Here is a 121,896-nt window from a genome sequence, read left to right as displayed (position 1 = left end):
TTGCAGGAAATGGGCAAGTAATGAAAACTAGGCTTTCTTTGGGCATTTACCAAACAAAGATACAGCAAGCTGAGGACTTCAGTTCTTTGGGAAATAGTCACTTCATGGATTGATGTATCAAGTTAAGGGATAATTTACTCTCAAACTAGGGAATTCATAAATGCTTTGAAGAATGTTGAAATACATGTTTTTAAGATCTCCAGCATGAGGATTTTCTTGCAGAGTGGAAAGACAAGTCAGGGGAGTTCCCAAAGCTGCTGTTCAGAAGTGATTTGAGTCTAGGTATATAAGGTTTTAACACAGATCACAGAAAGCACTCTTGTTGTGAATCTTTATTCAAAAAGCAATAAGTCAGCTTGCTAAAAACCAGAATAGAAGTATTTGCTCAGACATTTTTCACCCACTGGCAGGGCAGTGGAAGTACTCTTATCTCCACACCCAGCAATAACAAGGAAGCACACGGTGAGGGCCAGCCCATCCCTGGCTGTGCTCACTCCCGATCCAGGAGCAGTTCTCTACACACACTTCCTCACACACCTGCTCAGCTTTGGATTGGCACTCAGACAAAGACAGGGATGTTTGCACCAAAGTAAGAGACCCTTGTAGAGCCAGAGGTCACAGCTCACTTGTCCTGGGCTCCTTGGGGCCGGCAGCTGAGCCTCCCGGCTCCTGGGCTGCAGGCTCATCCTCGACAGGCGGCAGTGCCGGCGGCGAGGCTCCGGCGCCGAAGTAATTCAGCAGCCTCTGCCTCGTCGCCGCGACTTCTTCTTCAAAAGCGTTGATTGTGCGGTTGCCAACTTTGCGCTTGAATCAAAGCAAGAGATTGAGCCGTTCAGAGGAGCGCTTTAACTCTCTAGTTCAGCCACATTGCAGCCCCCTCTCAGGCTGCATTCGGGTATCGGTGTTTCACGACAGCAATCATACCCTGGTCAGCCTAGCGCACAGCCCTCCCAGCTATCCGTGACATAGCCTTGGGGCTGAGTGTCCCCACCTGAGGCTGCTGCTTCGAATGTTTTATATACTTAGAAATACAGCCATATAATGGCCAAGACCCAGATTGAACCTTGAAACATTGCTCTAAACCATTCACAGTTCAAGTTAGGTAACACCACTCTTAGTCCTCCTTCAAAGATATCGCTGTGCCATATGATCCTATTTTTTTGTACTTTAATCTGTTGCACAGTGATCTTAAATGCTTAACCTTGGCAGTCACCAGGTATATATTTAATACGGAATTTAATTATTTAATTATAATTTAGTTATAATTTAATTATAATACAATTATTTAGTTATTTATTTAATACATTGAATTATTAGCAAGGCAGAGGTCTTATTTGTGCAAACCCACCAACAACTAATATGCAGAACCTTTTACTGTTCCCCGTCAGGGAACTTGGTTCACTTGATTCCTACTGTCCATAGGATTAGGGCTCACAGATCAGCTGATCTTGACCAACTGAGCTGCTCAGTTGTGTGCTTTTTTACATGTCAGCACTGTGGCATGAAACCCCAAAACGGGGAGGAGTAAAATATTAGAAATGAGGTTTAAAGTTTAATTAGGCAGATTTATATGTTAAACTGGACATGTGAAGCAATAATCTGGTCAAATTTTGTCTTTTTGCGTATGTTGTTCATCCCTCCTGAGAATGATAGAGCTGCTCATTGTTGAGTTTTGTGCTTTGATTATTGCACCCTATTTTTTTTTTTTTGTCTGCTGTGATGAGTTGTTGGAAAAACACTTCTAAAGGAAACAGGTGTACATTCAAAAGCCAATAAATTACCCTGAGAACTGCTTAGGTGCAGATTTCTTAGCCAATAATGCACACAAATTATTACTTCAGAATAAGTCATGTTCTAGCCTTAGACAATCATTCCAGGCTGATGCTTGGAAACCTTAGCAAGAGAAGTTGTTGTTTATATTCTAGCTTTGCGTTTCAGATATGTGGCTAACACTTACAATGAAGGTCTTCAGCCGTGTCAGCTCCAGCATGTAGTACTCCTCCATTGTCAGATCATCAAAGTGCTTGGGAAGGGCTAAAAAGTCACAGGTGTGACGTTTGGTGTGTTCCTCCCTGCAGCATAAACCCAGAATAAGAACAGATATTAAACCCACAGAAGTTTCATTTCAGGAGAGGAAGAGATCTGTATAGGCAGGTCTCTCATGTATTTGTGCTGTCTATCAGCAGAAATTATATCATACAGAAAAGATGCAATAGATTCTAGTGGATCTCAGATAAAAGCTAGTTGAACAATTTCACAGTTACTGGGGCAAGATAAGCTCCTAGTTTTGTGCACTGTCATAGTGGAAATCGACAGAGACATTAACTCATTGTAAAATTACTAAATTGTTACATCTGTGCTTACCATGGGTCATCATTTGGTTCCCAGCCCACCAGTTCTAACAAGCAAAAGAAACATTTTGCTATATCTGGTTCACTTGCACTTGGGCAGTGGATGAAGCCAGCCTTTGCCATCTGCAGGGGACAGTTCAGAAGTTTAGAGCATTATCCCACACACACTACTCATATTTACTCATATTTCCTGACAATTCAGAATCATATCTAGTCAGGACACTAAAAATTAAGTTTGTTCCAATAACCAAACACCTTCTCAGGTAACTCTAGCAGTATGGCTCATCTGAGATTCAGGTTGGCAGTGTCATGTGTGTGCCAAAGTAGAAGTGAGGTGGATTTTTTATTTAAATAATTTCCATTTCTGAATTTGAAGTAGTGATCATTCCACTTTTTACTTTATCATTCCACTACTTTATCCTTCCTGCTGGATCCATACTTGTTTAATGTAGGCTGCTTTGTCACGAATAGAAATTTGCAATTAAAAAGATTGTAACTATGTAACACAAGAAATTAATTTTTAAATGACAGGAACAAAAGAGACAAAAAAAAGGGAACACTGTGGACTGAACACAGAAAAATCAGTCAATCCCAACTACAGTATTTCTGAGCAGGGAACAGAGGAAAGCTGAGTATTTAACTTTTAATCTTCAGGCTTAGTGGACTTCTCTTGAACCTGAATATACTTAACAATGACTTCACATTCAGGCATAGCATATACAAATTAGGGCAGAGGCAAAACAAACATTTTCAGACTTACATTCTCTGGAGTGCACCTGCAGTTTTCCTGGAAGGGCCACTTGGTGAAGGTTTTCAGACGGTTCTCATACTCATACATCTCCTTATAGTCAATTAAGAGCTTGGAGGCTGAGCTGAGCTCCTGCAGCAGCCTCTCCATCTCTGCAGTCAGCCAAGGGCAGAGCCTCCCTCCTGCTCTCACATTTAAAGCCTTTGCTAATGGGTGACACATTGCATCTGGAGAGCAGGGGAAGGCCTGACAGAGCCTTAGTCCCTTCCTGACACAGGTGAGTTCATGGCAGGGCAACCAAGGGAAATGAAGCTGCTGGAATTTCTTCCCCTTGTGTCACAGTCTGTGTCCTTGATCACACGGGACACAAACATTTTGTTAACAGAGAACTTTTTAACTTTGCTTTTTTAACTGAATGCACCTATGGTAATTGCAGATTTTACAGTTAAAATGTCAAAAATTGCAAGTTAAAAACTCTAGTTACAAATACAGAAACTTTGCATATAAAGTTTTAAAAAAATACTATCCTGATTGCAAGCAAAAGGGTTGAATTGACATTGCTATTTGAATCCTTCAGGCTTTCTTCAATTTCACATTCAGAGATTAATTCTTAGGATTGTCTTTGCAAGTAGTGTTGCATTTCTTTAAAGAGAAAGTGGTTATTTTAAAATATTATAAGTATTCGGTTTTATTTTAAGATATTATAGAGCATGGGTAGATGCCGGATAGTAATATTTTAAAGGTGTATATCTGGAGGAGTTTACCAGCATTGTCATTTTATAAACTGTCTCCTATTTTGGTACAGAGTCCAGTTAAATTCAATAGAAGTTTAAACATCAGTGTCTTCAACACTGCTGCATGCAGCAGCTTTCCAAGCCAAGATCTTAACACCTCTGAAGGATGTTGCATTGTGAGACTTGAAAATTTAAATCTTCTCTGAAATACAAATGGAGTAAGTGCAGAAAATAATTCAGCCCATTATTCTGTCCAGACGTGGTGACTGAAATGACATTAAAGAACATTTGTATGGGACTTCCAGTGTCAGCTCTTAGGGCATTGTTTTTGCCTAGAGTTTCAAATGCTACATCATTGATTCCTCTGGGACTGTACTGATGTCTATTGTATGTGCAGGAATACTGTCCTTGAAATTTATATTCAGATATTTAGAGTAACATGTGTTACATGAAAATAGGATACTTTAATTCTTTTTTTTTCTTTTTCCAGATAATACCAATGGTGCAGGAATTTATCATTCATAACCTGGGCCCTCCAATATTAATAGTTTCTCCTGACTCCATGACAGCCTTTCTTAAGTTTGCTGATGATCAGGTATTTTAATCTCTTTTTTACTGTAGTTGATGTCTGTGTGTGTATGGGTGTACACGTGTGAATGTATTTGTATGAAGCAAGGAACTTAATTTAACTAAAAGTTGAAATGCCAAACCAAACCCAAAACCGGGTTTAACTGCCCAAAAACATGGTCAAGTTTTTAAATCTCATACTTCTCTTTAGTAAGGCACTAATTCATGCATATGGATTGTTTTCAGGAATGAATAATTTGTCTGTTGTTTAAAAGAAACTGTAGGTTAAATATTTTGGCATATTTTATCATCTTGTGATGTCATGATCTATTTAACTAATTACTTTGTGTCATTTCAAATAGAAAATGCAAAAATGGGACAAAGCTGTAATATTTTAAATGTTTCTTGTAAGCAGTCTTATCTGAAAATGCTATTTTTTTTCAAAGATGCATCATGTGTAATGTATTATTTAATCAAAAACCCACAGTCATATGGGACCTTGGAGTCCTGAGTGATATTTATGCATCAGAATTGAAATTTTTTTTTTTTGCTTTGATTGTTTTTATGGCATTTAAAACAAACAAACAAAAAATTCCCAGCACCCCAAACCAGTTCTTATGTAGAAAAGTACTGCTAGAATACTAGAAAATAGGATTATACATGTACTAACACATCCTAAGATGAATTTCTTGCATTTCCTGCCTATAATTCTGTCAGAATTCCGTGCTGTTTAACAGCACAGAATGACAGGTACATTTCAAGTCTACCTGTAAAGGTGTCCTGCATTTTATAGTAGGTTGTCTACATCCTTCAAGAGAATGCTGTTTGCAGAAGTGTTCTGAAACTGTCAGAATTTCATAGGTCCAGATTAAATGGATGGGTAGTTGGAACTTTTCACTGGAAGATACATAAAAGGTGGCCTGACATGAAAGAAAATATTTAAATTGTATTTTAAACAATACAGTACATTAAATATCTGATATCCACTATCAGATCCTGACTTATACAGTACGTGCGGAATACCTGTGAGTAGTGTTGCAACTTTGTAAATCAGTTAAAGCCAACCCTGATGAAAGTGTGTCTATGATCTAGGGGAAGAGAGGCTCAGAAATGAAAGAGTTGTCTTCCACTGCAAGGAAATAGTTTCAACTACTGCCAATAGTGGAGTGCATTTATTTTTTATTTTCTTGCTTGTCTCATACTTAATCAATTGAAACTTGTTGCTGTGGCATTAATAAAAGGCTCTCTAGGTGTCATTTTTTTTTTAAGAAAAAGGTAACACTGGGAAAACCTATCCACTGTTTTAATAATTGAATGTGTGTTTGCAATCACATTTTACATTAATTTGCATTATTTTTCTATAATTAATGTAGATTATATAAATGAGACTGTGTATTTAGCTAGATGGTCTCAATTGAAAACCAAATCAAACATTTGTACCTGATGTCTTTGGCCAGAAATCAAACTTGGTAAGGATAAAAAGAAAACTAAAATATTATATGAACAATATTTTCTAACACAGTGGTATTAAAAAATGTATGGGTGCATGGTCTCATGCATACAGTTGTACCTAATGCATATTAATTAATTCTACACGAATAAATAGCTATAAAAAATAAAATTGCTTAGAGGTTTCAAGAGACTCTGGAAATGATGCTCATGACCATTTAAAGACTTCCTGCTGAAGGCCTTTGGTTGCCAAGAAAAGGTTTTCCCTGACTCACAAAGTGTGGGAGCAGGAGGAAGCTGGCTCTGAGTGGCTCAGCTCTGCTGTGCAGGACAGGAGAAAAGAAATGAGCTGTTCCTGCAAGGTGTAAAGTATCCTACTGCCACCCCTGCTGGCTGGCTGTGATTTATTCAGTGCCAGGGACAAGAGCAGCCCCTGGCAGAGTGAAACCAGCTGGGATGCAGCAGAGGAGCTCTGGTAAAGAGCATTTCCTTCCCTGGCTGCACAGGGGGCTGTTTGCCACAGCAGCCTTTCAGGAATTTGCCAGCAATACATGGCCCTTCTTCAAGGTCCAGCTTCCCAAGCAGCTCAGCATGGCCAAAGGCTGTTCAAGTTATGGATGGGCAGAACAGGGGAGTTCCTGTCACTGTCAGCCTGCAGTGATTTTGGTTATTCATGTGCTTAAACAGGCACATTCCAGCCATAACGTGATTAACAGGCAAGTGGCTCAAGCGGCTGCACAGAGGTGTTTCTTTCCTGAAGGAGAGTGGGGGGTGGGGGGTTGTGAGGGGGATGCCCTCCTATTACATGACCAAAGGTTCTGAACAAATGACAAATGTAGTTCCTAGCATGGAGGGAACCATTTTTTGCCCTGAAAGATAATGATTTGTACATAGTAAACATTTATTGATACTTTTTTGGGATTGTTTGCTTTATCCCAATCCTCAGTGCATCACCTACTCATGCCCTTCCTGCAAGTAATTTTCTTTTATCACTCATAATTTTTTTCTTTTTATGCATTTAAGAGGAGTCCAGCTTCTCCCAACCTCAAGAATTCAAGCATGTTTGATTTTCTTAAAAAATAAATAAAATTATGAGCCCAGCTATGGCCTTGTGATAGCAGACATTTACTTTAGAAAGATGTCGAACAAGTAGAGATATTTTTAGAAAAGTTTTCCATAAACTTGTATCCAGGGAGTTTCAGCTGCATTACTATGGAAATTTTTAGTGCTATTACTTTTCAAAAGCAGCAATGGCTGGGTGACTTGAGGGATGATTATTAAAAAGTATTTGAAGGGCTGGAGATGAAATGGTTCAAGCATGAGCTAGCAGAAGTAATTAACAGCTGTTGAAGTTTCCAGTGAGAATTCTGGCTGCCTTCCAAGTGAATTACAGTGACAGTGATAGGGCTGCCCAGGGAAGTGCGGCACTGCTGCTCAGATCTCTGTCCTGTTGTCCTGCAGGAGCTGCCAGCTGGTGCTCCTCACTGTGCCAGTTCCGGTGCCAGAGGCACTGACACTGGGATTGGCTCTGCCAGTGTTCTGAAGATGTTATTTTCCTCGGAATTCATTACAAATGTCAATGATGTACTTGATCCAAGTGGTGTTTATTTTGCCTCTCCTGAAGGAGATGTCAGAACAACAGAATTACCAGCAGCTTTTTATATTTTTTTAATAGATGTATCTTTACTGAAACTGATGTGTCTCAGTGTTTACTCGGTCACTGTTTGCTTGGAGGCCTAATCTCATCTCTCAGGCCTTGTTTCAGTGACTTCTAAGAAAGGGACATTATGTAAACACCACCCAATTACTGCCATCTAAATTGACTCTGTGTGAGTCAGCACTCAGGGGACAGTAAGTGAGAAACACAGCCCAGTGAAGTTAAAAGCATTTTAAAATAGGCATAAGAGAAATAGTTCATTATATTTACTGGAGGCAGAAAGGCCACAATAATCAGCTTAATTTATCAGACAGCACTTGTGTCAGTCTCAGCAAACACCTTCAGGCACTTGGCAGGCAGTGGGCTCAGAGAGGGGCAGCAGCCCCTTACCCTTGGTATGTCATTTTAACAGAATTTTTGCCAGCTTCCAGAATTTTTCAGGAATTCTATCTTTGTATAATTTATATCTTAGTTAACGCACTTTATTCATCACTCCAGGAAAGCCTGTAGTGGTTTTGAACTACAGCTTGTGGCCTCTTGTGGGATGGTTGGCTGCTTTTGCATCATTTTGTTTGCTCTAGAGGTATTTTCTCCCCACCTTTTCTCAGTACTGAAGCTGTACTGAATATACAAAGACACTTGCACAGAATCCTTTCCCAGAGATCTTTGGAATGAGCACAAATGCTGCTGTTACCAAGGGTCAGTCAGGAACACAGCTGCTATTTGATGACATTCTTACACAGGTATGATGCAAAGCCACACCTTACCTTGATTTTCTAGTGTATATCCATGTTACTATGCTCACATTCCCTCCTGAGTTTTCAATTTATTGTGTTGTATCTCTATTCCAGTGAAATTACTTTTCCACTTAAGAATATTTTAAGGCCTTTTTGGGGGGGGGGGGTTCTATTTTTTCTGTCTGTCTGAGGAAACATTTTGTGACTGCATAGTCAGTTTACAGATCTACTTCCTCCAGCAGTTTTCAACCCTTGGCCACTTCTAGTCCAGTGTGGTACAGTAGTGCCACCACAGTTCAGGAATAAAAAAAGGCACATCTGTAGGCAGCTGGATTTTATTAGTTCTAAGCCAAAAACTTTTACTGCAGTAACAGAGGGGACTCTGCTGCTTCAGAGGCAGCAGTGCCACAGTGAATGAAAGAAGAATAGTGAGGAGGGTTTTCAGGTACTAAACTCTGCTCTGGGCAGACCATGTTTCTGAAGGATGGGAGTGAGAATTTCCCAGGAAGGGCAGCTTTCTCCAGAAGAGGCTATGAACCTTTTCCCTGAGCAGTCCAGTGACTATAGGATCAGCCAGACAATCACAGTAACTTTCCATGGAATCCCCCAATCCACTGTTTTGTTTTTAGTATTGCTCCCACCTGACTCCCTAGATATAAATGTAGGACAGAGCATTTATGTTGGTTTTGAATCGTTTAAGCAGCCCTGTTAAGCCAAGTATTTTGACACCTTCCTTTTCAGAATTTCTTTTAGAGGCTTGTAGTGTTGTCTGGTGAACTGAAAGGAATACTAAAACACAAAAGCAATCAAACCTTAAGAAACTCAACAAAAATATCTGCTCCTTGAATATTTTTTTTTATTTTCTGAAGGCTCCTTATGTATAAGGAACATACATAAAATGAACACAACACCGTTGACAATGAACAAAACAGCATTTGATAATTTCCAGCTTTATAAAATTTTTTAAAAATGATTTAGTTATAACAAAAAAAAACAATAGCTCAGCAAGTTATCTTATTGGACCATTATCACATTTTAAACCATAGACTCAGTTGTTAATGGGGAGAGGAAAGAAAAAAATAATAAAAAAAAATCACACTGCATCTAGCAACTACAACATTTTCTAAGCATAATCACAGCGGATTGAGTGCAATGTGATTTACATCAGAATTCATATGGGATGTCACACAGTGACAGCATTGTAAAATATACAAGTAACATTTATGCCCTCCAACAAATACAAGTTAAATGAGACTCTGGATTCAAGCCAAATGGAATGTTGAAGCCAAGTAGAAATGTAGTGGAATTCAGATTGTCTGTAACATGACTCAGAAGTGTACATTAGAATCATCTGGAATTCAATACTGGTGGAAACACAGAGAAGTCACAGCTGTTACACTGCTCTGTTACACTTGCAATAAATACTAGAAAATAAAAGTAAACAATTATATTCCATGAAAAGTATAGTACCTACCTTCAACGACCATGTTTTTCCCTTGTCTGAAGATGGTCTTGGAAGGAAGTTAACTATTTTCCTACAGAGGCAGTGTATTGAGCTATAACCACATTCCAACTAACACAACAGTAAATATACTACTGGAAATACAGAAATCTTCATTTGAAAAGAATTAAGAGAAATAAATCTTAAAAAAAATAATTTGACAAAACATCAGCTGCATAATGACCCCCTTATATTTCAGAATTAACAGAAAAGAAAAAAAACTTAAGTCAGTCAGTTTAATACAAAGGAAACAAGAGATTGTTTAAACTCAGCTCTTCAGAAGGTATCCAGGAAGTTTGTCTCATTGACTTAACATGGGCACTATGCAAAAATGTCATCCAGGAGTTTTACACTGCAGAAATTCAGCAATCTGAAGCTAACAACAGTGTGTTTGGTAATTAGGGTTCTACACTAAATATGTTTAAAGAGGAAAAAAGAAAACCTGAGTTCAGAACATCAAATGGCCACATGCCTGAACTCTGGGCTTTTGGCTTCTTCACTGAAGAAACTGCACCCTTCTTTGAAATGGACCCTTAATACTGTTTCCTGATACTGCATTAGGAAGAAATACTGGCAACCAACTGATACCTTTAAAACACATGAGCTGCTCTCAGTAAAAGCTAAACTGACAAATGAAGCTTCCAAAGGAAAGGGCCACAGGAAACAGGGGAAGTTGAAATGGAATGCAGAGACCCACTGGCTCTCATTAAAGGTGTCAGGATTAAGTGTTTTTAGCAGCTACACTGGCACCAAGCAGACCAGAACTTTAAACTTACGGCACACAGTCAAAGTACAGCTTTTACCTGGCACACACAGTAGAGAGACAAACTGGATGTTTGGAAAAAAAGCTACTACCATGCTTAGGACTGGTACTACAGAATCAACTTGCACTCCCCACAGACTTACAATTTATTTTTTTTTAAGGAGATGGGTACAAGAAGAACTAACTCATGTCTGGCAATAAATGCCTGTCAGCACAATCTGATCTAGGACAGCTGGTCCCAGCAAGTTAAGGCCCAAATTTTCAGTCTATTCTTCTAAATGACACATACCATGGTTCTACCACATCTGCTTTTTAATAATCTAATTTAAATACCAAAATTGTAAAAAAATATCATAGAAATGAACTCCTTTATACTGGAAGTAGAAATCTTCTTACATATTCTTTACTGCCAGAAATGGCTGGTGTCACAATGTCTGATATCAAGGCATTGAAGGAACAGATTTGATGCGCTGTTACAGTATCGTAAATACCCTACCAGTACAACATCCACAGAGCATAATTTAACCCTTGTGTCCAGCTTCAGCAACTAGCATCTTGCACCTTGGTTTAACATGAAGAGGAGAAAACAGTCCAAAATAATAATTTTAAAAAATGGAGAAATTCCCACATGGATTCTCTTGTTAAAAGAGTTTGCACAAATTCACAGCCACAATTCTTCAGTAGTTTATGCTGCAAGTGGCACACAATACATGTTTAGCGTCTGTAAGAAAGAACCAGAAACAGCTCAATAACTCCAAGGTCAGGGATTTCCCCAAGCTAACACTAATTCTACTGCATTTTGCATTTTCCTACTAATATAAAGGAACAAACATCAAATAAATCTCAGCTGGGGAAAAACATCATCAAACTGACCCTCGACAGAAGTTACACTTTGCAGAGTACACAGCATCAGCCTGCCTTCTTACACAGGAGCTTTGCAATGGTGGTGTGCAGCTTAACACAGCTTGTAAGAATTTAAACAGTGTTTAGGCTTGGGGCTTCTTTTTAAAAATTTAAGCCAGCACAGTGGTTTCCAGTCATGTCCTGCTGTAAGACAGAATACTTCAAGTCACCACTACGCAGAAAAATCAGCACAGGATTAATACACACATATATATACAGAGGTGCACACACACATGTATGTGTGCACCTCTGTCTATATCTACACAGATCTATACATACATAGAGCTGTGAGCTACTCAAGACTCATGTGGCACTAAAAGTTTCCTTGGGTTCCTTGCACAGGTGTGAGTTTCAGCTGCAACATCTGGGTTCTGTCCAAGTGCACTAATGGAATGGTCTTTTCCCAAATGAGATATTTTCCTGTACTTTTTCTTTCTTAAGCAAGCAATGCTCCCTATACAGCACCCTGACCTTGGCCCTTATTTCTCAGATTTAGGGTTTCCTAAACGTCGCTCACTGGAGTTTAGGAGTTGTGTTGGGTAAGCTCATCTGATGGGATCAGAGAAAAGCAGAAGCCACTCTAGGCAGAAGGGAATCTCCTGTCCTTGTGTAAGCAGTGCAAGCACCACGTGTCCTCTGAGCAGTGTGCACACAGCCACACAGTGCAGACTCAAAGCCAGACAGCAACAGATTGGAACCACAGTGATTACCAGCATCAGGTCAAAACTGGATGTCAAGCACTATTTTGTCTTCATAGAGGGCAATCACCAGCATGATGGCAAATCCAAGAAGCAGGCCTAGATTCTGAAGAATAAACTGCCCCACAGGACAGTAACCATGCTCTTCATTATCTCCATCTCCATGAAGCATTTCTGGAAGCTAAAAGATACAGAGTAATTGAGGAAGTTATTTCACCTCTTTTCCATTTATACACTGAGAAGTTTACAAGATTATATTGTCAAGGATAAACACTCCAGGTTCAGATATAAAACCAATACACTAAGATACAGCTTAAACTCTACTGAACAACTACATTCAATAGAAACACAATTATGTAATGTATTTACAAAACAAACTAAAAATGCCTTTCCTTGAACTTTCACTGGAGTATCCATGTAATTGAACATTAAGTTCCTCAAGATAGGGTTCAACCCAATATTCTTCAAGTTCTGCTCTTTTAATTTTAAAAGAATTCAAGTCATGCTCAAATAAACATATGTCTTTGATTAACCTAGCCAGTCATTTGTCATTTGAGACGCTTACACATACTCACATACACATCCCTTTTAAATATGGGGTGGTGTAGGGAATGGACAGAAAACCACACCTCTGTGAACCTCTGCTTACAGCCAGGGAGGAATCAAAATCTATTCTTATTGTGTGCCAGGTAAAGATGTCTTTGAGAACAAGGCTGATTATGCAAACACCAAGACAAAACTGGTTCCGTTTCAAGTGTCTCTTGCAGAAGCTTTCCACTAATGGGACTTTGACTGTTTGGTTACTACTATGATGGCCGAGGGAAAGAAAAAGCAATGAAGGAATGAAAGTACTGCCTTCCTTTCCTTTATCCATGGCATCTTCACTCAAAGGATAGGAAATAACTATCAGACACAGAGCTGACAAGGAAGTGATATATCAGGCGTTATAGGCTACTATAGAACACCTGAAGTTGCAAGAAGGAACACTCTACCCAGACATTCTATTTAATAATTTAGCAGGCCTCGAAAAGGATTTATTCACCTATTAATAGGTTAGACTGACTTTATAACAACAATATATTTACAAATTAAAGTCTCCATAATGAAGTGGAGAGCGTGACAAAGTACCCCAAAAGTGCAAAACAATCTCATCACCTTTGGGCTGGTAAAGACAAGAAGTGAGACAATTGCCTTATTTAAATGAAGCTCTGAAGCAGCTTAGAGGAGAGAAATCAAGACTGAATATAGGCTGGTAACATGTGCACAGCAGCACTGAAGGGTCTGATCTATGGTGCACACACACTTAGGATAATGCACCTAACACAGTGTGTGTTCTGGAAGCAGCAGCATTTTTCCACCAGGTAATTTTTTAAAAGCTACTCACCACATCAGCAGCTGCTCATAGTAAAAGTTCAGAGTCAACTTTCCAGACCGAATAGATGAGGATGAAGTCTCAGTGCAGACTGAGCCTGAGCAGCAGACTGCAGTGCAGCAGCCCCAAAGCCCCACGTTCCCACCCCAAAGGCCCAGCCCAGCTCAGGAGCCGTACCATGTCGACCAGGGCCACGTAGAGGAACATGCCGGCGGTGACGGCGAAGATCCACAGGGTGATGTTGTTGGCGTACTGGCCCACGGCCGTGCCGATCAGCATGCCGATGTAGGCCATCATGGCCGACAGCAGGTTGTACACGATGGCCTGCTTCACCGTCATCCCCGCCTTCAGCAGCACCGCAAAGTCACCTGCGGGGACAGCACGGCTCTCAGTGCCGCTGCCAGCAGCACAGACACCCCTCCGCAGAGAGTGCTGCTGCTGCTGCTGGGGCTCATGAGCCCGAGCCACGGGAACTGACCCCCCTGGGAGAGCTGTACTCAGGCACAGCCATCCCTTGAAGAACATGACTGAAAGGTGCCTGCTCATCCTGCTGACTGATTGTCACAAAGGCAGCAGTGATTAACTGTGAAGGGTGAATGCAGGAGTCTGGGTCTGCTCTTCCCACAGAGAACACACCCATGTGCACACACTCTGAAGTTCTCCATGGCACATAAAACCAGAGGCTTAGTTAGGATCAATACCTGTGAAAATTCCTCTTAGATATACACACCTCATTATGCAAATCCAGGAAGAGGAAAATGAGGCATTTGTCCCCACAGAAGATGACAATGAATTTGAATTTGAGCACTAGGAAGAGTTACATTCACAAAGAATGACTTCACATCCACCCTGAATCAGTTTTCTGGGTAAAGGCATGCCAGGGTAATGTGTTTTATTCTGAATTCAGGACAGCTCTGCTAATTTAGGTGCTAAAGTAAATATTCTGTAAAAATCAAGACTTCAGTCTTGTAATCAGCTCTAATAGTTTTACTTCATTCAAACTGAATTCTTGTGATCATGAGAAGTGTGAGATGAAACTACTCACCCCATATACAAGGTTCCTTTCGTCATGCTGTGCTGTCAAGTTCTAAGCATTGTAATATACATTGCAATCCTTTATCTATTGCAGCAGCTTCACTTAACTAATGATTGTACAGCACAGGTCAAACCATGAACACCTGCTCTATTATTTCCCCCCATGCCCACAATTTACCTATCCCTCAGGAGCTGCCTAAATAAAATGCTTTCCCTCATCACCTCTAAGGTTTTTGAAGTGCTTGTTTTACCTCTCTTTTGATCATTCAGACCCGCAACTCTCAAGTGAGCAAGCTGTGAGTACAGACATAGGTCTGTCTAGCACAACTTCACATCAGTGGAAAACCAGAAAATTCCTCCTCTCTCTGGCTGCTCTTTTTAAACTCTCAGGGTGCAGTAAATTTTCATGCAATGTGAAAACAACAGGTTTCATCATGGTTAGCTGCCTCCAGAAGAAATGCTTCAATTAGGGGGACAAGAATCAATGGCACTGGTAACAGTGCCTACAGGCTTTACCCTAAATGGCCACACCTGCTGAACTTGGCCACAGTTGGAACAAAGCCTCTTCTGAAGACCCCCACATGGAATTTTACTTATCTAAACTGGTGTTTACTTATGTGACTTAACTTTGTGTAAGACAATGCCACACAGAGTAGTGTGAAACTCTAGGAAATGTAGAGCTATGTAAAATGTATGCTCCTAAGAATATTTTTAAAACATGCTCAAAAAGCTTTACAGAAGTGCTGTAACTAGACACTACCAACATAATCCTGTAGCAGTACCTACTCTGAAGCAATATTTCTCCCTCACCCTTTGAAGTTCTGGTCACCTCTGCAGCTTCTGCACTTCATTGTGCTTATCACAGTATTACAACAACTTTTAGATAAGGATTTTGTACAGATGGAGCACAGTTTCTACACTTAGTTACCTAATTCATGGGGAAGCTCATGACAAAATACTGCTATAGATGTACTAATTCCTCCTGTCAGTCCAGCACTAAAAGCTGCTCCTAGAAAAAAAAAGGAAAAAAAAATTAAAATTATATTTCACTATTTTCACGTCAGAAAATTAATTGACTTTGCAGAGCTGACACCCTTCTGTTAGAATGCACACTAATATCTTTCAGTATGTCTGTGTCCTGTCTGTATACAAAGGAAGCACCCTGGATGTGCATTACCACTGCAGGCTTCATTACTCATTTATCTGCAAGACAAACCCTGGAGAGGAGAACACAACTGGCCAAAAATGAGATATAAAGACAGCAAGCCAATAAATAACACCACTTTTAGGAACTCTCCAGTACATGAGGGCAGTTGGGAATGTACATGAGCAAGAGTCTGGCTCTCTCCTTTCCAGCTTGGAAATCCAAACTAATGTTTAACCCATAACCTCTCTAGCTCCTTTGTACTTATTTTCAGAGAACATATCAGCAATATTAGTAAGCCAGACCTGGAAAATAAGGGTAAAAACATTGCCATAAATATCTTTCAGTACTTTTGCATAAGCTAATTGAATTCAGTCAACTTTAATGTCATATCTTAAATAATTCTGAGATGAGAAAACTGGTATTAAATTTCTGTACCGTAGCAGAGAAAAGCACAAAAAGAGCCTGCAGTGAGCAGTCTAAACAGGCTGCATAAAGCAGAAAGAAAAGACAGTCTGAAGACAGAGGGGGAATTTAACTTTCCTCTGGATTCCTCATAGCTTGATACATTAAAAAGATGACCATGCTTTTCTAAAATCTACATTTTACCGCAAATTCAGCCGTTTGGGCTTGACCCAGAAATATTCAGAAATGGAATTTCAATACTGTGAAGTTCTCAACAGAAGGCATGGCAATTGTTTTTGGCCTTAAAAGCCATTGTCTAAATGTCTTACCTGTTTTATGTGAAAATGAAGCAACAAGTTAGTTTTTAAGGAGTTTAGTTTCTTTAGTTGTCAGAAGGAAGTGGAGAAACTGTAGTAGATTCCATTGTTAATTACAGACCCGGACAAATGCTTATGCCCCATCCTTTAAAATGGGTGTGTCCCTTCTGCCATTAGTTCAGAACCCCGTGTACCCTTACTCTTAAGCAGTACCCTGTCTACCTTAGTAAAAAATCCAAAGTGTGCCCTTCAGTCCTCTCACCATTATCCTGACTTGTATATCCAAATTAATACACTTTACAATTCAAATCACATTTAGAACATTGTGTGACTCCAAGTTGATTTAATAAATCTAATAAAATCTGTTTGGTACTTCCAATTTCTTCTGCACTTGGCTAGAAATAAATCTATACTAACTGTGAGCCAAAATAATATTTTGCTTAAATAAAGATTAAATTATCCTGAGTAATACTTTTAAAATATTATTTGTCACCTGACTCACAGTGTATTTTTCTTTGCAAGTACTGTGTAATTCTATGTATTAAGAAAAATATAAATAGTATTACTAATATTGTTAGTAAATATCATTCTAAATAAGGCTGAAAGGCATTTATTTATAATTCTAAGGCAACTGAGACCCGAAGAAGAAAGGTGGGTTACTGTGCTCCATAAATCCCAAGGTTTGCATGCACCAGTCTCTCCTTGGCAGAGACTGTGATTGTCACTGCTACTGATACGCTAATTTTAGTGCAAATAGCACAGAATGCTAACAAAAGGTAAACTATTACAATTGACAGCCTTTTTATTTCTGCTCTGCAGGAGACTGAACAATGGCAGTAACCACAGGTGCTAACTGGAAGCCTTACCTGTGATTACTGATAAGTCAAATATTAGCAGAGTTACTAAAGGTAAGGAGAAACTGTTGAGAAATACGCAGTGCTTTTGCTTACCGATTGCTAAGCCATCACTAAAGTTGTGAATGCCATCTCCCATAATTACCATCCAAGCAATATTAGCTATCCCAGTATCTTTCAGGTCTTTTCCAGAATGACAGTGGCCATGGGAATGATGGGAATGTTTGTGATGCCAGTGGTGACTGTGTTTTCTAGCTATCATTTTATCTTCTCCATGGCTGTCATACTCGGAATCGTGCAGCTCGTGCTCTTGGGCGCCGTGGGCGACGTCGTTGTGAGAGTGGCGCAGGTTGTTCTCCTCTTCTGCAGACAGGTAGCTCTTGGCAGGGGGCTCCAGCTGCCCGTCCAAGTCAGTCAGTTCAGTTTCATTCAGTCGGTCTTCAGACAAAACTGAGTCATCTGCTCCTGCATCCAGTCAGTTGGGAGAGACACTGAGTTAATTCCTGTTTAACCAGCAACCCCTGCACCCCTGGCCTAAGGGTTAACTGCTCTGGGAAAGCAAAACAAGTATTTTAACACATCCCACTCTAGCAACTTGGTTGTCAGCATTCAATCTGAAAACTAAGTCTGTCATTGAGACATTTTGTCACAAATGTGCATGTACAATCTATAAAATTCTCCACTGCAAGGCAGCAGCACTGCATCCATAGCGCTCAAAGCCAGTTTTAGCCCAGCCTACGCTCATGCCTGTAATTTTGCTACTAACAAAGTTTATGGTTCAACACTGGCAATGGAGAGTTGCCAGAATGATGATAATGTCTTAGAGCTTTGGATGGGATCTGAATGGTTTAGCAAACCCCACCTGCCTCTGTCTGCATGTGCCCATACAGGTCACAGCTCAGCCTCCACTGTCATGCAGACATTTCAAATGTATGTTCCAACCCCTGCACTGCTGAAAACTTTCCATGTTCTGTGTCAGTGCCCCAAAGCCCATTTGAGATTGTTTACATGGAGAAGGTTGCAGTCCTAACCCTCTCTTCTACAAACCAATCAAATTAAATAAACCTAATTTGTGCAAATAGGTTCTTCATCAACAAATTAATTCTGCTGCCATGCAGGCAACAGAATCGGAAGGTTATGAAGCAAAGCCTTTGCCCTTCTCTCCCCCTGTGAGAAGGCAGATAGAGCATTTCTTCTGGGTACATGCAGAATGAGCATCCACAGCCTGTCATGAAGGAACAGTGTGCAAAAGTTGTTTTGGATACTTGAGGAGTATTCAGGATACTTGGCTGTATTTGTGGAAAGAAACAGATTTTGTTTATCTGTAACTGGTCAGATGTTGGGATCTTTAAAGTGGAAGATATCCCCATTTATTGTGTGGGTGTTCATTTTTGATCTAATTTTTGCCAGGGCTGAGCTAGTCAGTAACAGCTTAACCAAAACACCAGAAACACCCTGAAAACAAACAAACAAACAAACAAACAAACAAACAAGCAAACAAACAAACTCCCAAAGACCCACAGCCACCCAAAACATGACTGCTTCAGAAGTCTGAGAACCACCTCTATGGCTTATTAGGAAATGTTCATAGTGCTCTCAGATCTAAAGAAAACAAAATAAAAAAGATTTAATAGGGAAAAGCCTATTAAGTCTTATTAACAATGATTTGCATAATAGCAGCAAAACTGTACAAGAGGTTACATGCTACACACCATGCCCCAGTAACCTGCTCCTACTTTGGATCTCCCAGTCAGAGAATTCTGACAGTAACTGCCTACCTGCAAGGGGTTTCAGCTGAAGCCAGTCAGCATCTGGTCTGTTATTTAATTTGTGATCAGAGAGTTTCCTTCCAATTGGTGATTCTTCCGGCTGGGGTTTTTTGCACCATTTCTGCTTACTCTGCAACAGAAAACAGGTAACATCTGGTTTGTGACAGGACATTGATGGAAATAACAGGGACTGAAATGCTGTCCAAAAATCTCCTAAATAGATCAAGCTACTCTCTCTTACCATGTATGACAGAAATATGTTACTTCAGAATATTGCTCTTTATAAGGCTCAGCAACAATCCCTATTCCAGTGGGAGTTCTTAGCTACTTACCATGGAATCTCACTCCCAAACTCTTACAGAGAGATATATTTCACTTTAGTAAGAGGGGATATTCTGACAAGGATTGCTCTAATAGCTGAGAAATGCAGCCATTAGATTTGTTCAAGAAAGCAAACTTGCAGCAAGAACAGCTCCTCTAATTTGTTCAACTTTATTTTTTTTATATTCCTGTAACTTCCTTGTACTTCCCTTTAAGAAAGCAGCAAGCTTTTCTCTATCTGCAGCCCATAGAGCAGATCCCAAGGATTTGCCAGAGCAGCCTAGGAGATTTAATTATTTATTCATCTCAAAGAAGTTATGCATGATACAACAGTTTTCATCCTTTTATCAGAAGATCTAAGAAATGCCTCCTCCATCACACAAAATCTTCTGCTGCCTGTCCAGCTCAGACAGCAAGTCTGACATGAAAACAGAGAAGCCGAAAAGTTTTCACAGTCATTTTGGGAGAAGCAAGTTGGATTTCACCAAAATAATTTTCTCCTCAGAGGTGAATGACAAAGGCAAAGGCTAAAACTGAATTTTCATCCACACTCACGCTCCCCAGGGTACTTGCTCTCCTTTTATACCCCCACCACAAATACAAAGTGCTCCCACCACTAAAAATCCAATCATTTTTTGAGAAACAAGTTAAAATTTGACTGGCAATTTACAGAAAGCAGATCTGAAAATTTTACCATTTTTCTGATGTGGAAAACGTGGACACCTCTGTTACACTGGCATTGTTAGGTAAGAGCATACTGCTAAATTTCTTGTCAATTGTCTGACAATTGCTGGTTCTATAACCAGATCTTTCTTACCTGATGCTTTCTTCTGTTTTTGCAAATAAACCTAGGAAGCTTTAGATGCAGCTTCCTCCATCAGATTTCTACACTGTTCTCCCAAGTTCCCTTGTTGAGAAAAGCAACTTCTTTAGGAAAGGGATCCCTCACATAACATCAGACAGAATACACAGCAGCAGCAGCATTTGTTCACAGAGCAAGCACAATTCCTCAGCACTCACAAGGTAGCTTTAAGGAACACGTTTTTGAACAGCAAACAATTTCAGCACCTACCTTCTGTTTATTATAATGTTTGTACATTCTTATACAGTGCTCAATGATGAAGAGAACATAAATGCCTCCAAGTGCCAAGAGCCCCTTGAGCACGGGGTCATTTTCCTCCAGGAAGCCCTCGGCATGCACGGCGTGCGCGTGGCCGTGCCGGTGCGAGTGCCTGTGCTCGTGCACGTGCCCTTGGCCATGGTGGTGGCTGTGGTTGTGGCCTCCGTGCGACTGTGGGAGAGACAACAGTGACACCACTGGGGCAGACATGACACTGAGGTGGCACTGGGCCAGAAGAAACAACAGAAACCCCCACCCTGTTTTGCTTTTTCTTCACATTAATACATTTTGCCACATAAGTTTTTCAATAGACTACCCTAATATCAAAAGGAATTACCATTCTTAGTCTCCCATTAGCAACCAAGCCTTATGACTTTTTAAACTGTTACAGTCAATTACAGACTAAATTCTGATCTGAAATATGAACTTTAAAAAACCCCTAAAACCACAACCAAAAATGTGTATTACAAGTATACAAAGAAAACATGTAAATATTAGTCTTTGTGCTAAACAATGGAGGTGACAAAATTTTAGAAAACACTTCCCCTTTTAAGAATTACAGTACACCACCATGCATTAAAAGCTGCTCACCTTCCTTAGGGAATTGCTTGATTCAGTACATGAGAGGTTACTTTCTCCCTCACATATAGCAAGCAGGCAGATTAATCCCCAGGAAATACTTTTAGGTACTGATACCCAGCTATCAGTAAACAAGAGACAGCAATACTGCTAATTTTAAAATACTCTTGTTGGGCTCCTGGGTGTTTTACAATAGTGTGACATCAGTTCAACAATGAATATGCAACTACTTTTCCCCACCTTTTGTTTAGAGAAACAACATTTCCTTCCCTTCTGTCAGCAGAAAGTCTCCAGAAGTGTTGGTGTCCCTCACAGTCAAGTCAATCTACAGGTGCATCAGTGAACCTTTCTTTATTGACACTATCAAACAATTCCTTGAAAATTCTAGACTCATTTACAATTAAGACTAAAAGGTGAGGAGACCATACTTACATGTGGCAAGAGATGGAGCAGTGCATCTCCACTCATTGTTCCTACAGCCAGAGCTACCAAGAAAGTTAGAAGAAATTTGAAGCACCATTGGTTAATGATGGGAACCAAGATCACACCTAGCAAGGAAAGCAGGCTAATGACGGTGATAGAGATGATACCACAAAACCAGGCTGTGGGAAGAAATGAACACAGAGAGGTTATCAGAACAACATCTGGAAAACTTCTAAGCCTGATTAATGACTTGCAACTATCTCTTAAGAAGGTGACTTTCCTTTAACCTAAGCTGTGTGATTGTTCATTAAAAAGATGCTGAAAAATATAAAGGCAGTACTGAAGTCCACAGCAAACCAGAACTACACAGGCTTATTCACAGCACAGTATAATGTAGTGAGACATCAGAAGACATTTAGCTAGAAAGAGCCCAGCAATTCTTCCTGATTGTTAGTTCCAGGCTTAGCTTTGTAGCCCTCCATGAAACTAAAAACTAAAGGTTTTATACTGGGACAAAGCCATCTCTGCTTCTTAACTCACAAGGGCTCTACAAGCACTAATGTGTATGCAACAGTTGTTTTTAACATGATTCTGATGCAAAATTTTTCTGGATTCTGTATTTCTCCCTGTTTGGAGTCACATGTTTAGTTTGGCACTGTTTATTTCACCTGGTGCTTTGAAACATACACCTTTATTCATGAGAGGACTCAACCTTTGGCAGAGGAACTCTCACATCGAATGCTACAACACGAGCTGGAACAGCTGAAAGCAACTTGCTACCACCAAATAGCAGCATTCATTTTTTCTGAGAATCTTTACTGTTGCCATTAGAAGAAGTGATAATGGGATGTGGTACACCCAGCATACTCCTGTTAATGAGGGAAGATGTGAAAATTTCTACATGACATTGAAAAGAAGGAATTACAAAAGAAACAGATCCTATAAACAAAGAAACATGGCTCTTTCAATCAGCATCTCATTCTAATAAAGTATTATCATTAAGTTTTAGTACAGATGCTTTGATTTTCCTCTACAGGGTTTTTCCTAGCTCCACTTTTAATCAAAAATGGATGTCTACCACATTTTGCCAACTTTATGGTAAGTTTCAGCTCCTGACTCAGAATCCCTAACATTTCCACATTTCAGAGTACAGTCTGACTTTCCTTGCATCTCTGAGGGCCCACAAGTAGGGGAAAACATCCTGGAAAATGGGGCAGGGTATGTGTGAGAGGAGAAGAAAAGAGGAACAAGTGTGTTGTAGCTGCTCAGTGTCAACATGAGGGTGAAACACCCCAAGAATTCTGTCTGTACCAAACTGACTATGGAGCAGATTTATACGACTTTGCCAACACAAGTGTGGCTGCTGCAGGCTCGGTCTGGTTCAACACCAAAGCTCACAACATCTGCTGCTTTAAATTTTATTTTGGGATATTCATTCTTACTAAGTCTGTGGCTGTCATTCCACAACACTGCATAAAACAATCCAGCTGAAATGCAAGGGGTACAAGACCACATCCACTGGGAGAAAATGACTGGAAAAAGCTTTTGCCAGTATGAGGTGTGCACTGACAGACATGAGTACTGAGACCATAGGAAAAGAGAGCTGGTGGCAAGGCAAAGTCTGCTGCCAGATGAGGAACTGAAAAACTGAGGCTGGAAAACAGGAATACAAAAGTAGGTGTAAAGTTGAAGCAGGACCATGGTGACCAAAATACTGCCACAGGTCCCCAGACTGATCCCCAGAGCACTTCAGCCACGCAGCCTGGACCGAGAGGCTGTGCTGAAAACCCAGCATACACGGAGCTGTCCCTCAGTGCTCAATCTAGCACACATGCACAAGCAGCCCAGATAAAAATGACACAGCCTTTGGGCAGACACTGCCCCAAGGTGGGCACACTGGTGCTCAGTGCCAGGGTAGATGAACAACAGCCTTACATGGAGAAAAATGGAAAGGCTGAAGTTTCATCTATCACAGCAGGGTTGGCAGATACACCTCTGAGGGGCTGGAATACTCCTGTGGATGACACAGGACCTAAAGATGGCATCATGATTAAGGTAAGGCACATGGGATTAGAACATGGAATCTGTGCCCCTCTCAGATTGAGCCCCAGGGAGCACTGGCATCTGCACAGACAGAATTACAGCTTGGACTGATCTCAGACACTTCTCATCAACAGCTCTAAGCCATCTCCAGCTCTAAACTAAATGCTCCCTGTTTACTTGTGTGACTTCTACTGGCTTCATTCAGTAGCAGGGGGTGCCTTTCCTTTTCAGTTGTTTAGGGGCCTCAGTGGTGACAATGCCCCCTCCTCCAGCAGCCACACTGTGAAAGCTCAGTTCTATGGAGAAGCCCTTGAACATCCTCCATCAGAAGATGTTACAGAACTATCTGTAAGTTACAGGAAGAAAACCCAACATGGCTTCCTAAGCTTTTGGCCAGCAGTTAATTAAATTATCTTGCTTTAGAAAACCACAGTTAGCAGAGGTAATGGAAACCTACAAGCTGGTATCAATGAACAGAAGCAACACTGGTCTGTTAAGATTGATTGAAAGCTTAAACTGAAACTAAAGTAAACCACAGAAAGCTCATGTTTAAAAGTGACTGCATCCTCCTAACTTTGGTGAATACTTCTATCTAAAAATGTTTATATTAGCTTAGGTGGGCACATGCTTTCATTTCCATACAGTCCTACAAGCTATAGGTTAAGTTACTCTGACTGACATTTGCCCTACACCTCCCACAACCCCCACATTCCAATAAGGACTTGCTATTTTTTGATTCACTTCCTTACATAAGAAAGAACAATTATTATTATATCAACTGAAATCTTGCTGTAATTAATACAAGAGAATACAGGAAATTGTTATGAAGAATGATTTATCATTATCTAATCAAGCTGACTTTTTCTGCAGGTTTGAGAGCCAAATCAATGAGTTAGAACCCCAATTTTTACAGCTAACTAGCAAAAGTGTTATTTATACTCAAGGTATCAGATGCCATAAAACATGTTAAATGTTCACAACAAGCTTCACTAATTTTGGAGATTAAGTCTCTTAAAATGTTAAAGGTCTTCAAACTGAGTTATTAATGAACTCCCTCTCTCATTACAGAAAAATAAAATGCAATCTTTTAAAAAGAAGCACTCATCTGTAGAAGCTTCCTAATTAAACTGGTCCAAAGCATGTGCAACATGACAGTTTTGTATAGGGTTTCAACATTTTAATTGGCAGAAAATGCTTAGAGTTGCTCTAGCAATGCTCTTGGTAGTCAGGCAGGGGTCAGCTCTTACTACAGAGACCACAGCACAAAGCAATTTGCTGTCATACAGAACACGCACTGTATCTGCTCTACAGCAATCTCTGAGCAGCTAACAAGACAGCACATGTGTCACTAGAGGAGATTTATCTATAAGAAGTTAATTATTTTAATGAATCTGCAATTGGTAAGAAAGATAACCAGCAATGCATTCTTCCCAGCAGTTAACATCTATGAGAATGCACTTACTTCAAGCTTTATTTGTAATGATGCTAATATGCACCTATGTACTAATCAATCCTCACATTACCAATACTTTCATTTTGAAAATACCAACATTATATCCAAGATTTTTTAGATTTTTAATATTTTAATGCAACTAAACATCAACAGTTCCCTTATAATTTATGAAAGATAGCAGAGGCAGACGTATTTAAAAGTACATTCAGTTATGAAATAACAACAGTGGATTCTACCCTTAAAGTAACTGCTTTAACAGTAGTGAAAATATGTTAACTTAGAACTATGGTGATGAGATAAGAAGTCTACTCAGTTTTACTCAGGGTACACACACACAAAAAAATAAAACTGGCAACAGAAGATTTTGATGGAACACTTCTCATGTGCTTAGAGAGAAATAGTCAGAAAAGGGAAGTACCAGAAATGACAATTTAAATGCTCTTGTACTTGCTTATGCATATTTTTTAAGTTCATGAAAAACTATGCACGTCAATTCTACAGCCCTGCAGCACTGCTAAAATATAAAAATAGTAAGACCTAAAGTCTCATTTTCCAGTGAATGAACTGTAATGATAGTGTTGTTCTCTAATCCTGAATTAACAGGTCCAAGTCAAATTTATTAAGAAATTTAGTGCCAAAGTAACACTGCAACTTTCCAACTTTGAGACAAACATATGGACCTCAGTCCCACTAAGAAAAAAAGACACCTACCTGATGCACCTGTTTTATCTTTATTCTCAATTGATGCATTTTTATTTCTTGCAAGATCGTCCAGCTCATCATAATGTACAATACAGAGCCTTCTCTCAATCTGGTAGAGCAAAGCAGGACAGATGTACACGAAGAGCTCAGGAGATATCAGGGAGCTGGCTTCCAGACCATAGTACCGTAGCAGCTGTGTAGCATTTAAGCACTGCAAGCAAATTGTACAAACAAATTAAATATAAAAGCATCTATTTTCATGTATGGAAAACGCAGGATATTATTTGAGAACACAAACAAAGCAGCAACTTTGGTCCAAATGTTCTACCAGTGCTAAAACATGTCTTAAACTGATCTAAGTGGTTTATGAGAGAAAGAAACAGTAAAAATATCTGCACCGCACACTCGAGTCTCCCCACACCTACATAACTTTTGATAGATGTCACTGAAAAGCAGTTTCCATATTCTTTACACAGTACAAGCAATGAAGAAAAAGCAACAGGTGAAGAGTGTCAATATGTAAATCCAAAATTGGTTTTTCAACACTTCTGTTTACCTACCAACCTTCCGTGTTTTGAGTTTCACTTTTTAAGACAGTTTGAAATGTTGAACTCAGCATTCCCTTCATCCTTCTAGTTTAAAAATATGACTTTACAAGGTCTTACATTGGTACTTAACTGTAAGGGGAAGGGATTTATGGTGCTGGCAGAACTAATGAATGCTGAAGGACAGAAGAGCTTCCACCGAGCACGGTGCTACTGAAGCTACACCTGCAATTGCTTCTTAATCTCTCAGGACAAAGATATCAGAAGTGTGCTGAAAAGATGCAGGTATTTTAGGAAAGAGTGTCTGTGCAGTTTTCAAAAATGTTAGTGATCTCAGATTCAGAACGAAGTCCAAAAAGGTGTGTGTGGTGGTAGTATTCTGGAATATTGGGAGGGGGAAAAGCTTTACAGATCAAATTCATACACTGTATTAGGCTATGGTCCCAAACATCCCCATTTATTTGTGGGTATGCGCTTTCAGTTATTATGTGACAGCACCGAAAGCAAACTTACCAGCTCTCCATGTCACACTCACCTCTTCATGCTTGTGCTCATCCTCACTGTGGTCCTTGTGCCCGCGTGCCGCAGGGAGGGCGTGTTTCCTCACGCTGATCTGCTTGTGCGAGGCCTCTCGCTTGCTGGTGTGGCGGTGCCCGCTGGCAGTGCCAGCGCTGCCGTCCTGGTGGCCGTGGCCGGCGGAGCGGTCACCGCCGCGCTCGTGGTGGTGCACGTGCAGGTGAGAGGCGTCGTGGACGTGGTCGTGTTTGTGCACGCGGTTGTGCTCGTACTGATCGCCGCCGTCGTGCTCCGCGGCGTAATCCCACGTGGCGTCTCCCGACGTCTCGCTGATCTTCTTCTGCTTCTTCTTCTGCTTGCGCTGTTTGCGCTCGGGCTGCTCCTGCGTGGTGTTGGTGTCCGTGGCGGGCTCGTGGCTCTGCTCGGCGGGGTCGCCGTGCCCGCCGGCGTCGTGGCGCGAGTGGCGCGTGCCGTTGTGCTCGTGCCGGTGCGCGCGCGGGTGCTGGTGGTGCTGGTGCCGGCGGCTCTGGTTGTGCACGTGCTTGCCCTCCTCCTTCAGCGAGGGCACCGCCGCCTCTCTCTCGGTGTCACATTTGTGGTTTCTCTTTGCAGACGCACCCACCATGGTCTGGTTTTCTGAATCTGAGTGGCTGTGAGCATGGTTATGAGGATGAAAATGCTTTCCTTCCTGTACTTCCAAAGCATACAAGTGAGAAACATGATCGTGGCCAATATCATCATGATTTATCATCACTACTTTTACCTCTCCCAAACCAAGGCTTATTAACAGTTTTTCCAGGCCAAAAAAAGATAATCTTCCATTTTCACCATAGCGATCAAAAATCTTTTCAATGTAGTATTTTTGTTCATTTTCTGCTTCCAACGTTGAAAATTTACTGGGCATAGATTCTGTTCCTCCATTCTGGAAGTATGATTCATTTGAGATCTGATAGTCATTATGGTCGTGCACACGATCCTTTTTGGGACCGTTGTTGTGTCCATCTCCATGGCAATGATTGCACTGATGAAAAATAAATGTCAGCAAACAAATGATGCAAAATTTTGTGTGCATGTGTACCTTCATCTCTGTTTCCTACAAGAAACACAAAGGGATGCACTTAGCTGCACAGCAATCTCAATGTCAATTTATATTGACATCAGTTTGGCACTTACGCCAACTGAATCACTCACAAAGCTTTTTAGATATTGGCAAGAAAAGAATGGCAATTGCAGTACTTCTACTGCAGAAATTGTGTTAATGTACTTTTCTTACCCAACATTGAGACAGACTGTGTATTTTAGAGATGTGGTTTTACAAACCATACTGACAGGAGGTGATGATAAGAAAAAGATTAACAACATTTACAGTCAGTCATATCAGAATATTTTTGTGTATATTTTCAGAGGCACCTATACTTATGATAACCTATAATATTAAAAATCTTGATAAAACACAAGCTACAAAAGAATGAAAATTATTTTAAAATAACAATGCTGTAATCTCCTGTTTACAGGGGCGACAGGCAGGTAATACAGCTGAAAACCCACACACCGTTTGCTCTCTTTTTGTGCTGCTGAAGTGCCTCCACTAAACACACACTGCACAATTCCCTGTTTTGAAATCATCCATTATCAATGTACAAATAAGCTGCCATTAACTAACTTTAATGTATTGCTTATATGTTCATATTTTTAGTACTTTTCACTTACATTGGTTTACTGACTTCAAAGATCTAGGTGGGCAGCCATTTAAAAGTAGGGTTATATGGAAAACATCTGCTTATGCAACTCAAAAAATACTGTTAATGCTGACAACTGTTGAGCTGAAAGCACTTAGGGCTGAATTTTAGAAATTATATAATTTGGGACAATGTGGTTTTCAATTCAGTGTTACACGTAAAAAACTTACACTTCAACACCAGGTTATGAAGGAGACACTGCAAAAGCTTTTCTTGTGTTCAGAATTGAAAACAAGCCACCATTTTACCCTGCAGCAAATGCAGGAATGTGAGGGGACAGGACACAGGCCAGCTGTGCTTTAATCTCTTACTCCTGGCAGTGGTTTCAGTTCCTGACGTGCACCTTGACTGGAGCTGCCACTGGCCCTCCACTCCCAGGCACGAGTGACCCGCTCAGCACATCCTGAGGTGCCACTGACTCTCACATGGGACAGGAGAAATTTGCTTGTCCTGCCCAAGCCCCCACAGCTGCTCACTTAAGTGTGCTTTGTGAAACTGGCCAGGAAAGTGCTCTGCAGCAAACTACAAACATTTGAAGTCCATTTTACTTTCTCAAAATATCTGTTGGAAGCTCCTATAGTTATAACAGGTCAGCAAAGAAAAGGAAGGAGCTGCCTTCTAAGGACTTTATATGGTAAATAAATGTGTCAACACAGAAGACTGGGAAAAAGTCTTTCTCTTGTTAATCTCTACAAATCCCAAATATGAAAATTCATTTTTTCACTGGAGCTTCAAAAACGTACAAATTTTTTTAAAAAAGCAAAACTCTTTTGCAATGCTGTCCCATTTAAAAACATAAGCGCAGAAGAATATCTGGGCTTGTTTTTAAATGCAAAATGTAGGCATCTGCATCAAAATTGATTCTATGGATGTCAGATAGGTCAGTGGCTACTCACTGTACATTAGTGGCTTATTTTTATAAACAACTGGTCAATTATCAGTCTGGAATAACCACAGTTTATCTCCAGTCCCCTACATTCCAGTTACTGATTTCAAGGCTGTGATAAACTTTTTCAAGTAGTTCAGTATGGTAAGTTCACCCCCAAAACTTACTGAAATATTATTTTCATATATTTATATATATAAAAAGTAATACTGCTTTTGTAGGTAAGAAACCTTTTCTCCCCCTTTGCCACAATCTGGTAATACAATCAGAACAAGCAAAGTTAAATTATTCTCATTTAAACAAGCATGATCCAGACTAAAATATCTCTACCAGGAAATTCATGACTAAAGCATGCTCATAATCCTTTTCACAACCTCATGATCTTTTCCATGTGACTGTCTCATACAATACTACTAATACATTACTTGGAAACTTTAGTCATGCATCCCTAATTGTGGTGTTTAGCTTTCAATGGTACCTTTTCTCCATGCCCTAGTGGTTAAAATAGTTTGTAACCTATGACTGTCTCATTGCTGAAGAGCTGAGCAGTCTCAGAGCAGTTTCAAAATCAATTACTTGTCTGTTTTCAGTTAAATCAGTAATAACCCAAACCCAAGCACAGTATTTTTGATCTTCTACTGTGTAATATTCTGCATCTTCCACTGCATATCTTGTTATGGAACAGATACTTAAAAAACAAATGTTCCCATAATAAAAAGTTTCCAAAAGAACAACCAGAAAGAATTAATTCTTTCTTTTTAAACGAGCTTCATTATTCTCTAGGCAACTGTAAATACCTGTCATATTTAAGCTGTCAGGCAGCACTCATGTGTATAATACTGGAAAGCTGAAGTCCAAGTTCTATACACTTCAGTGGCACAAAATTGTGTATAGCTGATCTCATTATAGGAACATTAAGACTCTCAAATCCCCCAAGAGAATATGCAAGCGCAGCCTGAGGACAAGGCTACAGCAAAGTTGAAAAAGACCCTGCCTACTACTGCTGTCAGCCCTAGCCCGGTTCTGTTCAGTGTTTGATTCCCTGCTGCCTGCCCTGCACAGCTCTGAGGGGCAGAGGAGGGAAAGCAGCTCCGAGCTGTGGGGCAGTGAAATAGGGCACCCCTAAAGGGCAGGGCTGAACTAACAGCACCTGCTGCACCTCCCTGAGCTGCAGGGAGAACGAGCAGAGTCCTTCTGACACTCAGGCAGCAGGACAGCCCCCCCAGCCAAGCTGCACAATTCGAAGGTGTTTGTTTGCAGGGGGGCAGAGATGAAGGGTGTCCCACCAGAGGGCATTTCAGGAAGGCACACAGTGCTGCCCAGGGCACCCATCCCCTCCCCACACAGCAGTGCAAGGGATTATCCCCCCAGCAATGGAGAACTGATTGAGCTTCCACACACACAGAGCCTTCAGGTGCAAGCACATGGGCAGTGCCATGGAAACTCAGCACATCTCCGTGCAAACCACTCTCTGCCTAGCACGTTTCAGCTGCTTACGCAAAGGCACCTGTGATCAGAGGTGGGTTTGGTTTAGTTTCTTTTAAAAATCTTTCTTTCAGTCAATGTCCTTTGGATTTCTTAAATTTATCCACAGTTCTTACTATCTATTTCAACTGTTCTTTTTACATAGCACTTTATGCCTTAAAGCCTGGAATATAATTTGTGGGAACATCTTTGTGTATTTATTACCAACTGTTTCACTGAGACTAGAAAACTAGTTCAAGAGTTAGGCTTTACTTTGAAACAACAAACTTGGATTCAAATAATGCAGTCATACAAAATTCAAACTGAAATGAAAGCCACATCTGTTATTCCAGTACTTGCAGCCCACGCAGTACAGCATTTTTTCTGTGTACAATGCTGACAAGAATATTTTAAGTGCCCAACTTTCTTCCCCCCTAACCCTTTTCATTGTGTACTGCCAACAATTTTAATAACCTGAAATATTTGTAATATAAATGCACTGATTTCTTCCCTTCCCACGCTCCTTCCCAAGTAATTTCAGTTTCACTCCCTTGTTGTTCAACTTTCTTATCCTTGTTTTCTCTGAAGAACGTTCTGCTCATCTGCGAAAAACATCTTTGACTCTTCTGAGTTACTCAGCTTGAATGCCACAGAGTAAAGTGCCTGAGCAAGATTTCATGGAGCACCCTAAGCCAAGGGGTGCTAAAAATAAGGACAAAGCAATATTCTTACCAAACTAAGGCATTCTCACCGTGAAGCAGGGCAAGTTCAGCACTTGTGTAATTCATTTCTATTAGGAACTTCTCAGAGTAACAGCTCTATGAGAAATGCCAATTTCTTAAAAAGAGAAATATTTATTGACTACACAAAGACAGTTTTTCTTACAAGTCCTAGAAATTTAACAGTGTTTCTATACTGCAGGTATTCACTCCAATGTATGTGCAAGAGTGATGTATGCAGCTTTCCCCCATCCTGAACAGTGCACTACTTCATAAAAATATTCAGTTAAAAAAAAAGACTGGAATCTGAAAATGCAAATGAACCTAATTCTACATTTTTAAAATGTCACATTTTTAACAAATAATAGAATACAAAATCCTATTAATCTAGCACACATTTTTAAGGTAAGTTTTTAAAAAAAATTAATGTGAAATTAATATATTGTTGTTACTGAAAGACATTTTAAGAAAGCCATAAACACATTTTAACTAAATAATAACAATCTGGTTTTGTTTTATCAGTGTTAAGCCAACAGCAGCTTCTGCTAATGGAAACAGGAAAACATGCTACAGATCAGTAAAGTTAAAATTAACCATTTCTGACTTCAGTTCTCACCCATCTCCTGTACTTTCTTCCTTCTTCAATTTCAGTGAAACAGGTTTGTGGATTTCAGTGAAACAGGTTTGTGCATTTCAGTGAACCTCATTCATTTAAAAACCTATAGCCCAGTAGGAGGGGCACTTTGTAAGAACAGAGCATTAACTAACTGATCCAAGCCCTGTTTGCCAAGTTAATACCAGATAAGACTTACAGAGTACTGAAAACATTTATGCATAACTGAACACACCATGAATACTTCCTAAAAATCTGAACTGTGAAGTATTTGAAAAGCCAAGTCCCAAGCATAATAAAATGATCTTGAACTAATACAGTAGCAATCCACCAGCTCAGTTATCCAGAAAGGAGCATTTATTCTGAACATAAGAAAACTGGAGAGCCTTCTTCAAAGGGTCAGTTATTTGTAATAAATTGCTGAGTACGGGATCCTTCTCAGAGCTCAAGATAATATAAAAACGTCAGAATACTTGGAAGTTCTGTAAGTACTAGTTCTGCTCACCAAGAATTAATTTGCAGTCTTTCATATATAAATTGGATGTAGTCCATGAAACACCTATTAATGCACAGAATTTATAACAGAGCCAATTTGCTTTTGTGCCAATATTCTGTATTAAATATACTGTTCCATTAGATCCTATTAAGATACCAACCAGCACTTGTAAGATTGAAATACTTGAAAAGATAAACCAGTTACAGCTGCATTTTAATACTTCATTTTTCTTCTGAAAGTAAGCAAGTTGTTTTGGTTACAACCAAAGCTAAAGTTCAACAAATATTTTAAGATGGTGTTGCACTTAAAGCAGCAGTGCTGCCCGCCCCCACTGCTTCACTCTCTCGTTCCCATGCCCACAAAACCATTTTTGGGCACCAGCACATTTGTTTGCTGATCTGTTCACTGTGTAGCTGTACAACTAGATTCTGCTGAAAAAAAGCCTAGAAAAAGAAAAAAAAAAGATTATTTTCATGACAGATTACTTTTCCTATCTGGCTCACTGTACAGCTGCACAAACACCACAGTCCACACGAATAGAAGAGCCACCCAGCTTTAGGTGGGAGCACCAGTTACTGATCTGGTTGATCTGCAGTCTAACAAAACATTCTGATAGAGCACAAATAAAACAACTGGCCACCTCAAAATGCACTCAAATAACATTGTAATTATTCCCTGTTGAAAGCCAGTTGAAAATAATTTCTCCAACTTTCCCTTCAGAACAGACTATAATAATATTTCTAATCAAGTGTTAAAACCAGTTGCAGTACTTTTATTCTTATAACTTACACCACTATCCTTGCACCACATTGTAGTACTTGTGGTACGTTAGAAGGCATAAAATGCATCTTTGATGAGTGTTTATTACCTACATCTTTATAAGCCTCTCTTCATCACTGCTACAATCAGAAAAGGAATTATGCATGCCTACTGCTACACCAATGACTTATCTCACTTGAAAAAAACCAGAAAAATAAATTTAGAAAAGCTGTCAATTATGAAGTCCACTCAAACATGAGACTAAAGCAAACTTTTACATGTGCAATGCCAAGTTAGTGCCTGTGAAGGCCATTCCTAGAATGAAGAGGTTTCAAATTATATACTATTAAATCAAATCTGTATTTTTAAATAATGAACCAACATCACAGACTTTTCTAAGGTGCTCTACCAACAAGCCACTCAAATTCTTCTTAGCAAAGTTACTCAGTCAAGAGAACAAACCAGGAGGACTGCTACTCTTAGACAGCAGGCAGCTACTGGAACCAGCGACATCCTGAGTTAGTGAACTCCCAAATATGTCTGTTCAGTAATTGTAGGAGACAAAGGAGTTTGTGAAGGTGTCCTGGCAGATTCAGAAGTAACACTTATCCAGTCTGATACAGGAATAAAATAGCAGTGCATATTTCAGCAGGCAAATCCACCAACAAAATACCCAGCTGAACCAGTTACTGTCATTTTCATCACATTCCAGGTGAAACCTCAACAGAATTCATGCCATTTCCCTGCCATCATTTATTTTAACCAGGATTATTCTGAAAGATCTACCTGGCTACTCATTACAGGTTTGTGTAGTGATGGAGGCAACCATTCAAACTGATACAATTACTGACTGGCTTTAAAAATCACTCACCACGAACAATAAACCTTTCTCAGCAAGGTACTAGCTCAGAAGGGACACAAGTTTAAGGTGAATTAATGAAGACACAGTATTCAATACCCAATATTACTCTTAGTGCAAGATTAGAGACAGGAGAGAGGCAAGGAAGCACAGTATTACTGGTAATATGTGAGGCAGATAAAGGGTCTGGAAAGGAAGGAAGTAAAACTGAAGCAAATTGTAACTGCATGTCCAGAACAAAAACCTGCAGAGAACGTGAGGCATCATTTTGGTATTTCACTCCTATTCAATCACTGATTGATTGAATACAAGGAACTCCTGTATCACACTTTTCATAGGATATGGGCAAAACTCAGCCAAAAATGTGGGGTTTTCCCATTGCAGAGATACATTCCTTTTCTATGTAGAACAATGTACTCCTCTAGGTGTTTCACTATGAGAATATTTTGTTTATAAAATATAATTAATCCTTTGTCTTTGCTGATTTACTGTTAACAATTAAGCTACAGTAATGGAGAAAATTCCAGTAAATTCGTTTATTTATAGGATCTCTCAGGATTTTCCACAGATAAGTGGCAATTTGCCTTTCTCAACTTTATTTCTGTTTTAAGAACTCAACAACAGTACAATACAAGGCAAAGTATCATCTTCAAAGACTGGGAAATTATTTTACATCACTCAGTGTAACTGTTTACTGCAATTAATTTGAATCACAGAGCTTGATAGAAGGGAAACAACAATTATTTGCTATACTTGCTGCATTGGTATTAAAGCACCTCATCTTCATCTGTTCTTTTAGGAGGCAGCATTAACTCCTCACATTCCTCTCCCTACTACTCAACATACATAGTTAGCAAAAGGCAGTGTAAGAATTTTTGCCTAAAGCCACCAAAAATTAACTTCTGTGACTTTCTTTCATACTCTGCAAGACACAGATGCATAAATTTAGACTACACACTTTACAGAACTCAATCTCTTATCTGGAGTACAAAACAGCAACTCAGTGAAAAAATAACTAGTTATGAGCATAATACAATGAAAAGCAAAATTTTATATATACATCCTGCTGCAGCTACTGAGTATTTATTTACTGAATGTATGGTCTGGGAGCAAGTGGACCCTGTTAATATAATGCAATGCCTCTGCTGGACAATTGCCTCAAAGCACAGTTCAGAACAGCAAGGTGGAACTCTATGTGTTGTAACAGACATCAAATAAATAGGAATATTTTATATTTAGCATAAAAACCTAGTATTGCAAGGCAACCACGTTATTTGGACTGTAGCCAAGTAGCATTTCTTAAGTTTTAATGTATGTTAATACAATTTGAAACTATACTTTTTGGCTGAGATACTGTGTCCTAGAGACAGATGTTCAGGTCAGCACAAAAAAAAAGCTTCTATATTCTGCAAACAGCACCAGACAATATATATGACCCATATGATACTGTTTGCATTTCATGGATCAAAGTGCTTATCAGGCTAGTGGAGCCCTAGTGGGAAGAGGCCTTCCTTGACAGGAATGGTTAGAGGAATTGCACAGAGCCCTGGGAAGTAGTGCAACCAGGATGTGAAACGCAGAGTGCAGTCTGCCACTCGCAGTGAAGCAGCTTTTCTGGACTGCTCTGTACAAGACATGAATGAAGCAGGACTGAGAAGCAGCCCTGGCTCACTGCTCCCCCTTGCAGGAACACTCACCTGGGACATTACTAGGGATTGAACTCAGCTGCCAGCTGTACAAATGACATATGGCTATCATGAGCAATCCTAGATGGAATTCTGAGCCACTCAATCTTATTTAAAATGCAAATCAATGTTAACAAAGATATTGCTCAAAAAAAATCCATAAGAAGAATCATGTTGAACAATGTCTACTGAGACTACCTTGAGGATTACATACACTTTTCCTTTGTTTTTCTTTGCTGCTCCAATCTCAATGTGGTTGCATGCTATTATCAGCAATTACCTTGGTTAAAGGGTAACTATTTATAGATATCAAAGCACCAGGTGTAAATATTTTATCATTTACAGTTATCTTTGAGAATTCAAGGTATTACTTTTGTCCATTAATAATCATCACCCTAAGGAGCTATTTATGAATGTAGTGTAAGTCAGATAATCTAGAGACCTGCATCTTTATGTATAAATTGTGTGACAACCCCTGCCTGGAATTCATGATGAATTACAGTGGTCTTTACTAAGAGCTGCAATTGGTAACTATTTCTAAATAATTTAAAACCTACATGCAGAAACATTGCACAAAGTCTCTGTTTATTGTATTTACAATTCTTTGCAAATTCCGCATGAAACTTTTTTCACCCATTCTTAACCTGAAGAGCATTTTATCTCACATATGCATTTTATCTAACCAACCACAATGTAGATTGATAACTTCCAGACATGATCAGTTAGACAGCAGCTTCCAGTATTACAAAGACTTTCTCCCAAAGCAAGATTGGTTCACCTACCTTGGTGACTTCAGAAGTGTGTCTTTATCACTTAAGATATTATTCAGACTTATTCACACTTATTCAGAACTGTGCTTATCACTTAAGCACCAAATTGAATGCTTATACAATTTCCTGTGCCTCTTAACAGTCCAGAAACTCTGAGTTTTAAGTCCTCTGTTAATATTCCACATTTTGTACAGATGTGCTACTTTGTTTAATACTGACTTGTGACTGTCAACACAGAACAAAAAGAGGGGCGGGTTTCTCTCACAGACTTCATGAGGCTACAGAGAAGGTGACAGTCAGATGAGAATGAAGCTCCTGGTCACTGAGAGAGAAAGGCTAGCAGCTGAGTCATTCCTGCTCTGCAGCAATGGAAAAAGCAGCCAGGAAATGGAAAGAGAGATGAGGCAGCACCATGTGAGAGGAGAACATTTCCAGTCTAATGAATCATGTCCCCCAGCATGGGTACAACACCCTACATGTAATTCCAACATCCCCTTCTTCTCAGAAGCTTTTCACACTGACATCAGCAAACCATCATCTTCCAAGTCTTTCATGCTGCTTTCCAGCTTTCTGGGTATTAAAACCTGTACAGACTTTGCAGTATCACAGAGGTAACAAAAGTGACTTCAAACAATTATTCATTCTTTAGCTTCCTTACTCCTCAGATTTTTATTACATCCAAAAAGCCTCGAGCAATGGCACTGACTCAATAGCACTAAAAGAGTGTGAACAGAGGAACTGACACAGCACATACCTTTCTCTCCTTTACGAGGTTACACCATGGCAGGACATGGTTTCCAGCATTTCAATCAGTTTTTGAAATTTTGAAAAAAAAAGGTTTTATTAGCTTTGCCTAAGTGGTACACATTTCCTTACCAGACCTTATTAGGTGTATTTCAAGTAATATCTCAGCTGTAATTAAAGAATGATGTAAGAGCAGTCTTAATTCCTTCTGCATTAAGTGTTACTTCAGGCCTTTATCAGCAAGATAAAATTACTAGTTTCACTTAAGATAACTTCAGTAGCCCACCCTCAAAGATAATACTTTTCAGATGATAAAGTTGTTTTAAATAATTGCTCTCTAAATTAAGTTGGACTCCTACAGTAAACCAGGAAGCTATACAGATTTTCTTCACATTAGAATAGAAATTGCTTCCCGAAAGGCATAAATTCTCCTAAGGAACTCACCCTGCACCTAAAGCTCAATCCTGTGAAAAAATACCTGCCCAAGGAACAGAACTGCCATTAAACTTTCCTTCTCTGAAACTTCTACTGACATTTTTAAATGTGCTACAAAAAGTGAAGATAATTTGACAATTCTGAAAACATCCTAAAAAATGATACACTGTGACATACCAAGGGTTCTGACATCGTTGATCACCAAACTCAGAAGAAAATGGAATGAGGTTTTCTGGTATCATTTTCACTGCTGGCACATGCAGTTATGTCTGTCCATCAGTCTGTACTGATGCCACCATCCTTTCACCAAGTTTCACTCCAGTAAATGACCAAATTGTAACTTACAGAAAAACTTTAACGGACTTTGGCTTTTAAGTAGCTTTTGTAATTTTAATCAGCAATTCCAGCTGATGAGGACACATAAATGTTCTCAAATTGATTTACTTCATCACTGGTTTATCAAGTGCCTATCACACATTCAAAACAAACTTCCACTTCTGTAAAAAAGAGACAGGAATAAGTCTTTACAATAGGCACAGTCATGATCAAACGACATTGAAACTGCAAAGGCAAACAAGTCCAAACACACTTCCTTAGGGACTATATACAAGCTTGAAGTCCGTGTGATCTGGGCACTACTTAAAAAGCCTCTTCAGACTTGAATCAGCCACTGCTTTGCAGAAAATGTATTAAGAATAGAAAGAGTAAATTAAAGCTGTTTGACTGACTTAGTGAAAGACCAGGAAGGAAACCTATGCCATGTTGGATACATTAATTTTGCCATACATATATATATATACTTATCTCAGTGTCAAAGTAATGATGGTCAGCATGTGCTTTTTCATATCAAGTAAACTTTCTAGAACATGTCTGAATTACCCTGATGATCCAATTTAATGAAATTATTTTCTTGCAACGGGAAAAACATCCATTAATACAAAGCCTGTGAGCATATTTGAATAACTTTAAACCACAGCTCTGCTGTAATTGCACACTTCATGATTGACTGGATATATGCTGCAAACTTAATACTCGGGTTTTATGTAAGCCAACCTGGAAGACCTACAAAGCACAAAGACCCACACAGATATTAATTGAAACAAAGCTCATATTTTTGGAGTGTTTTTTTTTTTTTTAATGTAGCCAGAATCTCCAGTCATATTGCCTATTCCAGAGAGGTCACAGTGTATAATAACCCCTCTGCACCCACCCATGGACACTAATATAATGCAATATGGAACTGCCACCATTAATCTCATCAAACACACACAATTAATTCACAGTCTGTCCATCTATGTAGACCCTATTCTCCTTTAGAAATAGGTTGCATGGCTGCATACTTTTTTACTCTAAAGTATGAGTTAAAAGCAGTCTAAAATAAAAATACTGCAGGACACCACCACTAATTTTACTTTAACCATTAGCACAAGAATTTAGCTGCTAAAGTAAATTTAGCTGGTCAATGTTCTTGGGGACCTCGGTGTTTTTTCCAGTTCTTGTCTTACATTGCCATGCCAGACTATTAGCCTACAGAGTAACATCAGTCCCTCACTCTGGAGTTACATAGCATGCCTCAGTCCCAATTCCTATTTCCCTGCACATCTGAAGCAAAGCACATTATTCAGCAGAGGAAACTCTGCATTCTCTGTTAAAGTCCAATTAAAAAAATCTCATATAATGCCTTTTTAATATAGAAAGTTTTCTATTTTTATGTCACTGTGTCAGTTACTACTACCCAAAGGGATACAAGAACATACCCACTGGAACATGCCAGGATTACTTTTGTTAACTAGATGACAACTGCTTCCGCTGGTCTGAAAACTAACCAGGTCTTCCAGTGTGCATTTCTCAGCTCTGTATCAGGCTCGAGGTTATCACAGGCTCCCTTGGTGTTATGGTACAAGATCCTACCTTAATAAAAAAAAAACACATTATGATTGCTACTTACACACATACAGCATTAGGAGTGCTAGAAACCAGAAGTATTTCTACTCGGGCAACTCCTGTTCAGAGAGTCTTATCAACTAGCAGGCATGAACACTTCTACAAAGAGGCCCAAAAACGACAAAGATAGCTAGAAATTTTAAAGAGCAATTTTATTCCGCAGTTTCAACGTTAAGTGTGTGTTTCCAAAGGACGCAGCATAAGCAGCAGAGAGGGTTGAGAACAGGCAATCAATGTTTTTTGCTCATAATTTCTGTGTCTGTAGAGCACAGTGACAAAGCCTCCTGACCCTTCGGCCCTTACCCTTATTTAAGGTTACGTGCAGGTTACAGCCCGAGTGATTTTTCCGCAGCGGTTAGCGCTAAATCCCAACCGTAAACCCTGCAAGATTTAATGGCCTGGCTTGTTCATCACCCGCCGTCCCAGGCCGTCCCCAAACACCGCCAAGTCCTGGGGGCCCCGCACGGCGCTGCCGCCCCGCACACCCGCAGCGCCCACGCCGGGCGGCCAGGGCCGGCTCCGGCTCCTTCCCCCGCACCCGCGGCCTCCACGTGGCCGCACCGAGAGCGAGCTCGGCAGGGCCGGGCGCGCCCAAAGCCGCACTCCCGGCAGGAAGGCTGCCGGAGGGAAGCGGAGAGCGGGCACCGGGCGGCTCGAACCCGCCGGGACACGGGGCCCGCCGCAGCCCCCGACCCCCGCCGCCCCCTTTCTCTGTCCGCCCGAGCAGCCGCAGCGCCGCGGCCACGTCCCGGGCCCCCGGTTCGGGGCGCGGGGGCGGGGAGGATTTACCTGCCGCATGGTCGCCTCACGAGCAGAGGAAGAAAGGGGGTGGGGGGATGCGCCAGGGCCGCGGCGGCGCCTCGCGCTCCGCCGCCTCGGGGGGAGCCCGGGCGCGGCCCCCCCGCCCGCCGCCCTCCGGCCCCCCGCGCGCACCCCGCGGCCTCGCGCCCCGCCGCCACGTGATGAGGCGGCCGCGCCGCCGCGCGCCCCTCTCGCCGCTCCGCATCGCGGGCGAGCCGCTGTCCGCTACCGCCGCTCGGTCCCCGCCAAGGCTCCTCGCCCGCACCGCCGCCCCCCCGCCCCGGCGCGGCCCGGGCCGGCCACCACCCGCTCCGCGGCGCCGGGCGGCTGTGGGGGAGGGCATGTAAACAAATGGGGTTTTATAGCTACCTCACTCGAGTGCCGTGTGCATCTCCCTCTCCGCTCGGTACCAAACCGCCGCGGCGCCTCCTCCTCCTCCTCCTGCCGCTCCGCCGGCGCTATTCACAGAGCCGGCTACGCCGCGCTCGCCCTGCACACGCGGCCCCGCAGCCCGCGCTGCCCAATGCGCAGCCATTTCCTCCAGCGCTACGAAAGTGGCGTAGCGGCCCTGCCCGCCCGCCCCTCGCTGCGGCGGCTCCGCGCACGGCCCGGCCATGGCCGCCGGGCCCGGGAGCGCCGGAGGGAGCGCCGCGGGCCCGGGGCAGCGCAGCCCAGTCCCGGCCGAGGGAGCCCGACCCGAACTGCTCGAGGGGAGCCGGGCCTGCGGGGCCGGGGCCGAGCTGCTGCCTCTGCAGCCGCCTGGGGAGACTGTCCGTCAGCAACAACGGGGTATTCGTACCTTCCTATCGGGGTACCTTCCTACGGGGGTACCTTTCGGGGCCGAGGTGGGCACTGATCCTCGTTTATTTCACTCCACAAACTCCGTTCAGGCTCGCTCAGGCCACTAAAGCCCGTGCAGGCAGTGAAGGTCTCCCCATGGCGAGGTGGAGCCCCTCGTCACGACACGCACCATTCCTAGGCAGTAACTATAGAGCTAAATAAAACCCCTAAACCAAACCTTAGGTAAACCAAAGCCTTCACTAGATCAACGCCGAGAATCAGGGGACATTTTGGTTTGTAACGTAAGACCTGCAATATAGTAGAGTCTTTCACAACAAATCATAATTTGAAATAGACCAGCGTGTTTTGTAATGGTTATTTATAGAAAGCACGTTCAAAGGCTGAAGCACAGTTATAGGAACGTTTCAGATAAGTTTTAGGCTGTTTCATTTTTCTCTTGGAGAAATTTGCATACAATTTTCACGACATTTTCCTCCAAAAAATAGTGTTCCCATTGCAGGCTTCAATCTGGAAGAAGCCTGCAATGTATCTAGAATGTATCTAGAAACAAGCCGACTTTCCCTCTATTTTCTATATTTTCAAGGATGCACACATTTTGCTTTTAGATTCTTATATTAGTGAATGGAACTAACCTAATTATTTCTGAAAATGTTCCTTTGTTAAACCAGATGATTCACACCAACACTACCTTAAGTCTGACCTGGCAGAGCCAGAGTCCTGTCCTATCCTATCCTAGTAATGTCTGAAGTCCGGGGCATACCCCATGGTTACCTCCTCCAAAAGCCTCCCAAAGTTATATGATTTTTCTTTGTAAAGGATTACTCCTATTTGTTTAGCAACTAAAAGAAAGCTGTTACCTGTAAGAGTCTAAAAACCACGTACGCATTAAATTGAAGTCATGGTGCAAGAGAAAACCAGAGTAAACTTCTCTAGATGTGATAAACGTCCATTATAATGCAGCTACTGTAGCAAACAAAGACATGTGGACCTCTCAAATGACCTAAGCACATCAGGTGTGATGCTGAATCTTTTCTGATTAGTCTCTACCCATGAAGTTTGTGTCTCAGTGACAGAATTTATTATTTCATATCTCCTCCAATATCTTTCTCTCTGTTTAGTATTTACTTTTGGGGAAAAATAAACCCCATAATTCCTCCCTCATTTTTTGCTCTATGTCTTACCAAATCCATCACTAGATTATAAACCATACCAGTCTAAAGTCAGTGGCTCACATCAAGTTTTAGGAACTGATATAAAGTGATTACGAGGTAGTATACCAAAGCATTGGACCAGATCATTTTGTATGTTGATTTGAATGATTTTTACCTTGAAGCAGGTCCCTTATCTCTCAGAATTTTAACACAGCAATTAAAATACAGATCTGATTATGACAATAATTGTTAGACATTTATCACAGTGCCACTATTCATCAATAGACATGGCTGATTTGTATTGCTGTTTGCTCTAGAAATAGATCCACTGAGTGGAAAAAGAAATTTTAAAATTAAGTTTTCTTTTTCCATCAGAGTTTATTCAGGGAATTGTACTCAGTAATAAATAGAGCATATAGAGTTTGTTAGCTTTTCTGAGTAAAATTCAAGTAATGCAAAATCTCCTTAAAAAGAAATCAAGAACTCTAATAAAATGAAATAGTGATTCTACACAGCAACTTTCCAGAAACTCACCCAGCCCAGGTGTACCAATAAATAGATCTCTGTTAGTGGGTTCTCCTCCCCTCCAGCTGTTCCCCACTCTAACATGTATCTGTTCATTTTAAATCCAGAAGGGGCCATTAGCAGGCCTGCCAGCACTCTGCTAACATTTCCTGCTAACAAATGAGTCTCATTTGTAGTTTGAGTTAGGTTAGAACCTTCCTAGTCAGTCTGCTCGTGGCTTTCTCCTGATACATTGAAAAGCCTGCTTGTATCTAGAATATTTTTCCTATAGTTGTACATTGTGTCTTGCATTTAGGTTTCTTAGCAGTTTTCACCATACATTTTAGAGCAAGAACTGCACTAAAGTATTTGAGGAAAGCAAAGTAGGACTTTCTATAAAATAGGTTCAGCAACCCACACCAAAAATTATTAGATCAGGCATTTACCATGAAAAAAGGCTGAGGAGTGTGTTTCCCTGTGAAGCCTGTGGAACAACTTTCTGTGCTGCAGGGAAGCTGGAACAGCAGAGCAGGGCAGCAGCACTGCAACAGTGCTGAGAGCTTGAGAAAACACCAATGTATGCAACAAACCCAGACTGACTTTTCAAGCTTCAAAAGGAATATGTTACCATACTTTTAGAACAGAACTGGCTTGGGGTTTTCTTCCCTCCCCTCTCACAGGGCACTTCCTTGCTGAGTAGGACTCTCATATTTTGGGCTGAGGAAGGGAATTTTATATATTTATATACAGATCTCACACACTGATTTCCTGTCCCTCCTTGCAACAACCCAATTGCAGGTGAGGTGGTAGAAGGTTGACATGTGTATGTATACAAAAGAAGTAGTTTGTTTAGACAAATTATAAAAAAGAAACCCAACCAACCCAAAAAACCCAATCAAAACCCAAAGCTACTCCTTAATTTTGTGCACAGATTTAGTTCTTGTATAGTGATAGTGCCTCTGGCTGTAAACAGAAGTAAGAGTCTTGTGAGTATTCCTTGGAGAACTGGAACAGTAATACTGAAAAATATTTTAACTGGGAGAAATTAATGTAGAAAGCTGGTAGTTGAAGGTGTACACAAATCTTGTTATGTAAGTGGGAGAAAAATGTCACTACTTGTTGCCACAATGAACTTATTGGCAAATTCAGCTTTTTTTTGGTTGAAGAGCCCAGCTAAATTTTCTTACTTTTGAAGTACTGATGTCTCATGAAAAAGCCAAGGTAATGGCTTGAAACATCAACTTCCTCCTTTTATTTTAAATCATCTTGTCCAAGATTTAATGAGAAATTAAGACATTTGAATGTTAACATAGCTGGGTTTGTGACACATATTAAATTTTCTTTCCTGCTCTTTAAAACATTTTTTCTAGTTTCTGTCCCTGCCTTTCATTCATTCTGGCAACCTGAAACAAAGTCAGAAATGCCATTTCTTCTGTGACAAAGACCAACAAGTATTGTTCAGTTTGCTAGAGAAATTCAGTGGCAGAGTTAACCTTGAGGAGAAAATGGCTAACAGGGCACAGGGGTTGTCAATGCAGACTTGCCAAGCAGGAGGATTTTACCCAGTTCCTCAGGAGTGGAAGAGTTTTGCTGCAGGAAGCTTGCTCACAAGTACATTGATTAGAGCTCTGAAGTGAAGTACCAGGGAATCATACAGAAATCATAATTTCCTACTCTGTGTCTCAAATATGACCTGCTGACCATTGTCTCTTCTGCTCTGAATTTACTGGTGCATTTTCTGCCAGACCATCTGTGGTTGTTGCGTTTACAGATTTAATGTACTTTCATTGCCTGGCACTTTGGGCTGTGCTCATCTCCAGGCACTGAGGCTGGTGCTGAAGCAGCAGAGACTTGGCTTGTGGCAAGGACAGAAGGGAAGTGTTAGGCATCAGGGGGAACTTAAACAAGCAGGTAGTGATTCTGTGATTAAAGCTTGTGCTTGGAAATAGGAAGTGATGTCCTCTGGGGGATTTCACTGCCTCAGGACTGCTTAGTTTGCTTGCAGTGAATTTAAAACCCAAGTTTATTTTACTCCATGGCCATATATATAAAAATGGGACTTTTAGTGGAAACTATATATGCTTTTTTTTCCACTCTCCTGCCAAACTGGGTGCTCTCTCTGAAGCCTTCGCTTGGCAGGTTCCTTTAATTAGCTCTAATTGGTTTCAACTGTGTTAATTCCAATGGTAAATCAAAGTAGATCTGGCTAGCTTTGCATGAACTAGTAAGTATAATTTGAAAGTTACTTCAGTTGTAAGATGGGGAAGAAAAGGGAAATCCATCTGAGCTTTTTTATTTTGTTTCTAGAAACCATTCTTATCCTCCTTCTCTTACAACATGTTGATACCCCTCTGTTCAGACAGTATCTAAACATATATGAGCATTTGTACAGATTTTGAAGCAAAAGTATCAAAATCAATGATAATTTAATTAATCAATGATACCATCTGCATAATTTTAAATACAATATCAGTGTAAGTACCAACGGGAAGTCAGTTCAAACAGAAATCTAGGAATTTTTTGTTTGTTATTTTTTAACATGCCAAAACAAGATACAGGTTTTAAAGGTCATTGTTTTAGAAGTTTTTGAATTGGTCTCTTTGTGGGGAAGGGCTGGGCTTTTTTGTTTTGTTTTTAAACATGGGCTGACATTTTTAGAAAAAATATAAACCCTTTTTCATTGGCTCTAGACTTAAGGTTACATAAACATTAAAGGACATAAGCAGAAGGGTGTGATTCTGCAGCAGCAACCGAAGGCTTTGGTGCACTCAAAGGTTTGTCTGCAATTTGGGAAACAGCCAATATGACCTTTGGCTAATTTTGCAAGGCTAGCAAACACTGGCATACTTATCCACAGGAAAGCTTGCTGGCAAACTTGACTTTGTTGAATGACTCTCCCTTTGTTTAGTTATTATTTGTTTTAAACATAACTGTCTAGTCCTGCTCTCTAAGGCAGTCAAAAGCCCTTTCATTGGATCTGAGACAGGCAGGATTTGCTGGTTGCAGGTCTGGGATAAAATTTGACATGGAGGATATTAGAAAGTGTGTCACAGTCTTCTTCCTCTCCTGCAGTCTCAGGTTTATTTATTTTTCTCCCTTCCTGCCTGCCTGCTGAAAACACCTGTTTGCTTGTGGCATCTTGTCTGTAGGCAGTGGTTGTGGGGAGATATCATCTTCATTCCAAAGGAAGTGGTGGGTGGGAAAGGCCAGTCAGCTGCTTCCTGCAGCACGAGTGGGGTGAGATTGCAGAGCACAAAGAATTTCTGGTCATGTTCACACAAGACCTCTGTATCAATAAATATGGATATTATCTGTTGGAGCCAGGCAGGGTTCAAAACATTAAACAAAGCTGTGCTAGCTGCCTGGGTGGGGTAGAAATTCCTCTAAAGGCTTTCACTTATAAAAGCAAACGACTGATTCCAAAACTGACTCACCTGACCAAAGAGAAAATATTGGCTTTAATGTAATCTCTTTACAAGCTGAGGAATTTGTTTTACACCCTCTTTTCAAACAGAATGGAAAAAAATTAATGAGACTGGCCCTGACATTATTTGAAGAAATCAATGAGGAGCTTAAAATAAGAAATCAAAGGTCAGCATCTTTTTATTGTCAGTCCCTGTCAAATTTTAACCACTTATTTGGTGAATTGGTATTTTTATATATGACCTAGATTTAGCTGAGTAATGGAAGCACAGCTCTGCTAAAGCTGGATTTTAGTAGGCAGCTAGGGTGAACTTCCCCACTTCCTTCACCCCTGTCACACACGGGAGTGGAAATGACAAATTTTGAACTCCTGCAATTCTGCCATTATCAGCAGGAAGAATCAGGAAGCCAAGACATCCTTAAGCTGCTGGCTGCCTGTTTGGGGCACCTCTGGGCCAATGCTCCTCTGTGAAATTTGGCAGTGGAAAGGGAAGCCAATATGAATTTGAATGGATGTCATACATCCCATCTTTAGCACAGATCCAAAACCTCAGAGACACCTACAGAGAACAGGTGGGACAAGAACATGCAGTGGCAGGGAAAACAAACAGGTATTGTTTGCAGAAATTAAGCAAATTACTAAATGGGTGTTTTGTTGGCTTTTCTTTAAACAAACTGTACCGGTAACAAAATCTAAAATCAAGAGAAAGGCTCTCAAAATCAAAAATATCAAAGGGTCACCCACAGTTTAGGGAAAGAATTAACTTAAGGTCAGCTGTATTTATCCTTCCATGCCTGGTAATTCAGAACTGGGAACTGAAGGGACCTGCTGGCCTTTAGGGCACTGTTAAAACTACATGACCTTTGATTTAAAATGCTGGTATGCACCTAAACTTTAATGAATTTCCCCCATCATTTACATTTGTGATTTTTACACCTGTATTTCATGATTTCTAGAGAAAATGTATAAAGAGGCAGAAGGAAGAGTGCAAATGATGTTAGGGAACACCCCAATTTCCAAACCTTCAAGTACAGCCATTTGACAGTGCTTTTAGGTGTTGCAGCTTTATTTTCCATGTTGCTGCCCTGATCCTTTGCACAGTTGGATGATAATTTTTGGGTTTAATGATGCAAAAAGGAGTGTAAAATTAAGCATAAAGATCTCTGAAGAAGAGAGTAAACTTTAGCTGATACACAAGAAGATGAATCATGGAGACACCTAAATATGGTCTAGATGACAAGAAATGTGAAAACCAGAGATGAGTATCAGTGGAATTACAGGGAGAGACAGACCATGGGGATGTGGGACAGTAGAACTGGGAAGAGAACAGAGAAATGTAAATGTTACATAACTATTTCTGATCTGCATGACTTAGCAACCTCACTTGATACCTCCTTCAGTAAACCAGCAAACTCCTCTGAGAGCAAGTACAGCAGCAGCAGGACAGACTCTCACAGTGGTGAATACTTCCTGTTATTGCTTAGATGGGAACAGAAGTTTTGGAGCATTTTCTCAAGCACGGGACCAAGGAGACTGCTCGTGACAGAGGGGATGTGGTCATGTGTCTTTGCTGACCCATCAGGTGATGGATTTGCCATGTGATGCATGCCCTGAGGACACTCAAGGGTGGCAATGCCAATAAGCAAGCAGAGAGAAAACCAAGCATTTCTGCAATGATTAGGCTGGACTAACTTTGCTGAGATGTTGGACTGACATCCCGTCTATCCATCCATGGATATGTCATGCAAGAAAATGAACTCACAAGTTCAAGAAAAGAAAAATCACTCAGAGACAAAACTCAATGCCAGTTTTGTCAACAGTAAAATTGAAAAGAGAAAAAGAAAGAAAAAGTTACATTTGAAAACAATTGCTTTCACTCACACTGTTAGTGCCTTTCTACTCCTCTCAGATAACCTTGCCTTGTATTTCTTAACCCCTCTCTTCATAAATACAAATGAAAAATCATTTCCATATACACAAAGAGTAAACTCTTAATGATTTTCTATAGTAGCTCTAATGAAATTATTGTGCACTTCTCCAAGAAAAAACATGAGTACATGCCTTTTCTTGGTTAAGGAGAGCGTCCCAAGAATGTTCAAAATAAAATGTTGAACAGCAAATGCAGTTTGTTCTTTATAAAATATTTACATAATTGAATGCATACCAAAATGCACCACAAGCATGCAGTGATGTAATTCAAGGCTAAATATTAATTGAAACAAACCCCAAATACTACTGCCTTTTGGAGAGATAGGGGCAAAATTAAAGGACTTGTGAGTGAACTGATATTTATTTTTTCATTTAACCATGCTGCCATCTCTCACCAACTGTCTGCTCATGGAACTGCTTCCAACAGGTGGCTTTCCTTAAATATGTGAAGAGTATATGTGTATGATTCTAAAGAGTTTTTCTCTCCTGCTCAGGTGTGTTAGTTATTTCTCAGAAGAAAAAAAATTACCCATGAAGTTGCTTCCCCTGTTCATCCATTAAAGTGAGTGGGTGGTGGCTCTCGCTGAAAGCAATCTCAAAGCAGCTTTTGCCTATCAGGCCACTTATGTAGTTACCTACATCCAGTACCTTAAAACAGTTCATAGAATCATAACCTTACTTGGAGCAGTATTTACTTCAGAGAATCACCATTCTCTATTTTTTGCAGACAGTTTACCATAAACGTAGCTGTGTATAATATAATTTGTAGCTGGGTAAGCATTATAATGTTGTTTACATTTTCAAATTAGTTTTCTGTTAATTGTTAGATGTATGAGAGAAATCCACTGGATTAATTGCAAGTGCAGTCTGAAGTTTGAAGGCCTATAATGTGTCAGATTTTCAGTTTACTAAAATTCTGAGAACAAGGCTCCAAACCACGACAGAATATCCTTTGGCAAATCAATACACATAATGGAAAGAAGGAATTGGTACACAGGAGCTTCAAGGCATTGCTTCTTAAAGATAAACAGAAACTAAAACTAAAGTCAATACTTACTAATGATTTGCAAGGAAGCTTGAAATGAGAATATTTTAGTTAAGGCTGGTACTTGAAGAGAGACTACTTGGAGCTCTCCAGCTCACATGAACCTAAGTTGGGCTGGCTTATTGCCAGATTCTAGGAAATTCAAAGCCAGCTGACAGAATTTTACTCAAATTTATCTCAGATGACAGAAAAACACTGATTTTGGACAGTGTGATTCTGGGATAACATTATTTATATTGTGGGGATGTGTCAAATTCATAGCATAAGAATGACCAGAATTTGTTCCTGTTTTTCAAAGGGTTTTAGTTTTAAGGTAATGTACTTTTCTTACTGTCAGAGAAGTATACAGATTTTAGCCCCATTGCCTCAGAAGACATTAACAATATCACAGCTATCACTAATTAGATGAAAAATAGACTGGGTATGCAGCTTCTAAAAACAGTGAATCAGAAAATGAACTGCCGGTGCCTGGAAGTCCTGCAGGCATCCCCTTCATGAGAGCAGCATGCACACACTACAGATCAGATCAGGCCACTTACACGATGTTGGGTGCCAGCTCCATCATTCAGGACAGCAGTAGCTGATTCTTGTCATTTCTCTCTTTCTCCTCTTCCTCCTGTACAGGAGGGAGAGACTGCATGGCCTTTAGTCATTTCCCTAAACAGGAAGAGTTGCTGTCTATGCAGTTTCTTTTTTAAACTACTGTATTTTTAAGGAGCTGTTTGAAGAGGGTTTTGTTATTTATTATTGTATTGAAACTGAACCTTGAGCTAGTAAAAACAATATTATGGTAGTGCTCTAGTTATAAAACCAGAGCTGCTGTTTTCACAAGAGGGCACTTCAAATTGCTGCACAAAACCTTTGACTGTTGAGCACTGAGAGGTTTGCAGTGTACAAGCCCCAGTTACTGTGAACAGCCAAGCAGCAATAGATGGTTTTTCAGAAGTTATTGCTGGCAATTTAGCTGTAATTTGAAACATAGAAAAAAGTGATATTTTTAGTGAAGGGTTTGGTGGATCAATATTACTGCAATGCTTTCAATTTTTAATGCCACTTGTGTTGTACAGAAAAACAGCACACAAACTGCATTTGTTTCCAAACTCAGTGATCTCCTGAGGCCAAAGGACAGAGTTAAGGACTGTGTAAGTCCACTCTTAGTTTTAATATAACCTGATCAGCAGTCACTGAGAAAGCTGAGTGAGGAGGAAAGAACAGGACTTCAGGAGTTTGGCAGAGACAGATGGAATTGCCCCCCAAACATCTCTGTCTCTTCATTGCACCATAACAGTTGTGTCTTCCTGACATATCCCAGAGCTTTCTGTCTTGGTATGGCTCATGTTCAGCCCTTTGGCTGGAGCAACCAGTGAAGTCACCCAGCCACCTTGGATTATAGGTTATAATGCTCTCTAAAGGCAACACACAACTCTGCTCTCTTGTCCTCAGAAAATCTGCTTTCCTGAAGTGTGACAGATACAGTGAGAATTGCCACAGAAAGCTTTTCAGAGATGATAAAATCACAAAATTATCAAGGTCAGAAGAGGCCTTTGAGATCATCCAGTCCAACTATCCATCTTGTACTACCACTAACCATGAGATGATTCTTTATAAGGTAGTTTGTATTTTCAAGAATCTGCACAAGCAACCAACCTCCTTTTTCCTAACATGACTTCAGTGTACGGTCTCACCTGGGTGGAGCCCCCAAAGGGACATTCTGGCTTCCAGTTGTAGGAAACCAGGCCAGCAGTTCTGTTTCTTCTGAGGAAGTATTTCCATGTCCCTTTCTGTCAGTGTATTCTTCAAAAGAACATAATCTACCTGTCAGTCAGTCTCACCTGAGTGCCTGGCAAGATCCTGGAGCAGATTCTCCTGGGAACTATGCTAAGGCATATGGAAAATAAGGAGGAGAGTGATGACAGCCTGAGGGCATGGCTTCACAAAGGGCAAGTCAACCCCTGCTGGCATGGGGTTAGTTGGTGATGGATAAGAGAAGACCTACTGACATCATCTGCCTGGAGCTGTGCAAAGCACTTGGCACTGTCCCTCACAGTGACATGCTTGTCCCTGAAGTGGGAAGACATGGATTTGGTGGATGGATACTTGGTGGGTAATGGATTGGTTAGATGGTCATACTCACAGCCAACAGCTCAATGTTCCCGTGGAGACCAGAGATGAGTGATGTTCCTCAGGGGCTGGTGTTGGGATTGGCACGTTTTAGCATCAGTGACACAGACAGTGGGGTTGAGTGCACCCTCAGCAAATTTACCAACAGCACTGAGCTGTGTGGTGTTCTTGGTACACTGGAGGGAAGGGATGCCATCCAGAGGGACCCAGACAGGCTGGAGAGCTTGGCCCATGAGAACTTCATGAGGCTCAGCAAGGCCAAGTGCAAGGTTGTTTGAAGGACAGGAAACACAGTACCTAAACTCGTGCTGGTGGTTCCTCTGTGGCAGTGCTTGCCAAGGTGGAATTGTAACTGAATAGTGACAGGCACAGAGGGATGAATGAGAAAAATCTGTTGCTGATAAGGGCTCAAATATGAGACTTCAGGTAACTATTTCTCCTCCCTGCCCAGTCATTCTTCTCACTGCAGGCCCTTGAAGTCTCTCACCACTGACTGCTGTCACACAGTGTCTCTCTCAGCCAGCCAAGCCCTGGTGACGCAGAGGACATGCTATATGTGTGCATTTGGTCCTGAGATACTGGTGAGGAACGATCTGCCCAGAATTAAGTTTTATCCCTCAACTACCATGCAGGGAGAGACTTGGAGAACACATTCCTATTTGACATTTGCATAGTGAACCTACACTGGAGCAGACTTTCACAGCACCACTGAAGTTAATGCCTTAAAAAAACCAACTTCTCCTCAATGGACTTTGTTTGCTTTAGCCTGACCTTATTTTCAAGGGATTAAAATTTAGCAATAATATTTTTATGGTCTTGAACTCTCTTCTGTGTTTGGAAAAAATCATGTTGTTAAGTTCAGAAAGGAGGCAGACATTTTTTTCCTTTAGTTTCATTTTGCCACATTCTAGGAGGAGCAAAACCACACACCAGAAGCCTCCCAGAAAACAAAAGAGCTGACAGATAGAGCTTTTTTAGAGAACTTAATTCCACAATGATTTAAAAAAAAATATAAATTGTGATGTACGTGATTTTGATACCTAGAGCTCTACTACTTTGTTGAGATATTTGAAGCTAGGATTTAGTACAGTTTAGTCTTAAGTACTGCAAAGCATCCACAAACTACAGGGAAGGAATGATTACTGAAATACCTAAAAACCCATATGTGAGTGACAAGGTTTTAATCTTTACCCACACACTTCAAACACGTCCATTATCTTTGGCAGAAAGACAAAGCTGTTCGGAAAAATTGACACTGGTGTTCAGTAGGGAACAGGGAGTCCCGTGGAGACAATGGGATGTAAGACTTTCCTCCCTCCGCCCCCCATTGTGCTTGTGGCTGGTGAAGTTCCAAGAGGAAAAAGATTTCTAAAGGTTTCTATTACCCTGAAACAACCATTTTCAGTAGACACCTAATGAACCCAAAGGAAGTCCATTTGGTTTAATTTTTTTCCCTGAAAACGATGATCAAACAGATTTACAAAGGAACACGATACTTACCCTTTACCAGGCTCTGATTCAAGAGTTCAAAGCATTTTGCTGCCTTTACACAGGCAAGTAAGTATTTACCTCACTCAGTTGCTTAGTAGCTCCTGTCAAATCAATAGGAATGTAAATGTGCTATTAGTGAGTGGTTACTCCTGCTGAATCATATCCTTTGCATGTCACAGTCATTACTGAAAAATGTGTTTGTGACCATGCACCAAATTTGTTATGGAAGGCAGAAAGTGCCACGACATCAGGCTGGTGCATGTGAGTGGTGGGGTAGGAGAAGGGGGATGATGAATATTTTCAGCTAAACTAAGGGTTTAGACATTTAGCAAATTCTGCCATTTCCAGAGAAATCCTAGATGCTAGAATCCAAGTATTTTGAAAGCCGTGTTATTTCTTTAGGTACACTGCACGCACATTTAAAAAAAAACCCCAAACAACAAAACCCCAAAAAACCAAACCAGGACTTTGATTTCTGCCAGGTACGTGGCACCGTAACAACCACCAAAATAACATAACAAATCTGCTTTTGTAAGGAAAGGCTTCACACACACTCAATTCAGTATGGACCAAGATGACAGTGTTTGCTTCTCTAGCTGATAGCAGCATTTAGGACCCTCTGGTATGCAGAAAAATATTATCCCAAATACTACATGGCTGAATGAGAAATGTAGTACACCAAGAAGCTGATACAAAACCTATGAAAATCAATATCCTCACTTCAGTCAGCTCTGAAATAAACTCCAATATTAGTTTTGGTTCTCAAGGTTCAGTTTCAATAGAGATTTTTTTTTGAAAATGGCAGAGAAAAATATAAAAGATAAGCCTAACATCTACAACGAAGCAGAAATGCTCACCTATCATTAAGAGTCATGGCTTGCTTTCTTTCACATAGAAATCTTTGCACAGGAAGAAAGCTTCCCTTCCCTCTCACTTCTTCATGAAAATTGTTTTAGTTTTTAGTTCCTTGAAGCCATCACAGAAAATTTCTGATTTTGTTCTAAGCAGCAAGGTGTTTGTGTTTGATTGCTTCCAACTGCCAGAAACTGTTGCAGAAAAGTCTGCAGCATTTCTATTCCAGAAATTATGTACTGTCTGCCTTGCCTCTCTGCTAATGTTCATATGATATAATCCTACATATATCATATGTTCACATATATATCCCTCTCTATCTCTTCTGTATCTGTCTTCATAGATATGCCCAAATCTAAAAACATTTAATGCAGAGATGGGATCAGGGTGAGTAATCTTGCAGATGAACAAAGCAAGCATCTTGCTATGAAGAAAATTAAATATTTATTGAGGTCAGAGGTGGAAGTTTACTAGATTAAGGCAGCACAGTGGGAATAGGAAACTAGCTGTGCCTTGAGGATGGTTTTGCAGCTGAAGCAGGGGAAGATATGCTCAGAGTGCAGTTAGCTCAGCCAAACCTAATTAGGTGCACAGCACTCAGCCTGTTCATAGACCCTGTCTCCAATGATTGACACTCCTCTTATGATCAGGCTGTTTTTATTAGAAGGCTGGGGGTTTACCAGATGATTTTAATGATCAATAAGTTCAAAGTAAAAGATAAGCTCATGATTTACCTGGTATAAATCTGGAAAATACAACGCATTATGCTTTGTGCTGTCAAGCATAAATTACCATGTTCTTTCCAGAGTGTGATATCTCTTGTGGGAGTAACTGGTTTGTTTTAGGATTCCTCATGTTAGATAAAATTAATGATGATATTTTCTTCTATTTCCTTATTCAGAACATTTATTTGTACAATCAGCTCTAAGCTTAGAGTTTTCCAGGTGAATTTTTGAACACAGAATGAAATACAGGGATAAGAAAAAACTCTTTCAGGCAGTAAAGCTGCATTTTTAATCCCAACAGTGATCTGTCATTCTCTGTTAAAGAGAAGATGCTAGATGTATTTTTAGACCAGCTTAATTCCAGTATCTGCATGAGGTTTCTCCTTGCAGAAACAGGAGCAGCGCTTTGCTGTGGAGAGTTGACACCTCATCTGTGCAGAGGCAAGGTGCTTTCTTTTTGTGAGAGAGGATGGTTTAAGGTTAAGCCAATAATTATGCCAAAGCTACATGGAATGAGTAGTATCAGGTCTACAATAAGAGGATATGGACTTAGAACAGCATTGCAGGGAACACCTGCAAAGTCCTTCATCTGAGAAGTCAGCCAGAGATTTGCTTCTCTTGAACGATGGTTTTTCTTCTATTATCTCTTCTGGTTACTGAAGACTTTTATTCACGTGCAGATTTACTGGAGGTAAAGTGTGGAAGTGGGCTAATTTAACTCTCCCTGTTAGTCCTGCCTCTTGCTGTTTTCCTCAGAGTTAGCAACCAGTGATAAGAAACCAGAGAAGGGTATGGGAGTGCATACCAATAGAGATAACAGTGAACAAATTGTTGAGAAGGTGGTAAGCATCTTTTATGCAGATGGAATTATAATTTTTCTTGGCCAAGACAAGACAGATACAGTCATAAAAAGCCATGGGTTTTGAAATTCTGCTAATCTAATTGCTCTTTTGAGCCCCATCTGTTTATACTGGTGGGTACACTTTTAAAAGTCAGAATAAAAAAAGGCACAAAGTGAACAACTAACATTCCTAAGCAGATGCACTGCCTTGCCCTTAATTCTCTCCTGAGAAGATTGAAGGGATAACTACCAGCTACCCTACATCTGAACTAGAATTGGAGGTACTGCTCTAGAGACAGGCTTGGTGGGGGTGGGAGGTGTAAGTGAAGGTGTGTGTTCACTACAAACCTCAGTTTTGGGATGCAGTTCAAATATAGCTGAAGACTGGACAGCAGGAGTCCTCACATTGGGAAATACAGTTAAGATGTACAGCATGGGTCTGCTCCACAGAGGGTTTTAAAATGTAGTTCAAGATAATCTCAGGGTAATTAAAATCAAAGGGTCAGGATCAGTTTCAGACAAAATTAAAGAGGTAGAAAAAGCTCATAATTATATGTTCAGTGCCTTAATATAAGAAAATATAAGGTTTGACCTGAAATGGAAAATGGAAACTAATCTGCAATATCCCTGTGTCACTTGAGTCAGGTGCCTAAAGGAATTGGCAGTTCCAAAAAGCCTTCTGCTCCCTTCCCCTTTGCACAGGTGGATGGCCAATGCTCTGAAGTAGTATTTTAGGGAAAATTCAAAAGCCATTGCTGGCCTGGAAGAATGCCTAAAAGGAAGCATTTGAGAACAGTAAAGTATCTCTTCTGACATACTTAACCAATTTTCCAAGGGACAAAGGTTATGAGAGGTTTAGATTTTTTTATCCTCAGTTTCAGCAATTTCCAGGCTGTATAGTACTGTCCCTGAAGCTCTTAGAAAGCAGTTCTAACTATTTGTCATTCACAAGCCACTCTTCCCACATTCAGGCTTTGAGCAGATTAAGATTCCAGATTTCTCTAACTGGTACAGCTCTAGGGAAGAGTCTTAAGAAGTTCCTTTAGCAATTACCTCAGCAGTGACAAACTCTCTAACAGTCTTAAAATTCAAGTGTGACATACACGGAGATCCCCATGAATATCTACTGGTGAGAGATGATCTCGCCAGTGATATTTTTTGTGCTTCCTAGGAATCTTCAAGTCCTGGATAGAATCTTTTTTGAGAGAATAAATTATTTGGCATATTGATCCCATTCTCAGTGAAAGCCTTCAGACTCCTCCCATGCAGTTATTGCAGATTTGTGCAGTAGTATGAGGGTTTTCATGCAGGATTGGCTTTTATCTGTAAATCTGTGGTATTTTACTGCAGCTTACATGCAGGAAGCTGAAGTTCCCTAAATGTGTCACATTTATTTTATACAAAGAAAGGGGTGCCCTTGCAAAGTCATAGCTGTGAGCAGACAGTCCCTTCAACCTGCATAAAACCTCAGAGATGTTGTCTTTTCACCTTGATCAGAATGGAAAACTGAGCCTTAACTGACAGGACATAAAGAAAAAATATTCTTCTAGAACTCTCTTTCAATGATGTCTAAAGAATCATGTTCTGAACATTAAGTTTTTCAATTTAACATTAACTGTATCAGAAATGATGACATAAAAAAGAATGGCACAGTGTCATTCCTGAGGCTACTCAAACCCTATGCAGGGGGACTAAAAGTGACTTAGTGATGAGAAATGCAAAACCTAGAAACCATTTCATGTATTTGGTATTAAAAAAATTTGGTTTTTATTAGTTTTCCTATATGGACCTAAAAGCCCACTTACTGTTTCAGTTAGACACAATTAATTAGCAATAGAATTTCTACTGGTCTGAGGAACAAGGCTTGTAAATGAATGCAAATAATCAGACTATGCTTGCAAGAATTAAGATAAGCATTGCAATGCCTAAGCTTAGAGCTTGAAATTAGAAGCACAAGAAAATCCCAGTAAGTTACAAACCAGGAGAGATGCACAACACAGTTTTTGACAGTCAGTTTCACCCTGGCTCTCTGCCAGTAAACCATAATTTCCTTTAGAAGGAAAGATTACAACTCATGGCTTTACTTTGAGATAATTGAATAGCCAGTACTTTAACACCTAGAATGAGATGTTAGTGTCAAAATAGGAGCTTAATAGAATGAGTTTAAGGGAATAATGAGAATATATCAAATTATGTGAAAGAACATAATAATCAGAAATACTAAAAACCTCAAACCAACCAACCCAATACAGCACTCCCCCTGCCCCAACACCTCCCTCAAATCTGTCTCGGACCAAGTTAGAAATCATAAGGGCAGTGGATACAAGAACAAGTTTGATAGAGTGGAAGGTTAAGCAGTACTTAAAACCTTAAGAAATCTGAACAGGCAAGACACTTCTTAAAATTTATCAGCATTGATTATTTTGTAGTATTCATTCAGTCCCAAATAACTTCAGAATTCCTCTCCCCTTCCACTGAGCACTCAATGCTTTCAATGTTAATTTCCTTTAGGCCTATCCAGGAGCAGCCATCACCTGCCTGGATAGTAATCAGATTATGCCAATGGTGCTCCAGAAGCCCAGATGAAGTTTTAACCTGCTGTGATGTAAAACACCCTTTCTTTTCAAGCAATTCAAGACCCAGTCTAATGCTGTTTTCACACAGCTTCTCATGCAACCTGATACTTCATGTGCATATGCAACCTGCCAGTCTGATTTAATTGTATAACTCAGTTTACCTGCAGTTTATCCAAGATCAGACCTTAAATCAAATGCTGCATTTTGTAGAAGTGCATTTGTGAAGACTCTCTCTTCTGCTCCCTGAACCCTTTCCCTCTGAAAGTTGTTTCAGGGGGACACTATGATATTGCAACCTCTAGATTTGGTATCTGATTTGATGTGGCAGCCCTTACCTTTGCTTGATTTTAGCTACAGATGATGCATCACTAGCAAACTAAATTTTTAATTCTATAACACATTTTTTAATCTAACAAAAAAAAAAAAAAGAAGAATCACTTTTATGCACACTTTAAAACATTCCTTGCCTCATCAGAATGTAACCAATTCATTATAAACCTTTTTAAATGCAGGTATTTGATGAATCCATTTGGACAAGTATGTAACCTTCTGCTCCACCACTTTCACATTACTGCTGAGAGAATAGTTCAAGAGGAAGTGATGTAGTTTGCTTGTTTCTTTTGGAGCTGCTCCTGAGCACATGCCTTAAACACTCTACACATGAATGATGGGAAGATAGTCATGGTGTGTCATTAAAGGCTGGTGATGAACACACTGACAGCATATTTCTCTCATTCATTACTGCTCAAACACAATAGCTGATCCACATATATTCTTCTCTTATTCAATACATGCCTACTCTTTTTTTTTTTTTTTTTGCAATAATCCAGCAGGTCTTTACTTATCAATCTCCCTGTTTGCAAAGTAAATGGCACATACTGGGAGCCATATTTGTGCTGCTCATCCAGCTGCTAAATGCATTTGGAGTGCAACATGCTTTCACCACATAAAGCTCTGCTTTGAGCTTTAGCACCCAGCACTCCCAAGTGAGGATGTTGCAGAAGTTACAGCACTTTTGAACTCATACAAGAGATGGTCCCATATATCATTATTACATCTGATAGCATGTTTCCCAGTTGAGAACCAATTTCCTGGAAGAGTATTATATGCCCACAACAAATTTTAATCTAAAAGTATGAGCCTGAATTTTCACGTTTATTGCTTCTCTTTACAAACTGAAGGATTAATTATCTCTCTTTGCTCTCCCTGATATTTCACAGTCTATGGGACAGGACAAGCTAATTGATTTTTTGTAACTCCAAATTTATAAAGTAAGCCAATTTTTAATCCTTGGGTTTACACCTGCGTCCTTAAAGATTTTGGAGCAAACTCAAATACTCATTCTGCATCTGCAACCTTCTTAAGAATTCTGTAGAAGTTTTTTATGTTTCTCCATTTCATTGTCTGGTAACATACTGTCTGCTCAGCTAGGATAACAAAAAGAAATAAGATACCCACGATACTTACTGCCTGTCCTGGAGATGGGCTCTGTCTTCACAGGGAGGGAAAAGGGACTAGAGATTTTACTCTAACAAATGCAAAGCATTCCCTAATCCTCTCCATCCACAGCAGTGCCACAGAAGACTACTGGGACAATATTTTATGGAGAAGGAGGTCTAAAACACGTGGAGGATGTTTACATGATACTGTTGCCAGGAACTGACCATGAAACAGGGCACTTTTGGGAAAAAGCTTAGCATGAAAACTACGCAAAATTCCCACCTCTGACTGCCAGTAGTGGCTTCGTGGATTCCCCTGAGATGATTTACAAACAAAGGGCACCTAACTGTGCAAAGGACATGGTTATGTAATTCTGAGGCAATTTCTGTGCTACAGAAATAAGATTATAGCAGTAATAAATTATTTCCTTTTTTTTTTCTAGCGTCAGACAATAGAACATCAACTATCAAAGAATTACCAGAGACAATTTCTTTCCTGTTGCTTTTACGTCAGTTTTGACAGGAACTAATTACAAGTAGTTTGCTCAGACATGATACTAATAGCCTTTGTGTATCTGCTGGAAAAACTGCACATTTAACTGAATAGAGTTAGTATTATAAACAGAATTAGTGTGATAAACATATCTGAGATACTAAATATCCATCAAATATCTGTCTGTCTAAACAAGCTGTTTCAGCACTGCAAGCCAAGTTTAGACACATGCATTTTACTGTGTTAAATATGAACATTATTCAAACCAGGGCAAGTGAGATATAGATTAGAATTATTTGTACAGGGAACTGAAACAAATTAAATGCTCCCCATTACAAACCCATATTTGAGTGCTAAGGATTTGATCATTCAGCTGGGGTAGAGTTACTTACTTAGATAAAATTCTAGAAATCTGATGCAACTGTTTGTGAAGACTTATTACATTTCTCCTGGGCAAAGATTATAGATCAGCATTAACTTTCAAGACTTAATTTAGATGATTGAAGTTACCTTTCATATTTGCAATAGTGCATTCTCTGTATAATAAAATGCTTTGCCATGAATATCTTATTTTATTACAAGAAATTATATTATGTGTGGAAAGATTTTTAAATTGTGTGAAAAGCCAGTGTGAACATACCTACATAGAGAATATTTTAGTACTCGAGAAGTAAAAAATCATCACGATTACGGAGCACTTAGAAGAACTGCTCAAAGATGATCTCTCAAGTAGATTTCTAGGACAGAAAACAACAACAAGTAGCTTACTAAAAATTCATATTTAAATATGAGCTGTCTTCTAGATGCTAGTCTTTCATTACAAGGTTAAGGCTAGTACAGTCCAGATTTGTAGACCCATGAGTTTTCTATCTAAATAATTTTCAAAGCTATTACAAAATAGTCAGAAACCTTTTATTTCTTGCTCAAATAACAAACAAACAACCCCCCACACCCATCAAGTTTGTAAACAGAATGCTCTGAATACAAATACTCTGTCAAATTCACAGGACTTCAAACACAATCTAATTGCAAAAATTGACTGATTGAACTAAGAAATAGTTAAGGGATATGAATTCAGATATCTGCCAGAAATGAAATGTAATTTTATTTTTAGGTGATGCAAAAAGCAGAAAGAATAACACTGCTACAGGACATACAGGAGACTAATTTATGTACAAACCCTGAGTTAATGAGTGGCACACATTTTAATGCAGATAGATGTAAAAGAGTTAGATAGGACCAATGAATAGATATTTGCTGATAAGAATGAAGCAGATGCAAATGCAGGGCAAGTAAAAATAGACACATCTTCTGTTAAAGAGACACCTAAAGCAGCCAAAGTAATTTGAGAAAACATCACTAATGAGGGTGGATTCCAGGGAAGAAATGCCCAAAATGCCTCTCACATATTAAATATAAGCAGTGGCCTGATTTTATACTTTTTTAGATCTCCCTTGATACAGTCCTTTTTCTGAAATACACCACAAACCAGACTTGAGATACAGATATATTTCAGAATGCTCAGGAAGAAAACCAGGAGCTATGCAGGGAATCCTTTGCAGCAAAAGCAAAGCTGTTACTTAAGGCCTGAATACTGAAGACACACAGTACTTAACTGTTGCTGTAATCTCAGTCATTTTCAATGCCTCGACTTGTTGAATATTTCCTTCCATTGCTGTCACTCAGTTGCCCTTGTAACTCAGCTTGCATTTACCAGCTGAGTTCTGTACAGGCTGTTTAACAGAACCCCACATACCCTAAAAGTGCTGTCCTGGAAGCCATTTTTCACCTGTCTGGAGGATGGTCAGAGAACCTCCAGATTCTACATGCTCTCACACAAGAAGTAGCAAGAGAATTCATTTGTTTTCATAAAGGTAAGATTTGGAACATGTAGGATTTGACACGTAATATGTCACTGAAAGAATGAGAGCTCCAAACAGAGCTCTGTTAATTAATTAATTAAGTAAATTAGTACCAAAGCAAACTTTGTTGTAATAATTTCCGATTTGCTTGGGAAGCAAGTGAAGCGATGGCTAGGATCTGCCATGGGACATCCTTTCTTGGAGAATGGAGGCTTCTCAGCTGTTTTTGAATGAAGGCATTAAAAAACTCTAAGGGTCTTTGGTGATCAATAAAATCCAAACCTCCTAAATTTTTTAGATTAAGTAGGTAGGCTTAGGCTAAGGAGAGTGGGAGAGCTAGCAGCAGACAGCAGCATGATGCTTATTCTGTGTCAGTATTAAACCAATGCTTGTGCTGGCTGTAGAGATTTCAACTACTGGCTTGAGGTTTCATTTCTTGGAATCAAGATCAAAGCTCTGATTATATAGTGGCATTAACAATTTAATTTTTTTTTTTTTTTTTTTTTTTACAAGAGGGGACCTGTTACTGTTTGTGATGTTCATCCTGCCAAAATCCAGTTTGGGCTGTTGAACACTCCCTCTCCAGAGCAATCTGGTTTTGTTGCTGCCTGTTTTATTGGAAAGAACATCATGCTGCAGGGTATGCATTTAATAGTTAATATACTTATTATCAAGTGCAGATTTTGCCATCCTCTGCATTTCACAACCAGGTAGGCTGGTGTTGAAGGATCACAAAATTGTAAATGTTCTCTGTTTTTTTCATGTGGATGCCCACCAGGTGAAGAAGTGAGATTGAGCAAGAGCCCAAGCTGTTAGGAGAGACTTCTACCAAGGTCATTATCAATGGCCACCTAAAGCCACAGAGTAGCTTTAGCTCACTCACACAGTCTGATTAAAATCTGGACTATTTTCTGAGGGCAAAGTCATCTCCACAGAGCCTATACCTGGGGCTGCTTCACTCAGCAGCTTTGCATATGAATTTGGTTAATTAGCATTGAAGGAAGGCAACTGAGGACCTCATTGCATATAGAGGAGTCAAAGCAGAGTGCTGATGCCCAATCAGCTGAAATCTGGGGCTTCAGCAGATTCTCAGGGAGAGGAGGATGCCACCTCCTCTCATCCAGCAGCTCTCTGGTTTGAGCTGGCTGTCCCTGTAACAGCCAATTCTTTGACAGAGAAGCTGCCAATGCGCAAAGCTATTGATGGTTTGAAGGCAATGCATTTTCTGAATTGTGTAGGTGTTAATTCCAATATATTTGCCTTTCTCTCCAGAGCAGACACTCTTCCCCACTGTAGTGCAAAGCCTGTTTCATTCCTATTCAGAAAGCAGCAACATGAATATCAAAACTCCATGCTAGCAGTGTATTTGAAACCTAGGCTTTTGTGAGCCGGGAAACAACTCACCTAAATATGGAAATGCTTGCTTTCCTGTTTGGAATTCCCCCAGGCATGTGCCTATTACAACCACTTACCTATCTTACCAATGAGCAGCTAAAGGGTGATGGTAGATAAATATTTAGTAACCAATACTGCATCTTTTTGCTTTACTCAGAACTCTGGGTGAGGGCATCTAGTTCCCAGTGAGTCTGGAAGTCAACAGGAACCCAAGAGCTGAGCTAAGCCTCCCTTTTGGCAAGAAAAGCACCACCTGGTGAACCACTTTGAAAGGCTGCAAGAAGTAAACTGGTTTGCAAACACGTAGTGAAGCCCTTTGTTCTCACACAGAGCAAGGTGGAGATACTTCCCTCCAGTGACACCAATCAGATGGGGCCTGAGGATGGCATGAGGAGCAGGATAAAAGGAAGGCATGGTGTTCAAGGTACAATGCCCAGCCCCATGTGCTTCCTGCACTGTTCCTAGCCAGGTTCTCAGGTACTGAAAAATGATTTGTTTGCAGGTCACCCATTCTTCTGTGTTTAAACAAAGTTTTTGGTAAAGTGTTAGTCATTCACAGAAGAATTAAACCATCAGAGCTGTAGTTCCATGCCAAGAAATCATAATATGGTTACACTCTGGGCCTGGGTCCAAAGTGAAAGTAGTTTGTAAAGCCTAGTTAAAATATTTGTATAGTTTAAGTATTTTTTATGCTCTCTTCCATCCTTAAAATCTACACCCATGTATACACACAATTTAAGCATTATCTGTCTTTTACATGCTCTTTCATCAGCTGAATTAAAAAGCATTCCTGCAAACTGCATGTGTTCATAGGAAGTTTATGGAGGTCACTAGATTTAGTAGCACTGTATATTATCTATTATCTATATTATATATATTGTCCTTTTCTGAAGGAATGGATTCCTGACAATGTTTCCAACTTTTGAGTTAGGAAAAAAGGGACAAAGGAAACAAACATTTGAGACAAAGCAATCAATGGTCCTAAACTGGAAAAGCCTTCACTTGAAGATGAGGCAGTGTGATGATTTGCTGCCTTATCTGTGTTATATACTGGAACATAGTGCAGAGATCCTGAGGGCAGTACTGGGGCTGAAGGCAGAGCAGCTGAGCAAATGTGCCTCTGTAGGACTGGTCTAGTAGCTGCTCCTCACTGCCTTTGGCTGTGACTGGATATAGGGGACAGAGAGGATGGTACAGGCAATGGATTTGAGTTGGGGCTGCTCTGGTTAGATTGGGAAGAGTTCAGTAATTTCTGGTAAAAAGTGAAGATATCTTCCAGTGGAAAAGACATTTTCTTCCACTCACTTAGAAATCTTTCATTATCCCCCACAGCTGTTTCCCCAAGTTTATGATTATCATCTTTACTTTATGAAGTATTTATTTTCTTATAGTAAGCCCCAATATCTGTCAATGAGAAGGTCTTGCTTGTCATGCTAAACCAGCTGGAGCTAAATCAGTGTCATGGTCCAAGACAGGCAGTAAAAGTGCCTTGTTGGAGCATAGAAAATTATGCTGACAGTTCTGCAGAAACTTAACTTCTTTAGGCTCTCTATCTCCTTCTAGCATGTCCTAAACCGAAAGAAGATAGAATAAGTACTAACTCTGCTACAGACTGGATGGGACTCTAGGAAGCTTGTCTGCAGTTTCCAAAGTTATCCTTTGCTTTTGGAAAGGACAGTTTTGGAAAAAGCTTTAAAGCAAGAGGATACATCTGGCTTTTCAAGCTATTGATCAGTTTATATATTTCAGACTTTCACCAGTACAGACTAGAAAACTTTTGATAAAAGCAGTCTCCTGATTAACCTTTGCTATTCTCTTTAGTTTCTAAGTCGAAGTCTGCTGAAGTGTCCCGAATCTTTGCTATGTGGGCCTCCAAAGCCCTCTGTACCTTTCAGTGGATCCAAAACCATGCATTTGGGATTGTAAGCAAGAAACAGGGAAAGTCAGGAAGTCATCAATCTAGGAAAAAAGTAAAAGTTTTAACTATGGCTCCTCCGAACAACTGATTAAAGGCTAACACAGCAGCTTGGCTGGAAAGACTGCTTCCCTCCTGAGCCCCAAGGTAAGCAAACACTGTAAATGCTCTGGGAGAGTGGCAGCAGGAAAATTTCTCTTAGCAGCATGGACTTTTTTGAGATGGATCCAAACAAAATCCGAGTAACTCTTCAGCTATGAGATGTGCTGATCTTAGCTATGGATGGGAGCTCCACAGCTCATGACCATTGTTAGGTGAGAATTTATGTGGGATGTTTAAACGCAAAAACTGATGTAATATGGCATATGGATGTGTTGCCAGACAGCAAACATGTGATGGTCACACACAAACATGCACATGATTTCTTTGGTGCTGGAGGCTTTAAAACAGTTGCCCTGAATGCTGGGTTGAAGATAAGCATTCAGCTCAGAACTGGGCACCATTAACTTTGTGGAAAGTACCTGCATGTTGGACCCAAGTGCAGAGGGAAAATATGGAGGTATTGCCTTAACTCTCTGCATCTGTGATCATAAGTGGGAAAACTACCAGCTTATTGTGGTGTTGGACTGAAACAAAGTAAAGTAAGAACAGAGAAATGGCTTCACTAACATTCAGTGGCTGTCATGTGTACCAGCATCATCTGGATTTAACAACAACAGATTAGCAGGATCATTTAAAAAACCCAAACCAACAAAACTGAAACATAACCGAAACCAAAAACCCAACTCAAAACTTCCAAACCACACCCTCAAAATTACAAAGAATAAAGCTGTTTTCATTGGAGAGTCTAGAAGAAGCTGTGAGTGGCTATACTGCCAGGTTTACTCAATATATATTATGTATAATTATTAAGTGACATATACATGAACTCATTTACGAGAAGCTATTAGGAGAGCTAAGGATAGAATACTTTGAATTATGATGTTAAGAGTCCAAGCTAACTGTAGGTCCATATAAAGCTAGTGAAAACCTACAGCTAATTACAGGCCATCAACAAAGCTGAGAGCAAGCCAGCATCACTAAGGGAAAAAAAAAGGAAACCAACTCCGAAAAATTCCACCATAGAAAAACTAGGAATGGCAGAATAAGTTAAGTAAGAGGCATCAGTATCACAGCACTACACAGTAACTCCAAAACAGAGGCTGGATAAAGACTGCAAGGGAAACCTTTCCCCCACACCAGCTAGAGAAGCCAGCTAATGATGTGAGTTAATGACATGACTGAGGTGTTCAAACACTGACTAACCATTGTTATCTCTTCTCTGCAGTACCAATAACACACCATGACTGCCAAGCTGAGTGCAAAAACCCCATCCCAACCCAAACCTCTACCCTTGGCAGGCCTAGATAGAAGTATGGTACAACAGGAGATATTCTGATGCTGAGTATGGAAAGCTGCCCCCTGCCAAGTTCACTGTAGTTTGAGAAGAACTTAATAACCTCAGTTGCAGGGAGATGGGCACAAGGCTGGAGGTGCCGCTCTCTGCATTGATCCTTTTGCTGCAGCAGATGAGGGGTGCAGGACAAGAGGAACTTCGAGGTGTCAGGAAGATGTAATGCTGGCAATAAATTATTGAGTTCTATTTTAAACATCGCTGCTTCCTGCCATTGCAGTTACAGCCACAGTCAAGTCAAAATGTGTCTTTAATTGAAGTACTGGAAAACAGCATGTTGGGCTAGGCCTTTTGTGAAAGTCCATTTGTTGCAACTAGGTTTCAGTAGGCATTGGGCATCTGAGCTTTTCTGGACTCAAAAATCTCAGCCTTAACATTTGCTATACAGGTTTAAGGGAGGATTTGTGCATGTTATTGAGAGTAAAGTTAAGTGGATTTCAGGGAGAAACTTTCCAGAAATCAACACTAATTATGTTGCTTTGGTAGTAAGAGATCAAAAAAGTTATTACCAAATTAAGCATACTTTTCATATTTTGGAGGCTTTGCTAGATCACGTGGCTCAGGTAGTTAATTTAAAATCTAGTCCCTCGGTGTTTCCCACTTTGCTGTACAGATAATAGCAATTCTAAACACAGTTGGTAATTTTACTTTTGTAAACTATTTGATCTCTTACCTTTTCTTGATAAAACATTATCTGCGAAACAGAGAAATGAACCAAATATTTTGGAGCATTTTAATACTTCGAACAAGGAAAAAACCCACAAAACCCTTATGATCCATCACTAGTTAAGTTTGAAAATTCAGTTCCTTGAATTAAATTCTTCTGCCCGACACTTAAAATTACTTTTACTTTTCAGCCCATATCCATAAAGTATTGCTACTCATAAAACAAATCAAATAGATATAGAAAGAGACAAGAGCAAAAATTAAAAGCAAAGTCTGGTTAGCAATGCCATTTCCAGTGGAGAGATGAATTTCAAGAAGGTATGATTAATTACTGGTATTAAGAGCTGAATTATAATTACAGAGGTTCTAAATAGAGCCAGCATGTTTGGCTTAATTAATGATGGGAACAGCTGGGAATATGGACAGAAAAGCTGAAGGAATGGAAATGGCTACTGGCACTTGACATGACTAAGTGACAAAACAGGATGTGATTGTTGTTGTTTCCTTGCTTCAAGTCCTTTGGAGTCAAAAAGCTAGAAGGCATTTTAAAGTTTATTTCTTTCCCAGCTCATACCTTATTCATCCTGATGTTCTAAACTGACACATCACTTGCTAAAATTCTTGAACATCTAGAGGATGACAAATGTTTTATGAGTTTGATATAAAAATTACCCCTTTATGGCATGGCAGCAGCAGGGAGATGGGCCTGGAATTCAGTTTCCAACAATCACAATGCCAGCACAATTGAGAGCCCCAGGTCCAGCTGGGGTTGGTTGTATGCTTGTCACAAGATCAGCAGTGAATGCATTTTAAACTGCTGACTGTGGAATCCTAGGCAATTTCTTTTTCTTCATGCAGCATTTGTTAGCCTCAGTTAATATTCTAAACAAGTAACACGATCCAGGTTTATTTATGTCTATAATCTGTTCCATCAATCTGTTAAATCATGTGTTTACAGTTCGAGTAAAGGCCCAATTACTAAACTTTATTCACCTCTTCCAGTGCAACTTTAGCAAGAATTACTGCTGATGGTACCTCATGATATTTTAAAATACACTGCAGTTAGATTTCACACCACAGTAAGATTCAATCTGCTGTTACTGAAGACCCACAATATTTATTGCAACTTGACTGTGAAAATTCCTGTTTATTGTCTTTTAACCTGCAGTTCAGCAGCTCATTTCTCCACATTTCTGTGTGCTTACCATTAGGTCAGCAGTACAGTGTTCTCAGAAGTGGATAAATGCTTTGGAACGCTCACAGGGCTGCAGTGCTGTGACAAAGCAACGTGCACACATACACAGAGGATTAAAGGCAGTGATGCAGGCTTGCAGGCGGCTTTGCCCTACAACAGGGGCAGACAGTCCCTGCAGGATCAGCAGAAGGCATTTTACTTGCACACACAGATTTACAGAGCTTTACATAGGAGGTACTCAGTGAAGTAAACAAGATGATTTATCTGCATAAAACGAAGCATGCATGGAACTCTTCAAAGCCTATGGACTGAAGTTTCTGCCCACCTGTTCCCCAACTAAATGTGCTGGATTTTCACTACCCAGTCTCTTGCACACGCCATTTCTCTAAAAGCCCCAAGTTGGTAACGTGGAGTGTAAAATGGTATGTGCCTTGTTCACTGCAGAGAGAAGCAGTGAAATGAACTTCATCTAGTTAGGAGTTTTCAGTTTAAGAGATTACTTTCACTTCTCCCTGTACACCTGTTCTGACCATAAAACTCATACTGTATCTTGGGAAGCTTCAGAGCCTGTGCTTGAGGTGCTGCCACAATGCGTCCCATGTTTCAGTAAAAAAACCACCAGAATTTCTCTAATGCTCTAGGACTCTCAGTTCTCATTTGAGTTTTACATTGAAAAGTCAATAAAACAATTTGTCAATTCAGTTTCCTTGATGCTATCAGTGTTTCTAAATGGAAGCAGATTTCTTCCAAGACACAGTATGTTTTTTTTCCACAGAGATTCTGTCTAAGCTGCATTACCTGACTACATGGCCAGATAAAAAGTGTCAGTGCAGATATTACTGTGACTCATTTGGCAAACAGCTATTTGTAAAAGATTGTAATTTTGTTGTGTACTGAAACCACAGTTCAGCCAGTCTGTGAACAAAGACTTGCTTTCTCATATTTCAGATTTTCAACTTGCAGCCTGCTCCCCAACACATTAATTAAGGGCTGATTGTCTTTAATCTCCATATTGCAAAGGTTTTATGATCCTGCTTTGTATAGAGCATAGTATTTAGAGAAAGAGTGAGCTGATCCCAGCTGGCTTGTCTAGATGCTAATGATCTAAATATACATCTCTGGAGAGGAGCTTGTTCTCCTCAGTTACACTGACGATGAATCAAAAGCCAGTTGCATGCATCAGTGTTCAGATCAGGCCACTCTATCTAGTGCTGAATATTTTGGTTTGGACTGAGCAGAACTAATGTGAGACAGGATAATCTGCATGTGCCTTGTATTAAAAAAAAAAAAAAAACAACCTAAAAACCAAGCCCATAAAAAACTTCAAGCCCCCCAAACCATGACAAGAAGAAGCCATACACATATGATATCCTGCCATGCTATAATTTCTCAGCTGCAAGATTAAAAGATCAGATAATGAGAGAACTGATACTAAGGAAACTTGACTAATTATTTGTGACCACAAAGGAATTCTACTGGGAAGAGGAGAGAGGGCAAGCAAGACCAGAAGAAAAGGAGTCTGACTGATGGAGGTGGAAAATGAAGGAACAATTCAAGATTTCACACATGCCAACACATTACTTTCAACTGCTCTGTTTTTTATAGTTGTTTCAGGCTCTGATGAAGACTTTTGCTCCTTCAGTGGGTCACTGGTAAGATTTCTTCCACTGCTGTGTTTAGTTATGTAGACTAGTGTGCACCTAGAGTGCTGCTTTTACCATCATCAGGTCACTTACACCTGTGCTCTCTCCTTTTTCTGTTGTGTTTTGCTGTCTGTCCTTCCCTTGACCATCAGTGCCACCCCTGAAGATCATGATTCCCTTCCTGCTGCAGAAATCTGTTTTCTCTCTGAGCCACAACCATGTTGCAACATCTTTTGTGAGCTTCATGTCAGTAGGTCACCACTAGCTAAAGTAATAGCAAGGTTCAAATCACCTGTAGGTCAAAGAGTTAAATACTTCTCCATGTCCATTTCCATTACTTCACTGGAACAGAAGGAGCCCCAAGACCTTCAAGGTACTTTCCTGCTCTGCATGAGATTCCTGGGTTGTTGTAGGGTGCAACTCCCATACTCTCTTTTGTATTGGCCCAATTTTGATCTTCATTCTCCACTATCCTTGATTATTTCTCTAAAACTTGTAAACTGGGAAATTATTGACTCCAGCCTTCTAATTTTGTTACACCAACATTTCAACTGAACATCTGTGGCTCAACTGTAATGTTAATAAATATTTGAATACAGGAAATGGGATGCTGTAGTGCTAGAGATAATGCGTATGTTCACTCAGTTCTTACAATAAACATCTTTTCCACATCTCCTTTCCTCCCCACTGCATCTGCTATGATAGATAACCCTTCAAAGCTTTGCTCTCCTACAGAGAAGCTGGAAAGAGACAGGGGAACTAACCGCTCCATCTATCAAGATTCCCTCTGGCCCAAATCTGTGTACACTCCCACAGGGGATTTTCAGTGGAAGCACATTTTGTGCTGCAGAACATGTGCTAGTTTACATCCTGTTTTCATTTCTGCAGAAAATTCACTTCCCAAACTGTAATGGGGGGAGTTTTTGTACTCTCTTGATGGCCAGGCTGTATAAGAAGCCACGTTCTCTGAGCAACACAAAAACTTGGAGGCTTGAAATGGGCACAAGGTGTGCTGGCCCTCTTGAGACTCACTGTTACTGTGCACAGGGTGCTGTGCAGACCAGCAGGATTACCTCTGGAGACTCCATTAGGAAAAATAATTATTGATTAACCTGCACAGGAATATATACCCAGTACAGTAGTTCCAACTGATTCCTGCCTCTGTGTTTTCACTTCTAAAACACAAAGAAATTATACCTTAATAATGTCTAATTATTCACCATCTCCACTACCTTTGCACCATTTCCAGCAGCACCACATTTCAGAGGATCTAGTACACCAGATTTCTTTCACCTTTATATTCAGCTGACTCATTTGCTAAATTCTGTGGCCTGGTAGATTAATAGCTTCCTTTACTAATGTTAAGAGTTTTTGCTACTTTTATCTTGTCATCTCTAAAAGTCCAGCCAAGAATATGCTGAAAACTTGCTTTTTTCCTAGGTCTTCATTAATAGGGAAAAAAAAAAGAGGCTGGGAGGATAATTGCTTATTTTAAGCCACTAGCAACTCTATAAGGTTATGCAATTGTCAATGAAAATCTAGTTTGACCTACATACATTTTATTAATGTTGATGAACCAAAACAAAGGACATAAAATCTTATTATTACTATTTCACAAGATTAATAATATTTGATATGAAGTTACAGAGAAACAGATACAGTGTTTTGTACTATTTTCCAGTATATACTAAACACTCTTTAAAAGCATCCTGCATTTCAGATGCTGAGATGCAAACCTTCCAAGAATAAAATCTCATTTGTCCCTCTCACTTAACCAGTCTCATAACAGGTAAGTGAACACAACAGATAAAGCCTAATCTGAAATGGCTACTGTCGAAGCTTCTGTATTAAAATGTATTAATGTGCTTGCTCATCACTCCTCTCTCACAAGGCACATAATTATTTATCATTTGGGCTTGAACATTCCATGCCCAGTACATGGCTGAGTTTGGACTTTTATTTTTAAGAGCGTGGGTGAGTATGTGTGTAAGGCTTTGCCAGTTCTAGCTATTTACCAAGAATTATGGCAACAATTTTCTATGTCTCACAGAGCAGACTGTATGTACAAAACAGAATGAGAGAAACATGTCAAGGAGGGATCCTGTGCTGTTTCAAGAGAAGAAAAAAATCCATCCAAGTTTGGCCAAGTTAAAAGATTTTGATAGAAGCTCACAAATGCTATTTGGACCCTCCTGCCCCAGCATCTAAGTATCTGGCTGTGGTATAGGTTTACACTTGCTGATTGTGCCCAGCTTTCTTAGAGTTCCTAGCACTTATTGGCTCTATTGACAGCTCTTCAAACTAGAAAGGGGAAGAGACGGACATTCCTAGTGGAGCTAATTCTGGATCAGGGCAGACACTGAATATGGGAGCAGCCTGTCCATTTCCCCTAAATTCTTGAATATTATTTTTCTATAATAGTTGAACTTGATGATCTTAAAGGTCCTTTCCAACCTTAACAATTCATAACATTGTATGACATTCAGGAGGAGGAGGAAAAAGATTTTTGGTTTTAAAGCAGAAGGTCAAGCAGAAAGGTACTTGACTTATAATTTTGGGAACAACCCTTGTACTAGCTAGGTCTCATGCAAAACTGTAGAAAATGAGTCTGCAAGTTCTCCTGCTGTCTTTTTTTTTTTTTTGGTGGAAAAATCTTATTTCCATTATATTCATGACTTAAAAATATACGAGTTATCTCTACACTCATTAAGAGGAATGTAAAATTATATCCAACCCCAGCATCCTTCTCACTCTGCAACCTAACAGAGAACGGCACAAAGGGTAATGGTCTCATCTTCTAAATCTTACCCTAATATCAACAATATGCAAATAAATGAGCACCTACTTATAAAGTTAAACATAGTAATTAAATCTCTGCTATCCCGAGTCAGTATTGGAACTGTGGGCCTCATGGCATCTTGAAGCTTGTTTTTCTTCCCTAGCACCTTTATTACAGTCCCTTTTCTGTTCTTTGGACTTCCACAACTCAGAGTCATTTCAGGGCTTTCATTTCCAAAGTGTTTGAAAATGGCAGCTACAGAAATAAAGCTGGCTCTTCATTTACTGTTCTCCTGCCTCCATCAAATCCCATTAAACAGGAGGAAACTATAGAGTTTACTTCATCACAGGACCCCAGTTTCAAATCAAGAATTAAGGAGTTGTGGGATTGCTTTGTTGCATGCCCATTATTGGCACAGCTAGTAGTGGATTTGGTGTGGAACGTTACTGACTCTAGCCCTGACTTCCTTGTGACCCCCAGTGTGCACACAGCAGTAATCCTGCCTTTTGGGCAGCAGGGAAAAGCCCAGACTGCATCTCACCTAGGCAGGAGGGAAGGCAAGGCTGCCTGAACTGTGCTGCTTTGTTTGCACATCATTGGGTTTTTCCCTGGCTGTATTGAACCTTGTTTTGTTTTAGCCATTGTTCAGGTCTTGGCTGTACAGGACTTATGTTCTAGATCTCTATTTTTTCCTGTAATTTATTGGCCTTATCAGTAAAGATGGTTCCCTGTGGAGCAGGGAACTATATTTAGTTGATTTTGGATTCAGTTTTAGTCTTATAGTGACAGCTGTGCCCTCAAAAGCAGCCTGTAAACAGTTCCATGGAAAGGCATAAGCACTCCAGGGGCTCACCAGAAGAGGAAATGGGGCCACAAGTGTAGGACAGATAAGATCCCTAAGGGGATAAAAATAAAGTTTAACTACAGAGACCAATCATTTCAAATGAGATTATGATAATAGGTGACATGAAGGTAGGCAAGGGGTTTTGGGGAATCACACAGATGAGCTTTGGGTGATGTATATTAAAGAAGAAAGTGTGGTGCAGACAGACTATAAGAAAGCCAGGTCTATTGCTTCATGCAGAAGAATAAAAGTGAGATTTCACTTTGTTAAATAACAGTAGAACAGTTAGGAGAGGAGAACAGCTCTTTAGTGAGCTTTTGCAAAAAGCTGGTTTAAAAATTACTCCATTATCAGCATAGAACAATCCTGTTGGGAGAACAGAAGCATATTCTTACCCTCAGACTCACATCTTCAGCTACTTCTACTCTACTTTCCCATGTTTCTTGTGGCACACTGTGCTTGTTGGTAGAAGCCCCTGCAGCTTTTCTCAAACCTCATTAGGACCAGCCTGGGCAACACCAAACATATCCATGGACAACTTCTCTAGCACTCACTATAGGAACTCTCTTCCCTGCTCATACAACAACTTTGGGGAACTTCACTAAATTTAAAAGCTCTCCCACCAAAATGGTTAAAAGTGTCTATTGTCTCCGAAACTGTGACAGATGAGGCTATATAATTCTAAAAACATCAGTAAATTTAGGCCCTTGTCTTTGCATTCTAATGAAACTTGCAAAGGCTGTAGCCAATTATGTACCTTCTGCATACCTGTTATAAACACCAAAAGTATTTGGCTGGTGGTTCTTTCCTTCCAGTCTCTTTGATTTCCCCTACAAAGATTTGAAAGCATGCCTCATGACAGAAAATCCAAAAACATTTGCTACCTTCTTTGCAAAAGCTATTTTACCTGGATTCATTTTACACTTCTGACAACACTCTGCTAAGATTTCTCTGAACTATCACCATTAAGAAATGTTCCAGTAAGAACAAGGATATTGTTCAAACATTTTCTGTCTTAATTCCCACAAATTTCTAAGAAGAAAAACCCAATCCCCCTTCAGTCTCTTATGAGGTTGGAATATGCACCTGGACAGATAGAGAGCATGTGAGAGCTGCACTTGTATTGAAGGCACAGGTATATTTTTAAAAGCAACCTGTGTCATCAAAACTTTATTTCAAGTAATTTGGTGATCTGTTGTTTTATATGTTGTCACACAGAGTTCATCCTGATTTTCAGCAAGGAGTGGCATCAAGCAGAGAGGAAAACTTTTCCAGAGTTTCTATGTGGCCACCCAGCCCTGGCTTTTTGCACTGGTCATTGGCCAATCTATCTGCATTTCGACAGGGCATCTTGACCTATTAAAAAATGCACTTCAGGCTGATGTGATTTGGTTCAGGAATATTTACAGAACTCACCCTTCATCTGTCAGCATGGTCTCAGGCAAAGTTTAGGGGTTTCACAAAAGAAGGGGAGGAAGCCTAAGGTATGGTATCTGTTACCATCTTATTGCAGGGGTTCCATACCTTCTTGGTGTTTCTTGTGGGCTTCTCCTCAGAGCACTAACTCCTCCTTCTTCACAAAGCAGCCAACTGACTCCAGTTCTGCTCTCACCCAGCCACCCCACTCTTTTATAGCACTCTTCTTCTCATTGCTTACAGCTGTGGCCTGGTAAAGTCAGGCCTGTTCCTAATGTTTGATAATTGGCCCAGCTGCAACTCCTTAGGGGTGAGATTACTTTCTACACTATCTTTATTTTCTTATATTCTATCCCCCTACAGTACCTGACCCAGGTATGCAAATAATTGCTGTCCTATGTAATCCAACATTTTGGACATTTTTCTGTAGTTGGGTTATTCTGGCTTGCATAATTATAAATACACAACGTATTTAGATGCCACAGAGTTAAAAAAAAAAAAAAAAAAAAGAAAATTAGATCTTGTTTTCTTTTCTATTGTTTTCCAGTGAGTTTGTTCCATTTTGCAGCATGAGAAAACCCCCAGCATTCCAGTTTAGCCCTTCACACTGCTATGGCTCATCAGATGTTCCCAGCACAGCAGGTGCTCTGTGGCTTTCTATCCCCACTAAAGGGACAGTCACTTTCAGTGTGGGTGGCCATAGGCTGCAGAGCCCCTGTTTGCATGTAATTCATCTGTACAATACCTGGCACCAGTTTCAATGACAAATTTTCACCTGAGACATGTCTATCAAATGTTCTCAAATGGAGAAAAATATTTCATTGGAAAAAAAAAAAAAGTAGTTCTTAGAAAGCTGTTATAAAAACACACATGTAAGGACTGTAGACAACTTGTGCAAGATCTTTCATTTCACTTATCAAATGCTTTACCTCTGCTTGAGAAGACCCACAACACAGCTCAGTCTGGCAAATGCTAACTTTAGCCTTTTCTTACACAGAAGCATTTTGTCATACAGTTATTGTTTATAAATATTCTCTTCTTCTTTCTTTCAAACTCCTCATTTCCAATGAAAGTTTTTCTCAAATAAATGTAAGCCACATCTGAGAGGTTGTTTTGTTTTGCCACACATAAGACCTTGAATTAATTGCTTCATGCTTCGTATGGGTAAAAGTAAACCACTGAAACCTGGCAACAATATTTGAGTCACTAATTCTCTTTTTCAAGCTATGTATTAATGCCAAGTAGCCCCCAAATTAGCACAGATTAAAAAGAAATCATAAACCATACTAACATTTAGTGAAGCACACTGACATTTCACTTGCATAATGGGAAAAAAACCACAGCAGCTCTAGCTGAACTGTGCTGAAGCTGAGTGTGAATAAACAATGTTCATCAATGGAAACATCCAAGGAACATAGACCACAATGTTTCAAAGAGTTTGAGAGATTAAAGTTACTAGCAAGGTGTGGCTCTGATCCCATAAAACACACTAGCTACATCACACACATGGAATTTTATGGTGAGCTGAAAGGGAAAATGAGTAAAGAAATTTTGCAGGGTTAAGCTTCTATTGTGATGAAGAGAAAGGGTTGTAGCATCTTCATAAAAGAAACGCCCAAGTAAAGGAGGGAAGACATCTGTAGAATTTTTTCAAAATTTAGATGTTTGTCTTGAGTAAAACAGAAGTTTTACAGAGAGTACAATTAGTTTTTCTCAATTTTCCAAGGCCTTTCAGTGCAATCACCCAGCTACATTTGAAGCCAGTTCTAAGAGCATAAGCAAACCCTGTCCCCTAAATAAGATTGTCACCTAAGCCCTGATTATTTCTGGCTTATTGAGAATTCAATGGGCATGGCCAGAATCCATACTTTAGATTTGATTATTTTTAGTCCTTGTGGCACCATTTCCCCCTCTCCTGTTACCCAGGAGACAGCTATCCATTGTTTTCTTTTGAAGAAAACCCAAAGCTATGCGAAGCTATACAAAGCTATGCCTCCTGGTGCTATGTATTCCACACCTGATAACACCATTTTTGGCTTATTCTTCAAACATGCCATTCCTGTACAAAGTAGATTTGCCTCCCTCCATAACCCCAAATATTTCCTGCCTTCTTTCCCCAGATTTTGAGGCTAGGAACATACATAATCCCAGTTATCCTCTGATATCCTACAGATCTCCCTTTGCCTTAGAGACTCAGTGAGCAGCAGCATCAACAGTAGACATTGCTCTGTTCTAGCAGCCTGTCCTGATTTCATGCACCTTCCTAATGGTGCTTTTCCTTCTGCCATCCAGGAAATTATCTTAGCTAAAAACCACTGCTGTATTTAATCTCATTTCTTTAAGGATTAAACAGGGTACAAAAATCCAACAGAAGATGCACTGAGCCTTCTCTGGTAACCATGCTGCCATTTCCTGATCTTCCACTCTTACCTGCTGTGATTGTGGCCAGTTGTGTAGCTAGATAGGAATATTATCTTTATAGAAGTATCCAGATCATCTTCTAGAATCATTTAGGTTGGAAAAGACATTTAAGATTGAATTCAACCACGCATCTGATGCTGCCAAGTCCACCAGAAGTGATGGGATGAGTGAATATGCTTTTCCAGGTGCTCTCTAGAGTGCAGATGGTGGTGATGATAGTGAAGATAAGGATTACAATTTTTGCTGTGCTTCTTTTCTAGTAAACAGACATTTCCTCATGGACCTCCCCAAACTCCCTGCTGTACTGTTCCCACCTGCTGTGCCACTAGAACTGACTGAAGTGTGGTTGGACAGTAATTGGAATTGTTCAAAGTGACTGTTAAGCTTCCTGTGTGATCTTCCACCATCCCAGAAAGTGATCCCCTCCCCTGAAGGCCTTACAGACAAGGAGTGCAAAGCACCCAACTCTCAGGTTTCCCACTGCCCTTCCTGCCTCAGAGTGTAGGCTGGTTCAGGCTGATGATTCACAGATCCATCTATTTTCAGCATGGCTTCTTGGCCTTTTAGGTCATGGCACTACTTTTGCTTGCAGGGACCTTGCTTGTGTGAAGATACCTGCCTGATGTCTGCTCCCAGCAGTCTTTCAGCAGCTGCCTCACATGCCCTGCTTTGCTCCAGAGCAGGCTTATCTCTGCACTCAGCAACACACTGCACTCATCTGAGACAGACATTATCTTCTCATTTGAGCGCAGCCCATTCACATTACTGAATGAATGCTCTCTACAGCACATATCCTGGTGGGAGGTCTCCTATCTGCTCTCTGAGCTTGTTTGCTCATTTTGATGAGCTACTAATTCTGTTTGATCTGGGGAACAGGCACAGCAACAAGATACACACAGTGCCCCCAGCACCAAGTCAAGACAGAGGACACCCAACAGAAGCTTTGGAAGGAAGGGAAAGATTTTGGCTGACTTCCACTGTCCAGTCCCATGACAAGAACTCCTCCACACAGTGATCTGACTTCAGGCACACAGAGCCTTTTGAAGAGGCTTTGTTCAAGTGTAAAATGCTCAGAACATCTTGGTAGAGATCAGTAGATAGTTACCTTAGTTATGAATGGCTCCAAACCAATTCTCTGAACACCACTGAGTCTTAAAGGCAAATAGTACAGAAAATCAGCTGAGAAGAGGCTATTTAGAGAGATCTATGTGTTTCTCAACACTAGGACCACCACAGCTGTCAGGCAAAAATGATGTGAGTAAAAACCCAGTAATCCTGAAATACGCAGTGTCCAGGCAGACAGTAGGCAGCTGGATGAGTATGGAATACTCCTGAGCCACACCTGCCCTGGGAATGGACCAGCAGGTTTGCCTGGTTAATGAAGACCTATACAAAGCAACCTATACAAAGACCTATACAAAACCCTTATACACAACCTGCTGGGCTCTGTCAATAATGCATATTTTGAAGATATGTTGTTTGTATAACATTATGATATTATTCAATCACACTATGAGCAATGCTATCAGCATCACTTAATAAACTACTTCATATATTGCAAGTTGATAATTAAAAACTATTAACTTTTTTTGATGCTCAGTCCTACAAGAGAAATCTGACCTTGATCTTCTGTTTACAGTACAAACCCATTACATTAAATTTGCAAAAAAAGAACAGTACAGATCCCATGGAAGTTATTGGCCTGAACTAGCCAAGCATGAAGTCTTCTAGCGGAATCCTGAAAGGAGGATTATGGTACTAGCACACACCTATTAGAAGGATAATTATGCTGAAGAAATTAAACAACCTACACATGATGCCTCAAGCTGTTGTAGAGTTTTCTTGCAGTGTGCTTTAGAAGGCCATTGGCTGCATCCACTTTTTTTCCAGATGCAGGGAAATACCTTCCTTTGAGACTGTGCCAATCTAAACTACAGAAGTAATCATAGACTATAATGGCTTAAAGTTTAGACCAACTTCAAGATGAGAGCATTGAGCTCATGTTCAGGCTGGAACTGTGACCCTGGTTGTTCCAAGTCCAAGGACAGCCTTCAACCAGACTCTGTTCTTATATAACATTGTAAAACATTTCTAGGAGTCTCCCTCTTAATCTTTTAGCAAGAAATGCTTCTTATCCCAGACTTAATGGGGTATGACTAGGCAGCACAGGAGAGCTGCACCAACTGACAGTGCTTAACAAGGGCAGAGCTCTAGCTTTTCATCAAGAAAAAGCTTTTAGATAACAAGTCCCCTTCTGCTGCAGCTGGCAAGCTGAGCCTGAAATGTACCTCCCCAGCTCTCCTTCTGCAGCACTCTGCATGTAACATTACAGAGAAAATAAAAATTAGAGCAACTTCAAAGTTTTTTTTTTTTTTTTTTTTTTTTTTTTTTTTTTTTTTAATTAAGACACCAACTGTAGCTGTTTTAATCATCAGGAACCAATACCAACAAAGGCTTTATTCTTGCTGGAGATATGCAATAAGGAAACATAGCACTAAGATTTTCAAGGTGTCCCTTTTCCTATAAAGATTAGATTAAAAATGTCAGTTTAAACCAAACAAAACCCCCCCTTCCTCCCTCCCAACCTCCACACCACAAAACCCAAACCTTCTGAGACAGAAACAAAAGCCAGAAGTCCCTGGAGCCTGTCTGTTTTTTCTGGAGGTGGGTCAGCTGGACACTGCCTTAGTTCTGTTTCCAGTTAACTGATATTTTTAGGCTATTCCCACTTTGTGCATACTATTTGCTGAAAAGAACGCAAAGCTGCAGTAATATCTTATTATCTAAATGCCCTAAAGCCCCTCAAACCCTGAGAGAAAACATGAATAGATTGAGTTCTGTTCTATACTGTCATTTTGACAAACTAACATTTATGGTTTATACATAATGACATTATTAATACATAGCAAAAAAAAAACCTTAATTCTTTACATGTTCTCCTTATATCTAATAGTTTTGCACTTGACTCAAGGACCAGTCCTTAAGTAACACCTCATTGCTCATAGGAATACGACTTCAAAACCCAGAGAGAGCAAGGCCCCAAACCCATCATTACAGCCAAGTGCAGTTTGTAATACTGTGGGTAATTCTACTACACCACTGGTGAGGTTTGGCACAACTGAGCCTTCCAAGACAAAGGCAGACAATGAATCAAAGTAGATACTCTGTAAAAAGCTTAAAATTTTAACAGGAAAAAGCAAATCATTGGCCTTGAAGTGCAGCTCCTGCAGTCCCACAGCACACAGCCCATACTCAGCCTCAGCACACTGCACAATTTTCTCAGCTGTTGCTCAAAAAGCAGAGCAGTGCAAACACACTTACCTGGCTGTCCGTGGGCTACAGAGGTCCTGGCACAGGCTGCATCCCCTTTATACTGCAGGCCTTCCTCTGCTCCCTCTTCCCAATGTTCAAGTAAAGGAGAACTGTTTATGCTACTGCACTGATAAAAATCACCTCAGAGGGGCCCAGAGCTGCCCTCATGGCTCATAAATTATATAGTTTTACTCTGCTTGGCACAGGCTTGAACCCTGTTATAATTTAGGTTAAAAGACAACACAAAGTTTCTGCCTTTTCAGAGCCCTTCGGCAGTTTTGCTGCAAACCGCAGGGTCTGGTCAGGCCTCTACAGGTGTTCTTAATTAGGAGAGAATCCATGTAAGGTACAAGCCTTAAAGATATATGGCTATTAAGCACAAGCCTTCAAAACTCAGTCATATCACACCATCATCTTCACTGAGTTATGCTTACAAAGAGCACAGATAAAATAGTGTTTAATCAGAACTGCTGCTTCCCTTTGCAAGCAAAAGATAATGAAATAGCTATCCTGCAGTATGAAAGCATTGAGTTATCTCATCCTAATGTGAGTGCATGGTTGAATCGCTTTCCTGTCTTTGACTTGCTTTAACACTTGGATTTAAAAAAAGTACTTCTGTCCTTAGAGGTAAGAGTTGTGTATAAAAAAACAGCATGGAGACTTCTTGCAGAATGTGATTATTTTTGGGAGCAAATCACCTGGTCTCTTATTCACATTTTCAGGAGAAGACTGAATGACTTTAAAAAGCAAAGACTTCAGAGAGACAGCATGAAACCATGCATGGAAATAAATAGACAGCTGTGGCCTGGATGGTCATTAATGATGCACAGCCTGTGAGGATGTATGGGAGTAACATTCTTCATTTTGAAAGAGTCAGAGGAAAAAAGCCACTAGCAATTATGCCACACAGTGCCATGAAATATATTAGACCCTTTCTTAATGATGGATAAAATGAGACAGGCTTAGAAAAGCGTGGACACTGTCATACCCCAAAGGATTCTCCTAAACAAGACCCCTGGGTTTCCAAGCACCAAATTTCCAGAGCAATCTGTCAAGGAATTTATCATATAAAACAGCTAGAAGGTCTGGGATCATAGACATTTGTCCTTTCAAAGGTCATAAAGTATTGTCAGTGGAGCATTTTCCTGCTCCCTAAATTATGAACAACAGACCTGTTCTGTGGCTGAGTTGGTTGGACCTTGATTTTTGTTTGTTGAGAGCGTGAGGATCGTTTATGGCCCGTGGAAATTCCCTACCAGGTTCTCTGCAGTGGGTCTGTGCCCCTGGGGTTCCTGCTGCAAACCACTCTGAAGATGTTGCAATGTTTCAGGACTCTTCAGATCACCAACTCCAGAAGAATTTCAGGAAGATGTCAGGATTGAGGGAGCCAGGTTGGGATTCCACCTGTGCAAAAGCAACATAAGCCAGTTATAAAAGGCTCTAGGCTTGTGCTACCATATTTTGAGTGCTGTAGTACCTAGGACATCTCTGAAACTTCAGGGATAACATAAGGCCTCTGTCTTTTCTAAGTATTGGACTGTGCCATCTAAATAAAATTTTGAGAGTCACGAAGAGAGAAGGAATGTTCATGCTCCTTTTGAACCTAATTTAGCTGTTATTCTGAACCATGTCCTGTAACTGTCCCCACTCTCTGTTAATGTTTATAGAAAGCCTAGGAACATTAGCTTTTGCCTTTGGGCTTCTCATCAAGATGTCTAAAGCATGTAAATAATTTTATAGAATCAACGACTGAGCTGCGAGGAAATTTGGACCACCTGATAAGGTCCCAAAAGAAAGTTATGCAATTTCTGTAGTGGATTCAGCAGACCTAAACATGAAATACATTCATAGGCAAATCTTCCCAGAGAGAATCTCTAGGTTAGATTTTGATTGTATTTATCTTAGCTAATTTACAGATGCCTTTAAGAAGGGTGCTTTTAATGTCTCTGTACTCCCACACACCCATGGCTATTTTCAGAACTACCCAGGATGAATTTGCATTGATTACAGTGCCCAAACAAGAGCCTGCCTTGATACTAATGCAGAGCAGCTGGGTTTCAGGACCTGGACTACACATTGCTACAGCAGCAGCCTGAACTGCACCTGCCCTGCGGCAAATGCAGGAAGGGATGTTTAGATTTCCTGATTCTGGCCAGTGGATATTGTAAACCAGAATTTATGGGATGTACAGTGAGCAGCATGGCCCTCAAACTGGGCTGGAACAGGCAGGTTTCAGCAGCAGACACTCAGACTTGCCTACAGGATGCATTTGGCCATGATTGTACAGCCACAACGTGGGTTCAGGGAAGGTGAGAAAGAATCAGTGCACATCCCTGTCAGTGTCCCATAATAGCAATACTGTAACATGATAATAGTTTTATTCAGTAGCTGTTGTTTCTGAAGGCTTCTAAATGCTTGCTGAACCTTCTTCCCCATCTTTTATTCCAGAAACCCTCAGCGTTCCCAGCCTCCAGTTTAACAGAACCTGACTATCTCCACAGAATTCAGAAGTCCCCTGGATGGACTTGGTGGCTTAGTGTTGGTCAGTGTCACCAACTGAGTTAGGAACCTTCATTTGCTGCGGGAGTTGCTTACCAGTGCCTCTCCTGGAAGTGTATTTTAATTCTGGATGTCTAGAAAGTCCTCAGTATCACCTCAGAAATGTGCCAAATCGACATTAATTTTCAAAAAGTTCAAATATGAGAAGCAAATATGTCAAATAAGTTTCTTGGCTGACAGAAGCTGATGTTATCATTTAAAAAAGATCTGGCAAAGCCGCAGTGTTAATGATATGAAAAGTAAATAAGCACAGGAGATAATGCAAAGATGCTGAGTTGGGCAGGAAATTATTTCTAATATGAAGCAAGTCTCTCTTTTATAATACTCACTCCACCAAAATGGATGCATTTAAATTGCTGTTATGTGCCCTTATTCATTGCTGTTTACAGAATATTTAAATTCAGAGTTCATTTAATTCTGGCTGGGTCAGTAATTGTGGTAATGAGCAAGGTCGACCATTTGCTTTAAGAGGAATAAATGCTCATTTACAAAATAAAATTACTTTCTTTTTGTGATTTCATACAGGCATAAAAAAAATTATGACCCTGTGCAGGCTCAAGTGAAAAGTTAGATTCCATGAAAGCTTAATTTAAAGTCATGACAGTTCCTTGTGCACTACAAAATCTGTCACTGCTACGAAACAAGACCCTATTTAATACCCACACACGTCAATTCTCAGCAATAAATGTTTCAGATTAAAAAATTAATTATAATTTGATTAAGTGGTAAAATGTGGTGGTATAAATAATACCAGATAATCTGATAATTTCCTTTTCCCACTGATAAATTCTTGATAAAATTACTTGAGTACCAATGGTCTACAAATGGTTTTGATTAGGGCCTCCATAGTTTCAGTCAGTGGTTCTTCCACTTTGAATTGCAGTACAATGAATAAATATGATTTAAAACTTGTAGTGAGAATATCATATTTATGAACAATTGCTTAATTCACAAAATAGATTATGGAGCTGGCTAGGTGTGTCATAGTTCAGTTTTTTAAAGTTGTTAACTTGTTTGTCTTGCCTTTACAACCAGCAAAATGGCTGCCTGATTTATTTTTTTAAATAAATATCTTCAGCATATTTTGTAATATAACCCAAAGTTAAAGAAGTCTTCTTTAAATCTGCTAGTTTATAATATCATGCAATCCAATTATATCCATTTTCAAAGGGTTCAATTCAAAGCTTTAAAACTAATACCAATCAGTTTCTTCATTATTTCTTAATAAATCACAGCATGATCAGTGGGTTCTGTGAGACACTTCTGTGTCTTCTGCCTCCTCTGTAGAGAATGCATTGGAAACCAGGTCGATGTCTAATTTGGGGCACGGCATGACAAGTTAATGCGGACAAGAAAACTACAGAAATGAAACTCAACTGGTGTATGAAAAAGCTGGGAGTGGATTTAGGGTGTAGTTTTGTAACAGAACTCCCATTTTGGGGCAGTGGTGCCAGTGTGCTCACTGACTGACTTGAACAGAGAATCTGACAGCTCTGCCTGGCCATGGGGAATGAGAGAAAGGCCTGCCAAAGCCGTTCTTCAGATCTCTCACTGAAGAAGGGGGATGTTTATTTCAGTGGGAGTATGCTATATTTAGAATTTATAAAGTAATAATTTAAAAGTAATAAAGTTATTTCAGTTTTGTAAAAGAGAAGAAAAACATTAAAATTAGGGCTTTGTCCAGTAAGGCAGGAGATCTCTTTTCTGGTTTTAGCAGTGAGACATACTTTAAAGGTGCCCAAGTAAACCAGCAAATTGTTTATTGCCTGTGCCAATTTCTCAGCTATAAAATAAGTTTAGTAGTGCGGGAGAGCAGCAAAATGCCACATGATAGGTATCTATTTCATGGTGATGGTGAAAAGAAACAGGAAACAAAATGAACTGTGATATGCAAGTAAAGAATGGAAGAATGTCACTGGGGACACTACAGTGGAAAAGGACAAGCAATTGCAGCAAAGAATATGAAGGAAGAGAAATATGAAGTAAAAAGGAACAAAAAGCAGGTGGGAAACAGCCTGATACTGTGATACAGATACTCATTTACAGTAAAGGTAAGTATGAGGTCTTATTAAATACATAACTATAATGCAAAATAATACTCTTGCAAAACTTGTTTTGTCCGGATGCCTGTGCTCCCGAGTCCCCTAAAATGTAGTTGAGGTATATCTCCATTTGAAGGCCAGAAGGGCTCTCCTAGTCTGATTTCTCTTCCATATACAGTGAGCATCCAGCATTCACTGTGTGGAGCACAGTAATTGTGCAGAACTAAATACCTGACATTTTTTAAGAATCTACATTTCGCCTATATTCTCTGAACCTTCTTGGAATATCCAAAGCTTCAATTTATTGAAGGCACTAAGTATAGTTTCTTCTTTCATGTGGGCAGAGATCAGTCAATGTGTCCTTAGAAGAGTTGCCAAAAACTAAACTGGCTTTGCTATAGTTTTCAGTTTAGGCTCAAAACTTTTGTAGCTGTTATTTTCTTCATTTAACACAAGCTTTCAGTGATAACCTGTGAATCCAATTACAACGTCTTACTCAGAGGTTTCTGGTTTTCTTAATTTCTTTATAAACAACAAAAATGTTCCCTTAAAAATGCAAAATACCTTTTAATTTATGAATTCATTTGAAGAGATGCCATCATTCCATTTACTACCCTTGTATTAAATTAGTACTTTTCAATTCATAGACTTCACCAATGAGCCTCAAGGACTTTGTTCCTTCCCTGCACATAATAGGACTTCCTACCTTCCTTTCTATTCTAAATAGAAAAGTGAAATCATTGCCAGTGTTTAGGCTCTAGGCAGTTTTTGGCCTCGGTTTTATTCTCACAGTTTTTTCTCCCCCCAGTGCAGAGGCAGTGATTTTGCCTGTGGTGATGTGACATGCTGGTGCCTGTGTGTGCAGGAACCTCTCCTTGCCAGGGAGGCTCTGCCCGGGCACCACGCACAGGAGTGTTGATCTCGCTGGGAGCTGAGGCTGAGCCCAGTACCACAGGGCAGTGCTCTTCCTCCTGCACAACCACCTGGAACACAGGCATTCCCACCATCCATGGGTTTTAACCCCAGGCTTCCTAAAGCTGGAAGAAGGGAATTCACAAGTGGGTGACAGTATTGTGTCCTCAGTTTAATTTTGGGCATAGAACCAAGTTCTGAGGTTTGAAAATGAACCTTCTTCCCTCAAGTTTGCTTCCTGTTGATCTTGCTCCCTGTGCTACTTCAGCTGCTGAAGCCAGCATAGTTTACTTCCTATAGTCTTCTTGGAATTATGATATTGCCCCCCAAAAAATAATTTATATTGCTTAAAAATTACAGAAGCCAATGGATTGCTTATCCATTTGACATGTTTGCATTTACACCAGTCTCTGATAGTCTGACTTACAAGATGATAGTTACTTTGGAGTTAAGAGTAGTTTACTTATTGAATCCAGTTTGGTGGATTCTAATAAAGGCAAAAATACTCATCTGCATTTAGAAATACAAGTATATAACTCTTCTGCTTATGTTCCAGTGAGGATGGCAAAGAACACTCAGGACTGAAAGGGTCAAATAGAAGGCTACAAATCCCAAGAACTTACTAGATTTTTATTTATAAAATCTTACAAGCTACGAGAGGATCTAAATGCTCCACTGTCTTCCAGGGGCATGCCATTGAGTGTTTAGCAGATATTCCATTCAGAGAGCACTTTCTTGTGTAAAAGGGTTTCTTTTGTTTGTGAGATTTTTCAGCTATTAGGTGAATCTTTATTATAGTCCCTTCTCCAGTGCCTGAAACTGTTGTTGGAACTTGCATTCGTTCTCATATTCAAAATGATGTAATGAGAAATCAGCTAATGTGCTTAGTTTTTTAAGGAACTAACCATGGGAAGTCTTGGAACACAAATTTTGGTAATTACCATGTTTGCTGACAGAAGCTGTTTGTGTGTTGATGGCAAGCTGCTTCTGTACTGTATTTTACGTGCAGATGAAACTGCATGTTTCAAAAAACAACCTTCAGAGCTGAAACATGCCTGATATGGAGCACCTTTCCTATCTTCTGGTAAAGTGCCTGAAGGGCAGGACTGAACAGAAATTGCTTGGGTATGGATTCCGACCTTGAAGGGTAAATCTCATGTAGAAGGGTAATTTATACCCTCTTTTAGGAGACTGTGTTGTGAGTTGTTTCTATTGCAGGGTAATGTGATGGAGCACAATGATGCTGCTGAAGCTGAGATATCCCTTAGGTGTCTATTGAATCCATTAGGCTCTGAAAATGCAGCTCACTGATTATTGACTTACTCTGCAACAGTTTAGTGTGTGTGTGGAGCTTTTGCTATCAAAAAGCTCTGGTGATTCCACATTAGAAAGTAATTTTCCATATGGCTTACTGGGAATTTAGGCACATAAACAGTGATAATTAATGTAGTTTATTGAACAGCTTTCAGATTAGGGACATAATTTTCAGAGCTTTGTCAGTTTCTGTCTGAACATGGTGTTTATGTGCCTGGGAATTTGACTTTTCCTCTTGTATTTTATTTTCCTTTGTTCTCCATTTGGATGATAAAAGGTAAATGCAAAGGTAGGATTGTGCTGATGCAGTGGAAACATACTTCATTGCAGTTTATAGACAGAACCTCTGCAAGAAATTACGTTTATGTGATCATCTCATCTTGCCGCAGATGTTTTAGATTAAGCTGCTTCCTACACAGTCTGCACAAAGTACATGAGCAGATACTGTAATATGTTGCCTAGAAAATTGGTATGGAGTAGGAGCTGATGTGAAATTACAATAAGCAGTTTAAGTGCAGACGTGGCCATATCCAGTTGTTTGCACTTAATGTTTATGAGCAGAAGAGGAGCTGGAAACAATGAGGACCTGCTCCATAACCAGGTCTGCTGGGTGTCCTAAGTGGATATAAATATAAATAGCAACATATGGGGTAGGGATTCATTTGTACTCTAAACAGTTCTGCAACATCTTGCTTTTGATAGAAGGAAAACAACCAAGCACAGAAGCCCATGACACTGTGCAAATCTGTCACAGGCAAGGAAAACACAGCCCCAGCCTCATCTGTTCTGAGCCTCCTCTGAAGGGAGAGGGGGAGGGCGTGCTTGGGAATTGCAGCCGTGCACATCCTGTCCAACATCCTGAGAGAAGCACAGGCCAGCAGGGCTGCAGCATCAGGCAGCTCTGACTCTGTGTTCCAGCAGAGCCACCTCTCTGTCAGGACACAGTCCCACGGTGCACGGGTGTTTTCTCCCTTGCAAATTTCCTCTCTCCTTTTCTCCCCTGCTTTTCTTTAGTTTTGGTGTTTGTTTTCTTTTGTTTTTCATGCTTTTAGGTAAAATTCAGCACTTAATCTTTTTTAGTAATTGGGGATGATTCTCTGGTTAATGAAGGTCATGGCTAAGGTTCCAGGATTAGGTATTGTTAAAAGCTGCTCTGCCAAGTTCCTCATACATAATTCCCAGCAGAATTCTCTTCTAGTGTTTGTCATGCTAACATAATTTCGATTCAGAATTAAAGACAAATGCTATTAGGACTCAATGAAGCAAATGCAGGAAAGGATCATTTAACATAACACTGAAAAACTGGCAGTAGATTAGAGGAAGTTTCTTGTCTATGCAAGTGTTGTAAGTTTCTGCATTTATGACATTTGCTTTTAAATCTGAAGGTTTGATGCATTCATTTTATGCATCATTAAGAAAATGATGCATTCATTTTCTTATTTCGTTTTTTTTTTTTTTCAGATTTTTCTTATTTAGTTTTTTTTTTTAACTTAGTGTAAGGTTCCTCAAAAAAAAAAATGCTCTTTCATGCATAAATTTTGCAGTCTGATTATGAACTAACAATATTTTTATATATAATTCATAATAACAGAGAGAGAATTTTGAAGAGATTTGAACACCTAAGAAATACTATACCACTATAACTTCATAATACCTTGGTAATTTGTAAAGCTTGTTGTGGGCTCAAGCTAATAATTGTGTCTTCACCTAAGATTCATAATATAGGCAGAGAGTCTGGTAACACAGAATCTGCATTTCAGCGACTAATACCATCCAAACTCTTCAGTGACTAGTCTCATCCAAAAAAGGTCTGTTCTTTGAAGTCAGCAGATACTGGGTCAGACTTTAAACGGAATTCATGCATAATTATATTATAAAAAAGTGAAGTTCCTTTTAATTTTCATATGAACACTTCAGTGACCAACATCATGGATTCCTTTTATACTTTTTGGTGGTTTTTGGCGTGGGGTGGGGCAGGGGGAGGAATAAAAGATAAAAGTATACCTAGTGGGGAAAAAGGATTTCCATAATATGAAACATTTCAAGGTTTCTATCTTCCTTTTAAATATGAACCAGAGTGAAAAAAAATTTAGATTTTCAGTATCTGAAATGCAATTTGGAAAATGCTCTCAAGCTTGAAATAGCTCATTTAAGAAACTTTAATGCCTTTTTTTTAATTTTGACTCTGCTTTAATATGAAGTATATTTCAACTTTTTATTTTACTCTATTAAATCCTAGGAATTGGTCTGTATCAAAAGAGATATAAGCACACTTTTGAAGAAGTGCTTAATCGTTTTTCATATGACAAATCTGGCTTTCTCAGTAGCAGCTGGTGCTATCACATTCTGGTTAAGCTGACACAGAGAAACATAAAGACACTTCTCATAAGAGCAAGAAGTTCTTCTGGTGCTCCTGAAATATCTCATCCTGGCTACAAGTTTTAGAGGAGCCCTACAACAACTGGCACTGCTTCTTCACCTCATCAGACAGGACTCCTCATCTCCATGAAGCAGCCTGTAAAAGCCTGTGAGTATTATGGGTCAGGATGCAGATGCTGCTCTTTCGTGGAAAGATTTATGCTGGCAGAACTCACTTGGATACCTTTGAAGAAAAGCAGCTGGAAAAACAAGGTGTCTAGGTGAATTCTTGAATTTCTTCCAGAGACAAAGTGACCCAGACTGATAATCCATGCATTCCTACAGTGGCAGGAAAATGCATAGCTATGTCCCAGCAGTAATTCCCTCTCCCAGGTTTACATAGTTTTTCTTTCTATTCAGACTCATAGGTGATACTGTTAAACAGGCACAAGACTTTGATCTTTCCCGGAGTCTAAAGGTTTCAAACTGTAAATCCTAAGAATGCTGCAAAAGTCATTAAATGCGATACTGAAGAGGTTCTTCAAATAAAAAGATTTTGAGGTTCTACTGTAATGAATTCTCAAGCTGTTATCACTTGCACATAATCCTTTTTAATTGTGTTTCCAATTGCTTGTGAAAATTCAAATTCAGAACAGGTATTTTTGGTCTCACCCAGCTTTAACCGTTCCCTTAGTAATATCTATGCAAAGTATTAATTACTAAATTGAACTTGCAAGCATTTAAAAAATGGTTTCCTTTTCTCTTTGAAAGCATTTCATTCAGAGCACAATTTCATTCATCAAAAGCATTGAAGCATCTCAGGATACCTGCATATTTATTTTTCCCTTGGCTCCCAGCTGAGCCACTGAATCTTATGCTTTCTTTTCAGACTTTTTGCTGCTCTGTGGAGCAGTCAGGCTGAGAATCCTATGCAGTCCTCTGGGGTTAAGGAAGATGGTGTGAAAAAGAAGCCACAGAGGGAACACCTGCGCAACTAGCAGGAGGAAATATAGTTTTGGGAACAGAAGAATTAATTGCTGGATGTTGTGGCTGTGTGGAAAATTAGGTCACCCTAATTTTTCATACTATTTTAAGAGCAGGTAACTAATCACAAAGTAGTAGTGTAATAAGGTCAGAGAGTTTTTATGGGGCTGTTAGACAAGTCACAGACACAGACACAAGTGGGAGAGCTCCCAGGATGTGTGAGATCAGCAAAGGAGCAGCTCAGCAAAGGTTTTGCTCAGTATCCTACCATATCAACAGTTCGTGCATTTTCTGATTAATCATAAAATCTCATCCAGCTGACTTCCAAAGCCAACTGGGTCAGGTAGCCCTCTGTTCCTTAGACACAGAGCCCCTCCCTGTCCTTCTCCAACAGAAATTCTCCAGGAAATGTCTGATGTAAACCATGCCAAGATGCCACCAGGCTGAATTTCTTGCTACAGTTTTAGTATTTCTCTGGATTTGACTTGTTCCTTACAATGACAATTATTTTGGTTATACAAAACATCTGCCCTACCTTTTCTCCTTGACATGTTGAAGTTTGAACACTGCTGTATTTTACTGGATTATTTTCTCCTTTTTTTTTTTCTTCTTTTTAAATTCTGTTTTGACAGCCAATCAATTTTTTACCTCCCTTTGAAGAAGTTACTCAAAAGGGTAGGAACACATGAGCTAACTTCAGGGATGGTAAAGGAGAGGTATTTTTAGAGTAAGGGGAACACAAAGAAGAACTGGTTTATTTATTGTAAAAAGCTGTGGAGGTCCTTAGCTTTGAGGCAGGCTGATGGCATGTCTGCCACACTCATCACAGACACTTCAAAGTGCAGAGACAGTCTACAGCACTTCAAGGAATTTCCCACTCTGCAAATAATGCTGCAGAAGAAACACTCAAGTACAAGGCAGCACAGCATTGCAGAAAATCCAGGTGGGATGTTTAACAAACCTAGTTTTATGAAGTAGGGGAATTCCATCAGGAGTGTGGACTATTTGCTTTAACACAATCATTCATTGGGATAAGAGAAGTAGAACTTGCTCTGTAGGTTCGTAATTGCTGAAATTAAGCGTGGCTCATCACTCTCTGCAGTACTATACCAATTTACTGTGCTCTTTTATCTCAATTACTTTCTGTGTGTGTTTTATATTTCTCTATTAAACTTCAGTAATTGTAACACTGTGGTAATAACATTGACATACTCAGTATTATATGATGGGCTATTTTACATTACTCTGACTGCCTTATTTACATTATAATTATTAGTGTCTATATAAATGTGATTCATTGAACTAATAAAGTTTTCAGACAACTGCCATAGCTCATTGATTTTTTCTGTGCAGAAATGTACCTTGCACTCTTAGTCGGATTTCCCTTCTCTTTCAAGGCTAGCATTGGACAATAAAGACCTTCCACTTTAGCCCCATAGAAATTATATGTAATACCTCATTTTTTCTTGATTTCGTTAGACTGACAAAGCAAATGGGAAGTACCAAAGTCATATTTTCCCAACTGATCTGTTCTTTTGTTCAGAAGTACTGCCAAAAGCACCCTTCTCACTCATCCTGATCATCACCAAATGATGATTTTTTGAGACTAAGCAGTTAGCACTCTGAAATCTTAGTGTGGTTCATTAGCCATGCAATTCTCCCCCAGAGGAATTTGGGCAATGCCTTTTGAAATGGCACAGTTGCTTCAGCCTTTCTCTGTCTGCGGAGCTGAATGAGTTCATGCCTCATGTGCTGTGTACCTTGTGTGTCCTGCAGGGACCAAGTCTGCAGCCAGTCCTACCACAATTTAAAAGTCAGTTAAAAATGTGGTAAATGAAGGTAAACATAATCCAGATTATAACCTCATGCTTTTCAGGTCTTCATTTACTGGAGTTTTAGCAAATCCTTCCAACTCCATCTAGCACATCACCAGCTTATAACTTAAAAAACTACACATAGTACATTTTGTGATAATAAGAAGATTGAGATAAATAACAATTATCAAAGAGATAGGCAAATACGGACTATAAAAAGTTAAATCTATTTATGGCTCTCCTCCTGTGCCCTGGTCTAAAACAACTCAGTTGTCAGCCATTTCATAGGAGACTGAGGTTTCTCCCTGGTGGAATGCAGTTGTTCCCAGCTGCTTTTCTTTCCAAACAACTGTGATACGAGGGATTTCACTCCATCTCTCTTGTTTCTCTGAGCATTTGTTGACAGTAAACTGTACAGCACTGTGGGTTGGGATGATAATAATATGTTATATTGTGTGTTGGCCTTTTGTCCTTGGCATACATTGATTTTTTTCCCTGAGGTGACCTTCATATCCTGGTTGTGTTGAGCACAGAGGGTATTTATTTCAGACTCTTTCCCTGCATGCTTAGCTAAATCCTGCTGATGCTACCAGAAATTACAAAACCACTGAGTCAGGAGATCCCAAATTGCCATGTCTGTGGGTCAGAGATCCCAGTGCTGCGATTCCAAGCGGTGTTAGAATCCACTTTTAAAGCTTTTAGTTTTCCAGTGTCTGACTTACATTTCAGATATTTATACCAGCTGCTGGGAACACTCATAGCCTGTGACACCACCTGCTGGGTAACACCTCTGTGAAATTTCTCTCACTAATCACTGGTGTTTGTAAGGGATAAAGGACAATGTAATTTAAATGAGGAATAGAATTTAGAACCATCAAAGGTCTGTGTTAAGCTTTTGCTCTTTTGAGGGTTTAATACTTTGTCATTAGTGGCACATATTCCCTGCTCTGTTTATTGGTGTAATGCACATGCAATTACTCCCTATAGCTTCCTCTAACTAACCATGTGGGGGAAACCTGCAAAAAGGATCTTTACACAGACACTGATTGGTAAACTTTACTGTAGCAGAGATTATGCCCTGCTATAGTAATATCAAGATGCAAAGCCTTGTTATTAATGCAGGCAGTTCTGAATGGAGGAGCAAACAGTAAGAAAAATTACTTTCAAAGTAATTATTTTGCAGACTGGGGAATAACTGTGGTATACAAAGCTGATTTATCTCTGTTTCTTTTCTGTCCACAGCACATTAATGCAGTACTTTTAGTATCTTCTCAGTGGAAAGAAAAATGGACAAAATAAGAAATTACTCAGCAGCCATAGGGAACTGGTGTCTAGGTCTGGAACTCTAATTTTACTCTAGGATTAAATGATTTGCATTTTTACTGCAAAGTAGATTGTGGATAAAAGGTTAAAGTCTAAATCCAAAGTAATACAGACCCTCTTCTTCAGGCTTTGATCCAAGAATATGTGTTTGTGGCTGTGTAAGGACTGCATAGTCATTCCCAGACTACATTGGAAAGGAATGAGAAACAGCATAGCTCCTGAAATGTAAGCTTCTAGATAGGAAAATGACACAGGTCTTCAGTGAAATCAAAGAGGAGAAGCATGATTTGACCGTTTTTTTGTAGTGCCCTAAGGGGATATGAGGTATAACTGTATTGATATTATGAACAGAAGACTCTCTAAAGGCCTGGAGTGTTTGAAAGGCCAGTACCAGGGAGCTGGTAAATCCACCACAGGATATTAACCAGATCTCCCATGCTCCTTGCTACCATCTGGCCAGAAAAGGAGCAAGATTCTAATGGAAATGCTATCTATTCCTGTGTCTGCTGGTCCTTGAAAAAGTAGCTGTCGATTACTCAGTAATTCAGCTCAAACTTCCTTCTATTTCTCCCAGGTGATTCAAACATGGTGGAATAAATCTGCCCCTCTTGCAGCCAAAGAGATTTGTTGTACACTATAAACTGTCGTGAAGCTCTCCAGAAGAGAATGAATAAAGCAAATCTGTAGAAAAGCTAGTGCTCCCCAAGGATTTATTCTCTCCATGTTTAAATATCCTCTTTTCATAGTGCTATCTAGTGCAATATGCAGCCCACCCATGAGTAAATATCAGGCTGTTGCACTAAGACCTGTCAGTTCTGGGGTCCCAAAAGCTGCTGCTCTCAAAGCTTCTCCATTACTGTCCATCCTGAGCTATAAATCAAGAAAGGTGCACATCCCACTTCTTCACAAGCTCAGATAAGGAAATCAATTTAACTTCATGAAAGACAAACCTACTGGTCTGGAAGATTAATGAATAATTCCAATCACTTTATAGCAAAAGAGTCTCAGTGATTGATCCCAAACCAGACAAAAGCCTTGTCCTGCATCACAAAGCTGGGAGTCTGTACAAAGGGAAAAGGATACATAATTTGTGGATGTGCTACACATCCAATATAAGTAGCAGTTTATGCAGGAAAGTCCCAGAAATAGAAACAACCAGTCTCTGGTGAACTGGAGGATAAAAGCTGGAATGCTTATCCAGTGAAAGGATCTTGCTTTGCTTCCTTGGTGTTTCACAAGCACTAAACCAAGCCCTAAACAAGCATTTACCACATTTGAGCAAGATACTTAAGTAGATTCTCTGATTATATCTGACAATTATTTTTATCTAGGTTATTTTTCTGTGAAGATAAACTGCAATTACCTGCAAAATTTAAAATACATTAACAATGTAGTTATATTGCAGATATTTTTGCAGTGTTGATATTGTCCTTCTGAACAAAGTGATCTTTCAGGACTCTTCATTTGAATGTCTATTTAAAATAAAATTATTAAAGAAATGGATGCAAAACAATAATTTAAATAAAAAATTTACGGCAATGCCATTTGGTTGTCACCTTCATGTTTAAAAATATGCATTAAAGCCAGAACATCAGAGTAATGCAATTAAGATATGGCTTGCAAATGGAGCACCTATAAGTCATATTTCAGAAAAAAAATCCTAAAGAAGAGCCTTTAATTTGCACTAGAAGCAAACCTTAGCTGTTGTTTTCCTGTGCTAATTTGGTTTGTTGCTATTTACTTAGGTCTGAAGTGTTCAGATCCAAATCCTAACTTCCCCACAATTGAGAGTATGCTTTGTTCTTCAGCTTTTCATGTATTTGCCACATCAGTCAGTTTTTCTTTGAAGTTTCCTCCTGCTAAATTCATCCTGTGAAGACAGTTTTGCCCTCTATCACCCTGTGAATCTCACAGGCAAAATTTTTGGCATCATCTTGAAATGCCAGCAAACATTTAAGGCGTGGAAGAAAATCTCATGTTAAAAAATGCTATGGTTTATTACAGATGTATCATACCTGTAAGACATAACTGGTAACAAACTTTTGTTTTTGTTCCTGTCAAAAACAGGTTGATTCTGTTAATTCGGTATATTACTTTATCATGGGTCCGTTGTCTCGTAAATGCTGAAAAAGCTGTGTAGACTATTTCCTGGAACCACATGGGTGCTATGATGTTTCCTCACTTTCCCTGTTTGTCTTTTCAGAGGGGAAGAACATTCTGTGAGTTATGGGACAGGTGCAAGAGAGCATGTGCCCAAAGACTTTGGCTTAGAGCACAAGTGGCCACATGGATCTGATCAGATTTGGGTAGTTTAAAGGCCATACATCACAGAGCCTTGCTCTGATGCTGCTGCAGCTTGACTAAGTGGGAGGATGGCCAGGGAAGAGAGGAGAGTAAAGGCACTGGGGCTGATGTGAGTCAAGTACACCTCAGGTTAAACAAAACTCTGGTGCCTGGGAGACACCTTGGCCACGTTTTGCCTGGAGCTTGCCAGGCAGCTGAGGGACCAGATAGAATCTAAAAAGCCACAGCAGGCTTTCTGGAGGTGTCCAGTGTGCTTGGGGTTCCATTCACCACACACTGCATTTAGCTTTGATGGCTTTAAATAACAACCTGCTTGAAATCCAGTGGACTGTAGGGTTTCTAAACCAAAATACCAGAGGAAAGAGAGAAACTGGGAGGGTTCTCCTTCTACTCCTGTGCTTGTTGCTGTGTCTGAGCAATTTTAGGTCTCAGCTCTAAAACCTCACTGATGCTTTGGTGAAGGATTGCTTACTTGTTGAAGGATTGCTTGTTAAATATAATCACTGATACATATAAAAAAACATTTTCATTAATTGCATGAGAAAACACCATTACACATTTCAATATCTTAGAAACTGGGCTTTCCCTATGGAATGCATAGCTATGTATGAAAAGTTACAAGGATAAGGGTTGACTTGGAAGCTAAACCAGTTTGTGTGAGAAGTGAATTGATGATGGGCTTCTAGTGTGTTGCCTCACATGGAACATCTGGGGTTTGCAATCCTCCTGTTGGCAGAGTTATTATCCCTAGCAGCTCTTTGTCAGGGTATCTTATGGTAATGCATGCCAAGAAAGCTTACTTAGCAGCTATATTATGTATGCTATGTAGAGCTCTGGTATATAATAGTGACAGAGATTTTAGAATGAAGAAGTTAAAAACAACAGAAACCAAAAAGATTATTTTTAAATGGCTTACAAATATCAATTACATACACATTCTGATAACTTTGCATTTGCCAAGGAACTTGGATTTTACAGGCAGGAAGATCTGACCTCATTTTAGAACAAAGAGAACATATTTTAGCAGATGTTAAGTTAACTTGATTGTCAGCTAATAACATGGAAGTTGTTGTAATCCTAGTTATATACAGCACATGATGTTGAATATAAAGTACCTAAGCATTTTTCAGTATTGATTTCAATACCATGGTAATTAAGAACAGGTGCATATAAATTAGATGTGAAGCACTCTAATTGTTACTAATGAAATCCTTTACAATAACTTTACATAATGAAATGCATAATTAAATATTAATGACCAAGATCATTAGTGGCAATTTTATTCCACTTACACATGATTTTGGCCTTAGGTGAAGCCTAATGTTTTAGTAAAGCTGTCATTCATGCTGCTGCTCCTCTGTTTGCTTTACAGCTACATCATATTCTAGCCTTGAAAACCTCCAGGATATTGATTTCTTTTATGGATTTAAAGGAACAATGCTTCAGAGTGACAACATAGGTGGCAAACCTAACGAATTACCCCAGGTATTATGATGAACCAGGAAATTTTGTGGCCAAGTATCTCTAGAGAGCATTCAGCAGGAAATCCAGCCAACAAGGTAAGTCTGCATGTTTTAAAATACACTTTGATTTCCTCTAGTGGCTTGAGGTAACACCTGATACTTCTCAGCTTTCTTTCAAGTGACTGTTGTCACTGCATTCAGCATTGCACACCCTTTTCCCTTTGGTGCCAGCCACTGAGGAAGACATTGATGAAACAGCTGTTTTTCTACAGCTGCAGTCTTATCCTTCAAGCTGAAGCCTAGCCTAGCCTTGTGGTTTTATTGCTTCAATACAGGATGGTTTGGGAATGAACTGCACAAGACTTTGCCAGGATGCTTCACTAGATCTGGCACAGAAATTTCTAGAATTTAGCCAAACAGCAGAGACTCTCAACCTACTTGTGTGTGATAATTCCTGCCCAACTGAAGAAGAGTGATAGTTCAAGTTCACTTGAGCATCTGCACTTACATTTAAGTAGCTGAGGAGGTTGGGGTCACAGTAACATTTCTACCTGATTACTGGTTCAAAATCTTTGCTCCAAGATATGCCAATTGCACAGTGAAAAGCAGGATATATTCCTAGAACTGTGTTTGTCCAAGCTTTGTAATAGGGAGTTGCCTTTAATGGCTGCAATTCCAAGGAGTTATTTACAATGCGCTTACTACCTGTAAAAATTCAGTAATATCTTTTTAAAAGGTCCCATTTTATACTCTTTGCTTGTTCTACAATTGTTTACAATATTAAAAGGTTGAGTTTAAAATATTAAAGCTTCTTCTACAGTCAGTATAAAAATTAGAAATAGAAGAATTTCCAAAGGCTTGGGTATAAGCAATCTAAAGCTCAGTAGCTGTGGAATGGGTAAAATGGGACAGGGCATTCACCAAATTTCCAGTTTTTCTTTCTATAATGTGATCAGAATATGTTTGTTCTTACCAGATTCTTGCTTAACTATTTGTGCTAAAAATGCTTTAAAAAAAGGAACCAAGCAGTGTTTTACACGTACTCTTCGTATAGTGCTGCATAAACTGTCTTCTGTTTGTCAATAAATCAGTCAGAATATATTGATTTTTTTTTTTACCCCGGTGCTCTTGCATGATCTCCATTTATTTAATGAAATGAAACACACTTTGTTTTCATTTTATTGCATTTCTACTATGGCTTTCCCCCACTATTTTCTCTTTCCATACAATCTTCCTATCTGCCCTGAGATGCAGTTTGCAAAACCACAGCCAGAAATGCAAAAATTTATAAGATGAAGCAACTGGGAAAATAAAATGGCAGGTGGAATTGAATTGAAATTAATTAAATAAATGATGCACGCCAATCATGCATGGAATGATGAATTCCAAGCTGAACATTATGACTCAGAAATCTTGGTGTTGTGACAGCTGTGTGAAAAAGACAACTTTTGCTCAGTGACAGTCAGAAAGGCAAAGGGAATGAAGCACCCTTCTAGTGCCTGCATCTCAAAATAGAGAACTCTAAAAGTGGGAAGCAGTTGTACATATACATAAACTCTGCCTATTCCTATGTTCTTCCCTTGGCATCACAGATGGAAGAGAAATCACCTTTGGGGTGATCCAGCCCAGGTGTGCTGCATTCCTGCTTTAAGCAATACAATGAGAGATGATATTTGTGTGTGGGTAATGTAAAGACCAGTAATAAAACTATGATGGAAATTCTTGCCTAGTTACCAATATATTGGGGGTTGGAGTGCTCACCGGACTCTTGCTCTGGCTTCAGCCTGGCTGAGCTGTGTGTGTGACCAGGACCAATATATTCCCTGCTGTCCTTTCCTAGGAAAGAATTTGAGAATTGTCAGAGAGCTTCCACTCCTTAAGAAAGCTTACCTGTATGAGACTACAGCATGAAGAACACAAATTGCAGTTTTGATCTCTGTTTGGCTTGCTACAGAGCAGGCAACCCTTCAGTGTTATTTTTATAATACAAATGCAGTTCTATGGAGTCCCATGTACTTCTATTCTCCTCCTGTGTTTGTTTGGCAAACAGAATGGTTACTTGTTCACAACTAAAAAAATTATATGTAAGAAAAGCCTACTAAGTGCAAAAGTAGGGGCAATCCCTTCGGGGAGTTCCTAAGGAAAAGACTATGGCAAACTGGGAAAAGATATCACTGCAATTGGTGCTGTATTCCTACTTGGTTTCAATGTTCTTGCCTGGACATCTGCCTTTAGCTATTATCAGAGACTTTGGTCCATTGTCGGTGCATTCAATCTCATGAGTCTGATCACAGTATCTGTGTTTGTATAGTAACAGTGGCAAGCTACACTTTCACAGTCTTTTAAGAACCCAAATATCATAAGACACTGTTTTCAGATAAAAGTATTGACATATAATAATAATTTAGATAATAACTATAAGGGCCTCAATTCTATTTCAGCATCTTAATTAACTCAATATTATTCACCAGAAGAAAGAGATTGGGAATCTGATCACCCTGAGTGCATGCAAATCACCCTCATTTCAGTGGGCGGTTTGAGCAGACAAAGAGTCCAGGAGCTGCTTTGGCAAACTGCTGGAGAGAGCCCATCTGGGAGGGAGTGGCCAGCTCCTCCTGCAGGAGAGGATCGCACCCCGTGCCCAGCAGCTGGTGCCAGCACAGGCTGCAGTCAGTGCCACCTTCAGGGATGGCTCTGCTCAGGCAGCCCCCTCTCACTGGGAAGGTGAGAGCCTGGAGTTGGATTGTGGATGCTGCAGGGATCTGGGGCAGGGAATAGGGGCAGGGTTGATGGCAGGGAACTGGCAGCTGTGGCTGCTGAGCCAGTGGCTGGATACAGCTGGAGCTGTCTCAAGGCAAATGGCTTCATTCCTGCTCTAATGGATTGCAATAATCAAGCCTAGAAGACGTGTGTGTGCATTGCTGTTGCCAAATTAGAGTTTGATAAGAAAGGACAGTTTTCGGGTGCTGCAGGGAGAAGGTGACATTTTAGCAGCCACCACGAAGGATATTAAGATGTAGCAAAAATCTCTAGAGAGGTTCACATATTTCTTATGTGAACAGAGGCCACTGCCTCTGGTATAGTGACTTAACTGTATTTATGTTAATTTTCTACCACCAGCTTTTCTTTTTCACATTCAGTCATAGTTTTCAATGGGGTTCTAATAAATTTCAATTTGCCAGTAAATTTTACAATGCTACTCTTTCCTTGTGCTTTGTTGCCCCTGCACTTCTGCCATTTACAGAGCATCATTTCCAACAACAGCTTCATGCAAGTGAATTAGAGGGAGGAAAAGAACTGAACCTCTCTGAACCTCCTGTGTGAAGGGCTGGGGGCAACAGCTGGATTTCCCAGTGATTTCTGCTCAAAGATGAAAGATTTGAGCTATTTATTTTTTCCTCTGGCTTACAACAGGCTATGGTTCATCTGCTGGTGAATAGTGTTGTATACAAGAGACATCAAAATAAAAATGATGCAGTACTTTGTTCTCACTGAAAAACTGAGTTTAAAATGATGTTGACTTTTTATGTGTCTTGAAAGTCTATATACATAGAACACAAATTTAAAGGAATATTACTTCAATATGCTTGTGTAAAGCAGCAAGAGGAAGATATGCTGCATCAGGGTGCCTCCTCTCATATAGAATCGTCAAATTTTAATTTTATTCTGGAAAGAAGGTCATTCCAGAAGAATTTTCACCAGTAATCCCACTTTAGACCTTCTTGTGCCTTTAGGAGATATAAAGTTTTATCCAAAAGGAAATTAAAATAAAAAGCCCAGCAATTTTGCCTCTGAGAAAAAAAGCAGTGACATGTTTTAAACAAAAATTTATATACCACAGGCAATTTAATGGGGAAAAACACATTTTAAACTTGAGGAGGAAAAAGTGCTTTCAACAATGTCATATGTATCAGCGTGTGTGTACATCTTCAAAGTCAAATCTGCCTAATCTCATAATAAAAGAAGGTTTTAGTCTTATCAGCAAATGGAAAGATGACATTAATACAGACAATAAAGACAGCATATTCTGATCATGCCTTAGCCACCACAAAGCTGTTAGCTCTGATAATGGAATTTTTAATGTTGATCATTACATAATAAAAACATATCTAGATCTGCAGCTTGCTGGTGTTCTGTAACACAAAAAATATTGTACAAACTATTGGTTTATGCAAATTTTCTGTATCTCTGAAGGTCATATTTGTCTCTGATTCTCCCAAGTTACTGATATTCAATACCCCTAAATGATCACACTGGAGTGGTCTTGGATGCCTGCATAGTTCAGTGGCATGAAACAAAAACAAGGAATACCCTAGGTAACAAACTTTTACATTTTTGTGCTTTTGTATGTGCCTGCATTCTGTTTTTAGCCATATGAAGACAATCCCCTTTAGCTGTCTAAACCAAATGGATGCTAAGGCATTGCTGGAGTAAAATGAACCAAAATATTTTGCTGCTCTCTGACTCATTAAAGCAGCACTTCATGTACTGATTCTGAAAAAATATTTCAGAAACACTGACCTTTGTTTAAGAAATAATATACTTCAATAGCAAGAACACTATATCTATTACTATTATTATTATTTACTGTCATAGGAATAAGTAGATTTGGAAAAATCAGTGTCTAGAGCAATTATGCGTTGAAATTAGAAGGGAAAGCAGGTGACATTGTGATGAACATATTGCTGTGATTAATTACCATTCATGGCCAGCCAGATAAACTGCCATTGGCACTCAGAAATGCACACACAGTCTATGAGAAAATACTAGTTCTTTTTAATGTGTTGTTTCTAATAGTTTCTTAAGAAAATAAAATGTTTCTAAAACTCTTCAGAAACTGAGATTTCTCATTTTAGACTAGAAGTGTCCTGAAAAGCAGATTATTATTATTCTGGCAAGTGTTAAGAGTCATACTTGCAAAAAATTTGCCATCACACTTCAAAAAATCAGGAGATTATACGAAGGTTTTGTGTTAGCTATACTGTATTTCTGGAAGTACTTTTGAACTCAATTATGAAACATTGTGAAACTAATTTTAGAGAAGATAAAGCACTGGTGAAAAAACAATTATTCTATGGCATTATGGTGCTGTTCAGGAAAGTAAGTATCAGAATTAATATTGTCTTTGCATTTTTGAAAAACATACAAGTAAAAAATATAAACATCTGCTAGTAGCTGATGCAGACTCAAACAGGATTTTTCCTGAGCAGAGCCTGTAGTGCAATAAGTAAGTTTTCACCAACACAAGTTTCTGTCTTTCATGAGCACCAGCAGGAGATACTATTAAAGTGCTTTGTCAAAACTATGTCCAAAAATCTCTGGTAAAGACGGCTGAACGGTCAGCACTGGGGAGTTCAATAAAGTCCATTCTAAGAGGTTTTTAACTCCCTTTTCGATAACTGACTAGGCATGGAACTGAAAAAAGGCTTTAGTTGATTAGAGAGATCACTGTCGTGGGCAGAGTGTGTCCCATTATTAGACCAGTGTGTCGCCAACCTCGATGTGGCAGAAGCAGTGTCCTCAATCAGGGCATCATGGCACCCTATTTTACAGATGTTGCGCTTTATGGCAGTATTTACGACAGTCGTGCTTTACGGCACCTTTTATGACAGTTGCGCTTTACGGCCGTTTTTACGACAGTCGCACTTTACGGCAGGATTTACAACAGTTGCGCTTTACGGCCGTTTTTACGACAGCTGCGCTTTATGACAGTCACGCTTTACGGCCACTTTTACAACAGTTGCGATATAGGGCACCTTTTACGACAGTCGTGCTTTACGGCACCTTTTGCGACAGTCGCTATTAACAGCACCTTTTACGACAGTCGTGCTTTGCGGCCGTGTTTACGACAGTCGCACTTTACGGCACCTTTTGCAAAAGGTTTTTCTTGCCCATCTTGAGTTTTTTTTCCTGGGTTTTTTTTTTCTTGCCCATCTTGGGTTTTTTTACTGGGTTTTTTGGGGTCTTTTCTACCCTATCTTGGGGTATTTTTCTGGGTTTTTACTTGACCAGGACCAAGAAAAAAAAAAAAACGGCCGGGGTGGGGGGGGAAGGCGGCTGGGGATTTTTTATTCTAAATTTAACAATGAGTTGCAAAACCTGAAAAGCAAAAGTCATATACACAAGGTTAAATCCAGTCAGCATGCGCTCACACATGCAGAGACGAGCAGACACAGACATGCTCTCACACATGCTCACACATTGTTTCCACTTACACGCTCGCTGCGGCCCTTACCTGAGACGCTGAAGAAGGTGCTTTGACACATCTTCTGGCTGCCGCTCCTTGACGTAAATGGCAGATCCTGGGGAAATCAGCAGCGTCGGGGACCTGTGAGATGACAGGAAGGGTCAACGAGTGGCAGTCCTGAGCTTTGGGAATGTCTTTGCAAACTAACACAAAGCACAGGCAGCTCTCTCCAGCTCTTCAGGATGTCAAGATTCTCTATCCCAAAAGATAGTGGACATTAAAAAGCTTTTAATTTCTGATTTTAGAAGTGCTCAGTCCTTGAACTTCCATGAGGCTCAAAGGGAATTACAAAAAAGTATTCCTAACATGGTATTTTTGCAAGAAGAATTCAATTACCTTTCCATTGCAAAGCTAAATTTGCTTATTTTCCATTGCAGACTGACAGATGCTTTCATTCTTTGACATTAAGAATTCATCTCAATAATGTTAGTGCTTTAACTTTGAGTTATAGAAAGTAATGAAACAACAGAAAAGAAAATATCACTTCCAATAAAACAGAAGTAATTTGTTTAGTTTTCTTTCTGTTTGTTTTCTTTTGGTCTTCATGAATTCAAACTTTCAATTATATAATAAGAAATCGCAGTTCTGCAATTTCCTTGCAGGCAGGTTAATTCATCTGACATGAACACTATCAGAAGGTTCAATCTTTGTCATCAAAGCTGTGAATTCTATGTGAGCAAGCTCCTGTTCCCATTGGAGTTAATGCTGCTTGGGCTTTCCTCTTAGGACAAATCTGAGGAGAATATATTGTTAATTTAGAGAAAACCTGAAAAGTAGAACAATAGATTAAAGATTAAAAAGATTAATCAAGAACCCTAAATAGAACAAGATATTTTAATTTAGATGTTAAATGAAGTCTAATTTAACTTTCATGTGTGGGGAATAATGAGTCGCTGCTAGAAGAGTGTGCATCTTGAGCATAGGATCTCCAGAGAGATTCTGTGATCAGAAGGATGGTGATTCTCTTTCCCATTCTGACACAGACTTTTCCAAGTCTTCAGACCCAAAATGTTGTGCAGAAGGAGAGTGCTATTTGTAACAATCATGTTACAAATGAACTGTACTCACAGTTTCTTTCAACTTTTGAGAGGAAAAGTCAGAAGCATTGGTGATTGAGATGTTTTCACTCTTTTGCTAAATACATTTTAAAGGATATATCTCTGAATAAGCTCTCAGTTAAATGTCAGAACACATTCTTGCTTCAAAGCAGAGTTTAAAGTGTGTGCAAAGTCTCCTTCTTAGCCTCTCTGCATGCCTTCTCTTTAGTAAAAGCATACAAGTGACACAGCTTTAACATCACTGTGTGAACCAGTCAGCTGGATATCCCAGAAGTCCTTCAAATGGAGGCTTGATCAAAATCCTCACAAAGGCAGGGATTAAAAGCACTGAAGCTGAGGTATTAGAGAGAACACACATATTTATCAGGTCACTGTGTCTGTGACAGAGTTCACTTGAATGTCTCAAACATTCCCAGTGCCTACCAAGAGCTTTGGTCTGCTCTGTGCATTGAAACATTCCTTTGGCACAAAAGACTCCAAATGTTGTGGTGGCAGAAGGCTCAGGGTTATCACACAAGTGTCACTGGTACCTTTCACACAGCTATGTTACTCTATCAAGTCAAAGTGTAAAGGACAAGTGGTCAAGGAAGAGAATCTGAAATACACAGCAGTAATTCTGAATAAAGCAGGGTTTCTCTTGCAAGATCATGGTTTTTTCTCCAATAAGTATTGATACATTTTAGAGGAAATTACTATTGAGTGATAGTTGTAGAGGAAAAAGGGAGTGGGTACTGGTTTCATTTTTCCTTTTAAAATACTTTAATTGTACTTTTCTTGTAGCCATTTTTAGATAATGGAATGAAAATAGGTCATCACCTACTAGATTTTGTTGATTTGGTGGGCACTAGTCCATATAACAGAATGGCCCAGGTGATTTGCCAGGCCATTAATGGGCCCAGCATTCCAACAAGTGCTGGAATTACAATCTTTATGGACATCACTGGCTGATATTTGAAATCAAGTGCAAATGAGTGTTGGTACAGCACAGGTGATGGTGTATGGGGGAGCAAAAAATTTTATCAGACGGCAGAAAATAGTCAAAAAGTCCACTTTTACAAAACACCCTTGGTTGTGGCTAATGTGAAACACCCATCTGAAGGGTTTTCATACTTCCTTGCTCCCAGGAAGGACCACTGAGGTCTGGGAAAGGCAGATGGACAAATACAAGTGAAATCCTGGTTGACATCAATCCCTCCTTCAGGGTTCATGGCAAAGCTGCAGGGTGATGGGAATTTTCCATGTCTTTTTAGCATTAGAAATCTCAAACCCGATGATTCTTTTGGAAAAGGGAAAGACCAAAGATTCAGTCAGCTAATGAGAACATAAACTGCTGAGATCAAAGTGTCAGTACAAGCAATTGGTCTAAAATATGGGATTCTAATCACTGGAACTGATGGATAAGAAGAGAACCATTTCACATCTGACAAAGCAAAATGTAATTATTATGAAAGTGGTGATAGGGCAGGTAAATGACTTGCCCCCAAATTTAAAAAGTCAAACCTAGTTAATTTTATCTCAGCTAATAAAAACAGCAGTGATAAGACTGTTACAGATTGGTGAAAAATTAATGAAGTCTTTAATGAACTCTATGGCAAATTACATAAATCAGACCTAACTTAATAAAAGCCCAGAAGATTTTAGTAGTGATTAGATTTTTCAGTTGCTGAATGATAAAGAAAATAACTCCAGTAAAATACTCTCTGTCCTACTGGAAGATTCTGCAAGATGTTAAAGTAGAGCAACCAGAGCCAATTAACAATAGTTTCATCAGAGAGATCATTAAATAAGCTTAGAGTTTTATTTTGAAATGAAGAGCTGACCAGAGCATATTTTGAAAAGGCCTCATAGCAAACAACAAAGTCAATGTTTCTTTTTGGATGAACATGAGAAAAGAGCTGTTCGTGCTGTGCAGACACATAGATAACAACGTTTCACACGGTGAAGGGTTTTGCTGGAGTTGGGGTAAGTGATAAGAAGCCTTAGTTTGTAATGTTTCAAAAAATATTTAAATAAATCCTAAAGAGAAACAAAAGACAAACTCAAACAGAGACAAGATGGATTCCAAGGGCTGTCCTAAGATTAGGGTTCCTCATAGCAGTTATGCGAGAGAAATTTGCATTAAATGCTCAAGTGTTTGATGTAGACATATTTATAAACAGGCAGAAATTTCAACAGGGATATTTAGTAGTAGACAGAGACAGCTCATGGGCCTGATTTCTATGACATGTCAGTATGTTTGGAAAATGTAAATTTTCTTCTTTCCTCTGCGATGTACTTGCAATTAAACCATCAATAATCATATGTTGAAAACTTATTTCAGATTCAGAGGAGAGTCCACACTTCGTGCAGGTTTTTCTAATTTGTTACTTTTCAGGGACCAGTAAGGGAAAAAGAAGAAAAAAGATTGTGCCTTGTCTCCTAAACCATGCCAAGAAGCCTTGAACCAGATTGGTCACATGAGAATCACAGGCAGAATGATTAAAAAGGCTGATTTACTTTAGAATTTATCAACTGGTGAAAAAATCGTCCTTCCTCTTTCTCAGACTTGCAGAGTTGTATCAGAAGTAATATTCAAATCAACTATGTCTGAGCCTATACAAATGGAGAAGTGCATTACAGGAGTTAAAGATGTCAGAGAAGGGTGAATGAAGAAGAGGACTGGTGGCTTGCTTCCATCAAGATGGCACCGAACAACTGGCAGACTGTCAGATAATTTGTAAATGCATTAACCTGGTATTACTCTTTTATAAGAACATTCCTCCACTCCAATAAATGTTGCTACTCTGTACCCTCTGCAGCACCAGAGATCCCCCTACACTTTCTGTATTTCAAAAAACCAGCCCAACAAACCTGTTCTCTGGCTGCCTGGAGTCAGTCCATTGCAGACAGGCATAATGAGAACTTACTGAGTGTTGTGGCTCGCTGGTGGTGGAATTCACAGAGCAAAAGCCAAACAATCTTCCCACAAGTATTGCAATCACTTAATGAAAATACAATGTAAGAATTGTCAGCTTAATACTTCCCAAACAAAGATATCCTACCTTTTCCTTATTCTTTTTTAACTTTGTTTTCAAATTCTCCTTGGTACCATAAAGTAGAATTATGGGAAATTTCCTACTTGAACCTCAAATTATAGCATGAAGCCTTCACCCAAACTAATCCTCAGGACTTTAACATCAGCCTATTTAAAAAGACTTGTCCAGACACTGGCAACCATGGAGGCTGTTTAATAAAACTAGATAGGATGGATATTCAGAAGTAGAATTTTACTTCAAACACTGACTGACAAGTCATCCAGTACCCACACTGAAATGCAAGATGACCTCTGATCTCCAGACTCTTTGTGATATGAGTTTATACAGAAGCTCCCACGCTGTTCAGTAGGTATGGCACACTGTTGCAACCAGAGCAATAAAATGCAGCAGAGCAATAAAGAAAAAATCTTGTTTTGATAACACTTCCTCAGCAGGACAACTGAGCACTCAGCAAACATTTGTCTTTACACAAGGGTGCTTTTGAAATTACCTTTGAGCACCACTCCAGGAAAGGGGACCAGAGTGAGCTGTTGCTGCTCCCTGAGAGCAGGAACATGAGAAGGGAGGCTCTTTGCAGGCCTGGAGAGCAAAGCTGACTGAATAAAGTCAGTGAGGGCTTTCTTGTCACACAGATTGTACAGGAGTGCTTTCTACCCCAGCCACAGCAAGGAAGGAGGATGAGTTTGCCAAGGAGCATTGCCCTCTCTTGCACACATGTCTATGGCCCAGGAAAAGCTGTGCTGTTTCCAACCTTGGAGTTTTCCAGAATATATCTGGGTACAGCCCCAGGTAGCCTGGTTTTATCTGAAAGCTGCCCCTGCTTTGAACAGGAGCTGAGATTAGAGAGCTCCTGAGGCCCACCCCAGTCTGAATTATCTGATGATTCCCAGAGCAGCTGGACCCTAACTGTGCCCAGGGACAAATACAGAATTTTCCTTCAAGGCTGTCCTTGTAGCTCTCAATTAAAAAGAAGTTGGAAAAATGTGTCCAAACTATTTGTATATAAATGTGCAACAATTTGTGATGAAAATGTGCTCCATGCAGAATTGTGCTGTAACCATGGCAACTTCCATTGAGATAGACATCCATTGTAAATCTAGAAGGATCTCATTTAGAAAAGATTTAGTTGTACTACTCACTCTATTTATGAATATTCCAATCATGTAAAAACCACCCCAGTTTCTTACAGAATTGTTTTAAAATAGTGCAGCTGTGTTATTAAGAATGCTATCAGAAGCTTTTACATTGAAGAGTTTTAAAATTTTATGATTCTTCTGCAACTTAGATATTTTGGAGACTAATTTGGAATCATTTGCTATAAAATCACTGCAGATTTATTTAGTCTGGCTTCTAGTATTCCACTCTTCTTTGCCTGATTATATTGTTTCACATCTAGACTACTGGAAAATGTGTTTTAAAATACTCAGCTTCTTGTATGAGGATAAATCCACAAATAAACAAAGGTTCACCCCTCTTAGTACCTTAGCTGCGAGTTCTCTTTAAAATTCTCAGCTCTTTGCTGCCTCTCATGGAAGCAAAACATTTCCCTGTTGTTTCTGCCCATCTTGTAACCTTTCTCAGTGGAATATTGGCTTTTATTTCTCACTAACCTTTTGTAGATTCTCAGATGGTGGTCTTGTCTCCAAGGTATCAAACTCAATGTTGAAATTTGGGACAGTAGTTTTGTGTCTTGCTGACAGGCTGATTTACCTACTTACAACCACAATTTAGGATACACAGAAATATGTCCTAGGAGAGCTTAAAAATTTGCAGGGGACATTAAGGTTACAGTTTTTCTTTATATATATTTTTTACTGTTGGTTTACTAGCTCAGTCAAATGAAGAAAGGGAATGAATCATGAATCATCTAAGCTATGCCTCCTTTTCTTAACACTAGAGCAGAACAAATCCCATTCAAGGTGTATTTCTTTGCATGGGAAGGCATCAGCCAGACATCAATAAAGTTGATATGTGCCAAATAGCATTTTAGAAATTCAGAGCAGCCTCCTCAAAAGAGCACAGCTCTGGGGACAGAATAGCACTGGTATTGGATAACATGAGCCTATTCATGAAGCAGGGATGCATATAAAGTGGCTAAATATATTGGTAGTGATTTTAATTTTGTTGGGGGATGTCTTTATTTTTGGTACTGCTCTGATCCCATTTATTTAGGGCATGAAATCAGCATCTACAGATGCCGAAGGGCCTTCTAACAAACTCTACCCGATGATTAACTCTGCAAAAATATGAGAGGCCTTGGGGAACCTCCAATTACATGCATCCAGCCTTGTTCAGGCCTTGGGTTTTGTACTGACAGCATCTGCATTTCTGCAGATTTTAGAGGGAAGTAATAACTTTTCCTGGAAGAAAAACAGACCTCCTGAAATGGCATGGGAAAAGTCAGCAAATCTATTATTAAAGCCCATCTGAAATGCTTAAAACAGACTCAGTCTTTAATAAAGAAGTGTGTTAATAAGTGAAATTGAATGTGTTGTTGATGAAAATAATACTTCCGCTACTCTCCTATAGATTTGTCTAATGGAAGAATACTTAACTCATAAGAGATGTTTAATTTTTCAGGACCTTTTGTGAACAATACCAAGCACACTGATGTAATTACTCAGTTCTACAGTTTCCTTCTCAACAAGAGAAAAGAGAAATGCTGCTTGTACATATAGAACCCTCCAGCCAAACTCCCTTTTCTATCACTCCAGCTCTGATACACCCAACTATTTATTCATGTCTTGACCATTTTAAAAATCTCTTTACAATCAGAACTGTCTCAGGCAAGTTTAACTTTATCAGCAATATTGCATCCTGCTACAGAGATAACGCAGCTCGCAGGGTAACACTGCCTGCAGGTTACAATTCTCTCTGATACCTTCATGGAAAAGGAAGAAACATCATCAGTTTTGGAGGCAGCTATTTTCTTCAGCTTGCCAGAGACTTAAAAGCAATTAATTGCATCTCATAAAAATATCAGTCTTTTACAGAGTGTTTACTTGTCCTGTTTTCTCACTTAACTTCCATTTAGTACAGTGGTTCAGGACTGTGCTTTAGAATTTAAGATTTGACCTACATCTCATTTTTAAATTAAAGCCAGTCCTCCCCTGCTGTGATCCCACTTTTCTAAATAGCTCCCTCTTATTTTTGAAAGGCAGCAGGATGCCACATGAGCATTTCTCTCACCCCACAAGGGCACATGGGAAGGGGAAGATGTTTAGCAGTGAAACAGAAGGAGTGAACCAAATGCACCTGTGGCTTCTGGCAGGTATCATGAAAACCTGTAGCAGCAAACTTTCAAAACTGTTTGGAAACCAGACTTTGCCATCTTACAGGTTCGAAGTCAACACAGTCAGAGCCCTTCCAACAGGATTTCTGCCTCACCTGGAGAGCAGCCACTGAAACACAGGCTGGAATTGGTTTTTCTCATTGATGCAGCCAAAAGGAGGAGAAGGACTCCGGTGTACATAAGTATGGTGGGATGGATCTGCCTGGTTTAAGATACACACTAGATCCCATGTGATTTTAGCCAGTGCCTTTGGAAGAGTGTCCCTGTAATAAAGGAAGGTCTTTTCTATCATGTCAATCCTTCCTCCTTTATTGGAAATGGAACAGTGAAAGGGACGTGCAGCTTGTGGGATGGATGTGTTGAAAAAGCTTTCTTATAAATATAATTATTCTCCACAGTCCCTAAACTCGAATCTGAATTTTCTGAGAGCAGACATTCATACATGGAGGCAAGAACTATTTTGTTCTGACTGTGGCTCACAGCACTCGCACTTGTGGCACTTCCTCATGGCAACCTCAACTTCTGTTTTTTTAACAGTGTTAACAGAAGCCAGATCAAAAAATGTGGCTGCCCTTGGTTTTGGACAACCCAACTGTGCTGCTGCAGCTGGCTAACCATGTGCTAAAGCCCAGGGGCAGGAATTATTCCCTGTGCTCTTTTCTGTCACCCACCAACCCAAGGGAGTGCAAAACTATCTTGTGAAGACTCTGATCTGTACTTTTATAAACCTTCCCCTTGTCAAGGCCCATCCTTTCAGTTTCTCTGCATAGTATGCTCAGATAGGAACATCAGCTTTGTGCAGAGCACCCAATCACCACAAACCTTCCACATCTCATACAGATGGGGAGTGGAAGGAGCTGATCAGATTGCAAGCTCCATGTGGCTGCTCCTTTCTGGAATGCAAGTAACTGTACCAGACAGTTGCACAAAATACTTGTTTGGATAACTTATCTTGGCCACTGTCAGAGCCAGACAGGAGGAAAGCACAGCACACCCAAGCTTTCAAAGCCAGCACCCACAGCCAGTGACATCAATACTTGAGGATCTCATGTTCGTTACTAGACAAATGAGATGGTATTTCTAACCCTTAATTATGGACCAAACAAAAAAAAATTAAAAAAAAAAAAAAAATCCGGAAAGCCTGGAGGTCTCTCTGTCATGGTACTGAAATCTGCTAAAAACCCCAGCCTGCCTTAATTCATGTTTGGGACTTCTGCCCATCTTTACTGCCTAATTAATTATAAAGATGAACTTGAAGGAAGTGCAATTATCTGTATTTTCTGCTGAGTTTCAAAGTGTTTGGCAAAGAGATGGGTAAAATCTTATTTGTTGAGCAGGAAATTTGTCAGTTATTATCATTTCAGGAAGCTAAAAGTATTTGAAAATTTGCCAAAAAATTTCAGTCAAATGAGGGAATTTTACAAGATATGTTTCCATTTTAAATACAGATTTGTTCAAAATAACATTTAAAATATTGCAGTAAATCATTAAAAAGAAACAAAATATTTAGAACAAACTTTTTGAAATATAACACAATTTGGTTGACAGTATGGCATTTTGTGTTCTGGCAGAAGATCATGAGATAATTTGTCTCTTTGAAATCAAAAATCCTTTTCTCTATCAGCACTTTTCACATAGGATAGAAAATTCATATCCCATTACCCCGCCAGTGCCCTGGAGTCCATCATGGTTCATTCCTGACACAACATCCACTTGCATATTAATTCCCAAATCTAATGTGGGCAGTCCCAAAGCACAACGATGTTCAAATACAATCTTGTTCAGAACACCTTCCATGAGAGGTGTTCTTCAATTTCTAGCCAAAACCCTTTTAAACTAGGAAACCCCCACCATTTTAAATAGCCCTGCTGTTTGTTTTGAGCTATTTTCAGAAACCAATGTCAGGCCTCTCTGATGTGGTGCTAACATCAATCACAAAAGCAACAAACTGCATTTGTTGAAAGCAGATTCTGTATATGGATGGATTTACTTCTCTGGAAGGAATGGATATTGTACAGTAGCTACTGTAGAAAATGACAAATGAGGTTAAAAAATGCCTGATTAGTCATTTGGGCCCATGATTATGGGAAGTTTTGGAAATGGTTTATTTTAAACACAAAACTTGCATGGACAAAAAATGACAGTAAATGTTTATGTTTTCCCTGCAATGGCAATGGGGATTTTGGTTGGATTGGAAGCAATTTGAAACTGAAAAATAGTAATAGTAGCCTGTCAGTGAATAACTAATCAGGCATGGAATCTAAGGAGATCATCCACAGAAGGGAACAGCTTTTGAGTACATAACCCTTGTTAACTCTTATTCTAGAACTTAAAATGGTTTGTTTCCACCTCAGGCTCTGAACTAGATTAAAAAAACACTACTATTCTGTTGTAGGAATCATCAAAAATGATTAATCTTAAATAGCTACTTCACCTTAAATAAAAGAAATATCTTTTTTTACACAAATTAGTGACAGCATAAAAACATTCCAACTGAGCAGCTGAAATCCTTATTCCTCCTATGAATTGGAGTAACAAGGTGACAGGAGATCATCCACCACTGCTGGAAACTGGGAAAAACCAGTTAAGTCTTTTCAGTCTTTTCTCCTAACACAGAAACTGTGTTAGGAACTGGGTGGGACAGTGCCAAGGGAACCCTCACTATATAAACTTGGTGTTTCTCTTGCGTGTAAAGTTGCAACAAAACACAAACTGCATAGACCTCAAGAAGAATTCAATAAACCAAAATGAAATTGGTAAAAAAAGAAGTGCAAGGCTACTCCCTTGACTCTGAAGTCATCTATGCCATTACATAAACTACCTCCCTCCTCAGTGTTAAATCCAAGACGCAGCTATGAAGATCCTGAAAATGCTTTACTTCACTTGATACAAAATACCAACTAAACACAGATAAAAACCCAGAAGTGTTATGTACTTAAGTGTGATTGCAGTAGTAGGTACATTTTCAACAAGCAAAACCATCTTAAATTTTTAACCTTTTGCCTTTCTTAACCTCTTCAAGATGGAAGAGGAAGCAAAAATAGAGATGGAAGCATTAGTCCTGTGAAGAATAAAATCCCACACCTGCTTTTTAAGACTTGAAATGAAGTTACCTAGGAGCCATCCTTCTTCACTGCTGTTTCTGTCCCTGCCTCCAAAAAAAGTAATCTGCAACTTACATGAGTATTACTTTATTGCACCACACCTTTGATTTGCTTTTCTTCTACTATTGGAGTGCTTTACTGTCTAATTTTATTGTGTGAGTGCCTGACAGTCTGTGATCTTCCAATCCATCTGTGGTCCCCATCCTTTAGAAATACATACTTCCAAAATCACAGCATTAGCAGGCCTAGTGACCTCAGCAGCTGCTGAGGAGAGCTTCCTGCTTGTTTTGTGTGCCACAGGACACACTCTGTGTCCGTTCTTCCAAAGGGAAGCTGCAGCAGACAGTCTGCCGGCAACACAAGTTTTGATTGCTCTGATTTTATCACTGTTTTAGTATAGATATTGGGGCCATGTAGGGAAAAAAGAAGGTTGATATTGTCTTGAATACCATGGCTTAAAAGTCTTCAAGTTTGGTGTCCTGTTGTCACTCCTCGCTGAGAGGATCCGGCTGGTCTTTTATGTTGTTGTTATTGTTGTGCAGTAAACATTCACTGATTTTGTTCTTAATTCTGATATCTGAAATCAGCATTGTTTCCTTTTAATCTCTCCCCAGAGCAGTTTTTCTGAGCTGGCCTTGTTTTCTGGTTGTTAGTGAATGTATAGATGTTTACAGGGACAAGGATGGAAATTATTTTAGATGACTGTTGCAATGTTTATTCATTAACTCAGTTTAAGAATGCCTGCCAATGCTGAAGGAAACATAACTCTAATGAAGTACTTACAAAATGTCAGAGAAAATCTAAATTAGTCTCTGAGGTTTTCAAAATATTCATTAAAATATATCAGAATGCAGAATGCTTTTCAACCACAAAGACAACTCTATTACTGCAAATTTCATTATGCATTTTCAGTTGAAATAGTCATATAGCTTTTAACATAAAGCAATAAACCTGATGCTATTTTGGTCCAATCTATACCATTTGAAAGAAGTGTAAGGGATTTATTTTCTAAAATATCAAAAATCAAACAGAAAGAATGAAAATCCATATTTGAGCAAGTTCTGCATAATTACATTTAATTCATACAGGAATGTATAGGAAACTTTCAAAGCTAAGAAGAATACTCTCTAGATTCAAGGTTTTCCAAAATATTTCCCCTTACATTTCCACTAAAATTAAACTCTGAAGGGTTCAGAGTACACTGAACAATGGTTTTCCTTAATGGAGAATAACCACGAAAACAGTTCAAGACTGGTTCTTCTATTCTGGGACAGAGGAATTATCAAAATGCCTGTTCTTTCAATTTTCTCTTTATACCAATCACCAAACTGGTCTCTCTTTTTTATGAAAAATGCAAATGAAATCTTTGTTGCATGTCCTGGCAAATAGAAGCTGAAGTAAAAGAGTAAAATAACTTAATTGGTATATGTGAAAAAGGGTGAAATAAATTTGGAAAACTAATTTTCTTTAAAAATTATAATCTGCAGAAACAATTAATTTTTTCCTCCAGGAAATTTGAGTAAATTTGGTCCATGCCACATTTACCACTGATTTTCAAGTCTTGAAAAGAACCTCAGAAGCAGCAGGAAACATACCAAAGCTACTGATAAAGAGGGCAAGATTGTTGATTAGTTCTACTTTTTAATGTGGTGAAAAGTAGAAAACTTAGAATAGGAAAAGCTGAGGTTCTCCTGGTGTGTTATACAAGGCAAGTTAATTCTGACAGAAAAAGGAGTTAATATTTTTAATTTTCAGTCCTTCATTAATGTTTTCCTTTCTGTCCTGTATGAATAGGGTATTACTCTAAAGTTAACATGCATGGCATGATTATTTCATTGAATGATTTGCTAAGCCCTCACACATCATTACCTCATTGAAATATAATGAATAATCATTTATGACTTGTCAGTTAATAATGTGCAATAATAAGGGCTGATAGAGGTTTAAACTCACACCTGAGGAGGTGAATGCCACATGCAGCTGAAGTACCCAGGGCATTCTCAAAGAAAACACTTTGGCAACTGCACTTTTACTGAGAGTTCCTGACAGAGAATTTAGCCTCATGCCATATATCAGCTGTATATCATTAAGAGATACAAATATATGTTTCATTTTGTATATCAATGATATACATTGGCCAGCAGATTTCTCTGTGCTCAGCTGCTTTCAGACTCCTTAAGACAATTCCCTTGAAGTTCTTCTAAATAGTAGATACAAAATTTCTATGGAAAACTGTAAGAGTTTACTTAGCCTGGGACAGAGGTGAGAGTATTGTGTTGGTGCAGAGAGCATGGGTTGTTTTTCTTTTGTATTGTGACAAAAATCTGTTAAGATTATGGTAGTGAGTCATTAACAGATAAGACTATAGAAGCCTTTGAAAACCTCAAAAAATCATTTAAAATAAAGAGACCAAAGAACAAAAGGATATACTCAGTCTCAGAAAAAAGCTGTATCAATACTATATAAATAGCACCTAGAGAGGCTCTTAGAAAATAGAAAAGCCAAGAATTCACCTTAGTTACCTTCAGCTGACATTGACCATATTGACTCAATTCTTGCTGTAAAAATTGGTCCCACCCATGGCCTTTGAAAGCACAAATTGTGTAAAAGATTTTCTAAGTCTTCCTTGAAAGTCTGATGCTTCACCACTCTAGTACCAGGCAGAAAAATTACCAGAATTTTCATGCATTCTATCCATTTTGCTGAGGTCAACAGAGAGCTTACCAGAAAGACACATTTGATTTGCATTTAAAAAAAAAGATGACAATTCTAAAGTGTTCCTGATAATACTGCAAAATTTCATGGTCACTTTGTTCCAGCTGATTTGATTGGCACCTCAAGGGAGGCCAGTAAATATTAGACAGCTCTAAGCTTTTTTTCCTGCCAAAATGCTTTTGATGGATTCAGAGACTGTTTCATATGATATTTTATTAACTCCTGCAAACTGTATGAAAACAATTCAAAATATCTCTTAGATAAAACAGCTTTAGCAAGAGCTAAATTGAGTCCCACGATTCAGCGATATCCCATATGGTGCCTCATATGTCACAAAACCTGCCTGGATCTTGAGAGTGAAGGTGATTTTTTTTTTCCCTATAGGACTTCAATCTACATTAGAACAACCAAACACAAGTATGCTATCCCTCCTTGTTCTCCAGCTTGGAAAAATGCTATTTTTATGCTGGTCTATGCTTAAATCAACCTGAGATAAATTGAGTATTTATCTTCTAATGATTACTACTTGAGGTCTTGGAACTCTCTTGATATTTGCAGGAATGAACCACTGAAGAACTTGGCTTATTAATAATTAAATTCATATAAAGCTATTGCAAATGGAGACAAACAGCATCCTCTCCAAGCACCTGCTGATACAATCTCCCATGCTGGCCTCAGGTGTGAGATACAGATTTCAAATGAAACATTTGGAACATCCTACTTTGCCACTGATTGATAACAATAAATATTGTTTGTTTTTCATTTTGTTTATTCTCTGTGCTATCTCTGATGCCATTTTGCAAAAGAAGATGGCAACATAACTCTCAATTTGCTAAAGCATGAATGAAGAGTAGCAAAATGATTTTTAATGTGGGAAATTTGAGGCCATATGGAATTCCTTTTATGGCAGAAGCAGTCCTTTTTGCAGTTTTTTCTTATTAGGTAACTTTCAATTCATAACAAGAGAATATCAGATTTCTAGGGAAAAATCAGGCAATTCTGCCACTAAAACAGCTGCCACATTCCTGAATGGTGAGCAGGGAGAGGCATGGCCAGAAATGGCTGGGAATTGGTCTTTAGTGGCACTTCACACCTACATCAGTCCCCTGGGGCAAATGCCTTGCACCCAGAATTTTTACTTTTCATTTGAAACTTAAAATGTTTAAAACTCCCATGTACAACCCCAGTTATATTTATAACTGAAAAAAATCATGAAAGCAACTATTACCAACAAACTTCATTTTGTGTCTTACAAAATCTGGCTGATATTGATATCACACAAAGATAATGGTTGTTGAGCCATTAAGTGGAAGAATGGAACGCATGAAGAAGAGGTTGCCAAAGCAACACCAGTTAATAGGCACACAAAGGAATTAATGAAGAGCTTTGCAATTTCTATATAAAACACATACATGGAATGAGAAATGCTATTTTTTTAACTGCAAAATTGAGGACCTCACTATTAGCAGATTCTGATTGGCAAGAAACAAAAACATAACAGCACTGTCCAAACACAGAATTTACTGAAACTCAAAAAAAAAATTATGTAAAAATTTTGAAATCAATTAGAACATCAATAGGAGACATTAATGTGGCTGTAGTCCCTTTATGGTGATCCTGCTCTGATATTTCCACAAAACACAGTGGGAACTCTTGCAGTTTTTTCTCACTCCATCCTGACACATCAAGCAGCAGTTGGATTACTTGAATTCTCACAACTCTACCAGCAAACTGTATTTTACTCTGCTAGTTTGTTACCCTGGCAAGGGATGTGATAATTACTGAGATCACAAGGGCACCATCTAAAAACATTGTCACCTTCCAACTCAGTGGCACAAAAACACTTCTCTTACATGAACAGCAGAGAGCTTACTATTTATGCCAAAATTCACTTATGGGAACAATTTTGTGTCTGCAGTTAAAATAGCTGCCTTTTTTTTGATTACATTTTTCAAAAGCATAACAGATTGATCTAAGTAATTTTTTTTTTTTATCCACAGGCCTCTAATTGGTCTGTCTTTGCCATCAGTTTTAATGCAAGCAACTCTAAAACTACTATTTTCCATGTGGGTAGCAGGACTGGCCATTAACTCAAAGACTTTCCAAAGAGTGCTATTCCAACTAATGTTCATTCTGCAAGACCACTCTTGTTCCCTCCAGTGCTCCCTTTGTTGGGCTTCTCTTCCAGGTAGGCTGCAGGCTTTTTCTGTCATTTGCCCAAGTGCTCTTTAACACTGATTCCCTTTCCTTTGTGTTTTTTAGCACAGAAATGAAAGTACTGGACTCCTGTGCACTGTAAGCTTTGGCTAGGATAATCAGGTTATTTGGTAAGAAAATCTGCTTTGACTTAGTCTTCCTACTTGCCACAAAAAGGAATACCTCAGGCTAGCAGATCGTTGCTTTCTGTAACAACAGTGATTACCTAATTCCAGAAAAATGGCTGCTCACAAAGCGACCAAGAATCACAGTTTGATTGATAAGGGAGGGGACAACTCTCATCAGAGCTGTTATTTTGCTGATTATGTGAAAGAGGGCATAAATTAAAGAGCTTTCTGGCAGTAGGCTCTAATTGAAGAGTTCTCAGAATTTTGGTTTTCTCAGTAGGGTTGTAAGTGGGCTACCTCACACCTGTCCTTCACAGAGCTCTGCTGAGGCTGAAAACAGGGCAACAGCTCGCCACCAGATATCTACCATTTAAAAGGAAGCATGGGAGAAAGAAATGGGCATTATTCTGGCATGACTGCCAGGAAGATTCCTTACCCAAAAGCACTTTTTGCTGCTCATTTTTTTTTACTGTTCTACAGTCAAATAATTATAGTGCAGTTGCTGCTTTCCTATTCCTCTTTGAAAACAGTTCCACATGTTTCTCAACACATACCTCATTAAGAGCCAGAAACTGCCTTATTCTGGAGGAAATAAATTTTATTATGTGGACATTGTATTGTAAATTGTATTATGTGGACAGAAAGAATTGGAGCATAAATTTGAGGATGATGTTTGCTTATAAAACAAGTGAGAACCGTGTCTGTTTATTAAAGAAAAAATATTCAGTGACATAATCAGGACTGTTTAGAAGAAAAACCCAAGAGTGGTGTTTCAAAAACAAAGATAAACCAGAAAGATACTTTGGAAAAATCGCCTCGAAATACAGTGCCTAACCACTTGGTGTCACTCTTAACTCGTGCTCGAGTCCGCTCTGCACCATCGATGCCAGCAGGAAACACAGCTGTAATAAAGAAAAGTGACAGACTGGGCACGATTTCACTAGCTGTATTTTGGAAAGAAAATTCAGGTGTTCAGAGATTCAAACAGACTGACCTAACTGTTCTGTAGAGGTTGCATGGTGGATACATGTTTCACAACTGAAACAGACCATTCATAGTCCCTGTCATCCGCAAAACCTTCATCTATTAAATCCAACAGTTTGATTTGTTATCATCTCCTCTCTAGTTCTTAACATGGATTGCAAATACAAGTGTCCCACAGTTGCCATCTTTGTGCACTGTTGTCAATGGAAATAAACGAGCTTTGAAAAATGTTACCAAACCCTTGTCTTGGTAACTATGGTTAGTGAGTAACTATGAATAACTATGGTGAGTGAATATGCTGACTTGGTTGTAGGGTTGGACTTTTTAAATGAGCAACCTGCTCAATCAATTTAAAACTTTTTAAAGTAGTGACCGTAGAAGCCAAATTTGGTATTTGGCCTTTACTCTCCTGCGGGCCACATTGCTAAAATAAACTGAGTAGAACATCCTAATGCTGGCATGTGCAAACATCACTCTATTGCATCCTAACAGACATAATGGAGAATAACCTCAGTCCTCCAGCCAGCCCCTGCACAGGATAGTGCCTTGCAGTGCATTCAGACCCACCATGAATAGGTTTTTCCCAGCTTTATGAGCAAAACTTTTGGCTGCCATTAGCATCACTGGGAGTGAGACAACTTTATTTGTCAGCAGAAGTGTCACTGACAATGCACCCTTCTCTTGGCCTAGCCAGTGGGATGGAGACAGAATTATGGATGAAAGCTTGAAAAATGGTAGCTCAGGAGACAGACACTGCTATTACATTAGAGCTTCTTAATTCTGCTAGCTTCCAGTGACTTTCATATTTATTGCCCAAAGGGAATTTAGAAAAGCAGTATTTATAAAACAACATACTCATTTATAGTGTGACTTATTAATGAGAGTTTAGGAACAACATGCTCTGGGATTTCAAATACTTGAATGATAACAAGAAAAAAGGGTAATAAAGCAATAAAGGTCTTCTCTGCTGGCTTCCTGTTTCCTGGCAGTACTCCTGTGTTGGATATTTGGAAAGCATATCAGGATTTATTTTTAAATGTAAGATCTTCCTACTCATTCTCCTTGTTTTCTGCTGCAAAAAGTGTTATGTGAAAGCAGCCTACCTCTCCTCTCTCCCCATCCCACCATCTTGTTTAATGCTCAATTCCATC

At 39.6% G+C, this 121,896-nt stretch overlaps 2 protein-coding genes across 8 annotated transcripts; both read right to left on the bottom strand.

Annotated features, from left to right (window-relative positions):
- Positions 1 to 317: 317 nt before the first annotated feature.
- LOC132075609 (baculoviral IAP repeat-containing protein 5.1-like) lies at positions 318 to 3,249 on the bottom strand. Its single transcript, XM_059476192.1, has 4 exons — positions 3,112 to 3,249; positions 2,365 to 2,474; positions 1,958 to 2,072; positions 318 to 804 (listed from the first exon to the last, which is right to left on the bottom strand). The coding sequence occupies exons 1-4, from the start codon at positions 3,247 to 3,249 to the stop codon at positions 616 to 618; spliced, it is 552 nt and encodes a 183-aa protein (XP_059332175.1). The 3' UTR covers positions 318 to 615.
- Positions 3,250 to 9,077: 5,828 nt separating this feature from the next.
- On the bottom strand, positions 9,078 to 99,816 carry SLC39A10 (solute carrier family 39 member 10). 7 transcript variants are annotated; one of them, XM_059475525.1, is made up of 11 exons: positions 99,748 to 99,816; positions 82,170 to 82,317; positions 26,726 to 27,799; positions 25,655 to 25,856; positions 21,457 to 21,626; positions 20,398 to 20,616; positions 19,014 to 19,134; positions 17,332 to 17,700; positions 15,444 to 15,524; positions 13,658 to 13,848; positions 9,078 to 12,289 (listed from the first exon to the last, which is right to left on the bottom strand). In XM_059475525.1, exons 3-11 carry the CDS (start codon positions 27,788 to 27,790, stop codon positions 12,131 to 12,133), a joined length of 2,577 nt encoding a protein of 858 aa, XP_059331508.1. In that variant the 5' UTR covers positions 27,791 to 27,799; positions 82,170 to 82,317; positions 99,748 to 99,816; the 3' UTR covers positions 9,078 to 12,130. The 7 variants fall into 7 exon arrangements, with proteins under 7 accessions (XP_059331508.1, XP_059331503.1, XP_059331506.1 ...); XM_059475520.1 differs by lacking the exons at positions 82,170 to 82,317; positions 99,748 to 99,816 and adding an exon at positions 38,053 to 38,776 and having other exon boundaries at positions 9,078 to 11,228; positions 12,121 to 12,289; XM_059475523.1 differs by lacking the exons at positions 82,170 to 82,317; positions 99,748 to 99,816 and adding an exon at positions 59,548 to 59,603.
- Positions 99,817 to 121,896: the final 22,080 nt, after the last annotated feature.

Source organism: Ammospiza nelsoni, chromosome 7 (assembly GCF_027579445.1).
Source record: "Ammospiza nelsoni isolate bAmmNel1 chromosome 7, bAmmNel1.pri, whole genome shotgun sequence".
Classification (NCBI taxonomy): Eukaryota; Metazoa; Chordata; class Aves; order Passeriformes; family Passerellidae; genus Ammospiza; species Ammospiza nelsoni.
Note: the sequence above shows the minus strand (reverse complement) of the source record. Positions and strands in the feature narration are given on the sequence as shown.

Bases quoted from the DNA above. Each gene is read 5' to 3' on its own strand.
- LOC132075609 (XM_059476192.1), bottom strand. From the start codon at position 3,249: ATGGAGAGGCTGCTGCAGGAGCTCAGCTCAGCCTCCAAGCTCTTAATT. The intron at 2,475-3,111 runs GTAAGTCTGAAA...TGTCCCCTGCAG, and splicing joins GCAGGTGCACTCCAGAGAAT to ATGGCAAAGGCTGGCTTCAT. The intron at 2,073-2,364 runs GTAAGCACAGAT...TTTATGCTGCAG, and splicing joins GAACCAAATGATGACCCATG to GGAGGAACACACCAAACGTC.
- SLC39A10 (XM_059475518.1), bottom strand. The intron at 21,627-25,654 runs GTAGGTGTCTTT...TTCTTCCCACAG, and splicing joins AGATAAAACAGGTGCATCAG to CCTGGTTTTGTGGTATCATC. The intron at 20,617-21,456 runs GTAAGTATGGTC...TCTCTCCCACAG, and splicing joins TGCTCCATCTCTTGCCACAT to TCGCACGGAGGCCACAACCA.